At 50.5% G+C, this 123,952-nt stretch overlaps 1 protein-coding gene across 2 annotated transcripts; it reads right to left on the bottom strand.

Annotated features, from left to right (window-relative positions):
- Window positions 1–25,372: 25,372 nt before the first annotated feature.
- ITPKB (inositol-trisphosphate 3-kinase B) lies at window positions 25,373–122,517 on the bottom strand. Of its 2 annotated transcripts, XM_036860192.1 has the most exons (8): window positions 122,268–122,517; window positions 118,793–120,920; window positions 40,077–40,176; window positions 38,539–38,752; window positions 33,935–34,139; window positions 31,734–31,835; window positions 30,029–30,100; window positions 25,373–28,645 (listed from the first exon to the last, which is right to left on the bottom strand). In XM_036860192.1, the coding sequence occupies exons 2-8, from the start codon at window positions 120,704–120,706 to the stop codon at window positions 28,430–28,432; spliced, it is 2,823 nt and encodes a 940-aa protein (XP_036716087.1). In that variant the 5' UTR covers window positions 120,707–120,920; window positions 122,268–122,517; the 3' UTR covers window positions 25,373–28,429. The 2 variants fall into 2 exon arrangements, with proteins under 2 accessions (XP_036716087.1, XP_036716097.1); XM_036860202.1 differs by lacking the exons at window positions 25,373–28,645; window positions 30,029–30,100; window positions 31,734–31,835; window positions 33,935–34,139 and adding an exon at window positions 36,469–37,212.
- Window positions 122,518–123,952: the final 1,435 nt, after the last annotated feature.

The following is a 123,952-nucleotide window of genomic DNA, read 5'->3' as shown; positions in this document are numbered from 1 at the left end:
CATAGCATGTCCCTTTTGCTGGGCTAACCTGCAAAGATCCGGCTCTTTCCTGAGATCTTTCTAACAGGAGTACGGGAAAGCTATTTTCCCTCCTTGGTCCTGAGGCGGTGGTTTGTCAGCCCAGATCTGCCAATGGCCAAGGTCCCCCCCACTCATGGAGACACGAGGATGGAGCAAGACGTCAGCACACGGGGAAGAGTAGAGGTGAGAGAGGGAGGGAGGATGTCACCCGTCACCCCCAAGGCAGCACCACCCCTGCCCATCCCACAGTTTAAATGCATGAGCCATCTATGCTCCTCTCCCCTCTCTCCCTCCCCCTCTCCCTGCCTTTTTTTCTTTCTTCCTTTTCATAAACCTGTTCAAGTTGAGATTCTCTCACTAATAAGAAAAAATCCTAAGTAAATATTTGCTCCCAAAGCCTCCTCTGAGTCATCCTATCTTCACTGTTCTTCCCACCTATGAACAATATCCGCCATCTACTGAGCTTCTACAACGCGTCAGACACAGACTAGATCCTTACGTACATTGCATGTACACATACACACACATATATACACACACTCACACACACGTGTGCATGCGCCAGGCCTGGGCACACGAGTGATTGTTTTCCACCTGTGACAAGTGATAGATCTGCCTCCTACGTGTTTCAGGATTTCATCTCTTCCAGCCCCGTCCTCCCAGCTTCCCACTCCACCCGACCCCTCCTGTCTCACCTGACGATAGTGGAGAACACTATTTAGAAGAAAAAATGTAGGTGTATATATGCACAGTGATTTCAATGAAAACTTTTTTTTACATTAAAAAGTTCCAGGGAATCCCCTGGTGGTCCAGTGGTTAGGGCTCCGCGCTTTCACTGCCTGGGATCGATCCCTGATTGGGGAACTAAGATCCCACAAGCCTCACGGCATGGCCAAATAAATAAATAAATAAATAAATAAATAAATAAATAAATAAATAAATAAGAAGTTCCAGAAAAGGTTAACATACATACAAAACCCCTTTCTTTTCCCACCAATAAAAGATTGTAAGTATGGACCCTCCAGGTGGGTGCAGGGCCTTCGAGCATGTGGCAAGGCACCAAAAGCATGCTGGGAGTTGCTAGCTGGTTCATGAGGAGCCAGTTAGAGAATAAGAAACTAAGGCTGAAGGCTCAGGACTTACGTCTAAGTTTCTCCTTTTTAGCCGTTGTGAGAACTGCACCCAGAGGTTAGTGTTCCACAGTCCCTGGGAATTCTCTGTGATTCTGGACCCTCAGTCAGTGTCCTGCCGTCCAGCCCCACTAAATTCTCCACAAAGCAAGGCCAGTGGCCCAAGTCACTTCACAGAGGGAACTAGGCTTCTCAGACATGAAACTCTCCCCCAAATAGCACCAGCTCCGATAATATTTTTATTTCCCTCGTGCCATCTCTGGCCCTGTTCCTGGGAAATTTCATTGCACGGGGAAGGAAGAGTTAGAAGCAGCAAGCTGCTAATGGACATGAAGCACACCTGCATATTGGCCCCCTCTTCCACCTCCCACCTTCTACCTAAAATGGGAAATATTCTGTGCAAAGGACCATCTCGGAACCTAGGATAGAAGCAAAGTTTGTGTCTGTTGGCTTCCTGCCTGTCTGAAATGCTGGTTACTAGTCATGAAAATAAGCACAAGTCAAAGAATTTCATCTGGACCAGAAAGAAGCTAGACAGAAAGAGAACAAACATATGGAAGAAGACGAACAGCCAAGCCTCTTGAAGCGATGGTGACACTTGGGTGGACTGACAAAGATTTCCAAAATGTCTCTCAATTTCAGCGAAAGCATTAACCTACAGACTCTGTTCTCTCTTTGCTGTGAGACCCAAGAGGCACTGTTTGCTGTGGCCGTATGGCAGCCCAGAGTCCTGAGGCCCCAGGTCGTTTGGGAGCATGTCTGGAAACATCTGTGGGAGCCACACTTTGCAGAGGTGAGGAACACCGTGTGCCAAGGACCACGGTGTAAGGAAAGAAGTCACTGCGGGTCACTGGCCTCAACTGCTGCCTTGGTCTCGAGGTCACAGCCTGGGAATTGGTCCCCGTGGAGGTGGCCTGCCCTGAGTGCCCAGTTGGAGAGATCAAATTCTCTACTGACAGTAGTTTGGTTTGAGTGGTGAAGGTCAAGACCATCCCGTTCAAAACTCACCTCCCCAGATTGCTTTCCACACTCATTTCCTGTCAATCATGCCATTATTACATCCTCCTCAGGACACAGGCAGACCATCTGCTTTTGCAGGATTTGATGCAAAAAAATTGAGCTTTTAAATGTATCTTTTTCACTATAATAACAATACATGTTCATGAAAACATTTTGGAAAATGTAAAAAGGCAGTTAAAATAAAAGCTTATTTGGGACTTCCCTGGTGGCGCAGTGGTTAAGAGTCCGCCTGCCAATGCAGGGGACACGGGTTCGAGCCCTGGTCCGGGAAGATCCCACATGCCGCGGAGCACCTAGCCCGTGTGCCACTACTGAGCCTGCGCTTTAGAGCCTGCGAGCCACAACTACTGAGCCCACATGCCACAACTACTGAAGCCCACGCACCTAGAGCCTGTGCTCCGCAACAAGAGAAACCACCGCAATGAGAAGCCCGCACACCACCACGAAGAGTAGCCCCGGCTCGCAGCAACTGGATAAAGCCCGCATGCAGCAGTGAAGACCCAACACAGCCAAAAATAAATAAATAAATAAAATTAAAAAAAAAAAAAAGCTTATTTATTGGTTGAAAATTACTTTTCTGCATGTCAAGTGACTCTTCATAAAACCTCAGAGTTGGGAGGGAGCTTGGAGGTCACGGTGCCCCATCCCCTACCTTTTCTGTGAATCCCCCCTACCGTCTGCCAGATGAGTGGTCATGAAGCTTCTGTGTAAATTCCTCCAATGACCAGGGACTCGCTACCTTATTCCTCTGTGGGATGGAAAGAGAATTGTGAGAGCCTGTTGGTTGAGTCATAACCTACTTTCCTGTAACTTCTCCCCATCAGTCCCAGTGGTTCTTTCCAGAGCTAAAGAATGAGGATAAGATGGGAGTACAGGAGGTCCTCTCACTCTTCTACTAGATAGCCAGCCCCTCGATCATCTGAAGGTGTCTCTCTTGTCTCCATCTCCCCTTTTCTTCTGCAAGGTAAATACCTTTGGTCCTTTTAACCGTCACCCATGTGACCTGGATTCCAGACATGCCCATGTTTTGAACAAGGAATCCTAGTCCAAGTGTTTTGACTGCTGATAAGTGTATGTGTGTGTGGGTGTCTCACCAACTAGATCACAAGTCTCAGTGCCCCACAATCCAGTGCCTTGAGATTAGAAAAGAGCTGGGGTCACCACAGCTCTGTCCTTGCAATGGTCACCTCACTGCCCAACACAGGTTTAGACGCAGCCACGAAATAAATGAGTTCATGGCACCCACCTCGGCCTCCCTTCCTGAGTGATTGCAACCCCAGGCTTAAGACTCCCCACACTCCCCACACCCCGAGCCCTGAGAGAGCCTGAGCCAACTCGCACCCTTCCCTGCAGATGCTAGAACTTTCAGCCCTGCCACTGCTGGCACATCCACTCTGTTCTCTCCCGAACGAACGGGCCAAGAGAAGGAGCCTCTTCCATAGCCACTGTCGCCTGCCAGAGGCAGGTGGATGCTGGCTGGGAGGACTCCAGCTCCTCTCTGGAAGGCTCTGCTGCAGGAAAGCCTGCGGCTCTTTCACCAGGGAAGGAGCTCTTGTCAACCTAGTGCAGGGGAAGCTGGAAACTGAGTAGGGAGGAAGGGGAGAGGAAGGGAGAAGCTTAAAGTAAAGAAGGGGCCCCAGAGAGAGAATTCACTGACTGGGATTTTGCAGAAGAAATAGGGGAGGAGGGAGGGAGGGAGGGAAAGGTCCGGATGCCATTCCTTTCTTTTTAAACTGAGAGGCAAGTCAAAATGTTTCTTTCTTCTGTCCCTGAGGGTCTCGCCTCTGAGTCGGGTAACACAGTGGGAAAGAACAGGACCCACCGAGCTACTAACTAGCTGAGTAAGCTGATACCTATCCGTGACTTCCCTGAGTTTTGGTGTATCTTTCAGGCATATCAGCCAGAGAAGCAGAACCAGTAGGAGACATAGATAGCAAGGAAACGGTTTAGGCAATTGTGGCAAATCCAAAACCTGCAGGGCAGGCCACCAGGAAGGGCATGCTGGAATGCTTGGGCGTGAGCAGAAGCTACCACGCACAGGTGAAGCTGCTTCTCCTGGGAAGTCTCAGTTCTGCTCCTATAGTCTGTCAACTGATTGAATCCAGCCCTCCAGGTTATCTAGGATAGTCCTCCTTACTGAAAGTCAACTGATTATGGACTTAAAACACATCTATAAAATACCTTCACAGCAACATGAGGTTGACACACAGAACTGACCATCACACTTGGTTTCTGTAAATAATAACCATGTTTAAGGATAAATGAAATAACACGTGCACAATGCCTAGAACAGAGCTGATATAGAGCAGGCAAAGGGTAAAGGGTGATGATGCATAAAAAAGAAATGTAGAAGGAATTAGTCCAAGACACTAACAGTGATGCTGGGTGATTTATTTTCTTTATGTTCCAAGCTTTTTAAATTCATAACAGAGATCAATTAATTTTTCAGTCAGTTTTTTTGAGAAATAATTTACATAATTCACCCTTTATAGGGAATAGTTCTATATACAGTCCTATGTACAATTTGTCAAACACATACAGCTGTATAACCATGACCACCATGAAGATATAGAAGAGTTCCTTCACACCAAAGAGTTTCCTGTGTTCAAGCCCTGCCCCGAACCTCAGCTTTTGGCAACCACTGCTGTTTTCTGTCACTGTAGCATTTACATTCCCAGGATGTCATATCATGAGAATCATATATAATTATAACTAGAATAATTGTTTCTTTCACTTAGCATAATGCATTTCTGATTCATCCATGTCGTTGCCTGTACCAGTAGCTTGTTCCTGTTCATTGCTGAGTAGTATTTCACTGCAAGGATAACCACAGTTTTTATGTATTCACAAGTTGACGGAGATAAGCAGAGTTTTCAGTTTTTCATGATCGTGAATAAAGCTGTTACACACATTTGGGAATGTTCTTGTGCAAACATAACATTCATTTCTTTTGGGTAAATACAAGAGATTGTGGGATTGTTGGATTGTATGACAAGCGTATGTTTATTTTATATGAAGCTGCCAAACTATTTTCTAAAGTGACTGCACCATTCCATTCAGTATCCCCTTCAGCATCCCCTTCAGCAGTGAGTCAGGGTCCCACTTGCTCTGTATCCTCACCAGCACTTGCAATCACAGTTTGTTTTTTTAAGCCATTCTAATAGGTACGTAGTAGCAGTTCATTATGGTTTTAATTTGCATTTTCCGTATGACTAATGATGTTGAGTATCTTTTTATGTGCTTATTTCCTATCTTATTTGGTGAGATGTCTGTTCAGATGTTTTGCCCATTTGGTGGAAGGTTATTCGTTTTCATATTGATGAGTTTCTGATGCCTATCAATGGATGAATGGACAAAGAAAACATAGAATAGACATACAATGGAATAGTATTTAGCTTTAAAAAGAAGGAAATCCTGTCATGTGCTATAACATGGATGAAACTTGAGTACATTCTGCTAAGTAAAATAAGCCAGTCACAGAATGACAAATACTGTATGATTCCACTTACACAAGGTATTTAAAGTAGTTGAACTCACAGAAGCAGAGAGTACAATGGTGGTTGTCAGGGGCTGGATGGAGAAGGAAACGGAGAATTGCTGTTTAATGAGTACAGGGTTTCGGTCATGCAAAATGAAAAAATTCTAGCGATTTATTGTACAACAATGTGCATAGAGTTAACAGTAGCGTAATGTACATTTAAAATTTTGTTAAGAAGGTAGATTTCATGTTATGTGTTTTTTACCACAAAAAAAATTTTTTTTAATATATTCTGGATACAGTGGTTGCATCCTTTGTCAGATACGTGTTTTGCAAATATTTTTCTCAGCCTGTGGCTTGTCTTTTCATTTTCTTAACAATATTGTTAAAAGAACAGAAGTTTTAGGGACTTCCTGGTGGCACAATGGTTTAAGAATCCCGCCTGCCAATGCAGGGGACGTGGGTTCGAGCCCTGGTCCTGGAAGATCCACATGACACAGAGCAGCCTAAGCCCAGTGCACCACAACTACTGAGTCTGCGTAACCACAGCTACTGAAGCCTGCGTGCCTAGAGCCCGTGCTCCACAACAAGAGAAGCCACCACAATGAGAAGCCCATGCAACGCAACGAAGAGTAGCCCCTGCTTGCTGCAACTAGACAAAGCCTGCGCGCAGCAACGAAGACCGGATACAGCCAAAAATAAATTAATTAATTAATTAGTTAATTAATTTAAAAAAAGAACAGAAGTTTCTCCTCCTAACTCCAGATCACAAAGATGCTATCCCATATTTTCTTCTGGAAGTTTTATAGTTTTAGGTTTTACATGAGTTTACATGAGTTCAGTTTGCATGAGTTCACTTTTGTATGTGATGCAAAGTTTGAGTCAAGGTTGTTTATTTTGTGTATGGATGTCCAATTGTTCCAGCACTATTTGTTGAAAGAACTATCCTTTCCTCTTTGAGTTACTTTTGCATTTTTGTTGAAAATGAATTCATAATCTGTGTATAGATCTCTTTCTGAACTCTCTCTCATGTCCCATTAATTTATGTGTTTATTCTTTTTAATATATTTTTTAAAATTGAAGTATAGTTGATTTACAATGTTGTGTTAATTTCTGCTGTACAGCAAAGTGATTCAGTTATACATATATGTACATTCTTTTAAAAATGCTTTTCCATTATGGTTTATCTCAGGATATTGAATATAGTTCCCTGTGCTATACAGTAGGGCCTTGCTGTTTATCCATTCTATCTATAATGGTTTGCATCTGCTAATCCCAAACTCCTGATCTATCCCTCCCCTACCTTCCCTCCCCCTTGGCAACCACAAGTCTGTTCTCTATGACTGTGAGTCTGTTTCTGTTTCACAGATAGGTTCATTTGTGTCATATTTTAGATTCCATATATAAGTGATATCATACGGTATTTGTCTTTCTCTTTCTGACTTACTTCACTTAGTATGATAATCTCTAGTTGCATCCATGTTACTGAAAATGGTATCATTTCGTTCTTTTCTATGGCTGAGTAGTATTCCACTATATATATGTATCTATGTATCTATTCTTGCATTGGTGCCACATTGTCTCAATTACTCTAGCTTTATAGTAAGTAATGAAATCAGGTAGTGTGAGTCCTCCAACTTTGTTCTTTTTCAAAATTGTTTTGGCTATTCTAATTACTTTGTCTTACCATGTATATTTTAGGATAAACTTATCAGTTTCTACCCCAAAAAAATCCTTCTAGGATTTTGATTACATGAATTTTGAGACTTGACGTTTTAACAAGATTGAGTCTTCCCTTTCATGAATATGTTGTATCAATCCATGTATTTAGTGCTTCTTTGATTTCTCTCATCAGCATTTTACAGTTTTCAGCATATAGATCCTGCACATATTTTGTTAGATTTATACCTAAGTATTTCATCATTTTTGGCATGATTTATGGTAAATGGTACTGTTCTTTTTTTTTTTTTTAAAGACAATCAGATGTTTTTATTAATTTATTTATTTATGGCTGTGTTGGGTCTTCATTTCTATGCGAGGGCTTTCTCTAGCTGTGGCAAGCGGGGGCCGCTCTTCATTGCGGTGCACGGGCCTCTCACTATTGCAGCCTCTCCCGCCACGGAGCACAGGCTCCAGACGCGCAGGCTCAGTAACTGTGGCTCACGGGCCCAGTTGCTCCGCGGCATGTGGGATCTTCCCAGACCAGGGCTCGAACCCGTGTCCCCTGCATTGGCAGGCAGATTCTCAACCACTGTGCCACCAGGGAAGCCCGGTACTGTTCTTAAAAGATCAATATCTGTTTGTTCATCACTAGTATATAGAAAAAATAATTGATTTTTGTGTATTTACCTTGTATCCTGAGACATTGCTAAACTCACCTGTTAGTTTTAGTTGCTTTTTTGTAAGGTTCTTTTGGATTTTCTGAGTAGACAAAAATGTCATCTGCAAATAGAGAACATTTTATTTTTTTCCTTTGCAATCTGCATGTTTTTAATTTCTTTTTCTGGCCTTATTTCAGTGGATACGACCTTCAGTACAATGTTGAATAGGAGTGGTGAGATAACATATCCTTGCCTTGTTCCCATTCTTACGAGAAAAACACTTAGTCTTTCACCATTAAGTATGATGCTAGTTGCAGTTTTTTTGTAGAAGCCTTTATTATGTTAGGGAGTTTTTTTGATTCCTATTTACCTGGAATTGAATGTTGAATGGATGATGAATTTTGTTAAATAATTTCTTGGCATCTATTAATATGATCATATATCTTTTCTTATTTAGTCTATTGATATGATGAATTGCATTGATTAACTTCCAAATCTGAGCTAGTCTCACGTCCCCAGGATAATCCCCATATGGTCATGATGTATTATTCTTTTTGCATATTGCTGGACATGATTTGCTAACACTTTGTTGAAAATATTTGTGTCTATGTTCCTGAAAGTAATTGATCTGTCATTTTCTTGTAATGGCTTGTCTGGTTTTGATAATAGGGTAGTGCTGACCTCACAAAATGAGTTGGAAAGTGTTCCCTTCTCTTCTACATTCTGGAAAAGTTAGTATAGAATTTGTATTTTTGTTTCTTTCAACAATTAGTAGATTTTGCTAATGAAGCCATCATGGCCTGAATTATTCTCTGTGGAAAGATTTTTTCTTTTTTTACATATACATATTTTATTTATTTATTTATTTATACAGCAAGTTCTTATTAGTTGTCTATTTTATACATATTAGTGTATATATGTCAATCTCCCAATTCATGCCCAAACCACCCTCCTCTCCCCCCTTGGTGTCCATATGTTTGTTTTCTACATCTGTGTCTCTGTTTCTGCCTTGCAAACCAGTTCACCTGTACCATTTTTCTAGGTTCCACATATATGCGTTAATATACGGTATTTGTTTTTCTCTTTCTGACTTACTTCACTCTGTATGACAGTCTCTAGATCCATCCACGTCTCTACAAATGACCCAATTTCGTCCCTTTTTATGGCTGAGTAATATTCCATTGTATATACGTACCACATCTTCTTTATCCATTCGTCTGTCAATGGGCATTTAGGTTGCTTCCATGTCCTGGCTATTGTAAATAGTGCTGCAATGAACATTGGGGTGCATGTGTCTTTTTGAATTATGGTTTTCTCTGGGTATATGCCCAGTAGTGGGATTGCTGGGTCATATGGTAATTCTATTTTTAGTTTTTTAAGGAATGTCCATACTGTTCTCCATAGTAGCTATATCAATTTACATTCCCACCAACAGTGCAAGAGGGTTCCCTTTTCTCCACACCCTCTCCAGCATTTGTTGCTTGTAGATTTTCTGATGATGCCCATTGTGACTGGTGTGTGGTGATACCTCATTTTACTTTTGATTTGCATTTCTCTAATGATTAGTGATGTTGAGCGTTCTCTCATGTGTTTGTTGGCAATCTGTATATCTTCTTTGGAGAAATGTCTATTTAGGTCTTCTGCCCATTTTTGGATTGGGTTGTTTATTTTTTTGGTGTTGAGCTGCATGAGCTGCTTGTAAATTTTCGAGATTAATCCTTTGTCAGCTGTTTCATTTGCAAATATTTCCTCCCATTCTGAGGGCTCTCTTTTCATCTTGTTTATGGTTACCTTTGCTGTGCAAAAGCTTTTAAGTTTCATTAGGTCCCACTTGTTTATTTTTGTTTTTATTTCCATTTCTCTAGGAGGTGGGTCAAAAAGGATCTTGCTGTGATTTATGTCATAGAGTGTTCTGCCTATGTTTTCCTCTAAGAGTTTGATAGTGTGTGGCTATCCACACTCCACTATTTGGGTTATATTCTCAAACTTTTTCCAGTTTCTTTAGGTATAAGGGTAAGGATAGATTATTTATTTGAGATTTGTCTTGTTTCCTAGGTTAGGCTTGTATTGCTACAAAATTCCCTCTTAAGTCTGCTTTTCCTGTATCCCACGGATTTTGGATCATTTTGTTTCTATTTTCATTTCTCTCCAGATATTTTTTGATTTCCTCTTTGATTCCTTCAGTGACCCATTGGTTGTTTAGTAGTGTATTGTTTAGCCTCCACATGTTTGTGATTTTTTAATTTTTTTTTCTTGTAGTTGATTTCTAGTCTCATATCATTGTGGCAGGAAAAGATGCTTGATATGATTTCAATCTTCTTCAAGTTATTGAGACTTGTTTTGTGGCCTAGTATGTGATCTATCTTGAAGAATGCTCCATGTGTAATTGAAAAGAATGTGTATTCTGCTGGTGTTGGATTAAATTTTCTCTTCATATCTATTAATTCCATCTGGCCTAATGTATCATTTAAGGCCAGTGTTTCCTTATTGACTTTCTGTCTGGGTGATGTGTCCATTGTTGTAAGTGGGGTGTTAAAATTCCCTGCTATTATTGTGTTACTGTCAATTTTTCCCTTTACGTCTGTTAATATTTGCTTTATGTATTTAGGTGCTCATATATTGGGCCCTTATGTATTTACAATTGTTATACATATTCTTACTGGATTCATCCCTTTATCGTTATGAAATGTCCTTGTCTCTTTTTATAGGTTTTGTTTTACAGTCTATTTCATCTGATATAAGTATTGCTACCCAACTTTCTTTTTGTTTCTGTTTGCATGGAATACCTTTTTCCATCCCTTCACTTTCAGTCTGTGTGTGCCCTTACATCTGAAGTGAGTCTCGTGTAGGCAGCATAGAGGTGAAGGCTTGCTGGGTCTTTTTTTAAATTTTTAAAAATATATTCAGCCACTCATGTTTTTTGCCGGAACATTTAGTCCATTACATTTAAACTAATTATTCATATGTATGTACTAATTGCCATTTTGTTAATTGTTTTCTGGTTGTTTTGATAATTCTTTTTTGTACCTTTCTTCTTCTTTTACTCTCTTCCCTTATGATTTGATGACTATCTTTAGTGTTATATTCAGACTACTTTCTCTTTTTTGTGTATGTATCTATTATAGATTTTTGGTTTGTGGTTACCATGAGGTTCATATATAACACTATGATTATTTTATATACATACATGTTTAAGTTGATTATCTCTTAAGTTTGAAGGCATTTTAACAACCCCTAACTTTTACTCCTTCTTTCATGTTTAATGTTTTAGATATAATACTTTACATCTTTTTGGTTTGTGTATCCCTTAACTACTTATTGTTGATATAGATGATTTTACTACTTTTGTTTTTTAATGTTCCTACTAGCTTTATAAGTGGTTGATCTACTACATTTACTGTATGTTTGCCTTTACCAATGAAATTTTTTCCTTTCATAATTATCATATTTCTATTTATGGTCCTTTCTTTTTTGCTTAAAGAAATTCCTTTAACATTTCTTTTAAAGCCAGTTTAGTCATGCTGACCTCTTTTAGCTTTTGCTTGTCTGTAAAACTCTTCATCTCTCCTTCAAATCTGACTGATGGACTTACTATGTAGAGTGTTCTTGGTAGTAGGTTTATTCCTTTCATCATTTTGAATATATCATTCCACTTCTTTCTGGCCTGCAATGTTTCTGCTGAAAGTTAATTGATAGCTTTATGTGAGTTCCCTTGTAAGTAACTAGTTGCTTTTCTCTTCCTGCTTTTAAGATTCTCTCTCTAACTTTAATTTCTGCCATTTTAATTATAATGCATCTTGGTATAAACCTTTATGGGTTCATCTTACTTGGGACTCTCTGTGATTTCTGGACTTGGATGCTTGTTTCCTTTCCCAGGTTAGGGAAGTTTTCAGCTATTATTTCCTCAAATAAGTCCTCTGCCCCTTTCACTCCTCTTCTCCTTCTGGGAGCCATATAATGCAAATGTTAGTATGGTTGATGTTGTCCCAGAGGTCTCTTAAACTATCCTCATTTTAAAAAAATTTTTTTTCTTTTTTCTGTTCAGCTTGGGTGATTTTCACTACTCTGTCTTCCAGTTCACTGATCCATTCCTTTACTAATCTACTAATCTTTGGTTGATTCCTTCTAGTGTATTTTTAATTTCAGTTATTATATTCATCATCTCCACTTGGTTCTTCTTTATATTTTCTAACTCTTTGTTAAGTTTCTCACTGGGTTCATTCTTTCTTCTCCTGAGTTTGTTGAGCATCTTTATGATCATTACCTTGAACTCTTTATCAGGTAGATTGCTCATCTCCACTTCACTTAGTTCTTCTTTTATCTCTCCTTCATTTGGAACATATTCCTTTGTCTCCTCATTTTGTCTAATTCTCTGTGTTTATTTCTATGTATTAGATAGGTTGGTTACCTTTCCTGATCTTGGAGAAGTGGCCTTATATAGGAGAAGTTCAATGGGGTCCAGTAGCCCACTCCCCTCTTGTCACCAGAGCTATATGTTCTGGGCTACATGAGTCCTTCTAGTGTGGCAGGGCTGACTACTGTGAGTGCACTGGTCAGCAGGGCTGGGTCATGGTCTGGTTGGCTGCTAGGCCCTGCCTTGTGAATGGGCTGCCAGCCTGCTGGTGGGCAGGGCTGGGTTCCAGGGTGGCTGGCTGTGGGACCTGGGGACACCTGAGGCTGGTGCTGGCCTACTGGTGGCAGGTAAGTCTCTGGCACTAATAGGCTAGAGGGAGGACTCCAAAATAGTGCTTTCCAGCACCAGTGTCCTTGTGGTAGAATGAGCTCCCCCAAATGGCTGCTGCCAGCATTTATGCCCCCGGAGGGAGTCCCAGTTGCCTCCCTCCTCTCTGGGAGGCTCTCCAAGGTCGGCAAGTGGGTCTGATCCAGGTTCCTTTTGAATTACTACCTCTGCACTGGGTCTCAGAGCATGTGAGATTTTACATGAGCCTTTTAAGATTGTAGTCTCCGTTTCCTACAGCCCTCCAGCTCTCCTATATGCAAGCCCTGCTGTCCTTCAAAGCCATACATTCTGGGGACTCATCTTCCTGGTGAAGGACCCCCAGGCTGGGGAGCCTGATGTGGGGCTCAAACCCCTCACTCCTTGGGGAGAACCTCTGCAGTTGTGATTATCTTCCCATTTGTGGGTCACCTACCCAGGGATATGGGTCTTGACTGTACCATATCTCCACTCCTTCTACTCATTTCATTATGGTTCCTTCTTTATACCTTTAGTTTAGTTGTGGAAAATCTCTTCTACTAGTTTTCAGGTCATTCTCATAGATAGTTCCTCTGTAAATAGTTGAATTTTGATGTGCCAGGAGGAGATGAGCTCAAGGTCTTCTTACTCTGCCATCTTGGTCACACCTCTGTTGGTTGTTCTAATTTTTTAGAAAATTTTGAAATCAGAAAGTATGAGTCCTCCATCTTTGTTCTTTTTTTTTTTTTTTTTTAAGATTGTCTTGTCCATTCTGGATCCCTTTATTTCCACATAAATCTTAAGATCAATATGTCAATTTCTGCAAAATCCAACCAGCTTGGATTTTGATAGGGATTGTATTGGATTTGTAGATCAACTTAGGATGTATGACATCTTAACAATATTAAGTCTTCCAATCTATGAACATGGGATGCTTTTCCATTTATTTATGTTTTCTTAAATTTCTGTAAGTAATGTTGTATAGTTTTCAGAGGTTAAGTTTTTCACTTTTTTTGTTATATTTATTCCTATTTAATTCTTTTTGATGCTATTTTAAATAGATCTTAAATTTATTTTCGGATTATTCATTGCAAGTATATAGAAATACAGTTGAGTTTTCTATATTGATCCTGTATTCTTCAACCTTGCTGAACTTGAATATTAGTTCAAATAGTTTGTTTAGTAGATACTTAGGATCTTCCATATGCAAGATCATGCTGCTTGTGAAAAGAAATAGTTCTGCTTCTCCCTTCTCCCTATATTTTTTTGTGAGATGGGTCTGCTAGCAACATATTTTATTTTCTTTATAACTGAGGATGTCTTTATTTCACCTTCATTTTTCAAAGATAGTTTTGCTGGATATAAAACTGTTTTTGTTTTTTGTTTTTTTTTTTTCTTTCATCACTTTGAAATGTCATGCCAGTGCCTTCTGGCCTTCATTGTTTCTAATGAGAAGTTAGCTATAATCTTATTGGGGTTCCCTTATATGTGACAAGTCATTTTTCTCTTGCTGCTTTCAATATTTTCTCTTTACCTGTGTCTTCCAGGATTTATTCTATGAAGTGTTTGTGTTTATGCTAAGAGTCTGTTGAGCTTCTTGGATGTGTAGATTAGTGATTTTCATCAAATGTTAAAAGTCTGTCTTTCATACATATCTTCTAATGATTTTTTTTTCCTGCTTCTTTCTCTCTCTCCTCTCCTTCTGGTAGTCTATATACATGTATGTTGGTGCATTTAGTAATGTCCCAAATTTCCCAGTCTGACCCAGCCCTGAGCCCCTGGTGCCCTATAGAAGTACAGGGCTTGGAAAGTAAAGCCTGAACAGGCCCCCAAATCACAAATCTCTAACACTTTTCTCTAAAGATCCTGGGTGTTTGCTAGCACAAGGCCTGTGTGAATCACAATGCCCACATCCAGTAGCCAGGGGAGCCAGACCTCCTGGGCCTCAGCAGGGTGGGAGGACAGCCTGGAGGGAGACTCCAGGCAGCGTCTAGGGGAAGAATGTTGAGGACCATCTCTCCTTCTGTTTTGTGGGGTCCAACAAAATTCCCACCTGTGAACCTGGCCCTTCACTTTTAAGGGGCAGCCTGTCCAGCCCTCACCCAGCACCCAGCAAAACCAGGCCCTCAGCACCTTGCCCTGGACCCCTCCTCTCAAGCTCTTGTGCTCCTTTGCTTCTTGACCCCACACTGTTTAAAGTCCTACTCACTCTTTGGTCAGTTTCCTGGATACTGACCTCCCACTCCCCTGGGGACCTAGGACACACTCGTTCCCTCTGATCACACCCCAGGCTACCACCTGGCCAATGTCCACTGCAGACCCTCAGGGGTGGTTCCTGGGGTTCTGCAGTTGGAATAAAGCCCAAAGGCCCAGGTTGTGGGTTCCAGGCAGCACCATTCACAGGAAATCCAAGGGAATGATGCTCTGGGGCTGGATCCAGAGCTTCTATCCTGCTTGGAAGGTGCAGGGGTTTCTCTCCTTTGTGATCCTTTGAGCCTGAGGTTATGCCTATGTCATAGGGAAGGAAACTGAAGCTCAAGCCCACACAGCTCCGAGCAGCAGTTCCCACCTCTGGACCCTGCAAGGTTCTTCTCACACCAGTTAGCAAATGAGAGGGCCAACAACCTCAGGCAGATGAGGGTCAGGGGCTTTTCCACGTATGGCTCCTCCATCCCACCTGCACCTTCCCAGTAGCCCACCACCATCCTCACAGGCCACCTGAAACCTAATCTGCTCCACATAGCAGCTGGTACCTCCTTGAATGACCCCTTCATGGGACTGGCAGCAAGAAAAGGGCAGAAAAGTCAGATATGGCACATTCAATCTCATTTTTAAACTATTTATTTATTTACTTATGGCTGCGTTGGGTCTTTGTTGCTGCACGCAGGCTTTCTCTAGTTGTGGCGAGAGGGGGCTACTCTCTGTTGTGGTGCGTGGGCTTCTCATTGCAGTGGCTTCTCTTGTTGTGGAGCATGGGCTCTAGGCATGCGGGCTTCAGTAGTTGTGGCACACGGGCTCAGTAGTTGTGGCTCGTGAGGTCTAGAGCGCAGGCTCAGTAGTTGTGGCGCACGGGCTTAGTTGCTCCGTGGCATGTGGGATCTTTCCAGACCAGGGCTCAAACCCGTGTCCCCTGCATTGTCAGGCGGATTCTTAACCACTGCACCACCAGGGAAGCCCCTCAATCACATTTTCTAAAGAAACAACCAAACCGGTCCTTCATCTAAACTTCTTTCAAGAGAATCTGTTAAGATACATAGGAGAGTTGCGCTGCCTGAAAACGAGAGAGGTTAGTGTTTCTGAGCAGAACTTTGTCTGAAAAGGGGAAAACAAAATACAACACTCTGTGGTTTAAAATATGTATTTGCTGGGAATTCCCTGGTGGTCCAGTGGTTAGGACTCCATGCTTTCACTGCGGGGGCTGGGGTTCGATCCCTGGTTGGGAACTAAGATCCCCACAGGCCGTGTGACACAGCCAAAAAAATAAATAGATAAAATAAAATATGTATTTGCTATAGCTTGGTATTAATTGTGCCTCACTAAATATTTATTTATCTTATTTTATTAATTTTTTCATATGGGGGTACCTAAACATGGTACAAAACTCAAAGTAACAAAAAGACGCACTGCGGTGAGAAGAGGCCCCTTCCCACAGGATCCCACCCACAGCTCTCCCCCTCCGGAAGCAAGTATTGTTGCCAAAGAGTCTACACAATAACAAACATACACTGTTATCAACCTAGCTTTTTTCCAATTAACTATATGCTCTGGAGCGGGTTGCCTCTCAGTACTGATAGAGACGTTTCGTTCTTTGTAACAGCTGCGTTAGAAGGATGCATTTAGACAGTCCCCACGATGACACGGAGGGCGCTTGCAATCTTTTGCTGTCCTGGAATAAATATTCTTGTGTCAGTGTCATCGGACATATGGGCTATGGTATCTATAAGTAAACACCTGGATAGTTTTGCTCAGTCAGCGGGTATGTATGTGCTTTAAAAACTTGGGACTATTTACCACCAAATTTTCCCCTATGAAAGTAGCATTGCTTTTTTTTAACAAGAGAAAAACAGACAGAAGTTTATTAGTGTGTGCATTGTGCATACATATGGGAGCACCCAGTGATGAGTACCTTGGAGGAGGTGGTTAGAACTTGGGTTTATATGGCATCTTTTTTTTTAAATATATCTTTACTGGAGTATAATTGCTTTACAATGTTGTGTTGGTTTCTGCTGTACAACAAAGTGAATCAGCTATATGTATACATATATCCCCATATCTCCTCCCTCTTGCGTCTCCCTCCCACCCTCCCTATCCCACCCCTCTAGGTGGTCACAAAGCACGGAGCTGACCTCCCTGTACTATGCCGCAGCTTCCCACTAGCCATCCGTTTTACATTTGGTAGTGTATATATGTCCATGAGTAGCGTTGCACTTTATGAGCTCATTTCTGAGTTGATATATTATTCATTACTGATCCTTATTTCATATTAGCATTTCATTAGCATTTACAAATATATTTTTCTTTATAAACAGATTTTGCCAAGGATTGAGAGCTCCGTAAAGAGCAAGTTCCTGTCCCCTGCCCAAGCCTGTGAACCCTGACAAGGGCACTGTCAAGGCTCGGGGGTACCTGCTTTGTGGTAGGCCTTTTAGGTTTTATTTTTCCATTCATGCAACATTTATCATGCCACCTCTGTGTGCCAGGTCCTGGGCTGGAGCTGAGGACATTGGGATGACAAGGACTTGGACCCTCCCGCAGTTAAACAAATACTTACAACAGTGTGTGATAAGCACCAGAAGGGCTGGGGGACTCGGAAAGGGGTACCCACCACTGCTGGGCGGGTTCCGGATGATCTGGTTACAGATGTAGTGACTAAAACAAAATTTCTGATTATGAAAGCAAATTACGCTTGCTGGGAAATTTTTGATTAAATAGAAAACTGTAAGGAAGGAAATTAAAAGCACTCATGATCCCATCACTCAAAAAAACCACCGTTAATAATCTGTTTTCCTTTTAACTTCAAAAACCCGGGCTAAATAGCACATACAATTCTGAATTCTGCTTTTCTTACTTATGGTGATATTGTGAGCATTCTCCCTGCTCCGGCCTCCCTGGGGAAGCCCACAGTCTATCCCGACGACTCCAGAAGCATCGTTTCCCCCCCGGGCCTGGCTCTTGAACTCCAGGCCCGTGTGCCCAGTTGTCCGAGGACGGCTCCACGTGGATGTGCCCCAGGCACCTCTAACTCAGGACATCCAAACTAAACTCATTATCTGCTCCCCCTACCCCGACCCCAGTCCTGCTTCTCCCCGCCTTTCCCCTGGGAGAGTGGTGCCACCCTGCCCCAATCTACCAGCTGGGCACTCTTGGGTCCCCAGGCCCAGCCCTCCTGCGGCCACTCATGGAAGGGCACCCACACTGCGTCTCTCACACCTCTGCAGCCCACAGCCTTCGCCTCATTTCAGGACCCCAGTATTTCTCTTCTGGCTTATCCTAACCTCCTCCTAATGAATCCCCTCACCTCATCCGTCCCCCCACCCCACTCCAAAGGCACAGGCAGCCAGAGCCATCCGCCATATACAAATGGCGACCTCGTCACGTCCTGGTGTAAGAGCCTATAGGACGGCCCCTTACCAGAGGGGGAAAGTCCATGCACCACACCGGGCTCACCAGCCCTGTGATAGGGCCCTGCCCGTCCCCCAGTCCCATCCGCCACCTCAGCCCCACACAGACGCTATGCTCCTGCCACCTGAGTGACAGCTGACGCGTGTCCTCCCATGTGCCTCTGTGGCTTTGCAGGTTCTGTTCCCTCTACCTGCCCTCCCCTTCCAGATAATTCCTACTAAGCCTGTCAACCGACCTTGGGTGGCACCTCCTCTGCAAAGACTCTCTCCAGTGGCCTTCTTGTGCCTCTCCTGGATCAGGCACCCTCCTCTGTGCCCCGTGGAGCCCCATGTTTACCCCAACATGGCCCTCTTCACACTGCATTGCACGTGCCTGCTTACTGCCCACCTCCATGCCATGCCTGTACACCTGGGTCCACAGCTGGTATTTATTTACTTGCAGTGCAAGCTTGGTCAAATTACTTAACCTCTCTAAGCCTCAGTTCCCTGATTTAGACAACACAGGTAGTAATACTAACAGTACCTACCTCAGCTGGGTGTTGTAAGGATTAAATGAGGTAATGTACGTACCGTGCTCACCACCATGCCTCCCCACCCAACATTGAACCCTCTGTAATGGTAGTTGGTGATTCCTTCATCATTGCCACGGCCACTGCATCCCTGTTAGTTAAAGATGTAGCTAGGCTTGGAGAAGCCATGAAAGGAAGGGAACTTTCTCTTCCCCAGGGCATTCCTGGGGGACAGCAGAGGAAGGAGGCTCGCTGAGCCTGGAAGTTCAACGAACTCTCCACCCATCTTCCTTTTCTTCATGTACCTTGTAATGCACATGACTGTCCAGAAGGGGGCACCCTCCCCTGAAGTGGCCTCATTATTTCAGCAGCCTGTGTAGGCTGCAGTCTTAATTTCACTCCAGCATGTGTTCTCGAAAGCATGACTAAAATTGGGCATTTTTTCCCATTGAAATAAAACAGGGCTGCTGTCGACAGCAAATTGTCTCAGTAAGATGCTGTTTGTCTATGATTTGCAGAAACTATTTTTAAAATAACCCAAATACAGGTTGCAAACCACATTGCAAATCACAGAAACTAGCGTTGCACTCCCCAAACCCACCCCCAAACTGCTTTACTAATTCACCAGTTTGGAAGGTACAGGACTGGAAGGTGGAGTTGGAAACAGTCCCTGAAGTTAGGTAGCACAGGAGCTCTGTTATGGACTGTCTCTCCCTGCCCCATTCATACGTTGAAGCCCTAACCCCCAGAAGTGATTGTATTTGGAGATGGGGTCTGTGAGGCCCTGATAAAGGTTAAGTGAGGTCATAATGGTGGGGCCCTAATCAGATAGAGCTGGTGCCCTTAGAAGAAGAGGAAGAGACACAGGAGTTACTCTCCCACTCCCGGCCACTGTGCCGTGTGAGGACACAGTGAGAAGGCAGCATCTGCAAGCCAGGAAGAGAGAAACCCTCACCAGAAACCAAGCCCTGCCAGACCTTCATCGGGGACTTCCAGCCTCCGGAACTGGGAGAAAATTAATTTTTGCTGTTTAAGCCACCCAGTCTGTGACTTTTGGTTATGTTTTGAGACAGGTACCTAGTCAGGGAAGCACTTCCCTTTCTTATATTATTATTGTTGTCAGTATTATATCAAACTAGTTATTTTCTTCTTAAAAAAAAAGAAATAACCGCAAGTCCTCACCTCTTGCTAAAGTGTGAAAGCCCTCTTCTCTCTCAGCACTTTCCACTCCCTTTCTGACTTCTCTGTTGAATTTGTCACCTCAGGCCTGCACACAGCACACCAAAAGCCAGGAGCAGGCCACAGCTGTCACAGTAAAGAGAGAAAAACGACACACGTGCTGTTTCCTGGTGTTTTCGAAAGCTAGGACGCGTTTTCTGTTTTTCTGTGGAAAGACGTGTGAGCCAGCCCGTGAACTGGCAAGTGAACTTGGCTCTGCACAGTCTGCTGTGGGTGGGGTGGGGGGGAGCAGTGTGAGTCTGAGTGTTGGTGTCACGGTGCTGTGCAGGCTGCACTTCCCTGCAGGGTCCCACAGAGTCTAGAACAAACAGTGCCTCATCAGAGAGCACCTGATCCAGGGTCTCCCTCCACCCCCGACTCCTCCAGGCTGGCTGGAGACCAGGTCCAGCCTGTTGGTCTTGGGGGCTCTGCAGCTCATCCCCCAGCCCCAGGAGAAGGCCATGCTTGGGATTAACATTCCCAGGGCCTGGTCAGGTTTATAATCGCCAAAACATGGACTCCTGGCTTGACAACAGGCCATTCCAGCAATCCTGTGATGCAGCCAGGTGTAGGGACAAACCCTGCTGCTTGGGAAACTCAGTCATGCAGGGTCATGGAAAGATCTTGAGCTTTGGTTCAAAGCCTGGTCTGTTGCTTATCAGCTGTGTGATCTTAGATAAGTTACTCACCCTCTCTGTGCCTCTTCTTGCTTGTGTACAAAATGGGGTTAACAAAGCTCATTTCATGAAGTTTTTATAAGGATTAAACTATGTAGCCTTAAATTACCTGGTATGGTGCCTGACAGGTAGCAATTCTTCATCAGTGGTCACCATTATTCTAAGGCAGGGGTTGGAGGACTTTTCGATAAAGGGCCAGAGAGTAAATATTTCAGGCTTTGCAGCTGTTCAGTCTCTGGCAACTACTCAATTCTGCTGTTTAGTATGAAAGCAGCCATAAGCAGTACATAAAGGAATGGACATGGTTGTTTCCCATAAAGCTTTGCTTAAAAACAGGTGGGCCGTAGTTCAAAGGTGGTGCCTGTACAGAAGGCTGCATGGTTAAGGGGGGGGAAAGGGCGGTTGCAGAGGTCAGGCAGGTCTCTGATGCACAGAGATGTCCTTGCAGCGAGGGGAGGCGGGCACGTGTCCCTAATGTATTATTAGGAAAGGCTATTACAATCCAAGGGTTCTTAAACCAGGGCCCATAGACCATCTGGGAATTTTTCAAGGGGCTTTGGGGGTGTCTAGGAGTCCCTAAATTTGTACATACGTTTGTTTATATGTATGCTTATGGACATTTTTCTGGGAAGAGGGCTCATAGCTCCCTGTAGATTATCTCAGACATCTGGGATCCTCAAAAGGTGAAAGACCATTGTGTTAAGCCACGTGACTCCCCAGACTTCAGTGAAGTGCCCCGGGAGACCTTGGGGCCATGACAGATGTGGGAGGAGAGGTCCCTTGGCTGAGTGGGACACAGCTGCTTAGAAGCAGGCAGGGGTCTCCTGGTCCCTTCCCCAGAGGCCTTCCCCTAACCTCTGGTTCTCAAACTGGCTCAAGGAGGTTTTCCTGTTGATCCCTGGTCCCAAGACAGCCTCCTTGTTACCAAGACAGCCGAGAACTCTCCAGCCAACCCTCTGTAGAACCCCTGGAGAGCTCTGTTATTTTCAACCTCTCTCCCCTCCCCAGCCCTAGCAGAACTGGGGGGAAGTTTGATGTGACCAGCTTCCTGCCCAATTGGGTAAGGAGGTGAGGCTCTCAGTCAGGGAAATGCAAGAGGCAGAAGTGAGGACCGGCCTGGGCATGGGGGTCGGATGGGCACTGCCCTGCGGGTATTTACGGAAAGAGCTCCTGATCAAACTTAGTTCCCACAGCAGCACCCCAGGGCGTAGCAGCTCAGCAAAGCCCTGTGCTCCCCACGGTCCCGGAGTCACATCGCCTCCCCTGCCACCGCCACAGCCACCTGCTAGGGACAGGCACCTGTACCCAGGCTGCCAGAGAGGCTGGCAGTGCCACTCCGGAGATCTGTGCAGAGGACCAGTGGGAAGGTCTGCTCCTCCCTGCCCCCCAGGACCGACCCCCGACACTAGTGCGTAGGCCCCTCTGACGTGTCCCCTCGTGTTTACGTTGCCTTCGTCCCTGCCAGCCCACCCCGACCCCCCCCACCCGCCCCTTGGGACCACTCTGCTCAATGAAGTGTTAGCTCATAAGCTTTTACCCCGGGTTCCGTGTTTCAGGGAACCCAGCCGAGGCAGCTGGTGCCAGAAGTGGTCCTGGGAAGCAGCAGGGTGACTGACCTTCAGGTTCCCCATGACGCAGGACTGTCCCGGACAGTCTGTCTCCCTAGAAAGCGGAACCTCAGGGTGGGGTTGAGAAGTCGGCGCGCCCCCCGGTCTGGAGGCAGTGAGGCAGCCCTGGCTCTCCCCTGTGGTCCAGTGGGGCGAGGGGCAGGTGGCAGGCGAGCAGGGGCAGGCCCCAGTCAGGGGCCGGGGTCTGTGAGCTGACGTCGTTCTGGGAGGGTCAGCACTTTCCCGCTGCACCAGCCGTCAGTCTTCTGGGGTTTGTGCTGACAGGGCTGCCTGACACCTGAAAGGCCACCCTGGGCCTCTGCTTAGAGAGGGGCTTATAGAGTCCATGGGATGAAGGAGTTTGGGCCCCAAGCCATCTCGCCCTGAGTCCACAGAGCCAGCCCGGTTCCCAGGTGTATAACTGGAATGGGTTTAATCTGCAGCGGATGGAACCTCACTTCAGCTCCTTGACTGGGGTAGACTCTCCCAATGAAGCAGCTGAATGTGAGCAGCTGCTTCAGGCTGTTTCGTGCAGACGCCCAGCCAGGTGAGAACCATTGAGGGAAAGAGGTGGCACTCCTCCCTGCTGCTGGGACCAAGGTCAAACCCTTCTGAGGCGGCTGGGCCGCGCTGGAATGACTCAGAACCCCACTCCCCCGCCAATCCCGTCTCCACCCAGGATGAATGGGGCCCGTAGGCAGCAGCCTCCCTGAGCTCCACCGGTTCCCAGGCTGACTCTCCCTTCCCAGGGCAGGCAGAGTTCGACAGGCCGCCTTGGCCATTGAAGTTCGTCTGAAGCAGGCAGAAAGACCCAAGATCCCATTAACTGAGCCAGAGAACAACTCTTCCCCATCCAGGGGCCCACACCCTGGTGGTGCCCAGGCTCCTCTAAGGGTCTCCCCATGGCCTGGGGTCTGGTCCTTTCTCTGTGGCCAGAGCCTCTAGGGGATGTGTGGCGTCCACTCCAGGTTAGCAGGATGAGGGGTGCAGAAGCTGAGAAGGTCTGGATGCTGCAGGTGCCCTCACAGGTGCAGCGCTTGAGAGGAGCTCCCTCCAACGGGTGGCCCAGGGCGGGCGGGAGTGGGGGACAGCGGCACCACCTCCGAAGGGTTGTAGCAGCATCTCCATCAGCCTGTGCACTGGACACAGGAGGCTGAGCAGGGAAACCCAGGCGGACACAAGAGGCCGGGGTTTCACGGCCACAGGGGCTCCACATGGGTTGGGCGTGATCACAAAGCCCTGGGCAGGGGGGGTAACCACAGCAGAAAGAATGAGAAGAGGGAGTGCCACTCACCCATTCCAGAAAGTACTGGTTGAGTGCCTTTACTGGTCAACTACTGGCAGCAGCAAGATCTGGAGAAAGACACTGAGAACGGCTGGCTGAAAGGGGCGTAGGTAGGATCGCAGGAGAGGACCGAGGCCAGAGAATCCACACCACCTGGGAGTTGTTCTCCTGCCTGAGAAGGGGTGTCTGTGTACCCAACTGCCATGGTCACGCAGGGTGCTCAGGGACCCCATCAACATTCCTTAAGCACCTGTGCCTGGCACTGTGAGACACTGAAAACAACAGTTAAAAGGTCAAGTCCCCACTCTCAGGGGCAGTGTCGCAATGGAAGAGACAGACCCCAAGTCCTGTAGATGGTTTTGAACACTGAGCAAGAGTGTGGGAGATGAGACAGGGCACTGAGAGTGTGGCTGGGGTATGCTTGCTTTAGCTGGGGGTTCAGAGACCTCTCCAAGGAGGCAACATTTGAGCCAAGATCTAAACGATGGTCTATCTCTGTTCAGGTTCCCCAGGGAGAAAAGCCTGAGGAGGAGGTTTATTTCCTGCTGCTTTGTCAGAGTGCAAGCCCCACTAAGTGCAGCTGGTTGCTTGATCTCATAGGACCACTTTCGGGGAAGCCAGTCAAGCTGCATCCGTCAGTGAGGGGTGTGGTGAAGGGGCAGGGACCTACTGACCTGTTCTCATCTCCCATTGGGGAAAAGTTTGTACCATAGGGGGGTTAAACCCCAGACTTCAGGGTTACATGGGCACGGGCCTGGGTACATCCCAGGGCTCTGGGCTGACAGGGAAGGAAGGGCAGGAAGCAGTTTGCGTGAACCTGTGTAGACAATGGTTGGAGCCCACTGAGCCAGCTGTGGGGCAGGAATGAGATACAGGTGTGAGAATCTGGAGTGAGCATAGTTACCACTTGATAACCTGGGGAGAGCAGTCCAGGCAGAAGGGACAGAAGGTGCAAAGGCACTGTGGCCTTTTTGTACTTTTGTCCTATAATGTTTCAAAATGATAAAGGAAGGATGCACCAGCCCCCAGATACAGAATTCTGAGTTCTGCAAATGAAGCCACTAGCTATCCAGAGCTGGAGAGGCCTGAAGGGAAGTGCATGGTGAACCCTTGATGTGCTGCAGGGGCCCCTGCTCTCAGCTGTCTTCCTTGGCCATCCCAGCCACATGGCCATTCATTAGTCCATCAAACCCTCGCTGGGCAGCTACTATGTGCCAGGCCCGGTGCTTAGCACCTGGGATGCAGGGTAAAGATAAGACAAGCTCTCTGCCCTCTAGATGCTCCTAGGGAGGGAGGAAGACAGAATTGGGTTTTGAAACCAGACAAATTCTGGATCTGAAGCCCTGCTTCCCACTTATTACCCAGGTCAAGGTGTTTGTTCTGAGCCTCAGTTTCCCCATTTGTAGACTATACAGCCTTATTCGTGGAGTTAATACAGGGATCAAAGGGGACTACAGATGGAAGCACCCAGTGCCTCATACAGAGCGGGGCTCCATAAGCAAAAGCTGCTGGCAGCTCCGCCAGCCCGGGGTGGGGGTGGAGTGGGGAGCGCTTTGCTGCTTCATCCCTGAGCTGCTATGTAAAAGTTTTCATGGAGAGAGCAGAAAAGAGCAGTTTTGAAGAGTGTTTAAAATCCTTTGCAGATTAAAATATTACCCAATCTGACCCCCACCCCTGGGGGCTGTCATAGCCCCACTGGATCCTCCAGCTTCCAAAGACCCCCTCACCCCCAGACACTCCTGGAGGGCTTGGGGTGAGAAGGACCACACGCAGACAGCACCCAGCACCGTGATCTCCAGGGCCTTTATTCAGGAAGGTACAGAGCATCTGCAGTCTGTTTGACAGGCACTGTGCGGGGGTTTGTAACAGCTCAGTTTTCTCCAAAGGTGTGGCGGGGAGAGGGGTGCAGAAGGAAGGAGGACGTTCAGGGGAGTTCTCTCCTCCAGAAAAAGGCACTGGCAGGGGGTGAGCACCCTGCTTCTTCCCAAGCAACGGCCTGGGTTATATACACACGGGAGTTGACCAGACGCAGAGAAACTCAAAGCTAAATACAGCGAAGCGTGGAAAGAGTCCATGGCGGAGGGTGGCGGGGTAGGGTGGGAGGATGGCCAGGGCTGCATCCGGCTCTTTCCATTGGGTGGGAAAGGAAATTCAGAAGGAAGGCAAAGCTTTAAAGGAGAAACAGAATCCAGCCTCTCAGACTTAGTGTTTTGTGCAATTAAAAAAACCCAACAAAATAAATATAACTTAAAAACTTCTTACATGACACTAAAGGCACATCTGGGACAAGCAGTTGAGATACCTCCCTCCACTGCTGAGCAGTGCTGAACCCCAAGAGCCCCAGGGCCCCATGGGGACAGGGCAGAAAGAGCGCCCACTCACCTGTGCGCAGGTGTGCACACCTCGTCCCACCCTCCTGGCACCTGCACGGCTGGGACCCAAGGAGTCCCTGCCTGGACCAGGCTGGCTGGGGAAGGTTTTCAGACCGCCTGGGCAGGGGTTCTGGGAAATCACATTCCAGGATCCATCTATCCCGCTCGGTTAAGGGAGTGGGGGACAGAGGGGAGAATGGGTTGAGAGAGAGAGTAGGTGTGCAGGAGAACTAGCATGGGAAATACAAAACCCCCAAACCCCTAATAGCATAACCCTAGAAAGATGCCACTTTCTACCATTCACATATATACTGTAACTCAAAGCAAAGGATCACCAGTAAGAGGCCCGATGGGCCTCCTTTAATGAACAAGTCACTTGCATATTAGCACATTGTTTGCAAACAACTGGTGCCTGCTTAAAGTGCTTGGAAAGTTTGTTCTCTTAAATTGGTTAAGCTGGTCCCCTGTAATTTTTGTTCATAGCATTAATTTGCTTTAGCAAACTTTTTTCATAGATAGAATGAGGGTAACTTGGCCAGCCCATAGTTGTAGAACTTTTACATCTGAATTAATGATGTCCCTTCCCCACAGACAGGAGCAGCCCAGACCCCCCGGGTCCCTTCTGACCCAGCTGACTACAGCTCCCAAGACCCCGGGCTGACTTTGGTGCTTCTGCCTTCTAGGGTCATGTGGTGTCACAAGGTCTCTCGTGCTCAGCCGGGAGGGGGTGTGACCTTTAGCAAGGCAGCCCACACAGGAGCTCACTGCTGTTTTGAACAAGAGCCAGGAAGTTCAAAAGTGATTTCCATTTTTAAACTCTGTACTTATGCATCCTCATGTGTCCCACCCTCTGCCCCCACCCACCGTCACTCACCCAGCATGAAAAGGGAAACGAACGTGTCACGTGGGCAAGTTGACAGTTCCCCCAGAGACCCTGCGGTGACAGGGGGCAGCCCAGGAAGGCTTCCCTCTGGATTGGTCCTCCAGGCACACACCCCTGGGGACACATCATCTCCAAGTGTCCCTGGAGCAGCTCCCTGCAGAGCAACGGGTCCAACCTCTGACAGCAAAGGTGAACACCTGGGGCCCAGCTCCAAATGGCCAAAGAGCTGGACTTATTGTTCTTTACAACTCACGCAAATTTACATTCTTCTCAATAACATAGACCTACTTGCTTTACAATTAAAATAAGGCTTACAGTTGGTTCCTTGTGAATCTTCAAGCAACCTAGAGACCCCAGGAAGAGATGCCTGGCACCCTCCACATACTCTGGAAGCTGCTCACACCGTATCTGGGAAGCGGGTCTAAGCCCTTCAGGCTGTTAAGACTTATTTCGGGGCCGGGGTGGGGGAATGATGGCGGTAAGCCAGCCTCCTGCCTCCTCCCTGCGTAGCACTGGCCTGCAGCTCTGCCCCGTAACTGCTGGGGACCCTGGGCCTCATGAGCATCCTGGGTGTGAAGCAGGGGGACCACCTGGCACCAGGAAGTTGGGAGGCGAGGGGACAGGAGAGGAATGTCCTTGGCAGGTTCTGTCTTTTTTCCCCTGGGGCTGCCTGGGCCCTGGCCCACTGCCATCCAGCCCTGAGGACCCTGTCACAGCAAGGTGGGGAGTGGGGGGTACGAGTGGCTCTGGGGGTTGGGTGGCATCCCTGGAAGCTCAGGTTTGCAGAATGTCCCTCTGAATTCACGGGCGAAAATCAGAGAGGGAGAACACAGCTCCTACCTGCCCACTCCTCGGAAGGCCAATGTCAGAGAGCACAGTCAAGTTGGATCTGGACTTCTGGCTCCTGGGTCTGTCCCAGTGCCGGAGGGTTTCAATACCGGATGGGTGGGGTCTCTGCTTTAGCAGCCCTACAAAGGCCACCACGGCATCTCTCGGAGTCCCTAGGCTGCTAAGCAGAGGGTACTTTATTCATGGCCAACATTCTGTTCCCAGTGGTTTTGTGCCCCAAATACCAGAAAGCCTGGCACCAGGCACCTATTTTTACAGCACCAGCCCATCCCCAGGCTGAGAGGATGGGGCAGGAACAGGCTGTGCCGAACAGTGGTGCCAATGGCACTGGCCACCAGGGGGCAGCAGGCCCTCACAGGTAACCTGCCCAGAGGCTTGGGGTGGGGGGCTCTTCTGTTAGGGTCCCCTCTGGAGCCAGGAACCCCATGGCTACCTGAACCTCCCTCCAGATCTAAACCCTACTGACCTCCCTGCAGGCGGCCAAGCCTGGGTTTGGGCATTTCTCTGCTAGTAGGAGATCCTATTGAGAAAGCAAAATGGAAGCCCCTGCTCCAAACCCTTCAGTCAGGCAGTAACTAGAAAATCTCATCTCATCTCGTCTACAAAGTGTCTTGTAGTGCCGTTCGGGAGGGTCAGTTCTAGGGCTTACACCCAGGTGGAAGTGAAGGAAAAATTCAGAAGGAGAAGGGAAGCAAGGGGGAGGAGAGGCCAGGGTGGCAACGAGGTGGGGCAGAGGGTGGCCTCAGGAGAGGGGGGCGCCCGGGCACATTTCCGTCAGGATGTCTATGAGGTTGTTCAGACCCGACAGGTAGCCGTCCTCCCGGTTCCCTTCCTGCCACGGAATGTCGTGCTGCAGGGTCTGGCCCTCGGGCAGGGGCGTGGTTTTCCCAAAGTCGATCATCCACACCTTGGCCTGTTCCTTCTTGTCGTGGATGAAGAGGAGGGAGCTGCCGATGACCTGGAGGGGAGCAGGGAGGTGAGGCGGGGAAGGGCTGGGGCCCCGCCCTGCCCTCCAGACAGCAAGCCGGCACCTTAGGGGGGCTTGGAAAAGCCTGAGACCTCGGTGAAGTGGAGCGAGCTTTGCTCAGCCGATGGGCTCTGTCCCCCATTCTCACCTGAGCAGCAGAGCCTGCCCGAGTGGCCATGCCATGGACGGAGGACATGGGACCCAGAACAATGACCGCCCACACTGCCAGGGAGGACTGTCCAGGAGGGCAGACCCCGTCCCCATCCCCCAGTCCCAACCTGCACACTTTCCTCTATTTCTAGACCACAGCTAACCCATCCCTCGGCACCACTGAGTCCTCCCCAACTCCCCGAGGGGGAGGTGCCAAGGAGATACCACACGCCTGTCTGCGGGAAGATCGGAAAGGACCCTGTCCCAAGGCACTCACAGCCCCCAGGGAGGGTCAGGCCCAGGTCACCCCCAGCCCGGAGCACACCTGCTGCAAGTCCTGGGCAGACAGGGCTTCTGAGGCTGGTCTTTGCCCACGGTCTCTGCCAGGGACAGCGGGCACCAAGACCCCTCCCTGCTGTGGGCCAGGTCAGAACACCTGCGCGGGGTAAGGCGCTTTCCCAAATATGAACACACCCTCCAACCCCCTGGGTCACCTGTGTGAGGCCCGAAGGAGACATGGGGGTGTGGGGAGGCACTGAAGTGTCATTCTAGCTCCCAGGGCCCTGGACAGGGCAGGGAAGACCCCCTGGACATGCTGAGCCCAGAGAAGGGGGCATTCTCTTCCCAGATGGAAAAAAGCAGAAGCCCCAGCTAATTTGGCCTCGGTCTAGACCTGAAGTTTCCAAGTGAAACTCCAGAAAGAGTATAGCAAAACAATTTTTCAGGAAATAAGAGCAAAGTGCTGAAGAAGGGAGGGCAAAGCTGTGAGACGAAGCCTGGGGCTGCCAAGTGGGCAGCCGCGGGTCCTTCCGTCCACACAGGAGGTCATGCGCGGCTCTTCGGCCTCAGGTCCTTTCAGCCTTGGCCCCAGGCTGTCCCCCAGAGAAAGCAGGCCAGCTGGAGGAAGCTCTGCAGGCTGCACAAAGCTGAGAAGGCAGAAACCCCAGGAGAAGCCAAGCACCCAGGGACACTGGGCTTCAGCGAGGACAAAGGGCGAAGAGGGCATTTCCAGAATGGCCGGACCCAGTGCAGCTACACAGGGCAGACCCAGGCCGAGCCGGCCCTCCGTACGCCCCACTCCTTCCTTATGGGCGGCCCGTCTAGGAACACGCAGGTCTGCTAGCACGGGGGTCAGGCCCACAGCTCAGGCGGGCGTGCCCAGGGGTTGTGGCCAACCACACGGAACACGGCTCTCTGTCCCCGAGGACAAAGCCCAACACCTACCTCATGGCACTTGAAGAAGGGAGAGACTTCCAGGGTGGCCTGAATGTCCTTCAGCCGGTCCCGGTAGGCGATCTGGGAACAGAAAGATGACCAGATTTTTAAACACGTGGGTGTGGGAGGTGGATTTTAGGTGCTATTTGGCCCATTAGAGTCTCTGAGTGTCAGCGTGAGAGGGCCTTACACCCTGATTATTCCCACCTCCTCATCTAGAAATGAAGAAACTGAGGCCCAAAGAAGGCGGAGCAGCTGGGGCCCTGGTCCCACGCTCCCTCCACTGCTTTGTGACAGGAGGCGCGGTTGGGGACGGGGGAGCGGGGGACAGTTCCCGAACAGCCGGGAGGCCTCCAGGAGCCCCTCGCACGAGGGTTAAGTCTATTCTGGAACGCCAGCAGTGTGGAGGCAGCACCCAGAGAGCCCGGTTGCCATGGTGCTTGTCTTCCTGATACAAACTTCAGTGCCCTGAACTCTTGAAAAGGACAGAATAAGAGAGCCAGGGCCACAAATATCTCTGCCAGTGGCCTCTCCACAGAGCTGTGCTGGCCCTGGGGGTGCCCACCCTCCCCAGGGGCCGCGAGGGAAGCATGTCGCACACAGGCACATAGGGTCCCTTGACGCCCATTTGAAGCAGCGCCAGCCTGGGGCTCAGGACCAGGAATAATCCCTCTCGTCCGGGTGCAGGCAGCGCGCGTTCTGTGGCAAACTCCGCTGAGGAGCTGGAATCCTCCCCGGCCGCTGACCCGGAGTCCAGAGTCTCCAGCTATGGAAGAGTTGGGGTGCCTGCCCCGTGACTGAAGCCTCGGCTCTTACCACGGGCCAAGGGAAGTCTCCCAGCTGGAAAAGGGGGGTAGGGAAACTCCCCAGTTCCAGCCGGTGCTGAGTCTCCTTGGAGAAAGGCTGTCTGGGTCCAGCCCTCCCCACTCAGCATCCCGGGAGCCTGTGCAGGGGAAGGTGCCTCTCACAGGGGCTCCAGGGCTCAGGTCCCTGGTGTACCCAGGTCTCTGACTGTCCTTGGGGTGTGGCGACTCAACACACCCTACCTCAGCTGATCCCAGCGCTCAGAGCGTCCGTCCAGCAGCCTGCCTGCGGCGAATGATGTCACTTTGTCGTGAACTTCTGCCACCCACACCTCCAGGCTCAGAGAGCCCATCAGTTCTGGCTGGGGAGGGTGACGCGGCACCTCGCCCCGCAATGCCCGCACACCTCCCTCACTCAGTCTCAGCCTGGTGGAGGCCCAGCCAGGCCTAGAAGCGCAGGGACCAGCAGGCTGCCGGCCCACCTGGGTGTGAGCTCCAGCTCCCCCTTTCCTAGCTGTGTGCCCTTGACCTCTCAGTCTCCTCATCTGTAAAATGGGGACACGGATGCCAACCCGCTGCAGAGGGCTGCTATGAGGGTTTGGTGAGCACTTGGCACAATACTTGGCCTGCAGCGGGTGCTAGAGGAAAGGGTTGCTCTGAAGGGGATGGAGACTTTTTTCGGGAGCTGAGCTGCTGGCTAAGGGAAAGAGTGAGTGCGTGTTCACCCGCTGGACGGGCTGACAACCACACCACCTCCCTCTTCACCTTCCAAGCAGAAGTTTGGGGCCAGGGTTTTCTGTGTGGGAACCTTGGCTCCGTCTCGGGCTGGGCAAGAACTTCCAGAGGGGGCGCAGCTACCCCTGCCCGGGGACCACATGGCCCGACCCCTTCGCAGGGGGCACCCGACTCACCAGGATGTTCCGGTTTCCTTTAGTGAATTCTCTGAAGGCCTCGATCACCTGCTCCCTCGTTTTGGTCTTCTTGAAGTCCCGGTTCACGGAGCCGTCTTCTTTCTGAGAAGGAGAATGACACAGTGCCTCAGAGCCATGAGCCCCAGGCTGACCCCCAGGCAGCCAGGTGCCCACACGGGGCACAAGGAGGCAGGCGCCGTGTGGTCAATGCGACGGCACGGCACAGGGGAGCCTGTCCTGCGCTCTGGCTGAGGAGAACAAAGGCGGTGGCACCAGCGTCCCAGGCAGAGTAAACGGCATTAGGAAGGCCCGGAGGCACGAGGGGCGCTTGGGCCAAGACTGGAGGAGCGAGGCTGCGGGGCCCGCCCGTCCATCCTGAGGGTCCTGAGTGTGAGCAGCAGGGGCTGAGGGAGGTGCACGGGCCTCTGCTTCCACGAGGGGCCGGGTCCCTGGAACCGGGGTGCCTGGAAGTCCCTGCTGCCCAGGGACGCCCTCCCTCACCACAGGAGAGAGGCGCTCCTCGCCCCAAGTTCAGCTCGATTCCCTTTGTAATGGAAGGTCTCTTACTTAGGTCCCCTGAAGGCGAAGACGTAACACAGCCCATCCTGCTCCCTGCCCCACCCAGCGCACGGAATGGCTCCCTTTCCTGAGCCCAGTACTACGTCTGTTCCAGGCTGTTCAGGCGGCACCTGGGGCTTAGCATCTCTACGAGGAAAGCTATTCTTTAAGATCAAAGGGTGAGAAAGGCTGGCTCCACTAGGCCCCCAGACGTGCGTCTGTGCGCCAGCAGGGTGGAGCCGAGCACTGTCACTGCCTCTGCAAGAACAGGCAGGACCCTGGGCAGAGGGAGAGAGCCGAGGGCCGGGCCTTCCCCACAGGGGTCTCTGCAGGGCCTTTCCTGGACCAGGGACGGGGGAGGCGGGGGTTGCTGGTGAAGGCAGCTGGCTTCTTTCGGAGCTGGTGGCCCTCAGCCCGAGAAGATGGGCTGTTGGCCGTTCCTGCAGCTGGACAGTGGACAGAGACCAGGAGAGCCAGCGTGAGACGGAGAGAGAGGTCGAGGGAAAAGCAAACTGTTTCAGACAGATACAGAAAGGAACGGAGCATTGAGAGGAAGAGGACGAGCGTATAATTTACTCTCACACTGGATCCAAAAAAACAGCAAAAGCCGATTTCAGAAGACAGGGGCGGGGCAAATGGCTTTCTCAGCATGGAGATCGTAAAGCAGCTGTCACAGGGGAAGGTGAAAACTTTGCCCCACTCGAAACCATCGGCAGCGAGGCACTGCCCCGCAGAAACTTCCAGCCAATGCCATCGGCAAGGAGGCTGTCCTGGCTTCTCTCGCTCGTGAGTCAGGGCTCCCCGCTGCCCTACTCTGACTCGAGGGCTGGCCAACGTGGGCCAAGAATGGGCAGAGAACAGAAACCCGAGTACTCTCGGACTGCCCTCTGCTTGAGAGGGACGGCTGCCCGAGACCGAGGGGCCACGCCTCACAGCCCCGCTCCTTGGGGTGAAGCGTGTGTCTGAGCCGGCTCTCAAACAGAACAGCAAAGGAGGCGTGTAGGAGCCTGGGTCTAGGGAGCGCATTCTCAGGCCCTTCTTGGGAGAGTGAAGCGGAAAGAAAAGAGAATGAGGCGGCCCAGACGTTGGGGGTGGCCTCGGTGCAGCCTCCCCAGAGGGGCTCGGTGACGTAGGAGCAGCGCCTGGTCCTGCCCCCCAGGCAGATGGCTCGGATGTCAAAGGCAGCCGCACGCTCCCTCCCTTGGCTGCATCTCACTGCCAGTCCTGATTTTCGGGCCCTGGGCAGAATGAGCTGTCTCCCGGCACTGGCATCCAGCGAGCGAGCTGCCTCCTGGGTGGGTTCTCAGTGCTGGGCATGGTCTGGGCTAAACGTAGGGTCCCCGGCAGAGGGCTCAACGCTGGGCGGGGCTAGAAGCCACCCCTGCTCCAAGGCCCCAGCCCCCTACATGGCCATCGCACCCAGACCCAGACCAAGGAGTAAGCCAATTTCCCCAAATGTCTGTCCCTGGGGCTGGCTGCCCAGGCCCCGGGCCTGTATGGGGAGGAATCTTACAGCCTCCGTAGGGTCTTGAGAGCAGCCAGGACTGCTGGGTGAACGCTGTTGGAGCCCAGGGACCCAGTCCCTTCCCCACCCAGGAGCGGGGCGGCTCAGGCAGCCTCAGGCCACCGCTGGCTGTCCTCACCTTGATGCCCTCGATCCTGAACCCGAGCGTGGCCGTGGAGCTGATGGTCTCCCTCCACTGCATGTACCGCGGCTTGGTCACAGCCCGCTGGGCTTTCTCCTCCTCGGTAGGGGCCTCTGGGTCCACCTCAATCATCTTCTGGTACATGTCCTTCCGGAGGCTGGGCTTCTTCCGGGCCTTGGTGAGCTCCTCCTCCAGGTAGGTCCTGGGAGGGAGGGGAAGCCACATGAGGGCCGCTGGCCGGAGCGCGGCCCACTGGTGCCCTGCCCGAGGGCTGCGGTCAGCTTGGCCAAGTCAGCCTCGTCCCGGACAGGCGCACATTTGGTTGGGCTCGGCCTGGCTGTTGACTGAGCACGGGCCAGCCTTGCCTAGTGGGAGCAGCTTCGTTCCAAGAGCACTGGGAAGGCCGGACAAAGCCCAAGGAGCTCTTCCTTCTAGGGCACCCCACGGGACCAGCAGAGGAGGGAGGAGGAGGGTCCGCTTGGCGACTCGTTCTGCTGGGGTGACGGTGGGGAAGGGGGTGGAGGGCAGGTCCGCTCAGGGTCCAGCTGTCCCCCTCCTTGGCTGCCTTCCACGAAGCGAGGGCTTCGTAAGCCAGCACCTGTGTGAGTCGGGGAGCGCGTTTTGTCCACCCCACCCATCTCCCTGCCGCTCCGGCAGCCTAAGGGCTCTCTCCGAAGAGGGAACACCTTCAGGCCAGAAGGCCTCTGAAGTGGCCCCAGTGCTGGAGGGAGAAGCCCATGATGGGAGGGAAAGCCTCGGGGCTCTTTTTCTACCGCAGAGATGGGCTGGGCTCTTCCTGCCCCTCGGACCCCAGGCCTCAAGACAATGTGGCCAAGTAAACTGTTCACCGCCCTGCCCTCCGCACGGGCTGCGAGGGGACTGCAGGCCGAACTGGCAGGGGTCCCCTAGAAACTGGCAGAGGTAACAGGAGTGGGGACAGTACAGGATCTGGGCAGCCCAAGACCGGCTTCCTGGCCCCAGGCTGCCTCCCTGGCCCCCTTCGCCAACGGGGTGAGTCACCCCTGCTGCACATCACAGACGCCCACCCTCCTCCCTGCTCCTATTTTAAACTCCCCTTCTCCCCCACAGTGGGCTCAGCTGCTGCCTGTGACCCTTCCTGAAACAGGAATCCGCAATGTCAGTTGAGTAGAGAGAAGTTTTCTCCCTGGGCCCGTGTGCGTGGGCGTTGCCCACACGGCGGTCTGTGACAGCAGGCCCAGCCTCCACTCTCCATCTGTCCCCGGGGCCTTGCTCTACCGCTTCCCACCATACCTCCAACCAGCCGGTTTGGGACCCAGAACAGACTGGTCAAATCCTTTAAAAGATAAGTTTCCAGAAGCACTGTACCAACTCTTTCAAGAAAAAAGCAAATCCTTGGTGGTGAACTTGGGTCTGGTCATTTAGGACCTTCCAGCGGGTGATGCAGACCATAAGGAGGTTCTGTCCTTGGTTGTGCCCTTGCACACACACACACAAACACACACACACGCACACATGCACACACTACTGTATGCACGCCCATGCACGCACACGTGCATGTACAAACACTACTGCGTGCAGAGCCAGGTCAGTGCTGATGAGCGCTACAGGGCAGAGCTGCGAGGCAGGCTGCTTTTGCATGGACTTGTGTCATGCTGGCCCATGTGTGTATTTGTGTGCGTGCTGTGTGGCGGGCAAAGGGTTTGCCATCCCCAGTGTTCCTGAGTGCGCTGCAGGGGCCTGTGGGTGGGTGGGTGGTGCACTTCTGCAAAGACTTCTCAGTAGCTCCTTAAGCAGGAAGCAGGCCTCACTGTCAAGTCCCTTTCCACATGGGGCTTGCTCCAGAAAGGGCCTGTGCAGCTCAGTCTGGGCAGAGTTGCTCACCCTCTGGGAGAGGAAAGGGGCCGGGCAGAGATGCCCACAGGGGTCACGAGCCTGGTGGTGGGGTCAGGGGTCCACCGGGAGGTGAGCTGCAAAGCCTCCCCAACCCTGGTGTCCCGACACTGGCCCGGCCCACCTCGCCCACCCCAGCAGGAAGGTCACACGTCCATGAAGCCTGCTGGGTGAAGCCACAAGACTAAGTAAAGGCAGTGTTCCCCTCAGGAAGGCAGCCAGCCCATGGGGAGCCAACAGGTGATACACCAAAGCCACCCACTTCCCACCACGCTCTCTCCAACCTGCTTCCCACCAGGGCACAGGTGCTACAGACAGCTCTGGTCTCCACCTGCCAGCCCTGGTCCAGAGGTCAGGAAGACACTCCTGATTCTCCACGGCAGGCTACATGACACACAAGAGATACGGGGTCAAATCTAAGAAAACGCCCTAGAGCAATGTGAGCTTATGTCCGTGTGGAACTGGGGTCCCAAGACACCCCTCGTTAGGACACCGCAGGTGGCTGCATCATCTTTTCCTCAGGCCTCACCATGGCTGGGTCTGCTGACCAGCCAGCCCTTCCACCACTGTGACAAGTCTGTGACAAGTCTCAACCTCTCATGCCCCAGACTCAGGGTTTGTGGTGGCCCTGGGCTGCGGCCTCCTCCCTCTGGCAGGCACAGAACCCTTGGGGAGTGCCAGGCTGCAGCCCAGGCTCGACTGGCAGTCAGAGGCCTGGTGCAGAGGCGGGCTGTGTGGCTGCCTGCCTGCGTGGTCCTGGGGAGTCCCTTAGCCTCTGGGGTCAAAGGTCCTCCTGCTCAGACTGGATGGTGGCCCATCTGCCAGGGCGGCTGTAAGGAGCACCCAGCGCTCAGAGTACAGAAGGGCCTCCACCCTGTCCTCAGGACCCGTGAGACAGGGAAGGGGGTGCTGGGCTGGGACTCGTTCTGGGGAGACCTACCTCCTCCCCTCCATACGAGATCCTCACACACCTCCTCCCTCAGCCTCCAGGCGGCCCCGCCCAGGACTGGGTTAAACACGTCCCAGCCTTGCTGGTCACGCTGGGTCTCTCCTGAGAGCCCTGGGTGCAGTGGGACAGAAGCTCCAGGCAGCAGGGGGATGGGGCAGCCTTGGTAGGAGAGGGGGCTCCTGTCCCCAGCAGCCTCCAGGGAACAGACAGGCACCCTGGCAGCCTTTTAGGACGGACTGGCCACACTTTCTTCCCACAGGGTGTACTTTTTTTGGCCCCGGTCTGAGTGAATACCAATCAGAATATTTATGTGTCTCCCCTTGAGAGGGCACATCCTGGTGCATCACGGGAAGTCCTTCCAGGGAGAGAAATAAGACTCTGGGGAGAGCAGTGGCCGAGTGGTGGCTGGAGGGACATTCTGTCTTCTCCCTGTGGGCTGGAGATGGTGAGACCCCTGGATGGAGGGAGGGAGAGGCTGGGGACAGTGCAAAGAGTGGGGTCTATATTTCCCCACCCCTTCGTCCCTGCCCTCGAGGCAAAGCCAAGGGAACACAGCGGGTCAGGCTGCAGGGTCAGGGTCTGATTTTATAACACAATTCCCAGGAGGAATGAGGAAGGAAGGAAAACTGACTGGCTTGGCCTGCTTCTTTCCTGCGGGCACACACACACACACACACACACCCTTTTCTCAAACTCCTCTTACAAGAAATAAAACTGCTTAAACCATCCAAAGCAAACGCAGGCTCCAGCTGTGAGCTCTGCGTCTCGGAGCCTGGTCTCCCCGGGGAGCGGCGGGCCGGCTGGAGGAGGCCGGCGTCTGGCCCTCCCGTCTGGGCACCTGCAGTCGGCGGCTCTCTGAGGCTTCAGAGGACTTCACCACCCGCTGACCTGCTGGGGAGGAGCTACTCCATGACCCCTGACACGGAATGGTCAGAGTTTGAGAGGAGATGAGAAAACCCTGCTGCCAAAGCAGGGCCCAGAGCTCAGGCGCCCGGGGCTCGGGTCCTCCTGGCTCTGCCCTCCACCCTGTCTTCTCCAGCCCGCTCCTCCCGCCTCCTTCCCTCCCGGTTCTTCTCTGGGCGGACCCTGGTGGGGGGGGGGGGGACACGCATTTCCACACACATGCCCACATACCCATCTGGCCCTGTGCCCTGGACCACGCAGCCACTGGGCTGGGGTCACCGCCAGCCCCAGTCCAGAATGCGGCAAGCTGGTGACTGTTGTCAGGGCCTCTCACGCTCCCCCCTCCTCCATTGCACCCTTATGACAGGCGCAAGTCTCTTTTGGCAAATCACCAGAATCTGCTAACCGGCTCCCTCTTTGGCTCGGGGTTGGGGTGCAGGGCGGGGAGGGTGGGATGAGAACAGCCTCTACTCCAGTCTCCCCCTCGCAGCCCACATTAACGGGAAGCCGCCCCCTGCTCCCCCCAGCAATCCCACCTGACCAGATGGGCAGTTCTCTCTGCCCTCTCCCTGGGGAGGCTCCACATCCACCAGGTCCCCTTTCTGGTCCCACCGGCTACCGGCTCCCGTCCCCTCCCCCGCCGGCCCCTGGCTCGCCAGAGAAGAGAAGGGGCCGTCCTGGGCAAAGCCAGCACATATGTGAGATGACCAGAGCGGGTTCCAACCAGACCCCTGGCCCGGCCTCGCCCACATGAGGCCTCAGGGACAGCCCAGAAAGCCCAGCCTCCTGGAAGCCTGGAATGCCGTGCCCGGTATCTGCCGCCCGGCCAGCTGGGGGCTGAGGGGCGGGTGTGCCCCATCTGAGGAGCCTGGCTCACCTGACGCCCATCTTGCAGTCCATCACGCACGGCGAGTCAAAGTCGGCCAGCAGGTCGTCCATCTGGTTGTAGCGCTCCCCGTCCTTCACCACGTCCCCGTGGTAGGCAGGCACGTAGGGTTTCAGCACGTCGGCCATCAGCCGGTCCAGGCAGCGCTGCTCCGACTCACAGTGCTTCTTCAGAATCCTGCCATTGGCAGCCGCCTTGAAGCTCCCTGCAGAGCAAGGTGGGAGGAGGCCCTGGGTCCCCAACCTGAGCCCTCCTCGCTCTGACCCCCGCCCCTGCCAGACACGGCCTCCGTCACAGGGCCCGGGCCTCTCGGGCATGCTGTGGAGCTTGCCAGCACGGGGCTGGAGGTGTGCCCAGGTCCCCACTGGGGGACCGAGCCCTTTAAGCGGAGTGGGTGCAAGTCCCCCCCCCCCGCCATGCCCTGATGGCAACTCTGGGCTGGTTCCCCGACTTCCCAGACCCCAGGCTCCTCCTCTGAAGATGGAAGTACGCCAGTGCTCACCGCTGGAGGGTGAGGAAGGCGAAGTGAGAGGTCTGCGCCAGGACCTATTCACCCCTCTCTGTGTGACTACCACCCCCCAACCCCACCGTCAACCCTGCTTCCCAGCCACGAAAGTGTCTCCGGTCTCAGTGGAGGAGAAGCCCTGGTAGAACCGGATTTAGCGCCAGGAGAGGGAGACCGGCTGAGAAGCAGCGGTCCAAGGCTCTGCCCGGCTGGGCGGCGCTCCTTCTGAGCCACACCCTCAGGTAAGTATTGAGGAAGGGTGTCCATCCACCTGCCTTGGGGTCTGGGCCAACGTGGTTAAGGGTGTAAAAAAAAAAATGTCAGACCCTGTGCTGGCCTGAAGTCCACGGGCGGCCACTGAATTGTCCCCCGAGGACGATGCCCACCAAAGGACCACCCTGAGTGGGCTAGACAGCTCTAGACACCCTGCCCTGTCACTGAGGGGCCACCTGGAGACCTCGTGGCTAGCCCAGGGCGTGGCCACTGCAGCAAGTACTCCACTACGTCTTAACACTCTTGGGGCGACCTGCCTGCCTCTCCCACCAGCTACGAGCTCCTTCGGGGCAGACACTGTATCTGCATACGTATCGTCACCCAGAGGAGCATCTTGATGAGGGCATGGCACTCAGGGAAGCACTTAGCTTTGTCTCTTTGTCCCAGGTGACAAATGGCAGGCAAGCTATAAAGACCGATGACTTCATCTGTTTTATTGAGTTAAAATGGTAGAGAGATTGAAAGAAAGAGATTGAAAGAGACAGAGAGACTGAGGGGGGAATGTGTGCGATTTGTGAAGAGGTGGCACAGACTGTGGAGAGGGCGGGTGTCCACGTGCATTTTCGAGGCGGTGTTAAGGCCCGTCTCTCAAGTACGCCTGCGACTGCAGACCACGAAGTCTCTCGGGGAGCACCTGTTCAGATGCTTCATCCCCGGGAGCATCCAGGGCCAGGCCCGTCCCCCACACGCGCTGGACGCCTCCCCAGAGAGCTGGACATCCTGTCAGAAAGTCCGGGAGAGCTGTGGCTACCTGCGTGTCCTGCCAGCTGGATCCAGGGGTACTTCTTCTTGAAGGACATGACAAAGGGAGACCAATGCACCATGTTTTTTATTTTCCTCCATGATTTGCTCTAGAAACAAGCAAACGAAAAGCTCTACATTAGAAACAGAACTACTGCTTTCCGGTTAGGATGAATTCAAAACCAGGGAACCCCGCTGCCTGTGGCACAGGACAAGAGGTGAGTGCCAGGCCCACGGCGCAGGCAGCTCTGAGGACTTCACCTCCATCAACTACGTGGCATGCATCTATGGGCTTTGCCCCATTCTACAAACAGGCTGAGTAAAACACCCAGAATCAAGGCGACAAGGATCTGACAGGCTCTGGGAACAGAGGAAGGGAGGAGGGACAGAGTGTTCTCCATCCAGGGCTGACCCCATCCCACGCCACTCCCCCATCAGGGGACAACTAAACCCACACTGCCTTTCTTTGTGCCCCCTCTCAGTTTCCTCATCTGTCTAGTGAGGGATAGACAGCTGGTCCCCCATGCTCTTTGGATCAGTGGACACTCTAGGACTCTGGAAAATGACCTCTTGCATCCCAACAGCAAGGGCCCCTCAGAGGAAGACTAGAGAGGCCACGATCACCCAGCTGCAGCGTGTCACCTCCTACTGCATTTGCAGATGCGGTGCCAGCAGAGGCACCTCTTGCCTGTGAGAGGTTTGAGGAGACTTTAAAGGGAACTCCCCGGGGACAGCAGTGCCTCCAAGGCTTTGGTGCACTCAGGGGTGAGCCAGGCCGCAGGACTCTCTCTCCACTGCACTTCTCCTTCTCAAGACATTTCTTAAGTAAAAACTCTTGTGTGTGTGTGTGTGTGTGTGTAGGAGGAGTTCCTTGGGCAGAAAGGAGAACTAACATTTATTGAGCACCTTCTTATTTTATTTTCACAGCAAGCATGCAAGGTAATCATTGTTATTTCCATTTGCAGAACCCAAGCCTCAGACAAGTAAGTGATAAAGCCACATTTAAACCTTCACCTATATGACTACTTTAAAGAAAATCCTTTTTATCCCCAGCTATACACATTTCTCTCTATAAAAATATCCCTAAGTTACTTTAATAAGACCGGGCTGTAGACATGAAGATCAAGTGCCCCTGAAGGGAGTGATGAGAAGTGAAGCATTTCAAGCTCCTGAGAAGCGGATCCCTGACTAGCAAAACCACAGACAGTAAACCCCCAAGGCTCTGCGCTGGGAAGGAGGAGCTGGGAATTCTACAGAAGAGGGAGGTGAGGAGTGGTCCTGCCTGGACAGTGGACCCCTGGAGAGGCGGTTCCTCATTCTCTGTCCTGCAGCGTCCGCTAGCAGCCACACTGAGGTTGCTGGACTGACTCCAGCTGCTGGAGCCCAAGGTTAAATCCGTCTCCTTTGTTTTTTTCTCTCTGGTGAGACTCAGCTGCTTCTGTCATCAAGGTTTCAAGTTAAAATCTGTTTAAGGAGAAGAATTCTTCCCTACCGAACCTGGCAATGTTTATCCCACCCCAGAAACCCTCACTCTACCGCCAAGACCTAGTCTAAAGCGAGGGCAGTGCTCTGCCAGGCCATGTGACAAAGGGCCGGCCTCACCGACAAGGGTGTTTTTCCTAGATCCTTCTGATGGAGATCTCCGAAGAAGGCTAAGGAAAGCCAGCGTTTCTTATCTAAGCACCCAGAAGGCTGCACAAACACTCAGGACAGACAATGCATGAGGGCAGCAATGGGAAAACCTAATTACATGAGATGACCAACCAAGTGATGGTTTGTTCCACCCACGGGGAAGACGTCTAGGTGGGTCCAGAAGAAAAGTGCACAGTTCTCACTACCTGCTGGTCACACCCCTGCAACAGAGCTCAGAAGGGACGAGGGTCCAACGGGTTCAGAGTGGGGTGGGAGGAGGGGGAGGGCAGACTGTTCTCCATCCAGGGCGGACCCCATCCCATGCCACTCCCCCATCAGGGGACCACTAAACCCACACTGCCCTTCTTCATGCCCCCTTCTCAGGGCCTCAGCTTCCTCATCTGTCTAGTGAGGGATGGACAACTGGTCCCCCCCACGCTCTTTGGATCAGTGGACACTCTAGGACTCTGAAAAATGACCTCTTGCATGCCAACAGCAAGGGCCCCTCAGAGGAAGACTAGAGAGGCCACGATCACCCAGCTGCAGCGTGTCACCTCCTACTGCATTTGCAGATGCGGTGCCAGCAGAGGACCCAGGGAGGATGTGTCCCGCTGCCGGGGTCGGGGGCCTGCAAAGATTGATGCCTGCCGGGGAGGAAGGTCATCACAGAGGCTGACCCCGCAGACGCAGGCTGGGGGCACACTCAAGGGAGCAGGAGACGACTACTGCAGGCAGCGGGGCCTGTGGGAACAGAGGTCCGGGACTGGGCTTTGGAGCAGTTGGGCCGGACGTGCTGGGAATGGGAGCCAGAAGCAGCGGCTGATAAGGGTGAGAGGGCGAGTCCGGCTCTGCACGCCGGGCCGAGACGCTTGGACTCCGGGGAGTGTGGTGTTGGGGAGGCAGGCTGCCCTGGGCCTGAGTCCTGGCTCCGCCTGCTCCTCACTGAGTGACCTGGGACAAGTTCCTGACCCTCCCCTTGAGGCCCTATTATCTTCCCTGTAAAATGGGAATAACACATACATTCCTTTGAGCCCCGGAGGTAAAGCCATTAGAAGTTCACGGGCACAGGCGTGTTTGTGGAAGAGTCTTAGTGGTCTGAGTTCAAGGAGGGGTGTCCCTGAAGTCATCCCAGGAACAGTCAGGCCGGAGCCAAGTGGAGGTGTTACCATAGTTACTCAAGAATAAAGGTCACGGAGCCTGGGGCTGGACCAAACCCACCCTGTCAGGAAGCAACTCTCTGGGGATCCACGGGGACACACTGGGCAGTGGGCCTGGGACCCGGGAGGCAGGAGGGAAAAGAGCTGGGTGAGAATAGCCAGGTTCGAGTCCAGCAGGGGCATCTGAGCTGTGAAACCTCTAGTTCCCGGACCCCTCTTCAGGGGTCCAGAAAGGAGAGGGGTGCTCCAGGGAGGGGTCCTCTGATGGCTCGTGGGACCCAAGAGCCTCCCAACACGGCTGAGCTCTGAGTAAATGGGGCATTTTTCCACGTAGCTTCCTCTTTCCCACACCTCCTCCACAAGGGAGCATTTCTTCAACATGAAAATTGGGCCCCATGTGGCCAAGGCCAGAGCGTCCCCCGGCTTCCAAGGTGGAATATTCCACTGGGGCGGGTTTGCACACCACGGGATTTCTCAACTGTGCTGGCAGCAGCAAGCAGGGGATTTTCCTGTGGTTTTTAAATAGCAGCACCCAGGCAGTGCCTAGAGTCGCTGCCAAACATTAAACAGAAAAGCAGGTCCAGGAAAGGCCCAGGAAAGAAGGCGGCAGGGTGACCACCGCCCCTACCCCCGGCCCATGGGAGTGGAGAGAACGATTAGGGCAGGAGATTACAGAGAATCGATTCCCTTACGATGCCCGGGAGACCACAGCACCCATTTAGGTGCTCTAGGCACCACCAACTCTAGGCAGAAGCCGCTTCCAGGTGGTGGGTCCCGGAAGGTCAGCTGGGCTAACAGTCTCCCTGCAAGCCTCTCACTGGAGGAAGACACAGTCCTCAGAAAGGGATGCCAGGCCCCTTCCCCACCCAAGACAGCCGACGAGGCAAGAAAGGAGGGCAGCCCAACAACCTGGAAGAATTCCATCCAGAGGAATTGATCACCTTTTCTCTCCTGGGAGAGTCTCAATAGCCTCAGTCACTTCTCTGCAATCGGACTACAGTCCCAGGTCTCGAATTTAACAAGCTGAGCTTTGTCAGACACACAGGCAGCTCTCAAATGCCTTGAACACGGTGTGGCAAAGGGCACCTGGTCGCTCCCCCTTGGCAGCACTGGCTGCCAGCTGATTTCACTGGCCCCGTCCCTCCATCACCTCCCAATCACCAGGGTCACCTGGACACCCTCTGCTGACCCTTCCTGGAACGCCCCCCAGAGCTCCACATGCCTGACAGGCCCCCTGGCCTCTCTGGGTGGCGGGGTCCTCCTGTGTAAATCTGAGGAGTCAGCTAGCTGACTCCGCCGAGCTCTACTCTGGCACGCTACTTACACGCAGATCTGATGGATAAAATGGCCTACCTAATGGATAAGCTGGGGTGTTCTTTCTAAGTCTGCTGGGCATGACAGAGCAAAGGGAATGGCTCTTAGAAACTCCCTGCAAGCTGGCATCAGTTGTCATCTCACCGGCAGGGCTCTTTTCCCTAGATGTGCAACAGGACGGACGGCCAGCCTCCCTCAGCACTGGGCCTGGCGTGAGCGTCCATGACTCATCACTTACAGGCTCTCACTATGTGACAGGAGCGGGACCGGGCTCCTTATGGCCTCATTTCTCATCTTCAAACAACCTGGTGGTAGACAGGATTATTTTCTCTGTAAGATGAAGAATCTTACAAGCTGAGTTGCTTCCCCAAAGTCATTCCATTCTCCTTCCTGCCAGTAGGTGTCAGAATACCCTGGGAACCTCAAACCGATTCACCAACTGCTGTGCCTATCAACAAGCAGGGGCCCTTCCAGCCCAGAGCACGCTGGGCAAGGTGATGGGGACAGAAGATTGGGCAGGAAAGACAAGGAGATTTCTTCAGGGAGGTTCCCCTGGGCAGCCAGGGAGCTGGGCTGGCAGGACGGTGCTTCGGGGTAGGGGATCTTCTGGCTGCTTCTACAGCAGAGGCGCCCAGAGCCTTTGGGAGAGGCTCCACAGCTGGCCATCAAAACCCCAGACAGGTCTCATTCCGGGGCTGGGCAGGTGCCACTTCCAGCTTAGCTACCAGGTGACACAAGGCTCTCCCATGAGTCAGATCAGACCAGCTAATTGCTCCTAGACTGTGGCTGGAATTTTACACTTGGGATGTTCTTGGGCGGCACTTCAAGGGAAAGGCAAGCCCCACAAAGCTGATTGCCTCTCGAGCAGGGAAGGAGCCACAGGGTGGGCTGACGACACGCAGCTCTCACCTTGATTCTGTGCCGGGTGTAAGCCAACTGCAGACCAGAAGTGAGGTTTTTCAGGTAACACCTCAGGTTTATGGGCTTGGATGACCCAGCTCCACAAATCCCTAGAGGACTGCACTCCTGGGTTAAATCAGCACTGATTTTGGTTTCGCTCTGTTTTCTACTTGAGTGCAGGCCAGGGCCTTCTGCTGATGTTTGTTACAGCCCTGACCTCGCTCTGTAAGAGGTGGGGTCATGTTCTCTACTTTGGCTGCACAGGAAAAGGTAGGGCCCTAATTCACTCAGAGAAGTTCAGAAGGATCAGAAAATAGCCAGACCTGAGGAGCGGAGGTTGGTCCTTTAAGACTCAAGAGTGGCTGGAGACGTCTGGTGCTCTGAAACTGCTCTGGGCAGTTCCCTCCCTTCATACCTGACTTGACAGGAGCTAAAATATTCAGAGAATGTGGAGAGGGATTTGTAGCAGGAGAAAAAGACTAGTAACAACAAAACCCCAACCCTCTTCAAGCTTGAGGTGACAGAAGTCACCTGGAAAGGGAGTTTCAGAACCTGGCCAACCCCAGCTGAGCCCTCTCCAGCCACTGGTGCCTTTGGAAGGCTCGGGGCTCTCACTTTTCCCTCCTTCTCTTTGCCCAAAGACTTCTGGCCTCACAGCAGATGTGCATCTACTCCCTAATGGCCGATACCAATGTGTGGCGACCTCTCCACTCAGCACGCAGAGCCTCAGAGCGCTCGGGGCAGCCCTGGCGAGGAAGGCAGCTCCTCATCCCTCTGGCCTGGACTCACCCAGAGCCCTTGAGAGCCCAGCGCGGAAACGGTCCACTGGCCAGTGGGGCCCAAGGGAGGAAGCCTGGGCAGCGTCTCTGATTCTGTGTTTATCTAAACCAGACTCCAAGCCTCCCAGGGATGCTAACGGCTCCTGCGTAAACGCCACCCTCTGGCTGCTTCCCCCAGCCAGTCATCCGCCTCGTGCTGCAGGGAACACTGCCTTAAATAAAAGGGCTAAGTGGATGACCTCAAAGGCAGGCCTTTGTCTTCCATCACACAGGCAAAAAGGACTGGTGGAGATGAGGAGGAGGAGGAGGAGGAGGAAGGCGGGGAAGCAGGGACCCAGAGCCGAGGCTGGGGGCCTCTAGCCACCCCACTCACAGGACGCTTTAGCTGTCATCAGGATCAGCTGCATGACATGCACGGCCCAGAAGGGGCAGTGACATGGGGGCCAGCTCTTCCTTTGCTGGAGGACTGCCTCACATGCCCTAGGATGTCTGCAGCCCTAGGTCTCCTCCCCCATCCACACACGGAGGTATTTGCAGTTCAGTAAACACATGTTCTCTCAGGCCCATGAGATTCTGCAGGCGACTCCTGGCTCGCTACATGTACCCCTCCTCACCCACCCTCAGGCACCGCAAGGGTGACACCTTCCGCCACCAGGGATTTTTCGCAAGCACGGGCGCGGAGGCAAAGGACTCCGCTAACCCCCCAGGCAGCTCAGAGGCCCCGGAGGCCCTTCCTCTGCTGGAGCCGTCCCTCCTGGGTGCTCCCACAGTGCCCGGGGCACACCTGCGCCCCAGCTCTCCTCTGGGCGAGTGTACCCTCCCGACAGCCAGGAACCCCAGCACCTGGCTCCACCAGATCCTTGGCAACCCCCTGCCGTGGGTCCTGGAGAGGCCACCACGGCCAGTCAGCTAGGCCTGCAGGCTGAGCCAAGCCCCGCCCGGCTCAGGAGAAGGGAGACCAAATCCAACATCGCCCGTCGGGAACCTGGTCAGAGCCTCTCGGAGTAAGCTGAAGTTTCCAGGGCGCTGCGGGCTCTGCTCCCCTCTTGTCGGCCCCAGCGGTGCCTGCACTGCCTCCTGTCTGGAGAAGCAGGCCTCCTGAAGACAGCGCCCCACAATCCCGCTTTACCCAAGGCAGCCGGCCCTTCCTGCAGCTTCCCCTCCCGCTGGCTTTGCCAGGCTTGCCGCTCTTTCCGCCCTGCAAACTCAGGCTGAAGCAACGCACTCCTCCCCTCCGTCTCGAGTGTGTTTAAAATCCTCTGCCTCTGAGGCAGGCCACAGCATTGGATTTTGTTTCCAGAAGACAGCACACGACCCAGGCTTTGGAGCTAGAACAATCCCTTGCTCTGCCACCTCCTGGCTGCAGCTGTGAGCAAGCCTTTGAACCTCTCCGACCTCAGCGTTCTCACCTGTAAACTGGGCACCTGTAAACATCACACTTGCCCTGATGCACACTCTATCAGCTCTGAGAGAACTGATAAGGTGGTACACATGTACACAGGTGCTCTGTATACCGTCATTGGACAGGTGAACCTTAGATGTTCACTTTGTTTGTACTTCTGTGTCTGTTTTTTGTTTGTTTGTTTGTTTTAATTGAAACAGTTTTCTCCTCCAAGGCATAGGAGACTGGCAAAAATCCGCTGGGCACTTCCAGAGGGTCAATCATTGCCGGTGGCAAGAAGATGAGCTAATTGTGTGGTTAATTGCTTACAAAGCTTCCCTTTGGATGTTCATGGCAACTAGGAACACACAGGGCGACTCCTGGGGCCTCGAGCTCTGTGACTCAGGGAGAGCAGAGCCGACCTGCGTCCAGGTGCCTCGACACCAGTTTCTGGTTCAGAAGGTCAGTAAAGTTGCTAAAAGGAGAAAGAAGAGTTCCCCAAAGAACGCCATTTCACACATGTGGAACTCTGCTAGGCACCAGCGAAGAACATAATAAATAGTGAGACTGCAGAACGGATTTCATTTTACACACTCTTCTTAACCCCTTTCCCATCTGAGCTGTTCCCCCAATATTCTACTCTTTCCTCCAGTACTTCCCTTTTTATTTAAATAGTTAGATCACTTGCCAAACTTTTATTTTTAGATAATTATAAAGAGTATCCTTTTTTTTGAGTGAAAGAGATGAAGGGAAATCTCTAAAATATCAGAAAAGGGAAATTATCTCTGGACCGTATAACTCTCCAAAGCAATATTGCCAGAATCCTTTGCCTTGCTGCACACGTGTGCATGTGTATATGATGCCTGTGTGTATGTGCTGGTTAGTGGTGATAAGCTGGCTTGTCCGGGGAAAGAGGCAGAGAAATCACATATTAAATGCCTAACATGTTGCTAGGTACTATTCTAATATTTCATGTAATCCTCACTCACAGCACTGATACTTATCTACATTCTGCAAATGATGAAACATGTTCAGAGAGGTTAAGTAACTTGCTCAAGGTCACACAGCTTCCTGGTTTGCTCCGAGGATTTTGTTTTGTTTCAGCCAACAGGGTAACTGGGCCCCCATCGTCTCTCCTCCAGTTAAAAAATAGCCTCAGATAAACAGCAAGCGCTTTGTCAAAAGAGTGACCTTTCAGACGGGGCAGGCCTGAATAATGACCCGCCTTGCCCTCCTTTCCAAGTGGTTCCCAGAACAGCCTCACTGACACCCACTTTGGGAAGACACATTAACAAAGCGCTGAAAGTGGGTGAAGACGCCCCTGCCCGGGAAGGTTCATTCTGTGTCAGTGCCTTTGTTCTGGCCTTGCAGAAGTCTGAGCAAAAGGCATTGAGTTGTCCATGTTTGGAAAAAATGCTTTTTTCTTCCTTCTTTTCTTCTTTTGGTCTTTCTAAAAAAGCAGTTTGGGTTTCCCTAGTGATCGTTCTTTCCTTCGCTGGGGAAAAGCCTGTGCTTCTCCCAGGAGGCAGAGCCAAGGCAAGCCAACTTTGTTCATTGTCTTCGCCCTGGCAGGGCCCTCCTGTGACGGCAGCTGGGTGCAGGCCCAGGCAGGTAGGGGCCCCTGGCTCAATAGCTCCGGCCTGGAGGCCTGGTTAGAAACCTGGCTGGGGCCAGACCCACCCCTGCCAAAGTGAGCTGGGAGCCTGGAGCGGAGGAGGGAAGGCCTTTCAAAACCAAAACACCAAGGGTAGGAGAAACAAAGCCCAAGGACTTGGCAGGGCAGGTAGCTCTGGCTAAAAATAAGAATCTGGATTTTAAGACTAACCGTCTTTCCCCTTTAACAAACAAGGAAACTCCCCTAAAAACTGAATGCAGAAACACTCTTTGAGAAAGACCTGAGTAATGTTGAATTTCATCCCTACCTCTCTCCCCACCCCACATGGTGTTCCCACAAGATGAGTGGTTCAGAGTCTACGGCTGGCACAGCGTTTCCTCACCTGTCCTGCAGGGAACCCACCCACAGGTGGTCGGAATCACGCTGAGGGCAGTGAGGTGGGCGACGTACCTCCCACAGCGTCAGTGGCTGCTCTAGGGCAGGAGAATGAGGACGGCGGGCCCTCCCCAGCCCCTGCAGGCCTGGACCCCTTGGCTACTGAGGGCGTGAGAGGCAGGAACCAGCTCTGTGTTCTCAGGGTGGGTGCTCCGTCCTCTCCACTCCTGGTCGGGTCAGAGGGCTGCTCTGCTCCGGGTTTGGAGCGTAGGACCCGGTCAGGGCCCAGAGCTCCTGTTGAAAAATGGGAGCTCCTGATGCAAGTGTTCAGCTCGGGCTGGCCCTCCCTGAGGGTTACCACCTTGGTCGGTGAACTCCCAGCAGCACATTCTGGCCAAAGCCAGGAAAACCCTGAGCGGCTGCCTAGCTGCCCTCTCCTGAGAAGCTGCATTCTTCCTGTCGCGACCAGAGGCCCAGTTTCTGGGACAAGGGTAGCACCCAGATCGGCACACAGGGGCCCATCCCTCATTGCCATTCTCCCTCCCCTACCATCATCCGGAATCCCTGCCTGAGGAGTCCGCCCAGGCCCAGCTGGCCCGACTGGCCACCAAGAGTTCCCTGACCACCTACAGACGGGATCAAGGCCCCACCAGGGACAGAGGGCCGCCCCAGACACCTGCCCACCCTCCTCTCCTATGCACACGTTCTCGGACACCCTCTCTGATCCTGCAGGGCTGGTCACCTTCTTGTCCCATGCCTACCCCACCTCTAGGTCCCCGCTCACGCAGGTGCTCTGCCTGCAGTGTTCTCCCCCCTCCTTTCCTTTACCCACATCCCACTGTCCTCACAGCTGATGGTGCTGGAGTCCGTGAGCTGGCCCTACCTTCTCCATAAAGCCTCTCAGACCAGCCACAGGCCATTCCAAGAATCCTCCTCCCTAGCAGGATAGGCTTTGAGAGCTTCATGATTCTTGTGTCCTGTGCTGTGTCTCCCATCAGAGGGTAAGCTTCTGGAGAACCGGAATTTGTCCTAACACTTCTGGACGCCCCCCTAGGCTGGACACACAGTGGGAGTACGATACTACCAGCTGCGTGACCTATGAGAAAATTTTACAGGTCCATCACACAGCAGCGGCTCAGGCCCTGCTACGTGCCATCTCCTATAAGTTGAAATACACTTCAACCAGCTCATACCTCTTCATGCTCACATGCCCAAGCTTGGATCTTTCCAGAGACATCTCCAGGGGGAATACTTGGGGGGATTTCCTGTCCTATCTGCCTGGGGTTCACTACACACCACCAGGCTCCAGGACAGCAGGCCCCGGCCCCAGGGGCCTTTTCACATGCACACATGAGGGTCACTCTTTCACTCTGGTTAGTCAACCCAGCAAAGAAAGCACTTCTCCCAATGACTGTTCCAGATCCACCCTCCTTCCCTCTTCCTAACTTTACAGGAGCTGGCAACAAAGGGGCTCACAGTCTTGCCAAACCAGCGTTTTTTTTGGTTACCAAGGAATGGAGGTATCCTTCACCCAAAATGGAAATACTCCAAACACTCCCTACCAGGAAGGCCCGGCAAATGCTCCATCTCTGATCTAGAAGGTCACAGACTTGGCTCCTCCTTCCTCCTCCCTCCTGGACTTCATCCTCTTAAGAACTAAAAATAATGGAGCGCTGGAAGAAAGAGGCGAGAGAGGGGAAGCAGTTGAAAGCAAAGGAAATGCTTTGGTGCGCAGGGGCCTAGCCTACCTCTCACACCAGGAGCCTGCTGGGGCTGCTGGAGCAGAGGTTGGGGGGAGCCAACAATTGCAGGAAACAGGGAGTGGCCAGGGGGCTGAGGAAGAGCCCTGGGGGATGGGGAATGGCAGCCTCTAGCAGCCGACTTCCTAACGGACAAAGCTCAGAGGACAGAAAGGCTCAGCCTTTCCTCTGGGAAAGGGCATCCAGAGCCCTGCCCAGCTGGTGGAGGCGGCCCCTGCGACACACACCAGGTCCCTTCCCTCCCTTCGCTTCGTCCACCCCTCCCCAGAGATTTTATTTTTACTTTGGTTAAAATGCAAAAAACAAGGCCGAGTTACAGAGGGTGGAAATTTACTGAAGGTCTTTACTGGTCAACAGACAATTGGCACTGAAGGCCTGGGACGGCTGAGCACCCCCAGTGCCCCTCCTGGGCGACTTCCTCACAGGGGCCAGTCATGACACCCCCAAGCCCCAACACAGCTCCTCCAGCTCAATCCCTCCTTCTCGGCTCCCAAGACGTAAGGCCAGGCGGGCAGTGGGGTGGAGCCAATAGCATGTGGGCTGTTCTAGTAATAAATAGGTGATATGTCTCGACTGTCTTCTAGAGCCAGACACAATGCCAAGTGCTTGATAAGTATTATGTATGCATGATACAAATATCTCAACCTGTCACACAGGTCATCTCATTAGCCCATTTTACAGATGGGGACACTGAGGCACAGAGAGATTAAGCAACTTGCCCGAGGTTCTACACATGGTAAGTGGCAAAGCCAAGATTTGAACCCAGGCAGTCTGGCTCCAGGGTCCAAGCTCTCCATCACTCTGCTAGGCTACCTCACTGGTCATTTGTAACATGTATACTTATAGCCGGATAAACCTAGGTTTAGATCCTGTTATTCTTGGCTGGTGGTATTAGGCAAGTTACCAAACCTCTCTGAGTTTCAGTTTCCTCCTTATCTGTAAAATGGGAATACCACCTACCCTACAAACCTCTCATGTGTCCAGTCTGGTCTGTAAGCCCCCTGAGGGCATGAGACTGTCTGTGGGATGAAACACACAGGAGGGGACTCTGCGTTGGCTCAGCAGAATTAGCAGCAGGGTCTGATCACCTCCTCCTCTATCCCAGCCCTGGCCTTCAGGGGCCACTTTTCCAAGAGGAAAGGGCAGAGGGTGAAGGCCACAGATGGCAGGCAGTGGGTCCCCAGTAACAAGCCGATTCCTTGCCATGAAATGAACCCTGGAGGAGCTGGGGGCTGGCCTTAAACAGAGACTTTCTGGAAGTCCAGAACGCCCAGGAGCCCTTCTAGGATGGGTGTGAGAGGCAGCACGTAAGGAGGTGGCCTCGCACGGAAGCCACCAGCGGTCCTTCTGTTTCCTGCAGACCCTCCCCTCCCACTGCCCCAGTCCACCCCATGGACCCAAAGTCTGAAGGAAGTAACTCTGCCTGTTCCCAGGGAGGCTCAACCCAGCAACAGGACCCATGGGCTCTGACAGGTGGCCCATGTGGAAACAGACTGCTTCATCCCATGCTGGAAGATGACATTTAAGTTAAGCCAGCAATCTGAAAGGAAGTTTTCTGCAAAATGAGGAAGAATCAGAAAAGTCTTCTTCTCTGCCCCCCACTCTCACAAGCACAGCCCTGCTTATGGAAACAAGCTTCTCCTATGTTAGGAGCTCCTGTATTTTCTCCGAGATTCCCTGAGATTGAAAATCTTCTGGTTGTAAATTTGAGAACCTAAGGATCCTACTGTGTACATAGTAGAAGGGCCAAGATTTCCTCAATCTCCAGCTTGCTGAAAGTTTACTTCTCTAGGCTAAGAACATTCACAGACAAAATACTACCTTTTAAGTAGTTTCGGAGAACCCAGAAAGCACTTGTAAGGGATTTGGTAAGGGGCTTATTCTGGACTAACTCCAAAGTCAGACTTGGGGGGAACTCCCACCAAAGGAATTTCTAACAAGGAAACTTTTCAGGAAGAGCATGAATACCACATGAGAACAAATCATGTGCAGTATCAAATATTTAGCTATATTTAGAAAATATTTCCCAGCAAGACATACTGGTGCAATTCATATTTCTGACAGACTACACTGATTTGCCTGTGGCTAAACGGTGCTCAGCAAATGGGAAGGCAGACTCGCAGAGGCTCAGAAACCCAGCTGCTGCAGCCCTGCCCACCAGAGGCTGAGGTACAGCTCTGACACCAGCTCTGAGTCACCCGGCCTCCCTCTCCCGACCAGGGCTGTTCAGGGCACAGGCCTGTCTCAGTGAGGCGGTCATGCATCTGTTCATGTGTAGACTGCTGGAGGCCAAAAAGACACACCAGTGAACCCCCAAGTATGAGCAAGACTCGTCAGCTCTCAGAGCGCAGCTGTGAGATGACCCCGGGGGGGGGGGGGTCATCCTGACGTCCGTGTCGGTATGTGTGATTTTCATAAACAGATTGACTCATCGCCCGTCCCCGTGCATCTCTGTCAGCTGGGGCCCCGAGTGCTTACTTAGCACTTTCCTGTGTAGCAGGAGCCACCCGGGGCCCTGAGAAACAGGCAGCGGACTCACCTCTCATTCCCTGAGCAGCAGGGGCCAAGGGGCTCAGCCAGGCTTGGGTCCCAATCAGGGGACAGACCTGGGGCTCCTGCCCCAACCCCTATCCCTGGCAGCCTGCATGCCCAACTGCAAGGGGGTCTCCCACACCCTGGAAGCAAGGACACGCCATCACTGTTTCCATCACTTTTTGGCTTTAGGCTACAATGCATTAACATTCATTTTATATTGAGGTATTTTACAGCAGCTCTTGGGGTAATTACACGGGGACGGACCTTCACAGCACTGTGGTGGGGATCTCCTGTGTTAGAGATGGGCAAAGCCGGCTTCCGCTGCAGTCTCTCCCGTCCTCTCCCTCGGATTTAAAGAGAAGCTAACCCACAACCCAGCATCAGCACCTGCATATGGATGGTACCTTTTCTATCTCAGGTACACACCACCCTCCACCTCAAAGCTTGACCCACAGAAGTCCCCCTCTTGCCTGTGCAGCTTACGGAAGGCTTCTGGTTCTCTCAGATGTGTTTCATCCCCTTCCTACTGAGTTAGAGGAAGTGAAACGTTATTGAGAGATGCGAGCGGGTTGTCTGGAAAATGTATTCTGGAATGGGAGGGGCTGAGGAAGGGGCTTAAAGACTGAGGGTCCTTCCGGCCAGTGGCCCTGAACCAAAGGAACTGGAGAGACCCTTTGGAGGACTGGGCTACTTGAGACAGACTGGGTTTAGGTGTCACCAAACTCCGGGCCTCTGTGCACAGGGAAAAGGCAGGAGCAGAGTGAGCGCTCTGTCTGCCAATCCGTGACAAGTGCAAACCTTTGCGATGTCCAGCTGCCGTGGGCTGGGAGACCGGCAGCTAAGCTGGGAGCCCGGACGAGACGTGAGAGCTGCCCTCCTGGGTGAACAGAGCCGCAGGGACTCTGTCCCAGAGAGAGGGACACTCCGGAGTCTCACAATGACCGTGGCCCTGTCGCAGGCTCCGCCCCCACCCCGGGTCTCTGGGGACGGTCCACATTTAGGAACTGTAAGATCACTTCTAGGGAACAGAACCAGCTGGCTGATTTATTCCCCTCAACTTTCTATGCTATTATTAGGGCACATCTGTCTCTGAATGAGGTCACCAAGGAAAAACCCAAATGAAGAAAATATTTTCAAGCCATCGTCATTTCAATCTCTAGAAAAGGAAGTGAGGCGATAAACCTCCAAAGAACCCCAGAATTCAGGGTGACCCAAGAGGAAAATGGAAAGTATTTGCCCTGGGAATGCAGGCGGCTGAGCTGTGTACACGGTGCTTGGCCAGCATGACGCGGATGGGCTGGCAGCTCCTGAGGCCGTTTCCTCTTCCCTTACTTCCCAAGCTCAGTTCTCCCCTGCCCTTCGCCGGGAAAGTCAGTCAGTGGAGCTCCCCCTCAACCCTGAATCAGACCCAGAGGAAAGCCACTTAGTGACCAGTGATGCAGGGCTGAGTTTCCGGCCAGTGGCCAGCAGACTTATTTTCTTTGGCAACAATTTTTTTTGTTGTTCTAAATTAGTTGCCAACACTTAAAAATCGGGACATTTCACACAAACATCCAGATCGCCAGCGTTCTTTGAAATACTGGGCCCACATTCCCGGTAGCGACCGTCTGTGGGCTGCAGCTGAACTGCACACCTTGAGACGGGCCTTCCGCCCCCTGTCACCAGGCCCTGTTCATATGCATCACCTGTCCGGCCCCCGACGGCATTCGAGGACAGATGAAGGGGACGGAGTGCCAAGGACGGCCTTAGGACCCCAACTGGTCGTAAGCAGGCCACTCACTGCCATGTAACATGGACAAGTCACCTCCTTCCCTGAGCTTCTGTCTCTCCATCTGCAGACAGTGCTCAGAACCTCCCCCGCCTCTCAGACTGTAGGGAGGATGGCGTGGGGAAACAAGAGGAGTGCTTTGAGCACCCGCCCACCCCACAGGCCAGGTGAGATGGCCGTTTAGGTCTAAAGGATAAAATAAAACACTCAGAGAAAGTTGGCCTCTATGATTGGATTAGTAGCCGGGGAGGGGGAGACAAGAGGTGGCTCAGTAGTTGCTTACAGGAGCTGAAATAGAACCGGGGACTTCTGAATCCCCCCAACCAGGCCCCGCCTGCTCACCAGAGAGGTGGGACATCACTCGTTCACGGCCGAACAGAACAGGCTCTGATGGGCCTCGAGTCAGAGCAGAATTTAGAACTGGGGGTGCCTGGTCCTTGGGATTGCCAGCTGTGGCCCAGCCTTGGAGAGGTGACACTCGCCATGGCATCTGCAGCGGGTCAGGAGGAAGCCTCACGTCCTGGCTATGAAACTTAACACTCAAATGCTAGGGGAAAACCAGAGGGTCCCACGGCCTCTGAGTATTTCACAGGACAGTCGCCACGCCACAGCCAAAGCCCCTGCCCCATCCTCTCTCTCCCCCCAAACCTGCCGAAAATAAGAACGAAATGACAGACTCGATGGTAGAGGGCTAGCTACCCAGGGGCTTCTCCCAGACGAGGAGAGGTGTCAGCGGTAAATGCGTTGGTCCCACCTCCATCCTTTAGTCCTCCCGAAGGCAACGAAAGAGGGAAAGCCGGGGAGAGAGTGACTGTGAAACGAGAAGAGCAGGGAGCACGGGATGGGATCCCATGGCCTGTGTGCCTGTGGCTAGGGGCTGGGGACTCAGCGATGGGCCACCCAATCAGGGCGCCTCCCAAAAAGCCAGAGGCGCTCAGAGGGCGGAGCCCAAGTGCTCACTGCTCCTGGCATTACCAGCTCCTTCCCAGAGCATCCAGAGGGTAGGAGCCCCACTGCTTGTCCTAACCCCCAACTGGTTTCCTGGTGGCTGGGGGCTCTAGGGGCTCTGGGCACAGTCCTGCTCCAATGCCCGGCCTTGTAGCTCCCACCCAGCAGGCCTGATGGAACTATGAAGATCACAACTTATGTGGGGGACCCTGGAATCTCCTCTCAGGCAAGCTAAGGAGACTCTGGTACTGTGTTTCCAGGACATCCAGGAGATCACCAAAGGCCCCCGATTCTACCTCCCTGACACCTCTCCCGTCCCTATCTGCGTCACCCCTTGCTCCTCCCATCTCTCCTGGATTAGACAGCTTTCCCGTTCTCCAGGTGTGCCCTCCTGCAGGCCCCTCTCCACACCTCTGCCTTGGAGATCTTTCTAAAATGTAAAGCTCATCACAGCAATTCCAGCAGGCCCCTCCCTGTTTTAAACCTTCATTCAATAGCTTCCCCAAAGCCTTCAGGACAAAGACCAAGCTCCTTCAGATGGGCTCTCAAGAGCTCCTGCCCAGCCATGCCCCTTTACCCCCTATGCTGAAGAAAAACTGACCTATCCGCCAAGATACATCCTGCTGCTTCACGCTTCTGAGCCTTTTGTGCTGTTCCCTCTGGCTGGAGAGCCCTCCCCTAACCTGCCCAGAGAGTTCTCCTCCATTCTCTCAAACCATGCTCACTTATCACCTCCTCCTTGCCCTTCCCCAGAGCCCACTTCCCCTTGTCCAGCGCATGAAAAAGCTCATTGCCTCCTCCTCTGCAGAACTGCTCCTTCATACCCTGTACATGCATTTGCTGCTCCTTTTAGAGTGTATTCAAATCCCCTGATTGTACCCCGGCTGTCACCCCCACTACAGAGAGCCATCCTTGAGGGCAGCGAACAGCTGAACCCCTAGGCCCTAGCACACTACTTTCCCAGGGTCAGGAAGCATTAAGTGCCTGTTACACTAAACTGCTGGGAGCCCCCTAGACTCAGAGCCTGGTTGGGAAGGCAGGAGGGAGACTTGCCCGGAATCCCCAGCCCTCACTAAGGAGTCTGGCTGAAGGCTGGGGGTTCCTAAACCAGGAAGGGGAACCTCACACTCACGCAGAGGTCAAGAACCAGAGGCAGCAGCCTCTGAGGCCTGCATGAGGTCCCGCCACCAGGGCCAGCCCCTCAGGGAGAGCCCCAGAGCCCGGAGCCAGGCCGCTGTCCCTGGGTGGGCCCCCAGGCCTCCCCGCTGTCAGAGGCTGCTCCTGGCCTGCGCACAGCACACTGTGGGTCGGCTTCCTCCCGCAGACCTAGGGCAGGGCCACCTGGGGACTAGGACACACAAGGAAGGCAGATCCCCCAAAGGCACCTTGTGTGATGCTCTGACCATCGGAGCAAAAAGCAGCCAGAGTTCAGGCCACACTGTGCAGGTCCATCACCGCAGAGAATACCCAGAGGGAAGGGACCTGCCCAGATCACAAGCTCAGCAGACAAAAATCCAGGTCTCTCCGTACCCAGACCAAAGCTGGTTCCACAAGTATGTCTGTCACCTCTCTTTGTCAGCCCTCCTCTCCAGAAGGGTCTATCCTTACTGAGAGCAAACAGTCCAGCTGTGCTCTCTCCACTACTAATCCCCCGCCCCCCCCCACCAAACACACAGTTTTTATTTACTGCCATGATCATATACACAAAATTCAGTAAGAGAAAAGTTTCACTGTCTGCAAGTCTTTTCTGGCCATTTTCATTATTTGTTTTATCTCTTAATTATCACTGAAAATAACTCTGTCATACAGAAGAGAGGAGTGTTAAAAAAAATCATCCATGCCTGGTGCCAAATATGCTAGATATGCCACTGATTCAGCTTCCTGACAAGAAGGTTTCAAGAGGAGAGCAAAAGGTGAGGCTTTGGCAAAGGAGAACCAAGCCAAGATCACCAAGGCCTGGACTGCCAGGCTAATGAACTTGGACTACAGTCTCTAGGGAAATAGGTAGAAATGACGGAGGAAATTAACAAAAGCTTCGACTATCCAAACTGTAAGACTTCCAAGTATCAAAGGCAAAGAAACCCCCAAATCAAAATAAAAGTCAAATAAACTGGAAAAAAAATTTTACAATATACATTATGGTGGAAGGGTTAACACATCTGTACATAAAGAGCTCACAGAAATGGGTGAAAAAAACCTCTTAGATGCCAACAGATAACTTGGCAACATACACAAAATTCAACAAACACATAATGAAAATAACAATATACAAGTTCCCTATTAAATTAGCAAAAAACAGAAAAATAATCAATACAAGTGATTGTGAGGCGCAGGACGCCATGGAAGTCTGCTGGAGACACCCCAAGTGCACAGGACCCTCGGGGAAACCAGTCCTCGAATATGTTTCAAAGGCGATAGAAATGTCTGCACTTTTCATTAATTATTTTCCCTCTGGAAATCTCCTTAAGGAAATACTCTAAAATATGGAAAAAATTACAAGCACAGAGATGTTAATTAGGCCATTGTTTATTTAACAATAGCATTGAAAATAACCCAAGATCCAACAATAGAGGAATGATTAAATAAATTAGGGGTCTGTCCTTGGGATTTATCATTTGGTCCTGAACAATAAGACTTAGAAGGAAACATGGAAAATTTGGTAAAATGTTACGTGGGGGCGAAAGCAGAAGAGACTGTGAAGAATGTGCATATTTAAAAGGCCAGGAGGGGGAAATTCCCTGGCAGTCCAGTGGTTAGGACTCTGCGCTCTCACTGCTGAGGGCATGGGTTCGATCTCTGGTTGGGGAACTAAGATCCCACAAGCCGCGCGGTGTGGCCAAAAATAAAAAAAACAAAAACAAACAAACAAAAAAAGGCCAGGAAGAAATATACCAATTTATATGAATAGGTGCATTAGTACGCATTTCTGCATATTAAATTTATACTGACTTCCATAAACTTATTTAACCCTTTGCTCTGATTTCTTAGCTATTTATTATATTCTATTGCACTACATATGTTTGTAAGCATCCTCAAACCTTTTTGAATTAAGATGGAATATAAAGTAACCAATTAATAATCAACAGAATCAACAGATTTAGTTAAGATTTTAGGGTTATGATGATAGTATGGTTATAGGCCCTTTTGCTTTATTTTTTAAATGTCTGCGTGTGGTTAGTCTGCTTTTACAATTTAAAAAAATGTACGGATCTCACACACACACACACAAAACAGGCGACATGAATCCGCTGCTGCCGTGTCTCCTCCAGCACCTTCAGTGCTTCTCCCTGCATCTGATCTGAGAACACAGCCCCCTCCAAAACGCCTCTTCATCTGAGGGAGAAGCAGCCTTCCTTCCCCTCTGGGTAGGCTCCTCAAGGTCGAGACTGAACCCTGTTCCCTGAATGGGACCCCGTGGAACTCTGGAAGCCCAGAAACATTAGCAGAGGATAACAAACTAGAAGCACATGGTGAGTGGCCTTCCCAATATTCAAAAAGCACAGGCAAGAACAGGAGTGGGGAACAGAATTATGTGTGAAACCCCCCCACAGAGAAGAGATCAAGGTTGTGCAACGAGCAGGGCTATGAGATTCATCTTTGTGCCCCTTGCTACAAACACGACGCCCAAGCAAGAGCTCCACAAATGCTACAGCTTGTGGATGCATTTCTTTGCTGGCCTTTGGACAAATATTTATAGAGTACCTACCACATGCAGGGTCCTAGGCACGGGGGACGCAGCAGTGGACACAGCAAAGCCCCTCCCTTCCAAGTAGAAAAAGGCATAAATATATAAATAGTACATCATATAAATACATGCACAGTACCTTGGATGGCAGCAAGTGTTCTGAAGAAAGAGAACGGGAGGTGGAGGAAAGGGTATGGCCGAGGGCAGGGGGAGGCTGTGCCGTCTGGGCTGGGCGCTGAGAGGGAAGCCCTTCCTGCAGGAGGTGAGGGCCTGAGCCCTCCACACCTCCTGGTCCTGGCCAAGGGAACAGCCAAGTACAGAGGCCTGAGACAGGGCGTGCTGGGCAGGTTCAAAGGCCAGCAAGAGCAACAGAGTGGCCGAATGGAGTGAGCAAAGAGGGGCGTGGAATGAAACCAGGTCCACTCAGGCAGAGCTCTTCAGGCTGCACTGAGGATCTTGGATTTTATGTGAGTGAGACAGGAAGGCACTGGAGGGTTTTGGGAGAGGAGTGTCTAAAGCAGGCTCACTCAGCCTGTGAAGAGCAGACCTGGGGAAGAGAAAGCAGGGCAGAGAAGAGAGATCAGTTTTGAGGCTGCTGTAATCGTCCAGGTAAGAGAGGAAGATAGACTTTTGAAAAAACCAACAGCTCTCTGCTTTGGACCATGACTGTTGGTCTCTGGGTGTGAGAGCACAGCTCCTTCACATGCCCACTCTAGCCTGGAGGCGAGATCCCTGTTCAAAGTAGGTGCTTCCAAAGACCTTGGGAAACAGACAACAGGGAAGTGGGAAGGAATCCTGTGCCAGAGATAAGAGCCTGTCTGTGGGCAGGTGAGGGGTGCTGCCCTGGGTGGGCCTCGGTGGGAGGTGAAGCCTGGAAGGAATTCCACGTTTGATTAGGGGTGCAATAATCTCACTCCAGACTGCAGCTCCTAAGAGAGGTGTGAACTTGGGCGGACAAACAGGAAGTAGGTCCCCGGTACAGAGTCTGCACTCGGTTTCTGTCCCCCAATTCCAGTGATGAGAAATCCCCACCACGTTCAGAACACTGGCCCTTCCTAACCAGAATCCTGCTTCTGACAAGTGGAGAACATGCTTTAAACTGTACCAAGTGTAACGACAAGAATCTTCTTCTAGATATTCCCATTTTTTAAAAAAGGGATGCATTGGAGAAATTGTGGAAACAGGTTCAGTCTTGCTCAGGAGTGGAGATGATGTGAGGAAGGCCAACACAGAGGCCTCGGTCAGTCTAAACACAAGCACAGCAACCGGGGGCGGTACTAGTAACCAGGTCGGCCAACACCCAACCCGTAGCCAGAGTCTCAACTCCTACCTATCAGGGGATCCTCCTAAATTCTCTAGACATATGGAAATATTTGATAGGTCTTCTGGAGCCTGTACAGTACAGAGTATAGCATAGCTATAGATGGATACATAATACACATCATATACATTAGATACACGTCATATAGTTTTGTTTCTTGGCCTTTCAGCTTTATTATCTATCTGCACAAAGTGAGAAACGTTACAAGCCTGTGTGCAATTGAAGTTTCTATATCTGGACTGTCCTGCAACCCTGCCAGAGTTGCAGGAAGCTCCTTCTTGTTCTGCAGAGAGATCTCTCCCAGATAGGCTCGGAGATCTGCTCTTTTATTGTTCTATTTAATAACGCATAAAGATTGAGCACAAACACACAAAGAGTGGCTTTACTTTTTCTCCCCCTCCTTTGGCTCAGTTACTGCATAATTGGAGGACAGAGTCAGGAGGTTTTACAGCCCACACATGCCTCAAACTCCTCCACTTCCTGGTCAATCTCAGTTGCCACCCTCCAAAGTCAGGGGTGATCAGGGTGATCTACATCATAAGCATTTTCTGGTGATGGGATTTCACGGTCTTCAAAGCTCTAAGAAAGACTGGGGTGGGTTCAGAAGTTCTTGTAACCCCAAACCAGCAATTACAATTTTTTTTTCAGTATTAAAGTACTTTAAAAATATCTAAAATCAACAGTCTCTCTTCAGACATTTTACTCATCCTTTACTGACCCTTTCCTTATATTCCCCACACCCTTTTAATTTCTCTAGAATCCCTATTTGCTTCCTTTTCATCATTACCTAAACACCAAGTCCTGCTCTGCTCCCTTTGCCACTTTCAAAAGAACCACTGCAGGGTCTGTTCCTTATCCTTCCTAACAACCTGACCATCGAGTCTGCGATGTGATGCAGTGTGTCCCCCTCCACCCCCGATAATTAACGGCTCCGTATTCCTACTAAGTTGCCTCCAACCCAGTTCCCTCCAAAATGAAGCAGGATGACAAAGCACCTCGGCAGACCTGCATCTGACTTGTGTGTGGGTTTTCTGTGTTCCGCAAACCCTGCATCAGAGGGGAAAGGGACCTATCCTTCACAGCCCTGTGTGTGTATTTGAAGACAAGAGGAAAAAAAGGAACCCGATGAGGCTCTCAGAAGGGAATACTCTTCTGTAACTGGTGTTTACCATGTTCCACTGGGTGCTGAAGAGGAAGTGGTTACTATAACCCCAAGGGGGAAATGCTCGCTTGAAACAGGAAAATGGAACTCTTACTACTTTCCACTAGCAGCGTGCAAGAAACCGGCCACACTTGGAAACGCTTGCACAGCACTCTCCAGAGCTGAGTGTCTAAGACTCAGTCCTATTACCCTAAACCTTAAAAAGCACAGATTAGGACACAGACACAGGTCCACTTTTTTCCAGAAACATCTCAGCACTGGAAAAATTCTCACTATCACTTCCCTTACCTCTAAGCAGACGGACGGCCAGGACCCCCTGGGCAGCTGAGGGGAGGAGAAGGGGAAGAAGCCTGGAAAGAACACTCAACTAAGCAAGGGTCAGAAGACCAGGGTTTAGTCCCAGCTCTGCCATTTACTAGTTGTGGAACCTTGGGCAAATTACTCAACCTCCCTGCTTCTCGGTTTCTACTTCCTCTATAAAACGGGGATATTATTGACTGCTCTGCTCACATCCTTGGCTGTTGTGAGATTGATATGGAATAAGGCATAAAGGTGAAGGCATAAATTTAGGACACTCCAACGTGCTATGCCAATGCAGGCTGTTACCATCAACAAGATTCAAGTCTTTACAAAGCTTTCCTGAGTGCTGACCTCTGGCTCCTCCAACTCATCCCCTCAGCTACATTTCCACTTGAGTACCTGCCCAACTCATCCTTCTGAGCCTTGTTTATTATTCTGCCCACAGTTCTGCAGAATTTTGGTAGAATATCCTATAGAGTCTGGTCAGAGGATCTAAGCAAGACCAAACAGAAAAAGTGGGGAAAAATAAACAAAACTACCTGACCCTGGGCCCCTGCTCCCACATCTTCTACAATCAATCCAAAGACAAAGCCTTCATCCTCAATGGCTAATTTGCCTGCTTGGTGGGTCAGAGTGGCCCCAGTTTGGAGTCATATTTTCCATTTATTAAAATGAACATCTGGCTGCTGCCTGATGCCTTTGTGTATGGTCTTTTAACTCACGATTACCTGCAGGGCAATTCTGATGTGTGAAGCAATGCAGAAAAAAGAATCATGGACACCCCCAGGCTAATCCACGCCACTGTGCACGGTGCAAAAGCAGACTGGGTCTGGCACAGTAAAAGTCAGCCATCTTTGTTTACGTGCAAATTCTAATGAAGAAAAGCCACAACCAGCAGGTCCACACATAAAGTTCATAAAGAACTGTGGGGACTTCCCTGGTGGCGCAGTGGTTAAGAATCCGCCTGCCAGTGCAGGGGACACGGGTTCGAGCCCTGGTCCGGGAAGATCCCGCATGCCGCAGAGCAACTAAGCCTGTGCGCCACGACTACTGAGCCTGCGCTCTAGAGCCCGCAAGCCATAACTACTGAGCCCGCGCGCCACAACTACTGAAGCCCGCGTGCCTGGAGCCCATGCTCCGCAACAGGAGAAGCCACCGCAATGAGAAGCCTGCACACCACAACGAAGAGTAGCCCCCGTTCGCCGCAACCAAAGAAAGCCCGCGCACAGCAACAAAGACCAAATGCAGCCAAAAATAAATTTATTTTTAAAAGAACTGTGAATTAATTTAATCCAAGAACACCCCCACCCCACCCCCAGATCTTGGGTCCCAGGAACCATCCTGCTGTTTCATCTCAGTGGGAGGCAGGCCAGTTAAGGAAAGCCTGAGCTCCAGGGCCCTCTCCGCCCCCCGTGTGACCTTGAGCAGGCCACTGAACCCTCCAAAACCTTGGCTTCCTTATCTGTGAAACAGGGATAATAACAAGACATGCCCTGCCTGGCTCCCAAGGTTATTGTGACAACTAAGTGAGAAAACAGATGTGAAAGTGCTTTGCAAACCACAAAACATCATCCAAGTGCGAGGTATTACCTAGCAAAAGTGCCTGGAGAATAACCCCCAAATCTGGAAGTGTTTTATTGAATCCATTAATGGACATATATCCTACATTCATTTAACAAGAATTTAAGGTAGCTGCCCGGAGGGATGCTTAAACAATTTCTAAAGAAGTTCATACAAGCAAGTTACAAAAACCACCACATGAACTGGATAGTAGGCTTTGGGGATTTTTTTAAATAGGAAAACTGTAGATCTTTTACTTTTCTTCTTTCACTCTGATTTCTGCTTTAGAGCCTTGAAAAGGACTACCATAAGAATATTGTGTTGCCTTTCAGGTAGAACTATGCGGCGTAGCCTCCTCACATTTACACACACACACACACACACACACACACCCCGCCTTCCCACTTCTTCCCCCAGCACCTGGGGCAGCAACTTGGCCAAACCTGCAAGCCCTCCCTTCCCAGACCCCAGCTGGGTTGGAAGTCTAGGGCTATTTGAAACTAGGTTTCCCTAAGATCTCCAGGCCAAAGGCATCCCCGTCACACTTCCAGGAGGGCGGTGCCCTCAGGGAAGGACAGCAGGAGTTTCCAGGACACACAAAGGCTTATTCTGCTCACAAAGGCTATTTACCAAGTCAGCCCAGCAAGTTTGCCAGGATCACGGTGAAAGAGCAGAGCTGGGACAGCCTGCTGAATACACTGCCTGGCAGATTTACCCCTCTCTATTATTAGCACCAGGCAAGATGCCACCAGGCTGGGGAGAGACCTGGGTGTCAAGGTGGAGAAGGCAGGAAGAGGTGTGTGTGCAGGAGAGAAGCATGAGCTGCTGCTTGAGGTTTGAGGGGGAGGGAGGGGGCGTTAAGGCTGTCTCTCCTTCCTCCTTAGTTCTCTAACCTCATCTGGATCTCAGACAAGCCCAGCCCCAGGATCAGAAGGCCTGGAACTCAGACCCAGAGCTCTGGCTGGGGCTCGAGGTGGGAGAAGTGAGCTCCCACCCGCCTTCTGGGCCTCGCTGGGAGTCACCAGCCGCCGCTGCCCACTCCCCTGAGCTCCGGGCTGTGCCAGAGGCTGCAAGACGGAGGAGCCTGGAAAAACAAGAGCGAGTGGGAAAGCTGGCGAACCCCTCTTTCCACAGCAAAAACGCAACTTACTGCAACCCTAATGGACATATGTTCCCACTACATAACAACTACCATTTTATTTATTTATTTTTATTGAAGTATAGTTGATTTACAATGTTTCAGGTGTATAGAAAAGTGATTCAGTTATACATATGTATCTATTCTTTTTCAGACTCTTTTCCATTATAGGTTATTACAAGATAGTGAATATAGTTCCCTGTGCTATACAGTAGGACCTTGTTGTTTATCTATTTTATATATAGTAGTGTGTATCTCTTAATCCCATACTCCTAATTTATCCCCCTTCCCACCCCCGCTTTCCCCTGTGGTAACCATAAGTTTGTTTTCTGTGTCTGTGAATCTATTCCTATTTTGTAAATAAATTCCTTTGTATCTTTGTTTTTGGTTCCACAAACAACTACCATTTGAAGAGAACCTTCTAGGGACTTCCCTGGCAGTCCAGTGGTTAAGACTTCACCTTCCAATGCAGGGGGTGCGGGTTCGATCCCTGGTCGGAGAGCTAAGATCCCACATGCCTCGCAGCCAAAACATCAAAACATAAAACAGAAGCAATATCGTAACAAATTCAACACAGACTTGAAAAATGGTCCACATCAAAAAAATCTTAAATAAATAAAGAGAACCTTCTACATAAATCACGCTCAGTCCTTCACAAAGTGGGGCATCATGCTCGCATTACAGACAAGAAAACAAGCTTGGAGAGGCTAAGTAAATTGCCCAGGAGAAGAAAGTGTCTAACACTGATGAAGAGGGACAGCGTTGAAGGGGGAGATGACTAACTTCACTTTTATATATCTTGTGATGTATTATCCCGCCTGTACGGGTATTTCACTTATATTATTTCACTTGCTATAACAAGCTTGTATAGGCATTACTTGAACATTAAATGAAGGAATTTTTTTAAAAGATATGTTGCCAGTCAGTGGTGATCTATATTTAAACAGATTTGTCCAATTCCAGAATATGCTCTCTGGTCACACATCTACACTTGTCCAAACCCAAACCAGGACATAGAAGCTGACAAAGATTATTTTTCTAACATTTTGCTATGAAAAATTTTACAAAAGAACCAGTTACTAAATGACAATTAGTTATTAAACATGACAAAAATGGCCTGTTGGAAAGAAAAGAAAATGACACAAAATGAAAACTGGCTGCCATGCAAACTTAGGACGGAGCATAGGAACCAAGGCTTCTACCTAGTGTTCAAGACCTCAGACTCTGGCTCAGGAGAGAAGAAAATAAAATCCCTGCGCAGATGGTTGCAGACCTCTTATAGTATGCTGTCACACAGGGAAAGGGCTGAGCCCCTGTAGGAAACCAATTAGTCTAGTCTAGTGGTTAGAAACATGATCTCTGGAGCCAGGCCAAGTGTGAATTCTGGCTCTGCCATTTACTAGCCCTATGACTCCAGGTAAGCCTGTCTGTGCCCCATGCGTTTCCTCATCTGTGAAATGAGCATGGGACACATTGAGATAGCATTAAATGCTCTCTAGGTGTTGTAGGAATAAATGGGGTGCGAGAGGATAGTCATGGCTCAGGTCTCGTGTGAGTCTCCAGGATGGGCCGCCAAGTGAGGGTCCTTGGCTTCGTGCAGGAAAGAATTCAAGAGCAAGCCATAGTTAAGTGAAAACAGGTTTATTTAGAGAGATACCTACTCCATAGACAGAGTGTAGGCCGTCCCAGGGCATGGGGTTGGGGTCTTGGAAAGGGCACTGGGAGAAACACATTCCACAGACAGAATGCATTCCGGTCTATCTCAAAAGGCCCCGAGGTGTGGGGTGGTTAGTTTTTATGGGCTGGGTAATTTCATAGGCTAACGAGTGGGAGGAATATTCTAACTATACTGGAGAAGGAGTGGGAATTTCTAGGAATTGGGCACCACCCACATTTTGGCCTTTTATGGTCTGCCTTGGAACTGTCACGGCACCTGTGGGTGTGTCATTTAGCATATGCTGATGTATTACAATGAGTGGATAATGAGGCTCAAGGTCTACTGGAAGTCAAATCTTCTACCATTTTGGGCCTAGTAGGTTCTAACCAGTTTTTGTGGTATCCTGTTCTTCTTAACGGTTGTGTCATTCTTTCAATGATTGTGCCCTGCCCCCTTCCTTCCAGTCTCATAGGTGTCCATTTTTATTATCATTACCGTCCCAGTCAGAGAGAAAGAGTGAATTATCTATTCCAAAAAGAACCAAGCTGGGCTAAGGCTTTGGTTGGGTTTTTACATGGTCTTGACAACCCTGTTCACATGAGGCTTACTCTAGGCTGCTCTCAGGAAAGAGGTTTCCTGTGTGAAGACCGAGGCCTCCCAGGAAGTGACGAGGAGTGTCAATTAATTCTCCCAGCAAGAGAAACAGGGCAGGCACAGAGCGGATGCCAGGAAGTGGAGCATCCCCAAGGGGCAGGCCCCAGAGAAGGTGCTAGTAATGGGCGAATGGAGAATGGTGGCAGCCCAGAGGACAGACCAGCAGGAGAAAGCACACAGCTGTCAGGACTTTGGCTAGAGGATTTGGGGACTGACTTCTTCATAGATACGGCCATGTATCCCAAAGAAATGGGTGCCTCTCTAAGACAGAGACCTCTGCCTCTCTATGTATCCATCTTCTTGCTGGTGTTTTCTTCCAATGAGGACAGCATCTATTTAGAATTTTAGAAAATGTCATTTTATTTCCATTTGTAAAAAGAAATTAGAATGTATCAAAATTCCAAAGAAAACTGTCCCTCTCTAACTTGACTGCTTACTTCCCCTGTACCCTTCTCTGCCTTTCTTATTTTAGATTTCCAACCTGAAAATGAGTTGTCATATTCCGTGCTCTTGGAGTTCGGGGAGATCTGCAGCTAATTCGGCAACCCCAAGCTTGTCATGTCACTTCTGAGTCTCAGTCCACAAACCGGAAGGATTAACCACATAAACTCAAAAACAATAGCTGGCTCTGAAATTCCGTGGTCTTGGGATAATCTCAAAAAAGGCCAAATTGTGGTTACTGACCTGCATTAATATTCTGCTTCCCTTTTGAAGTGATTTTTAAGAGAGAAAGCAGATAAGAGAATGGAAAATTTGTACCTTATCAGAGTAACCCAAAAGAGTATACTTAAAATTGCATTTTGACAGTATGAAAGCAATATTTTTTTAAATGCTTTAAAATGTCTAACACGATAAGTATAGGTGATTTTCATTTCTTTATAGTTTTCTGGATTTATCCAATTGTCTACAACGGACGTATAACGTTTTCAAGAAACTTAAACGTTACTGTTCCATATTATATTTTGCTGGAGACAGGGTTAAGAAAGAATCTGACTTCAGAAATATCCCTCTTCACCACTGTGAACTGCCCTCACTCCCAACCAGGCAGAAACCTGACAAGAGTAAACGCGATGCCAGGCGTGGGAGAAAGACAAATGCGAAAAGCCCCTGACAACCTGTTGTTTTCCTACTGATATGGGCACCTTGGCCCCGCGTCTAGGCCTCTAACGTGTTTACGGAGACCACCTCCAAGCCTAAGACACATCTCTGAGCGGGAAGTCAACTCCCGGCCGCCCTGACCCCAGCAGGGGGCTGAAATTTAACCCAAAAGTCAGAAGGCCGAGCCTCCCAGCCTCACGCCGACCACGTGACCGCGGCCCCGCCCCTGCCTTGAAGAGTCCCGGCGCTGGAGGGCGGGGCCGGAGCATGTGGGGGCGGGGCCGGAGCGCGGGAGGGCGGGGCCGGAGCGCAGGGACCGGCGCACTGGGATCACGAGCCGCCCAAATCAGCGCGACCCGGAAAGAGCGCCACGCTTCTGGAAATTTAATTCGCATTCCTTTGAGATTTGAGGTTCTAAATCCCTTTTGGCCGCGAGGTGGAAGGCAGGAAAGCCCGAGGGCAGCTGAGTACCGACAGGAGGAACAGAAACTCTTCCCCTAAAGAGATAAGGCTGAACGTTTCAGGGTCCTCGTCTAAGAACAGCGGGTGGACGAGTTACTGGACAGGTGACTTTACCGTGATTAATTGTATTAAGTTATCCACGATTTGTATTAAAAAGGAAAGCAAAGTCTCACAATCTGGGGAGGAAGCAAAAAGGGGACCCAGGCTTTTCAGCTTAGCTGGGAGGCAACTCAAGCCAAAGAAAAGTCAGATCAAGGGAACTTAAGCCAGGAACTGTTGTCCAGGAGACATTTTAAATGCCTTCTCTCATCACAGGGATTTATGCTACCCTCTTGCCTTGAAGCCCACTGGACATAAGAGAGCTAGCCTGTCCCTGCGATAAACAGGGAAGAATGTTCCACCTCATGCTGGGTGAATGCAAGACCACACCACACTCCAACACACACACACACACACACACACGCGCGCGCGCCTTGTGATGGCTAGGTGGGTGTGTTTCTTCATATGCTGAGAAAATGTCCCCAAACAGGAAATGGTCAGCCTGTGAGGTGAAGTCATTGTGCTTGACAGTGCCTTTGAGAGGTACTGTCCTCTGAAACCAGAATTCACCAGGGATGGCAGAATTATTATTAGTGCCACCTCCGGTGGCCTTTCAGCTGAGCACCTTGGTCAGAAAATTAACCATCCGCTTTCTTTTACCATGTCAGACCGGGTGGTCTTGAGAGAAGATCTAACACTTGTGTGGTGGGCTGTTGCCAGTTCCCACGGAGAAGCCAAATAGCTCCTTTCTTCCCAGCCTGTGGATCCTGCCTAGACCAGGCCTTCTGCTCTTGAGGGGTTTTACTTCACTTAACATTAGGTTGACTAGCAGGTTTACTACTGCAGAGCAGCAGACATCCCCGTCTTTAAAATGGGGCAGAGAAGGAAGGGGAAAGAATTCATGTGCATCGGGTGTGCGTTCTGTGCCTGGCACTGTGTGAGCGAGACTGTGTCCATTCTCTCAGGCTTATCTGCCACCCTGGCAAGGGCACAGAGTGAGTAAGTGTAGAAATTTTGACAAATCCAGAGCCCAGATCTAACCCAGGTCTGCTAGATGTCAGGCTGCCTTCCTGCAATTGCCTGGGGCACCTACATCAAGGTAGAAGATTTGATTTAAAAATTAAATATAGTATTTTATTTTAAAACCCAATTTGCATATTTTTGCATTGTACAGATTTGGATCTGTGCTTATCCTTTCCCACCTGCAACATTTACATGCCTCAACCCCAGTGCTGAAAAAGGGAGTGAATGCAGGTCTACTAGCTGGCCATCTTTTTGGCATCCCTGCAGGACACAGTTCTCCTGACAGTACCTCACCTCCCTCTTCAAAACAAATACCTTCATTCCCACATCTGTCTTGAGAAACCCAGACTGGGAGTTTCTCATGCTGCTTATAAAGCTTATAGGCTGGGACTTCCCTGGCAGCTCAGTGGTTAAGAATCAGCCTGCCAGTGCAGGGGACACGGGTTGAGCCCTGGTCTGGGAAGATCCCACATGCCGCGGAGCAACTAAGCCCGTGCACCACAACTACTGAGCCTGCGCGCTAGAGCCCGCGAGCCACAACTACTGAAGCCTGCACGCCTAGAGCCTGTGCTCCTCCCCACAATGAGAAGCCCGCGTGCAGCGCAACAAAGACCCAACGCAGCCAAAAATAAATAAATAAAAAAAATAAAAGCTTATAGGCTGTCTGACACTATCAAATAAAAAGTCAGTGGCAGAGCTATCTGGAAAGAGTGCAGCAGCCATGGAGGTGGGCCACCTAAAGGGCGGGCTGAAGAATTTCTTGGCCTCCTGAAGGATCCCAGGCAGCTGCCACCATCTAACTTCCGTTACTCAAAGGAGCACCGCCGGCTAGAGGCCTGGTGGGAGAGTGCAGTGGTCCTCACTCCTGGCTGCACAGCATCACCTGGGAGCATTACAACCGTTGTTGCCTGGGTCCCACTCCCAGAGGGTCTGACTTATTTGGTTTGGACTGCAGTCTGGCATTGGGATTGGTTAACGCTCCCACGTTTCCAGTGTGCAGCCTACGGAAGAACCACTGGGCTAGTGTTTGGTCATAGTGGCCCCAAAGGGCTGGGAAAACAGAAGTAACATTCAGCAAGCCATTCGGGGTTCCTGAGGACTTCTGTTGACCAGCAGTGAAGGTGAGTTGGCAAGGTAGAGCATAGGTTTCAGAGCCAGGCAAGCAGAAATCAGAACCCTAGCTCCAGCATGCTGCCCACTGTGTGGCCCAGGCCAAGCCGCTTAATGGTTCTGAGCCTTAGTTTCCTGGTCTGTAAAGTGGGGGTGTTAATAATAATACTTCCCTCACAGGGCTGTTTTAAGGACTAGCTGTACTAGGACATTGCCTGGCACGTATTAGGTCCTCGGTAGGTGATGCCCTGACTGTTAACAAACCACCTAGGATTAACTCGCACTTGGTGTGAAGAGAAGGGATGCCGTGGGCTGACGGCACTCTTCAGCGGGGCCCCCTTGAGTGAGTGAGAGTCATACCTCTTTGGGGAGGAGCTCCATGAAGCTTGGAAGTGGCGTGGGAGACAGGCAGGGCAGCCCTCCAAGCCTCCAGGACACCTCCCACTTTGGTTCCCCACCTCCAGTCCCCTTTTCACTTCCACGTTCAGCCTCAGGAGGAGGGGTGTACTCGGGGGAGAAGCCAAATGCATTTGGCTACAGCTCTGCCTCCCAAAGTGGGTGGCCATCAGACTGGATTGTGTCACCCTGGGTTATGTCACCCGAGGCAGCTCTGCCCAGGACAAGTCTGTCCGCCCAGGGACCCACGCCTCCTCCCTCCCTCCTACTTGATGCCATGACATCATGACGCTCCGAGGGGAGCCAGGCCCCAGGGGGGCAGCCATACCACAGCAAACTGCCACCTGTCCTGTACAAACGTGTGCAGACCTGGGTGGAAGAGACAGAGCTTGGGAATCTGTGACAGGTGTCCAAAGGCAGAGAGGAAGGGGGGAATCCCACTCTGGAACAACAGTTCCCCATTCATGCTCTGAGCAGCCCAGCATAAAAGACCCTGCTGCCAACATGATGATGTCTCCTTTTCCTCTCCTCTCTTCCTCCACATCCGCAGAGTTGATGGAGCTCTTCTGCATATATTATGTCATATGATGCTCAAAACAGACCTGTGAGGCAGGCGATGCAGGGACTAAATTACCCTCGTTCACCAATAAGAAAACAGAAGCTCAGCAGATCCCATGATTTGCTCAAGGTCACAGAACTCATCAGGGGGCGTAACCAGGACTTGAATCCATGTCTGTGTACTGAGAACCCGTTTCTCTCCACCACGCTATGTCCCCTTGCCCCTACCCATCTCAAAATCCCTCCCACTAGCTGTGTAGTGTAAGTCAATTGTGAAATATGGCGGGGGGCGGGTGATGAGGAGAGGTGGCAGGCTTGATTTTCAATTCCAAAACTGTAAATGTGGGCAACACATCATTCCCTCTTTTCTATGCCTGTCTCCTATCTTCAACTGAGAAATGGCCAAGCCACCTACCCAAGGCCAGGTTATAGGAGGACGAAAAAACCAACCACCAAGCCCCTTACAAGATCTATGCCCCAGACCAGAGCTTTAATCTTAACAAACTTCATTTTCAAAAATTAAGGAAATGAGGATAGTGCAAGGTATTTTGCAAAGAGAGTTTATTAGTTGCTGATCCAAAGTGGGAAATGTTAAGTTCCAGCCAAAGAAGGCACAGATATCCTGCTAATTCCCCAAGGCGTGCACCATATTGACAAACCATCTGGCTTGCTGGGTCTCAGGGAAATGTCCAATACAAACAGTAAATGAACTTGAAATAGTAGAAAAATAGCCCCTGTACAGCACCCAGTTCTCACCAACAGAATTCTCTCCTGCCCTTAGCATGAAGTAGTGATGTGGCGCTATTAGGAACAAAACCGAGGGGAATGAGATGGAACCCGCACAAGCATTACCAGAAGGGAATGTGGTAGAAGTAGAGACTCATCCCCAAAGAACTCAAGGCAGGAGAAACTCCTGCTCATCTGTTACCAGGCCCTCTCCAACCGGCCCGCCTGGCACAAGGCTTCCAGAAGGAGATGAGCACCAGCCCTTAGACCCCACCAACCTCCTTCAAAAGCCTGTGCAGAATGCCTACGTTTGGATTCACAGAGCAGCCCTTCTGTCAGTGAGCGGGGAGGGGTGGACAAAAGGTAGCTCTTTTTTTTTTAAACCAAAAAGGGACATGCACAGGTACAGTCCATACAAACCCAAAATCACACATGACCCAGAACTGGGGTCTCTAAGAGCCCTTCTCAGGCAGAAAGTCGTTTCCACAATGGAGGAAGCCAGTGAAAGCCCTTGGTAGGGCCAGGTACAGGACTACAAATGCATGCATGCAGGGGTATCATTTGCCATTCAGGGAGAATCCAGAAGGTGTGCAGTCATTCACATCTACAGATAAGAAAACCCAGGCACAGGGGCCTAAATGACTCGCCCAGAGGGACACAGGGGGGTTCAGAGGCCACTGTGCTGTCCTCTCCATCCTGGCACCCTGCCTCCTGCCCTCCGCCACTCGTGCCCATGGGTCAGCATTCCCGGGGCGGCAGAATATAGAACTCAGGATCAGACTGATCCACAGGTCCATCAAAACCAAGGTGGGGAATGAAGGAGGTAACCTAACCTTCCATGCACCAGGAGGGAAACAGTCCATCAACGGGAGCAACATGGTCGGAGAGGCATCCCGAAGTCCCTGTCGTCAGAGTTGCCTCTCTACACCTAGATGTGTTGTTGCCATTTTCAAACCTCGACATGTCCTCTTGTCACTCGCAGGATATCTGAATCTCCTGAGAATAATGCCCATCAAAATTCAGCTCCCGTTGAGCTCAATATTCAGTACCCTCGGTACAGACACTCCGGCTCTTCCCCACCCCTGCCCCACAGTCCTGGGACGCTGGCTCACTCACCATTTCCCGGTCCCACCACATTCTCTCAAGTCTCTTGGTTGTTGCCTCTTTTGACATGGAATCTTACTTCCCTCCCTGTCCAGCCACCAATGTCCAGCTCACCAGTGAAGACGTGGCTCCACTGACCCCGCGTCCGGGAAGCCTTCACGGATGGCTCTGGGCTGGAGCCTTCCCAGTGTGCCCCACAGCCCTGCCCTGCCACTCCCAGGCTCCCGATCTGATTGCACCCCTGTGACCAGCGTGTCACCTCCAGCTCCTCCAGGGCAGGCACTGGGTCTCGCTCAGCTGGAATGCTTAGCATGTAACAAGTGTTTAGTTCAGTGGTTTAGTTCAGTGTTTATAAAATGAACTAATGAAAAGTCCAAACACACTGTAGAAGGAAAAAAAAAATCCCCTTACAAAGCTCTTGATCTGGGGGAGTGAAGTGGCTTGCTTCTGAGTGCCAGGAGGGCAGGGGACTGATGGGCAGTCTTCGGGAAAAGGCTTTCCCTGAGCAGATAAATGTGGAGCAACACAGGAGCTGATGGTGGGTGTAAGCAGCTGAGTGAAGAGTCGGGGGAGGATGATGATACCCACCCCCGATTAACAGGACAAGTTGCCACAGGAAAGGGAATAGCTCGTCCAGCATGGTAGATAAGGCCCATGCCCACAGGACTCCCAGGGAACTTCAGGAGAACCCAAGGGAAAGCCATGTGGGCTAGCAGGCTTCCCAACTGGTTTTGTCTGCTGTAAGGAAGCAGTGGAGGTGGGTAAGCTGGGGGCAGGTCACAGAAGCATCTGCTCTTAGATCAGCAGCGAGGCTCTGGCTGGCTGGAGAACGTCTCCAATTCCTTAGCCACCCAGTGAGCCTAGTTCCACTTCTGGGCATGCCTGGTATTGACTGAAAAGGAGGGCATGGTTAGTTACCAAAGGACATGGAAAAATTCCCTCGGGTTCACACAGATACCATTACTGGACTCGGGTCCCCTCCAGCATTTTGCAGTCCAGAGCTGGGGATCCACCTTGGGCTTTAGGAAAATGGGATAAATTCAGAAGGCTCAGACCATTCAAGCAAGGCTCCTTGGGAAAACACGCCCAGTGGGAAAACAAGAAGCTCCTGCACCGCCCCTCCCCAGCCTCTGAGAGGCCCCGCCTCCTCCAGCCTGAGCTGTGAGCGCCCTGCACCCAGCACAGACCAACCCAGCGCTAAAAGTACCTCCTGCCCACCTAGGATTCCCTTCTGTAGTATTAGCTACGCACAGTGTTGGAAAAGGGCACCCAAAGGGTTTGGGTGTATGTGCCTGGGGGCTACCTGTGGCTGGTTTATGGCGATGGGAGGGGCTGGAGCAGAGCATGAGGTGCAGGAGGACACGTGGGGAGAGGAAAGGCACTGCTCGGGAGGATCTGACTGTGTGACAACAAAAGCCCCCAGAGGGCTCGCCTGGCTGGGTGCACGGCCTGAACCTCCAGGGAGTGCTGCGGCCCTGGACCAACCCCTGCCTCACTGACGTGGTACAAGTCATCTGCTGCCTTGAGTTTCCAGTTCTGTAGTTGGTGAGCAAAAAGGAATACCTAAAAAAGGAATCTTTCTAGAGCATCATTTACACGTGGGCTGAAGTAAGTTCAGGGTGGAGCAAAGTAAACTCTGGTTAAGAGGAGAAAGCAGAAACAGAGCATAGGGATAGGAAGTAGGAATGCTGCCGAATATTTAGCCCATGAGGTATGGAACCATAAATTATTTGTGAAGAGAGCTCTTTCAGAGTCATGAGTCCACAGCTCTCATCCTTGGATGGAAACAAAAACCCCACCCAGAGCTGCCAAAAGTGGGCCTAAAAAAGGGGCCACCGAAGGGTCTCAGCTGCCATCTGCTGTGTTCCATGTCCCCCAAAGCTCCTTGGTTTCTGTTCTCCAGCCCAGGGGTCAGCCTGGAAAAGAGATTCTGCTTTTTGTCCCCGGAAACTGCTTCCTCCACCGTAAAGGAACGTGAGCGAGCTCTGACACAAAGTCTGCTTCTGAGCTTTCAGACTTGAAGCCAGTGAAACCGAGGAGTTCCCTGAAATCCTGGTCCTAGCAGCCCCACTCACCTGGAGACGCAGTGCCTCCTGCCCTCCCTCGGCCCTGCCTGGAGCAGAGACAGCCAAGCAGATGCCAGTGGGGACCGGGGCAGCTCCGTGATCGTTCCTCACCTTCAAGGGCCCCTTACACGTGGCCCTCTGCAAGGCAACAGAGGCTGAGGTCAAAAGACACCATCCCCACACCTCCTCAAGGAGCTCACCAGCTCCTGCAGGCATCTGGGGAGGGGAAAGAGCTGCTCCTGAGAACCAGGACCAGCCAAGGGTGTCTGCAACAACCTTTTCCCCCGTTTTTTTTTTAAAACAAGAAACAGGAGAAAGCACCCAATCTTCCTAAATTTTCCTTAGGATAAGGAAAAGTGGAAGCTTATATACCAAGTCTGGCCCAAATCCAAGGCAAGGAAAAAAAAACCCTGGGCCTAACCCGTCTGATAGAGCTAAGCACCAATTCCAAGTCCCTCTGAAATGACAAACTAGACTAGTGATATTACTGTAAAGAAGATCCCTGCAGCCCTGAGGGGCCCAGAAAAGAAGAGCGCTCCCTTTATCACCACAGCCCTCTATGTGACAGCTGCCATGTTGGGCAGAGCTGTTCCTGGAGACCCAGAATGTAAACCCCCGGCTCTGCCAGGACAGCCCCCATCCGTTTAGCATCTCCTGTAAGACAAAGAGAAGAGCCACCCCCATCCTGCTATATTTGGCATTAGGTAATAACGAAAGCCACGAGGAGAAAGGAGGAAGGGAGGTCTCGTCACCAAAGCAACCCTGACGGCAGAGACACTGCTGGGCCCATGGCGTGACGCTAACGAGGCCCATCGCAATTAGGGGGCTGCTCAGAGCCACCGGATCTCAGAGCCAGTGCAACATTCCCATGTGTGTGGGAGGGGCCTGTCCAGCCCAGGACAGAGCTTGTATGCTAGAACTTTCTCCTCTGCCTTCCACCTGGCGTCTGGAACCCCACCAACAATCCCTGCATCCTCCTCTCTGCCCAAGCCACCAAATACCCACGGAGGCTGGTATGCTTCACTGGTCAAACCAAAGACAGGCACCCTTGGTGGGGTGGAGGGGAGGGTGGTGGTCGGATTTGAACCCTTTATGCTCCCGTCACCAATCCTTCGGCCCCCAACGCCAACACACAAGCCCTCCCCACTTTACTGACATCCAGATTCCACGCCACTAGCTTGGGACAGACGGAGTTTGTTCTCTGACTTCCTCAGGGTATTTAGTGACTCTTCATCCAAAGAGCTCTCTCCAAGGAGAGACGTTTAGCTTTATGAAAATACCTAAAGCTACTGGGATATGTTTTCTTGCCAAGATATCTGACAACTGGCCTATTTTTAAAGTCCCAACCAATAATCTTTGAGAGGCACTCTACACACAGACAAGGAGGCGATGACCAAAAAAGTAATGAGACCAGTATTAGGTTTTTGTTTTTCAATCAAGCCAGAATCTACCCAACCAAATAAACAATATTTTCTTCAAAGGGGTCTCCTTAGGGGGCCCTGCCCTCATTGCACTGGTGCTTTGTTTGTTCAGAACACTTTTGGAAAGTCCTGTCCTAGCAGAGCCTCTGTTTTGCATATAGTCCAGCATAATGTTATAAGCACTGAACTAGCCGCTGCTACTGTGAGCCAGGCACTGTTTAGGCCCCGAGGCAATACAGGTAAATAAAACAAGGCCTGTCCCAGCAAGGTGCTCACTATCTGGTGGAGGAGGGAGGAGAAAGGGAACAAAGATTTCGGGGGGAATGCATACCATAAGCCAGGTACTGGGCTAACAGCTTTTGCTACATTGCCTTTAATACACGCACACCAAAAAAAAGGTCCTCTTAAATGCAAAGACTGAGACTGAGTGAGGTTCAGTGATTTAGCCAAAGTCACACAACCCGGGAATTACAGGACTGGTGCTGGCCCCAGGCTGCCAGGCTCCCAGCTGGATCTCCCACCACTGCAGCACCCGGCAGTAAACAGGCCATCCTAGTACAGGAGGTGAGGTGGGGCTGGTCAGGAGAGGCTGCTCAGAGCAGGGAAACTCCATCTGGGCCCAGGGGAGGAGCTTGCCACGCGTGTCTCCTCTTGTGTCGAGAGCTGGCCTTGCACGCGCCTACTGTTTATCCTTTCATCAGGACTCTGTGACAAGCCAGGTGGGCAGGGAGAGTTTCTCCAGATATTAAACAGGACTCTTATACCCTAACTATTTATGTAAACGTAGACAGACAGATGGACACTCAGACACATCCAGACGTGCCTCACTCACTCACACAGAGTACCATCCACGCAACTTGTCAATCTCACAAGGAGGCAGGGAAAGCAGGCCTCCATCCCAACATGTCAAAACTAGTTTCTTACAATAGCCAAAAGGTGGAAACCACCCAAGTATCCATCAATGGATGAATGCATGAACGAAATGTGCTCTACACTTACAATGGAATATTATTCAGCCCTGAACAGGAAGGAAATTCTGACTCATGGATGAACCTTGAAGATATTATGCTAAGTGAAATAAGCCAGTCACAAAAAGACAAATACTATATGACTCCACTGATATGAGGGACCTAGAGTGGTCCAATTCATAGAGACAGAAAGCGGAATGGTGGCTGCCGGGGGCTGGGAGGGAGGGATGGGGAGTTAGTGTTTAATGGTATGGAGTTTCAGTTTGGGAAGGTGAAAAGGTTCTGGAGATGGATGGCTCTGGTGTTGGTTACACAACAATGTGAATGTACTTAGTGCCACAGAAATGCACACTTAAAAATGGTTAAAATGGTAAATTTTATGCTGGAGAGGATGTGGAAAAAAGGGAACCCTCCTACACTTTTGGTGGTAATGTAAACTGATGCAGTCACTATGGAAAACAGTATGGAGGTTCCTCAAAAAACTAAAAATAGAGTTACCATATGATCCAGCAATCCCACTCCTGGGCATATATCCAGAGAAAACTCTAATTTGAAAAGATACATGCACACCAATGTTCATAGCAGCACTATTTACAATAGCCAAGACATGGAAGCAACCTAAATGTCCATCGATGTATGAATGGATAAAGAAGATGTGGTGTGTATATATATAATGGAATACTACTCAGCCATAAAAAAGAACGAAACAATGCCATTTGCAGCAACATGGATGGACCTAGAAATTATCACACTAAGTGAAGTAAGTCAGACAGAGAAAGACAAATATATCACTTATATGTGGAATCTAAAATATGACACAAATGGACTTATTTACAAAACAGAAACAGACTCACAGACATAGAAAACAAACTTATGGTTACTAAAGGGGAAAGGGGGTGGGGGAGGGATAAATTAGGATTTGGGATTAGCAGATACAAATTACTCTATATCAAATAGATAAACAACAAGGTCCTACAGTATAGCACAGGAAACTATATTCAGCATCTTGTAATAACCTATAATGAAAAAGGATATATATATCTGAATCACTGTGCTGTATACCAGAATCTAACACAACATTGTAAATCAACTATACTTCAATTTTTTTTTAAAAAAAAAGTAAATTTTCCACACTTTAAAAAAAAACTTGTTTATTCTCCTTGGGGGTAAGATGCATATTCTTTTCCTCAAATTAACCATAGACACATTCATAAGATCAGTTTCTTCTATTCTCTTCCCAACCTCAGGCCATAAGGCTTCCAGTGTCAGCCGCAGGCGGTGGCCGAATGCAGCTGCACACACAGTAAGCAGACATTCTAAAACGAGCCCCAGAAAAAGCCCCCAAATGTATATAAATGCCTTAGCTCAAGCCTGAATCAACAGGAGGAAAGGGAGGATCTAGAATTAGCAGACACACGCCCCCTCCCAATTTGCAAAACAGTATTTTGGCTCGTGTATTTGGCCCAATAGAGAGCACAGCAAATAATTTTAATGCAGGAACAATAAAAAGAGACTTCTGGTACTAAGACTGATGTGTTAAGGAAAACTTTGTTCTCTGACAAATTTCAACTTTCCCTGATAAATAATAATGCTGTAATGCCCAGGAGTCTGTCCTGTCACCTAAACAGCTGTGTACTCTGCTTCCAAATATTTCTTCTGTGTTGCTTCCATCTCTCCCCATGGAGTCTTTGTACGGGATGAGTTCAATTTTAAATGACCCCAAACTAAAAATAAACACAGAAGAGCTCTGGGAGCAGCTCTAGATTGTATCAGCCCTAATCCCCAAGGCAGGTTGCAGTGGGTCCCGGGAGGCCCAACCACGACCCACCCAGAGTCCATAGCGGTTACTCTTTGTCCTGGGCTCCCAGGTACCGGCTGTAGCCCAAATGGTGACTTATGAAGGGCCAGCAATGAAACAGAACAGCTCTGGGAAAACAAGGATAAAAGGCCTGGGGTGGGGAGGTGGGGAGGGGTCAGTATTTATCAAGGGCCTACTATGTGCACGATGCTAGACCTTAATTTTTCATGAGGCGTCACAACCGTATACTTGTCCAGTTTAATGAAGGAGAAGAAATTCAGCAATCTGCCCAAAAAGAAGAGCTAGAATTCAACTCCAAGTCATCTGACTCCACAGTTTACACTCTTTCCATTACGCTCAGCTGCCTCTCACAATGACTTTTATACTTTTTTTAAATCTCACTTGACTGGCTTCTAAGCTTTCCCAAGTTTTCTGGAGGCCCCAGCCCAGTCCAACTTTCCATTTGAGTAAAAAGAACATCATTCCAGCTGCTGTGTCCCAAGTCACATGAAATGGCGGGAAGAGGTTTCAAAAACATAAGTCCAAAATCCTCTTCAAATAAATAGGAAACTGGAAATTATTTTTAAAGGGGTAAGCTTCTAAAGAAAGCACCCCCATTCTGCAGCCCTGGAATCCTCAACAGAAACCAGGGCCGATCTCCACCCTACCCTGCCCCAAAGGAGCTGAGGCTGAACTTGGCCTCTAGAGAGGCTGGGGGTCTGGGCCATGCTGGCTATTCCTGAGCCACCACTGTAAGGAAAAGTCACATCACACCACCCCCCGGCTGAACCCCAAAGAAAGAGCTGGAGGGCACATGGTGTTCCAGAGACTTAGCTTCACCTGCAGAACTACTAATGTCCAGAATATAAACACTCAAGTTTGAGGAACACGCCAACTTCTTAAGAAATGGAAAGAAAGAAAGAGGCCAACTCACCATGCGACAGTACCTTGTGGAAGTATTTTTGCCAATGGGAACGCTGTCTCTCATTTCTCCTTTTCTTTTCCTAACACGTACCAACAACCAGCAGACAGTAAAATCTCAACATCTGGCCCTAAGTCCACGGCTTTAGTCTCCTGGCCCTGGAGCTACTTCAGACCCGACTGGAACAGAGCTCGCTGGTCAGGGAACAAAGCAGGCACTTCGGTCCAGTTTGCTGCTTTTTGTCCGAGGACCAAAGAGCCCTTCAAGGCAACACTGTTACAACAGACCTTCTGGTCAACTTCTGGGAGCAGACAGCACAGAGCTTTTCCAGAAGCTGGATGAAAGTTACTGCATGGAATGGGAGGCCCAGGAGCCCAAAAGCAGAGCACAGAAGACACTGAGCTAAGTTTGCCTCGGGCTTCTGGAAGGAGTCAGGGCCCTCCATCACCCCCTTCCACCTCTCCTGCCTTTTCCTGGCTGGTCTAAACCGAATCCCATCAAGCAATGCTGAGAACCTCTTTACACACAGAGATTAGGGAAACGCTTGTCTAAGAGTCATGGTTTTAAGAACTTAATTTCTAGACTTTAGAACCACTTTCTATGTCCATAGCAGGCAGTCCTTCCATTCTGAGTTCACATCATGTGCTGACACCATGGGTCAGACAGAAGGGCTACGTCGGGGGCTGATGTGTATCTTATTCCCCTTTCCTGGATAACCCCAATTTCCCCACAAAGACTCATGTGGTTCTTTTAAGAGAACTCAAGTTATCCAAGGGCCCCAGCCACAGGGGATCTCCCAGCGCACTTTGCTTACTATACTTGTCTTCAGGGACAGCCCGAAAGAACTCAACTGTGTGTTCACAGAACCGCTACTAGTAACACTTAAGACAGCACAGAGAGTAGGAAAAGGCTCAGAGGACTACAGACAGGTCAATATGTATTTGCCTAATATTCTGCCAACCTGGATTCTGGAAGCTGCCAACTGGCAAACAAAGGGCTGGATTATAGAACAAGTGATTTGTGAACAAAGAGAGGAAAGTAGAAATTGCTAACAGTCTAATGCATTCAGTAAGAAAAAAATCTCAACAAACCACTCTCATTTCTTCTTTGGATGCAGGCTACAAAACCAGGAAGAATGCCACAGAGAATGTGTTCATATCTCACCAAGTTGCATGAAGAGGCAGAGAAATAAAATCTGCACGAGAGCGTGGTTGAATAGTTTTGAAGCTGTTTGAACTACATCCTGGGGACTAATGACAACAGAGCTTTAGGAACCTTGAGGGATGCTTCTGTTAGGACCCCACAGGGTTCCTTCCTGAGTCTAACCCTAGACAACCTTTTCACTGATATCAGTGACTTCTTATAACTGGTGAACACAGCAGGACTAACTGGTCTGGAGTGCCTTCCATCATAACTGACCGGATGAACTGGAGGCCCATATTGCACATCACGGTTTTATCAAGTACTTTCACATATCTTATCTCATTTGAGCCTCCCAAGTGAGGGAGCCTGGGATCAGGACACTCATTTTGCAGCTGAAGAAACTCAGACTCAGCCATCAGGGTTTCTCAACCTCTACCATACTGACAGTTCGGATGGAGTAATTCTTTGTTCTGCTGTGCATGTAGGATGTTGAGCAGCGTCCATGACCTCTACCCATAAAATACCAGTAGCACCCCCTCCCTTGTAGTTGTGACAGACAAAAAGTGTCTCTAGGTCCAGAGTTAAAAAGTTGCCAGGGCTGTATTTGCATTCAAGTCTCCTTATTCTTCCTACCCTTGCAAAAAGCTGGGCGGGACGGTGAATAGGATAAATCACAGAAATTCACAGGAGTCAGAATTATCCTGAGTGAAATGTTAGGCCAAAATCAACAATAAAAGAGAATGGAGTCCGTATTTTGGTGTTAAAGATACCTATTGTGCGGTAAGGCTGATGCCGGTTTAACAGCAGTTATATATGGCAGACCAGGGGCGGGGGCCGAGCTCGTGAGCAGCGTGCAGGTGTCTCCCGCCCTTCAATCCAGCTCCACTGCTCCAGCACCGCCCCGTGGTCCTCTCTCCCCTCCCCACCCATGGCAGCGGACCCTGAGACACTGCAGAGCCCCCGCTGCCCCTGGAGAACTTGCCTCCGCCCCATCCTCACCCTGCCCTTCCGAGGAGTCCGGCGTGCCGTAAAACTGGCAGGCAGACGGCAAGAAGGAAGAGAGATGAAAGGAAGGGAGGTGGGGGAAATGGCTAGGAGAAGAGGAGGAGGGGAACGGAGAAACTATGGCAAGACCCACGCCACCAATGGAACCCCCAGTGCGGGGGCATTGCAGGAGGATGCGGGCAGGGAGAGGGCAGAAGGGCCCTGGGCCCAGGACCGAGAAGAAAAGAGAAAAAGGCAGAGCAGGGGAAAAGACTCATGGCCCCCAGGCCTCCTCCTCAGCCCTCCAACTGTCGTTCCCACTTTCATTTTCCCTCGTCCCTCCAGCTCCTGCCTGCCCCTCACCTAGGACACCCAGCTTCGCCCACTACCCACTCACTAATGCCCTACCTGAGAGTCTTTGGAATTCAATACAATTGGTTAAAATCCTGGCTTTACCAATTACTAACTGTATGATTTGGTCCAATTATTTCATCTCTCTAAGCCTTAGTTGCCTTATCTGTGAAGTGGGGATAATAGTTTTGCTCATAGTTTTGCTATGGGATTAAATGAGAATTAGGTTGGCCCACAGAAAGTGCTCCTGGTACCTAGAATTAAATGTAACGGACAACCCTGGCAGGTAGATAGTAACCTTATTCTACTACCCCGAATGCCAGCTCCCACCTCTGACGAGGCCACAGCTAAGAGAGGAAACGGTGGCGGGCCAGGCCCTGCACCTTCTCCTCCGTTTCCTGAGGACATCGTCTTCCAGTTGGAGCATTAGCTGCTCCTGTTTCTCAGGGTCCCTTCAGAGACAAAGTGACCACTAAGATGACCGATTTTCTCCGGAGAAGTCACTGCTGGCATTAGCAATGAGAAAAACAACACGCAACGCCTTGACATCCAGTGAGGGCTCTGCATATTTTCTAAGTGCTTCATCACACTTAGTAAGGTCACGGAATCTCAGAGCTGAGACACAGCAGAGGTAACATGGTCCCAGCCTCCCCCTTAGGCTTGAGTCCCCACGTAGGGATTGCAGGGAGCTCGGCACAACCCGTCCCCACTCCCAGGAAACATCCCCAGCATGGATCACACTCAGGGATGCCAGCTTCCTACATAAGGACAGGTAGAGTGTCCCTAATTAAAAAGAGGACGCACCCTGATGTTCATTCATCCAGCCTTCTTGGGAACAAATCATACCAGGAACCACTAAACAAACTGGTTCACTTGAATTCGGAGTTGTAATCCTCTGAGAATAACAACCATATAGTTCACTGAACCAGAAAACACGGGCAAGCATCAACTACAAGTTGGTAGGTCCAGGAGGAAATCCACTGATTCAGGCTACGTGCCTGTTGCAAGGTGGTTAACCTTTCTGCATCTGTTTCTTTGGCTGAGAGATGGCGGAAATAATCACTGTGGGGTGTGATGAAGGCATGACGCATTTAAGGGCACGGTGCAGTGTTTGGCGAATATTCAACAGATGTGAAGTTTCTTTCCCTTTTCTCCAACAATAAGCAAATCTGAAAAGATCACGAACACACAGCACAGCGAACACGAGAAACAGAATCCCCGCCTTGGAGATGAGAGAGCACAGCAGACAGAGCCCTGGCACGAGCCAGTGAAGGCACTGGTTCCTCTTCTTGGCACCCTCCCTGCTGGGACATCGGGTGCGGGATCCCTTTGCTCCGGTTCTCCAACTCTGCAGTTGACATCTAGCCACTTCCATACTGAGGGGGAAGCTGAAATGGAGCACATCTCACATGAAGACGGGCTGCACGTGTTTCCCAGCACTCTGATCAGGGCTCAGTCACTTCTCAGCACAACTGCCGGGGCTGGAGGGTGGGTGATTTCAGGGGAAGACACCGGCACCCCGCTCCGGGTGGCATGAATGAGAGAGGCAGAACTCTCAGCATCTTTGCCCAGAACCCTGAGCTCTCCCAGCGAGGGCTGTCCCAGCAAGGCCACGGTTCTCCGGCCTCGCCTGGCACACTGGGCCCCAGCCACGCCCCAGGCCAGGGCCCTTAGCTAGGATTGTTGGTGTCTCCTGGGAGACCTCACAGAGGTGGGTGAGGGCCTGAAGGGTTAGGACTGAGGGGCGACGGGCTCTCGAGCCTTCCTTTCCCAAGCCAAGCCCTCAAAGGGAAAAGTGACTGCCAAAACCGAACCCTAAAAGGAGGGCAGAATTTGGTGATGTGGCCGGTCCTCTGTTACACATTATCCCCCAAAAGTGCCTTTCCACGTGCATGAAGGCTGAAGCATCTCCTCAGCGATCATTCCAGGGAAGGGTCCTGTCAGAGTGGGCGAGAACAGCCAGCAACAGAGGTGCCTTTCCATCTGGATGTAAAGGGCCCCAGAGAGGAGCAAACTCCCTCTTGGGACAGTGCTGGTCAAAGCTACCAGACCCAGAGGCACATGTGTCACACTGCCCCCTCCAGACAGACGGTGTGGCACTGTCAGGACAGCACCACAGGCTGAAAGGCAGCTTTGGGTTTGTCTGCCCAACCAGTTCAACTCTTGTTTTCTGTTCCCTAAATGTCACGGATGTGACTGTCAAGGGGCCAAGAGGAATCACTCATACTGGACAGTTTCCTAAGGGCAGAAGATCTGTTGAATTTCTGTTTCTGCAGCGCCTAGCATGGTGCCTGGCATAGGGTGGATGTTCAGGAAATCTCTGTTGATGTGAAAGATGAGAAAGGTCACTGACTTGTTAAGGCCTCTAAAGCAGGAGTTACAGCTCATTTCTGGACTGCACAGGGCTGGCCTCGGGACAGAGGGGCAGGGCTAGGGATGCTGAATGCATGCGTGATGAGAAACCTCTCTTAACTGAGAACGTGGATGCTCTGAGCTAATTAGAGGAGGAGCGCCTTTCAGAATCATAAGGCTGGAAAGCGCGTGTCTTTTCACTTCATTCTGCCTCTCCCCAAGCTCAGAGCAGGGCCCAGCCAAACCACACCTGGAAGGACAGAGGCCGGGGGACAGTTTTTGTTCACTCACATTTGAATGGGTCATAACTCCATAACTCCAGCAGCTGGAGACAAACAGAAAAGACAGACGCCTCCTGCACGTGGCTGATCCCAAAGCTAGGGAGCTGCTGACTGAGGTCAGAGCATCAGGGAGAGGAGAGGCATCCTCTGCAGGAGGTTCTGGAAGGCTGCATCCCGGATGGGGCAACCCTCTCCCCGCCAGGCCACTGAGCTCGAGCTCAGCCCTGCACCTGGCTTCTCCTCCCCTCCTGCTGACTCAGCACTCACAGATCTGCTGATGAGCTCCAGGAAGAGCCCTGGGCAGCACTAGCTCTGCTATGCTGGTCACAGCTCTGGCCTCTCCAACCTGCTGCACTTAATTGCTAAAAATTAAGAAGATTGAGCCTGGCAGCTCAAGAAAGAGCTGGAAAACTCATATCAAACCAGGGTCATCTGGAAGCTCCAACAAACTGCTGGGGAGGACCCAGGGAGGAGCTGATGGCCAAGGAACAATGCCTTAAGTTTCCCTCGGGTTTCTTGAACTCTCCATGGCCCTGTGGCCTCCTCTCCCCCCGTGGCCTCCTCTCCCCCCAGCCATCTTCCATAAAGAACAGCCTTGACTTTCTAACACATTGATAATAAGGGTCTATCAGGCCAAGAGAGAGGGAAAGGTCTCAGCCAAAAGGGAAGTATTCAGTGGGCCGTTTGTTTAGTAGGAAAGCTGAGTAAGCGACCTCCGAGTCACAGTGGCACTGGGACACAGTAAGGAAAGGTTCAAGGGCAGGGTGCCTGGAGGATGACCTCTGAGGGTCTCAGCACCACCAGGCACCCACTGGCTGCTGACAACACTGATTCCCTAGTCTAATAGCCTATACTGAGAGGCAGGGGAGAGCAGAGTAATTCAGAGCCCAGACCCCAGAGCCAGGCCGCCTATTTTCACATACTAGAACTTTCTCTGAGACTTGAGAAGTTACTTAACCTGTGTCTCAGTTTCATCATCTGCAAAACAGATATATTAACAGCCTCACCTCACAGGGCCATTATGAGGATTAAATAAGCCAAGAGATTGAAAGCGCCGAGAACAATGCCTGGTCATAGTAAGCCCACAGTAGTTAACTATTATCATCTTTACTGTCAGCTTTCTGAGAGCAGTCCTCACTCAGATATTCTCCGTAGTGCCCAGTGTAGCACGGCCTCATCAATGTAAAACAAAAACAAAAACAATTAGTACCATTTACCACGTATGCACCGTGGAGACTTACATCACTCACTCCCCGCATAAACCCAATGCAGGAAGTATTTTCACAGAAGATAAATATCTTGCCTAAGATGATACTAGTAACTGTCCAGGCTGGGATTGAAACTCAGCCTCTGACTACAGAGTCTGCTTCTTCTTCCCACAGGCTACACTGCCTGACTGCTAACCACCACCTGCTCAGCACAGAGCAAGACGGAAGCAGAAGCCCAAACAGAAGTCAAGCAAGAGAAGAAGAGAAGACAAACAGAGATGCTGTGGACCTCAGAAGAAATTCACTGTCTTGGAAAGGTCTGTGTCTTTCTCTGGACCTAGGTTTGTCATCATTTGAGCTTTCCCTTTGACTCTGGATTTCAGATTGCACAGGGCATTGCACGGCAGTATACAGTACCTTCCATTCTTCGTGTGAACACACTTCCAAGGACTTCAAATACTCTTGGCACTCGGATCAGAAGACAGCCATGCAGGGTCAGTGTGAGCTACAGGTGAGGCTCCCTGCTATGTTAGCCGGGAACTTCCTGCTTTTGGAAGTACCATTTCTACAGAACAGAAAGTACAATCCCAACAGGAGAATTCCTGTAAGGCTCTGAGGACTCTTAACATCTTCTAACAAGAGCCCTACTTGGAAAACTTGACTTTCCCCATCTTCTCTAAGGACCTCATCTTTTAAGCGCCACAGAGACATGGGAGACATGCTCAGTGAACTGTCAGCATGGCAGAGAGTAGAAGAGGTAGGGATTCCGCCCATTGCTGACTGGGCCTGAAATGAGCACACTTCAGGGACCCTCACTAACCTACCCGCTTGTGATGAGAAGCCTCCTGGTCATGAACTGAATGCTTCTCACTGACCTCACAGCATCAGCACCATAAACACTCCCTACTTCTGCAGAACAACCAGTACCAAATAGCCATTTCCTGCTCACCAGTTGCTCCCTTATCAGCAATCTTCCTCCTCCTTCCTCCTCTAACACCCCTGCACACACACTGAGAGGATCAGAAAAAGCAGGAAATGCTTGCCTAAGACCAGAGAAAATACCAGAGAACAGAAAGAGACAAGAAAACTGCACCAGGTATTTGTTGAGCAGGGCAACTATTTCCCTAACAGAAAGATCAGCTTGAGACTTCCCCTCTATCTCATCACAGTGAGGTACCAAGAGTTACCTTCTGCCGGGCTGCCTGTCATCTTCCTAGGGCCTCACTGCATCTCCGTTAAAAAGGCAGGAAACAACCGGCACTGTGCCTAGAGAGAGAGGAGCTGAGGCAGCGGCTACACTTACACAGTAAGAGCATAGATTTAATTCGCATCCTTTGGCTCTAAGAAACCCATGGAACAACTGCACAGTCTCTTTACTGGGCAGGCGGTAATGCAGACCCATTAACAGGGCGCCTTCCCACTTCATCGGTCTAGAACTCTCTAAGACTCGAGCGGAGTAAGAACAGGGAAACCCGGAGGCAGGGAACCTGGGGCCACGTGCTATGAGCAAGAAAGCAAATTTAAGGAAAGTCCGTCACCAGGAGCCCACAGACATTGCATTTCGACAGGGGTTTCTTTAGGCCCTGGTATGTTTTGTACTCATCTATGTAACTGCTCCTTGCCTCAGCTCCCCCCAGTCTCAAGGAACCAGGAGTTAGAATAATTTCATTCCTTTCTAATTAAACATTTTTTCCTCCAGTAGATAATCTACATTGACCCTAACGAGGAAAAATCTGAGCTGGTGAAACTGCAGGAGGTGGTTTATTTTCACAACAGTAAAATATCTAAACCAAATATGCCCTGCGTTTCAGCAGCTTAAACACTGAGGTCTGACAAGGACCCAAGATTCCACTTGGCTTGCCAAGGGCTAAGTGTGTATGTTTAAGTAGAAGAAAGTGATTATGAAGAAACACGGGAATGTCTGAGTAGGTGAAAGGGAAAGAGGTGCAGATATTGCTGGAAAAATGAGATTGCACACAAAGTCCTACCGCCTAAGTATGAGAAAAAGCGAGGGCCAGCACCCCTGGGTGTGAAGGTCTGAGCCTCCCTTGAAACCAGCGAAGCCTGCACCGGGGACCCAGGGGGCCAAGCCTGACTTCATTTCCCACTCGAGCTGTTTACAATTAAGCGACGGAGCGGCGGGCCTTCCGCCCTCCGCTCCGGTTCGCCCTGCCAGGGAGGTCGGAAGAGAGCCTGCTCTCGGAGAGGCTTGGCCACCCAGCGGCTCCTCCTCGCCCCCGGCCCCAACCACCCAGCGCGTGCTCCTCCGGGGAGCCCCGCCCGCAGCCCGCTACCCGCTACCCGCTGCCCGCTGCCCGCTCGCCGCCCGCTCGCGGAAGCCCGCGGCCAAGAGGGGGGGCACTGTCTCCCGGCATGCTCGGCGGCGGGGCGCGCGCCCGCGGCGGTCACGTGACGGCAGGGGCGGGCCCGCGCTTCTGCCCGCGGCCGGGTTAAGGGGACCTAAGAGGCTCTCCTGCGCGTTTGCTTGGTCCCCTGGCGGTGGGAAAGGCTGGGGTCCGCCACTGCACCGTTTGGGAAGGAATCTCAGCGCCGCTATTTGCCAGCTCCGTGGTCTTGGGAGGATTTATCGAAGTCTCGGTTTCCGCATTTGTAAAATGGGTAGAATAGCTCTTTTGTAGGGATTTTGTGAGAACCGAAAGGGACAATCTAGGTCGGCTGACCTAATTTACTGAGTTAGCAATAACTTATAATTGGTATTTTATGACACGCTAAACAGGTTTTTCTAAAGTATTTGTACTGTTACTATTTATGCGACTCATTAGTTGAGCAGCCCCCGTTTTTCATACCGCCAAGTATGTTGAATTCAGCCCACATTGAATTACTGAACTTACCGGCTCTTATGTCTTACCCATCCCTCTCACACCCCAGGAGCAACAACTTCTGGTCTCACTGTTAGTTAACTTTGTGTAGGAGGCTGATACCCCAAAACCCACAAAGAAACAAAACCCTTCATTTCTTCAGAAAACACTGTGCCCAGCGCCATGGACAGCTTGCGAAGGGTACTGACCAGTTCCGCAAACGAAACCGGCAGACTTAAGCTTGTATTTCCCTAGACCTCAAACACTGAGAGGGTCAGGCTCTAATACTATTTATTCACAGCTCAGAGAACCTGGGATAATTCAGTCTTAGGCTGAATTCAATATATTTCGGAGTATGAAAAAAGGGGGCTGCTAAACTAAGAGTTTAGAGCAGAATAAACACTAACAGTACAAGCACTTAAGAAAAATCTATTTAGCATGCCATAAAATATCAGTTACAAATTATTAACTGTTATAAAATTAGGTCCCCGATGTAATTGTACATGACTAAGAAAGTAATAAAAATGACTTATCTTTTTAAAAATTGTTATATAATCTAGGCTAGCCACACACCCACCCCCCAACAGCCAACATGACTGGTCAAAGTTGTGAGAATTTCCTGTATAAAACTTGTGTGTGCTGATGAAAATGTATGAGACTGAAGAAAAACCCAGCTAGTTTCTTTCCTGGGTCATTATGAAGAACTGAACTGAGCAGGCAACAATGAAGACTGTCTTTCTGGGAGATTTTCTTGGGGAATGCAGCATTTTCTCACTCTGGAGAACAAACAGAAAGACCTTGACCAAAGCACTGGAGATAAAAATGACATGCGGAAAGAGAGTTTACAGTGGCTTGAAACAAAGCAGTGCATCATTTTGGCAACTTTACAGGCAGGCTTTTTTCAGGGATCACTGGCTACTTAAACAGTAAGTGATGGACGTTCAACAATGCAGTGCCCAGTCTAGGAGTAAGAGGCTTTCGCCTCCTCAGCTGATAACGGGAAAAACTGTGACTCCACACAATTTCAGCTTCATCTGAAATCTTGTGCTGGAATGAACTTTCTTAAAGTTGTAGGCTCCCTTACACTGTGAAAAAACTCCTCAAAACTTAGAACTGGAAGGGAGAACTACTGGCAAAATCGTGTGTGTGCTTTTTAGAAGAATCACAGCATTGCTCCTGCTTGGTTAAAAGTGCTAAATGTTCAGAGATGAGTTCCAGAATACGCAGGAAACAAAAAAAGTACCAGTAACTATGGTAGAACCAGGTCCATAGGTTCCCCACACTTAGGCCACTCTCCCACACAGCAAAATCATCCTAAAATTTTGTAAAATATTTAGGGGCTAATTCCTTTATCACTTGCCCCACATTTTATGTAAACATTCTGACGGCCAGCGGGAGGGAAGAGATCCCAGAAACCTAAAATCGGGGTTGAAGGTTCTGATTCTCTCCCTTCTGCCCCAAGTCCTGTCAGCTTCCTGGGTCGAATCCAAATATTGAGAAGCAGCTGTGTGCACACATATGCACACATACCTTCAACCTCCGACCAGAAAGACTTGTATCTGTGACTGTCTCCGTCCCATTGCAGGAGGCTGGGCTGGCCTGGACAGCTGGTGGCTCAGCTGGTGACTGTGGGCATCCCCCCTCCAGCTAATGCCAAATTACACTGGGACTTTTCTCCTGACCCCTGAGAACAGATCTCTGAGACCCGAGTCATTCCTTTCAGCTCCCTCTCAGGCAGGTCATTTGAGGAATTAGAAAAGTCCCTGGGAACTGAAGCAAAGCCTCTTAACCAAGCAGGCCCAGAGGTGCTGGGAAAGCACTCTGATCAACCAGAAGAAATTTTCCTCCCCCTCTTCCAACTCCCAAGGACCCATCTGCTCACAAAAACATCAATGCAACCAGCCCATTCTCTCATGTCCCAAGCTGCTAAAGGCGAAGGGTCAGCAGGCGAAGGCTAATAGCTGCTGGGAGTTGCCAGGAACATCTGGGCAGATGTTCCCCTCCCCCTTCCTGTGATAGGAATGTCAAAAAGCATTTGGAACCCATCTCCACCCCCAAAACTCTAAAAGATTTCAGTAGTTTCAGAGGCAGTACAAAATTTTGAAAGAATAAGATATAAGAAAAGAACATGGTATCACAAAGTTGAACTCAACCCTGGAAAATAACAAACAACACAAAACAAACAAACAAACCAGATAGTAAAACCCTTCGGGCTGGACAGTTGCTTCCTCCAAGTACGTACAAGAGGCTCCCCTTTGCCCACTTCTAATCCCAGGTTCCTTGACCGGAAACTTTCTGGAACTTCGACTTTCTGAGCTAAAAAGGGACCTCAGAGATCAACGAGTCTTTGGGTTCTAAACTTGCAGACTGTGGAATGAAGTTGAGATGGGCTTCTAGCTGTAAGTGTCCTGAAAGAGCATGCAAAATGGTTTTTGAAATGTGCATTTTTCCAGGGAAAGGGTGCACTGCTTTCAACCACTTTCCAAAAGCACAAGACCCAAAAAGGGGTTAAAAACCACCGATTTAGTCCAACTCCTGGACTTCAAAGACCCAGAAACTTAATTGAGTGCTCCAGGTGACAGAGCAAATTACAAGGCACCTTCTAAAGCTGGTTGGGCCTGTGGGAGGGGAGGACACCACATGCGCTAACAGGCTCTTTCCCTTTCTAATTACAAGGATTCCGTTAAGTCTCCAGCCGCCACTCTGTCTGGCTTTCTGGGCCTGGGTGTGTCGGTCGCCACTCGGTTGCCAAGGTGTACAGATGGCCCGGGGGCTGGGGCTGGCTGGATATGGCCAGCCGCCAGCTAGCCAGCACCCAGGCACCAGCTCTCCACCAAATTGCCTCCTGGGAGTTCAAAAGGGGGTTTTCAAAAAACCCAGTCTTCACAGGGTGAGGCACAGTTCAGTCCTCCAAGGACCCATCACAAAGGTTGGTTGCATAAGAAAAATCAGTAAAAATTATTGCCCTCAAGTACCACATGGTCCCTATTTCCAGGCCAGGGCAATTAAGAACAGTTTCACAGGGGTGGGGAAAAAAGAGATAGATTAGAATAAATCGGAATGAAACACTGTTGCAAAATAAAGTATGCTTTTCAGAGAAAACCACAGAATAGAAAGACATTTGTAAATAATATAACTGATCACTTACTATAGAAAAATGCTATCAACACGGGCCATTAATACTACAATTCAATTACATGGTTGCTCAATGGGGATAAGCAGCCAGTTTGCATAATTAAAGGCATCATCACAAGGAAACACGTAGGGTCTCACTTTAACTAAAGAATTACAAATTAAAACTTTAGGGAAAAAAAAATTTAAGGGACAATTAGACAATACAAAACTAGAAAGAAAACCCAATGGTGGTAGGGAAGCCAGAGCATTTAGACCTTGCAGATGACCCTGAATTGGTTCAGTTTTTCCAGAGGGTAAGGTGGAAAGATGACACAGCCATATGTTCTTCTTGGGCTCTGACCGACAATACCACTAAGAGGAACATTTTCCAAATTAGTAACCAAAGGGAGTAGAGAAAGGGTAATTTTACGAAAATGCTCATTGCTGCATATAGCAACAGCTACAGTAAAGGCATGACCATGTAAATTACGTAGCGGTTCAAAGCTGAGACTCAGGAATCAGGCTGCAGTACCTTTCTAGATACTCTGTGCCTCAGTTTCCTCATCTGAAAATGGGCTGCTATGAGGATTAAGTAAAATAATCCATAGAAAACAGAACAGTGCCTGCTATACAGTAAGTACTTGATACAAGTTAGGTGCTATTACTATTATATTCACTTAAAATGGCAAGCAGATGACCCCATGTCAATTCATGAAAATGAAAATGTGAGATGACATTAAAATGATACAATCAAAAGATAAAACTATCAATACTACAATCAGATTACACGTATGTAAAACAAAACTATGCAGCTTATCAAAGTACACTCAGAATGAGTGAAATCATTCGTTTGATCATGGTTATCGTTAGTCCTTCTCCCTAATGTTTATGTTAAAAATCAAAAAGAACAAAGAAAATAATCAACACTGCCTCAAACCCTTTGTAGGATGAGGCAGGGAACAGAGCGAGGGACCTGATATTGTTTGCATGTCTACATCTGCCCTGAAGGAACCCAGCAAAAAACGTGTGCTGGGTGGAGCTTTCCAGGAGTAAACACGTACTAATGGTTTTAAGTCACTTCGACGCCAGAGGCGGACTTGGGCACAAGCTTGTGACACATTCTGGTCAGTGAGACGGGGCTATCTGCCAGCCATCTTCTGAGAAAGATGCCTCAGACACAAGGAAGAATCATCCCCTTTTACCCTCCACACAGGACACTTGGACCTGCACCAGCTGTCCTGCCACCCTGAGAAGAGGGGCATCACCGTGCTGTGGGGACGGAGCAGATCGATGCAAAGGACATGAGTGACTCTGCTGCTCTAATGAATTACCCAGCGCTGCAGCTGCCTATGCTGGAGCTAATTACTTAAGGTGAAACATTATATTTTCCTTACTGTTCAAGCCCGCAGAATTGCAGTTTTCTGACACTTGCAGCGAGAGCATCTTAACTAATGAGGCAGGGAGCCTGAGCAGCCCCCTCGAAGCCCCGGGCCCTGTGGATTCTGCCAGGAGGCCTCACTGTAGCCCATCCTGGGAGAGAGGTCAGGGCAGGTGGAAGAAGACAAGACACTGGCTTTTCTATCCCCATCTTACAAAAGAGGCCTAAGGACAACTGCAGGTGGCACAGCAAGCAGGTGACAGCACTGGGCAGCAGAGCCCCAGACGCCTGGCCCCTTGAGAGGGGACCTCCAGAGGCCTCCTGGCCTCCAACGCTCATTTCTGGATTCACACATTTCACAAAGCCTGGGACAAAACTGCCCTCTGGAGTAGGGCTGCCAGGAAAAGTACAGGACACCCAGCTAAGTTTGAGTCAGATGAAGAACGGTAACTTTTTAGTATAAGTATGTATATCCCATATGTGAGGATTCCGTGCCTCTGCTCCAGCTCTCCCCTCTCTGCCAGGCACCAGACTAGGGACAATGGCCTTTGCCTGCACACTGGACATGGAGATGGCCCCCCTGCCCCCCGGTCATCATCTGGGCTGCCCTGAGTGTGTCTGGCCCAGAGGTAGGAGGATGGCCTGCGTCTGGCCTCACGAGGTCTCCCATGAGTCTAGGAAGGTCTGATGAGCATGATACAGTAACAGACAAGAAGTGGCTGATGCTTCAAATGCAGGGGTGGGGCAGGCGTTGCTATGGTCCTGGGAGGTTTGGCAGCTGTGCAGCAGGCGGTAGAGGACCTGGAGGAGCACAGAGGCTCCTGACCTCCAACTTCCCCCATAAGAGCTTCACTGATGAAGCAGAAACTTCCCTGAGCCTGCCCTGTCTGAATATGACTCCCCTGCCTCTGGCCAGCGCCGGTCCACTGTCTATAGACTCACCTCATCTGTGGTCACGTCGGCCGCATGTTCTCTCTCCAGCAGGCCATGTCTTACGGCACAATCCCCCAGGCCGAGCACGAGGTGTGTGTAATTTGCTTGGTGCGACACTATCTACACCTGCTCACAATCCTTTAATACAGCTTGCCGATGAGAGGGGAGCCTCATTTCCTGGAACCTGGCTTCATGGTTCCTGTCTGGTATCCCTCCAGTGTCCTGCCCAGGCCAGTACCGGCCCAGAACTGGCACACAGTAAGTGCCTGTGAAGAAACAGCTCACTGACTAAGGAAGATTTGACTGACTGGCCAAAAACTCCAGCCACGTTCCAGCGACAGACACATCTCCCTTCCCCTCCCCTCTCTCTCCTCTTCCCAGTTTGCCGCTTCCTGTAGAAGCTGCTGTGCCAACAGGTATTGTTGGAAAAGTTTGAGGCTGGTGACCATGACCTTCAGAAGGACAGAGGGAGAAAACACATGGAATCTCCTACATTCACAGTGATCCCTTTTAACTACTTGTCTTTTTTCCTTCCAGAAACGGGAAGGAGAACTAAACAGAAACGGCAGGTAAGAATGCTATATAATTTGCAGGGCCCAGGGCAAAGTGAAAACAGCAGCACCTATTGTTCAAAATGCAGGGAAAAGGGCCAGGAAAGGTAATAAAATATAAAACTTTTTTCTTTCTTCCACAGTCTCTCTTTCTCTACCTGATGTAGTGTTGATTCTCTGCTGTTTAACATCTCTGGGCTAGTGCAGACCCTCACGGGACCCAGGGGTCTCACCCCATGACTCTGGCCACTCAAGGGGGCTGCCGGGTCCCCTCCCACCAGCCGCCAGGTCAGGGGCGGAGAGGTCTCCTCTCCCCACAGGCTCGCCTGCCCCAGGATGGGAGCACCCAAAGGATCACAACCTCCGTGTGGGACACTCTTGGTACCTGGATGGGGAGGGAGCGTGAGGCTCGACCCCACTGAGTTGTCGCTTTGCGGCGTTGCCAGCCCGGGGTGGGGATGGTCACCACGCCCCACCTTGCGACACCAGTGGCGCAGACCCTGGCCCTCCCAGACCCCTCCCCCAGGCCCCTGCTGGGACGTCAGCCATTGCTGGGGGGTGGGGAAAGGAGGCAGGTGGCGCCCCAACCCAGGGGACCCAGGCTCCATTGTCTCACAGGACTTCATTTACAAAACACAACTCAGAGACAGAATTATTAAGAATGTCAAGATGGCGACTGCAGAGCATTAAGCCCAAGGGTGGGGACTTTGCAGGGAGCACGGGGCCCTGTGTGACTGCACTGCTCACGCACCCATGAAGCCGGCCCTGAGGTAACAGTGCTGATTCAGAGAAGATGGAATGAAAATGTAAAACAGACAGCTAGTGGGAAGCAGCCGCATAGCACAGGGAGATCAGCTCGGTGCTTTGTGACCACCTAGAGGGGTGGGATAGGGAGGGTGGGAGGGAGGGAGACGCAAGAGGGAAGAGATACGGGGATATACGTATACGTATAGCTGATTCACTTAGTTATACAACAGAAACTAACACAACATTGTAAAGCAATTATACTCCAATAAAGATGTTAAAAAATAAATAAATGACCAAAAACAAACAAAAAAATACATCAGGCCCATACCCGGCTCAAGCTAACAAGGTGTTTGCCTAATATCCCACCCCTGTCTTCTCTCCACCTCTCCAAAATCCTTTGGCTCTGACTGGGGTCCTCCTGAGAAGCTGCCCAAGTAACTCATTCCTTGCAGTGGTTCCTAACCAGACACAGTATGTGGCCTGGCCCCAGGGGGCGTCTGGAAGGGGGGTGCACAGCGGACAGGGGGGTTACTACTGGCAAACAGTGCCCAGTGGTGGAAAATACTAGATGGCCAGCAGTGTGCTGGGCAGTCCCAAACTATGAGACGGGTCCTACCCAGCATATGCCAGCAACGCCCCAGCTAGAAAAACCACGCAGGGGAATTTCGAGTCACCAAAGCTTCAGTGGAAACCTGCCCTTCCGGACCTCCTCTCCTCTGTCATGGAGGCGACAACAGAAATAGCTCAGGAGTCCTGCCCGTTGTCTCTTCCAGGTTTGAGCTGAACTGCTGGGGTGTCTGCCAGTACTTAGTACCCCTCACCCACCACGCCGGTCCCTGGCCCCGAGGCCCCACGTGAAGGACAAGAAAGAGAAGAAAGAGGGGTTTCATGGCAGGCTGGGGCCATTTGGGGCCCCAAGTCAGTTAGCAGGAGCTTGAGCGTGAGGTTGATCATTCTTCTAGACGCCCTTCGTTCCCTTCCACCCTCCTCCCAAGCAAGCCCTGCAGTGCCCTCAGTGGGGGGAGAGTCCCCCAGCCCCCGGGACTGGGAGGAGGGCTTCAGGAAATCTCCCTGCGGTGGCTACAGTGAGCCAAGCCAGGGTGGAAACTTAGCAAGAGTGAGATAATCGCCGAGTTTTATATATAGCACCTGTGTCTTCCGGAGACCTCAGAGCGGGGAAGGACAGGTTTAACCACCTTCCACCTCCCCAGGGGTGGGTAGGGCTCACCAGGAAGCAGCCCTTCTCGGAGCCCTGCTGGGAAGGGTCGGGCCCTTGTGGGGGCCACAGCAGTCTGGGTCCCCTGCCCTCTTGATCACTGTGGGCACAGTGCCAATCCGAGGATGAGTGAAGGGTTTAGCAAGAGTTCACAGCCTCCCCACACTAAGTGGGCAACTGAGAAAGACGGCAAACGCAGCTGGGCTACAGGCCTCCTCTGCCCAAACAGGCCCCCAGAGCCCGTGCACTTGCAAACAGTTCCTGCTCAGCTACCTGCAGCATGCCCGCTTTACAGCCGAGAAAAAGGTGTTGAAGGGACGGTGGTCCTGGCTGGGGAGCCCTGGCCTGGGCGGAGGGGGAGCTGGCCTGGCCCTGGCCCTGCACCCCGCAGGTCCACCTGTCTGTTCCCGTCTGGTCCTGCATAACCTGCTGAAGGGCACCATCAGCTTTGATGCTCTCAGAGGGAGAAAGAACAGGACAGGCTGGGGGTGTGAAAAATGGAAGGGAGCCATGGTGCATCACGGAGCACCCTGGGGTATCCGACAGCAGAGGGAGGAAGCCCGTGCAACCCAGGTTAGGCAGCTGTCAGCAAACCGCAGGACGGTCAGGAACGCTACCCCACTGCACACCTGGCATCGCAGCCCTCCCCTGGGTACAGACACCCCACGCGCCCCTACAGCTGCACACACGCGCGTGCACACTCACACTCACACACGCTCCAGCAAGACCCCAGAGGTAAGGAGACTCTGGACCTAGCTGGCTGTTCTCGGCTCTTCTGGTCCCTAGAGCCCCTACCTCCAAGTTCCCAGATTGTGACTCATCCTGTCTCCCTGTGGGTCGATGCCTGTGTGTCCCCCCCTGCCCGCCCCATTTCTGTCCACCTCACTTGCCCTGTCTCCCTACACACCACAGGGAGAAACAGTTTGGAAACAGAGTGGAAACCAGGTTTGGAGAGAGCACTTCACTGGGGAGGGAAGTGGCCGACGATTGCTATCTTTATTTCTGTTTTTCTAAGACCTCTGTGCCCCCTCTGCCTAGGGGTGACAAGGACTGCATCCTCCCCACAGGGTTCCGGTTTTTTCCCATTTTAGATCCACTGCAGCCAGCCTCTGTCTCTATCTCCTCACCCCAGGGCCTGGGACAGAGGCGCGGTCTGAGCGAGTTTCCAGCAAGGAAAATAAATGCTCCTGGGTTATTTATAAGGCATTGGTTGAGACTTTCTAAAATCATCCCAAATGCTCTCGGTGGTTCCTGCTCTCATCCAGGGCTTCCTTCTGTCTCAGAACAGCCCCATAAATTTACAGTCTACGGAGGACACCATCTTGCTACTTGGCTCGGGCTTGAAAGCTGTTCTACTTACTACAGGGTCAGCCAGGGAAAGCATCCCGGGTGTTGAGATAACTACCGGTGTCCTGAACAACTACACCCACTTCCATGAAACAGCCTACTGCATCCAGGTCTTATTTCCTTGACTCCTTTCTCCCACTCCCACCCCCAACATCCTAACTCTAAAATGAGGGCCTGTGACTTGGTCCTAACCCACAAGGACCTCTCTCTGGCTTATTCAGAGTATTAAAATTGTTTGGAATCTTAATAGTTTAATTTTCTCTTTTTGCTCAGCGATTTCACACTGGCTTTGGCAAGAGGCCATCACTGAAAGCCAAGCTAGGAGGCCCTCAAAGAGAGGATGACGCGTCCGTGGTCGCACATCCCAGGTGAGGACCTTTGACATCTGTGGTAGACGTGAGTGCTGTCTCCAGCACATTTCCGGTGCTTTCCCCGGGCACGTGGTAGGACTCGAATCCCCTGCCGCCTTAAAGTTGAGGACATGAGACTTGCTTGGCCAATTAAGTATGAGCAGAAGTGATAGATGCTACTTCTGGGCTGAAGCTTTACGAGCCAGGATGGGATACACCACATTCTCATTCCCTCTGCCCTGGTGCCCAGCGGTGTTCCAGAAGTGGCTGCACCACCAGCCTGGGTCACAGAGTGAAGACGACAAGCAGCAGAGCCCACAGCTGACCCAGATCAGGCAGCAGGCATGAGCAAGAAACAAACGTTTGATGTTTTAAGCCGCTGATTGCGGGGTTGTTATGCAACAAAACCTAGCTCATCCTGACTGATACAACACCTTTGATTGAAAGTAAGAATTATACGGCTGCTGTGAACCCAGCCTGATGCTAAGGAAACAAGAAAACATCAAGAGAGGGAAGTGAAGGGTCCAGAGGGAACTGTCATCACTTAAACCTGCCTTGTCTTCTCACGCTTTCATGCTTTTGTGCCTGTGGGTCCTTCTAGTCCAAATATCCTTCCCCTTTCTCTACCTAAGTGAACTCCTCCAAAATTGAACTCAAACAGCACTCTCTTGGAGACTTCTCTTCCCAATGACCCCAGATAGAGCGGCATCTGTCCTCTGCTTCCGACAGGACTCTGCATGGACTTATCATTCTAAACACACGGATACTGTGCTAAGCACTTATTACCTACCTGGGTAGGCAGTATAGAGCCGTGGTTACTAGGACAAGCTCTAGAGCAGTGGCTCAACCAGAGGTGATTTGCCCCTCGGGGGACATTTGGCAATGGCTGAAAATATTTTTGGTTGTCACAACCTGAGGGAGTGCTATTGGTCAGGGATACTGTTAAACACCCTACCGTGTGCAGAACAGTCCCCCAAACTATATATATATATATATATATATATATATCTGGTCCAAAATGTCAATAGTGCCAAAGTTGAGAAAACTTATTCTAGAATAAGAATGTCTGGATTCATACTGTGACTCTTCTACTACTGTGATTTTAGGCAGGTCACTTAACTCCTCATTCAATGCCGACCACATAATAAATGTGTAATAGGGACTTCCCTGGCGGTCCAGTGGTTAAGACTCCGAGCTTCCACTGCAGGGGACATGGGTTCGATCCCTGGTCAGGGAACTAAGATCCCACATGCTGCGTGGCACGGCCATAAAAACCAAAAGACAAAACGAAACCAAAAAATGAAGTAAGTAAACGCATAATAGATGTTGGGTATTGTCGTTTGCCTCCTCGATTGAACTGAAAATTCCTAGAGGGTAGGAACTAAGCTTCCCTAATATGCAGATCCCTACCTGCCAGCACAACTTGGATGCAGTCAGCACACAATAAATGTTTGTGGGCTGTAGGAATAAAGAGTTAGTTCACCCTTCCCTGAAAGTTAGCTAGTTGCAAATAGTAGATAAAACCCTCCGCCTGGTCCCAAGAAGACAAAGTCTGTGCACCTAGCAAAACCTCTGCTGGTTTTATCGTTAAGTATTTTATTACTTCTAGTTCATTGCAAAGTACTAATGCAAGTATAGTAACTCTCATTATCCAGAATATTTAAGAAATGAGGTCAACACACACACCATCCTGGAAGAATGCAAGTTCATGGGAAATGAGTTTTATAACAGTGATGCTATCTGGAGAAGTGACTTGAATCAAAATGAACTTCTCACCAACAGGCACAATACGTTTTATTTATTCAACCTCAAACCAAGTGCAAATATATAATTTTAATTTGAACCAGGAACGTAACAAGAGGGTTTTTTTTTTTTCTTTCTTAACTCTATTGAACAAGTTCAAACCAGAAATAAACCTAGATTTTCAAAAAGTACCAAACCAGAAAAGCATTCTGAACCAAACCATCATGTGATTCAGCTCCATCTTTGGTCTTGGACCCAATCAAATGACCACTACAATGTGCTGGAATATTCTAATGGGCCACGGGGAAAAGCCCGTGACCATCTACGTTCAGGAGACTATCTCCACTGCCTGGGCCGGGCTCAAGGGACACTCCTCTGCCCTTTCTCCGAAACTCCTCTAAGCCCACACAGAAAACAATTCCTTCTTTATGATAGATTGTTTGTACAATTTCACCAAAGGAGATTTTGCAAATATTATACTTCATTATACCGAGGGAGAAACAACCCTGTCTTTTCATTTCTTATGACTCACTGACGCGAAGATCAAGGATGCTTATTTCACACGCTGTAAAGTCCCATATACATCATTAGACAGAAGAACAAAAATAAATACATTCTTAAGCAGATGTCATCTACCCTGCTTCCCAGTGGAGACCAAACCCTCCAGCAGGCCCTCAAACTGGTAGCAATTCCATTAACACTCAAGACCACTTCCGGCCGCCCCTACTCCTGACACAGAAGGCAAGAGGCGAAAAATCAACAACACTGCCAAGCAGCCGAGGGTGAGAGGGTGCGATTCAGTGCACCCTGAACAATGACTTCAGTCACCACTGTCCTTAGCGGTTTTAAATTACATGACACATTTTTTTGTTTAATTAACATAAAAAGGGAAGCACTGCTGGGACCTTCAGCATGACCCTGTTGCAAAACTAAACCACACAGCACAGGCCCCGCTGAGGAGACGCAGAGGGAAGGAGCGTCTCGGGGACGGGGGCCTGCTGGGCCACAGCCTTCCAGGAGGCCCAGAGGGGGCACGGAGACACTCGACAGTTCTTCCTTTGTTTTTGCTTTTATTTCCAGGCCCAAAGACACCTTGCCTTAAATATAGCACCTGTGAGTCAGCCTCGGCGGGATCCTGAGGAGACAAGAGCTGACGGTGTGTGGGTGAGGAGGCCCGGGACCTCCCTCCTGCACACCGCGGTCCCGCCAAGGAGGCGCTGCTCTGGGGCACCACGCTATTTTGGAGCCAGAGAAGCTTGGGGCATGAAGGGACCTCAGAGACGACCAAGCACCCTCCCCTGAAGCCCTGAGAGGGGGAGCTCATGAGGGGGCGGAGGACCAATGCCCAAGGCTTTTGACCCCTGCCCATGGTTTCACAGCAACTCTGTGGAATTTTTTTTTTTCTCTAAGCCAGGTGATTTCACCGAAGAGGATATACAGATGGCAAATAAGCACAGGGGAAGATGTTCAACACCATCAGGGAAAAACCAATTAGAGCCACAAAGAGACAGCCCTGCATGGCTATCAGAGCGGCTAGAATAAAAAATAGTACCACCACCACATGCTGGCGAGGATGCAGGGAAACGGCATCACTGCTGGTCGGAACGTACACGGGTGTGGGCACTCTGGAAACAGCTTGGCAGTTTCTTAAAAAACGTTAATAAATATGCAACAGCCTATGACCCAGCGACTGCACCCCTGGACATTCAGCTCAGAGAAATGAGAGCTTATGGTCTCACAAAAACCTGTATGTGAAGGTTCGCAGCAGCTCTACCTAAAGAACCAAGAACTGGAAACCACCTAGATGTCCCCTCCTAAAAGTGAGACTTTCTTCAGAGTCTCAGAAGGCCAAGCTGAGGCTGAGAATTCCAACTGACAAGGTGAGGGGCCCCATGAGAGGGCGGCAGTCCCTCCACTCCTGCCCGCCTTTGCCCTGTGGCGCTGCTCACTGCCCCACGTGGCCCCTACATGGTGCTCACCGGAGGTCACCTTCCGGTGGTGACAGTGCTGTGCTCCTAAGGTGACACACGGCATCCCCGGAGCTCACACCCTCAGGTCTCAGCTCTGCCCACTGAGGCTATGCACAGAAAAGTCTCTTCTTGTAGGTCAGGAGCCCCGAGGCAATCATCTATGGGAAGCCTTGGCCTCCCGGCCACCTGCCCCTTTGGAATAAACTTCCTCCCTTAGCTCATCCAGTGTCTCCTAATTTATCTGAAGTCTGTAGGTAGGTGATGCAACCTGATGCACCCACTTCCAAGTGAGGTGCTAATACTGTGTTTGAAATATAAACCCAGGACAGGCTTTCACCTGTGCCATTTGAAAGGGGCCAGAATGCCTGGGGCTGCGCCGTATAACCGAATCCAGGAACCCATGAAACGAAGAGGCCCGTGACGCCCCTCTGGGTGGCCTGAGGAAACGGGACACGTACAAATCATTGCTCTGTACCTGCGGGGACCCCTGTCCTCGGGCAGCACTGCCCTCTCTCTCCTATGGGAGGGGGCAGGCGAGTCCCCAGGGCCCCTGGGGGCTGCAGAACGAATGCCTGATGCCCTCCCCTCCCGCCACGGTGAGGGGCTCACAGCCCAGCTCTGTCCGAGCAGTGAGGAGCTTTCACTTTTTATTGCCCTTTTGGGTTAGGAGTTCTTCACTTTTCCACTCCACCAGGCCGGGGGCCGAGAGGGAGCTCCAGAAGCTCACTTCTGCTGCAGTTCCATCTACCGATCTGTGTTTCTGTACAAAGGCCCATTCATTTAGAAGGAAAAGAATCCTCTCTCAGTTCCACCCCTGTGAACAGAAAACTGATCTTGAACCAGACTAAAATGCTACTCCAAGGCAACCATGTGAAGGCAACTCTCCTGCCCCCCCAGATGTAATATGTCCGCGGCAACAAGCAACTCTAGTTCCCTCAACCATCTCCAAGGCCTGTGCTTCAGACCCCTCGTCAGCCCAGCATCTTCCTCTGCACTCGTACAATTAGTCCCCATATTCCTAAAGCACGGAGCCCAGAACTAAACTCAGCATCCCTCTGCACAGAGCTCCATCCCCTTCCTCTCTCCTCCAGGTGACAGACAATGGAAGGAGCAGGGAGCTGGGAGATACCCATGAGTTCAAATCCCAGCCCTGCCAATGCCCAGCTGTGCCCCTGGGACTGGCAACCTCATCTGCCTGATCCCTAGTCTGCTCGCTGTAAAAGGAGGAAAATAACATACGCCTTACAGAAATTGAATGAAGTCACTTACGGAACGCGCCTGGCACAGAACAGATACTTCTGAAATCCCAGCCACTGTTATTTGATTATTGCTGTGCAGCCTAAGACTGCTGGGCATTTGGAACAGCTGCACCACCAGCTAATGCACGCTGAATTTTTGTTAACATTATAACTCCCAGCGAATTTCATAAGAAATATTGCTGAGCCGGGTCCCCTCCATCCCATCCTTCGTGCAGCTGACTGTGTAAAACCTCTACTCAGGACTTACATCCTCTTTTACAATACCTGGTCATGGAGTCATACTGAACTATTTTCTGAAATTCTTGAAATCTTATTTCCAAAGTCAGTGTAACATGTCTGCAAACCACGGTCAGAAGTCAAGCTAATGATCCCCAGCAGTGTGCCACCTGGGACATTCAGGGCACTTCCCGCCAGGCTCACCCCCATTGACCCTTAGGGCCCGCTCCCTTCCTCTGCATCTCCTGGTGAGACTCTCCTGCCTTCCCCCCCTGGGGATGTGGTATTTGAGGCCAATGGTGACAGATCAGAAAATCTAGGCCAGTCCAGAATGCCAAAGAAAGGATGCCAGGAAGAACCTCTGACCTGCAAGACTTTGTTCAGCTTCTCAGCGTGAACCAGCAGCCAGCCCACAGTGAGGGGGGGAGGCGGCTCTCCGGAGGGAGTGGGCTGATTTTTAATGTGCAGTGTGATACCACAATGTAAACAGCAACCCAGACGCTGCTCCATATGGCTTTAGCCTGGGATGGAAACTAATTACCGTCCTGTGTGTATTTCCAGGTCGGGGCAATAGGGAGGTACTGTCCTGTGCACTCACTATCCAGACCGCCTCTGAGGTCAAGGCTGCCACACACTAACAAGTTCCTTTCGTGGTTTCATTCCTTCCAGACATCAGCCCCTCCATCCCTGCAAAGGACAGGAGGAGACTGGGGCTCGGGGGAGGGGGCATGTTAGCACAGGCCAGCCCTGAGACCCATCTCTCCAGAAAGGTGCGTGGCCCAGTAACGCCACGTGAAGGACCCAACAGTTTAGGGCCTGGAAGCTCTGCCCGGATGCCTAGTGGCCGTCTTGGGGCGGGAAGGTGAGCGTGGACCAGCGGCAGACAGAAAGGATGCGAACCCCAAGGGTGCACACCACAGGCTGCCACCCCGTATTACAGCCAAGAAGGAAAGAGGGATTTCCACATCACACATCGAGTGTGCAGCAAAGTAGAAGCCCGTGTTTGGCAGGCAGGGTACCCAAGACTATGGTGATGTCTGGCCCCGGAGCAGTCTGTGCTGCTCAGCGGGGACTTGCGGCCACAGAGCCCCAGCTCCTGCCAGGGTCTGCACAGACTCCCACAGGCCCTCCTGGAACTCCGAAGTATGCTGGTATGCCCAGGTCAGTCCAGCTGAGCCCGGCCGCCTGACTGCATTCTCCCTCCATACCACCCTCCACCCTCCCAGCCCTGAAAACAGGCCAGCAGGCCGGGTCTGCTCAGCCAGGACAACGGCAAAAAGCAGCCGTGTGGCTAGGAAGTGTTGGGCAGGCTCTCCTTTGCTCACTCTCCTTTGGGGTGTGCAAAGCTTGCTTCAGGGACCACCAGCCTGGGCCTCAAGACCTCAGTTGGGCCTGCAGTGGAAGAAAGCATCTCTTTATTCTAAGAGAGAGAATAAAAAACATCTTAGGGCTTCCCTGGTGGCGCAGTGGTTGAGAATCTGCCTGCCAATGCAGGGGACACGGGTTCGAGCCCTGGTCTGGGAAGATCCCACATGCCACGGAGCGGCTGGGCCCGTGAGCCACAACCACTGAGCCTGCGCGTCTGGAGCCTGTGCTCCGCAACAAGAGAGGCCGCGATAGTGAGAGGCCCGCGCACCGCGATGAAGAGTGGCCCCCGCTCGCCGCAACTAGAGAAAAGCCCTCGCACAGAAACGAAGACCCAACACAGCCATAAATAAATAAATAAATAAATAATAAAACTTTCTTAAAAAAAAAAAAAACAACATCTTAATAAGTATGTGCCCAGCCCGCCACCAGACACGGCACAGGAAAGCAATGAAGGCCAGTTAAATCACATACAAGTTCAAAGACCTCCCTGGCAGGAAGAGCCACAGCTATACACAGCGGTGATGTTTCTTATACACGTGTATATATATTTCATTCTCTCTCTCTTATGAGCAATGGTGACTCTAAAAGACACACCAAGAAAGCAGAGGAGTGAGGGGAGGGGAGAGAAGAGATGGAGCTTTCTTCACCCGCAAAGGCTGGGCCTCCCGTGCCTGGGTGACCTCAGCCAGTTTCCACCTCCAAAACAGAACAAAAAGAGGCTGGTCCCCGGTGAGTAACCTGACACCTCTTGCCAAGCTACTGAATATAATGGATTGTTTTTTAAACTTTAAGCTCTGAGCCCTGGTGACAAAGTGAGGCCTCTCCTGCAACTGAGAAACCTTCTTGGAAAAAAAAGTCCTGCTGCCTATTTTGTCATCATCCTTTACGAGTAACTGCACTTTGGGATGAGGTGGCTGAGGCCACTTGAAGGCAAGTTAGTGTCACAACTGGGGAGGGGGGGGCCAGAAGAGGGGCTGCCTCTATCCCTGCCTGTTCTGTGCCAGGTCCTCGGGCCGCAGGATCTCCGTTCATCTTCACAACAGCGCGTGACAGAGGGTTGTTATCCTCACGTGGGAAATGAAGAAACCAAGGCTCAAAGAAGTGAAGTCCCTGCCAAGGTCTGGGACGGAGTGAGGGTGTGGCTGGCCGGAGCCCCCTCTCCAGCAGACCCTCTCACTTCCTCCCCACTCTAGCACAGACCTCCTACTAACCTCAGCATCAAAGAGCCCCCAGGCCCCATTTTTTCTGCTAGGGGAAGAAGGGCCCCAGCAAGCAATACTCCCTTGGGTACCCTCGTCACTTTCACCTAAACAAAGAGAATAGTGGACATTGCAGGTTCAGCATAATACGCTCAGGAAGGAGATCACCACTGCCTCTAAGTCCTCGCAGTTGCCGTTTGTTGGGCATTTATAGTATGTCCAGTCACTGTGCCAGGCACTTCACACGTGACCTCGTTTAAGGCTCACAACCTTAAGGCTGGTATTAGCAGCCCCACTGCACGGATGGTGAAACTGAGGGACAGAAAGGTAAGACATTTCTCTAGGGTCACGCAGTCAGGAAGTGGCAGAGCTTAGACTCAAACCCAGGACTGTCCTGACGCCACGCCAGGGCTCTCTCCCTGGAAGGGTCTACACAACCCCCAGGCCAGCCACCCCCAGGGCTCTTCCAAAGCTTCAGACTGAGCAGACACTCACTGAGCAGAAGTCCCTCCCAAGTTTTCCTGACCGTGTCCCTCTGGTCGACTGGGGTGGGGATGGGGGTTCTCCCGAGGCCCCATTTTAGCCATCCAAGCACTACATTCTTTATCTGCTGAGCATCAATTTGTGTGGTGCTCAACACAGGGCGTTAAGGCTTGCGGGGGGGTGGGGGTGCCCTCTTCCCTTCCAACCTTGCAGAGTCTTTGGATCCAGAGTAGTCCCTTTGCTTGACCACTTCTAACAGAGACAGCAAACCCCTCAAGGCCTTGACTGTCTTCAGTGGCTGTCGCCCAAATTCAATTCCTCTACTCCCTGTTCCACGACACGCACTGAAGCTTCCTGCATTTCCCATGCCAACACTGGTTCATTATTTATTAACTCATATTTAATGAATGTGCTCGTTTAATAGCCAGACAACTTGTTCTTGAGTTTCACAAATCTCAAGTCTGTCTGTTGGCATCCACTCTGCCTTAGGGGGCACATCTCCAAGGACAGGGATAGCAGCAATTAAGCCATTCTCCCAAGCACAGGTATCTGCAGACAGAGGCGGTAGATAAATGCCTGCTGTTTGGGCAGCCACGGGGGTGCCACGTCCGCCTCTCAACGTGGGCAGCCACCAGAAGGGAGGTCCAGCTCTATGAAAGGGTTTCGGGATCAAGCCCAGGGCCCGGCCATACTTAGGAAGTGCCCAGGAAATATCTGCTGAATGTAATGTCTGCTTTAAAAAAAACTCAAGACTTTGCTGAATTCCTCCCTTTCACTTTGCAGGACACAGAAGGGAAAACCACAACTCGGTATTGGAAAAATCAATGCTCCCATTAAGCATCCTCGGACTCTGGATGGAGCGGAGTCTGCTCTCAATTATTCAGGAGCTGACAGACCTGCTCCAGGAACATCAGACCCCTGCTCTGTGGCCCCTCCTCGCTCCCTCCAGCCTTTCCTCAGGTCCATCACATTCGCATCTCCATGGACCAGTTAGCAAACCACAAGGGGCATGAAGCTTTGTCCACAGTCAGCACTGGCTTCGATGGTCACTTGGGCAGGAGGTGGCGCTACTGAGCAGCCGGAGTGGAACTAGGATGTAATTCCGAATGTCTACTCATCCCTGCTCCCCGGGCCCACTGCCACGTCCACGTCAGAACTGGCTCTGCTGTGGACATAGAGCTTGTTTCTGACAGAGTCCTTAGCAATTTCTCTTTCACCAACACAGATGTGGGAAGATCTTGCACTGATGCAGTGCTTGCCCTGGTCCATCCTCTTGGGAAAGCTTTAAAAACAACGTCACAGTTGTACACCTGAAACTAATATAATATTATAAGGCAATATTACACGTCAATTAAAAAAAATAGATCATTGTTTATTAAAAAACAACAAGTATACTTAGAGTGTGCGTGACAGAAATAAACAAATGAGTACTGTAGAAATCAAGAGAAAACCTGGGGAAAAAAGGCAACATCAAAGTACTCGTGAAAAAAAAAATTTAGGCGGGAAAGAATACACTCTCAAAATGACTCTACAAACACGATCTCATTTAAGACTCACAAAGACCGCATGATGTAGGAAGATTATCAATGCACCCATTTTACAGATGAGGACACCAAAGCCCAAAGAGGCCAAGCGCCGAATCTGAGAGTCCTAGTCTTTCCAGCACACTGCACTCCTAGAGTATGCCCAGGAAAGTTCTCAGAGAAGGTCTTACATGTCCTAAATTACTTGGAATTAGCAAGATGCTGAATACTAATGAGTACTTAAATGCTGTGACAATGATGATGACAATGGTGAAGAGGAGGAAAAGGTTTCAATGGCCTCATACAGACTAAAATACCAATCATAACGCATTCAAAATGTCCCCTACATTAGCATATTTTTGTATCCGTAAGGATTTTTCAGAAGTTTCTCGAACCAGTGTCTTCCCAACCTCCCAGCTTGAACATACAGCAACCAATTTTCCTACCCTTGGCTCAGCAACCTGGGTCTCAGGATCTGCTGTCCCAACAAAACCTCCTAGCCATTTCTTAAGTTACTGGCTGCGGTTGGATTTTCCACTTGACATTGTTAAGAGATTAAACTGTTTATCTCATTGTCATACACAGGCCTTTTCAGTTTCCTGCTAATAGATTCAGGTTAGATAAGGATTACAGAAGTGATACTCCCTGAGTTCCTCTCCATCCCCCAGCCGGTCTCCTTTCCCCATAGTTACGAGATGTATTGTATTAAACCTACTCTCCAGAGAGCTAACTTACAAAAAGAAAATCTTACACACCCATGCATAGCAGAGGATTAGCCAAACACCAGCTTCCGAACGACTGTGGAAGAAGCACTTAACACAAGATCCTGCTGAATTATACATTTTACGACTCAGTCATCAATTGCCATAGAGAAGACGAAAACAAATTGAGCTGAGCCTGGAAAGAATGTCAGTGAAATTGGAAAAAACACTCGCTGGGAACCGCCTGGGGGTGCAGGGACCTCCCCGGTAACTGCCGGGGTCCCACCAACTCTCAGCATACCAAGAGAAATTGCCAGGTGAGCTGGTGGATGGTCAGTCACCAGGGAACCAAATCCCTCCGTCCCAGGCACGCTGAAGACTCCCCATAGTGAATGAAAATACTAAGCGCTGCTAATATAAAATGTATTACAGCTTCTTCTTGGAAGAACAATAAACAATCAGTTTATTTACCCTGATTAAATGGAATGGGGGTGGGGCAGGAAGCAGAGGACCCATTAAGAAGGGTAAAGAAAGAAAACAGCTGTCACAGCCCCAAAAGCCCAAGGCCAAAGTACCTCATTCCTGCCCTCCGGATGCATTAAGACCAATTTTATAAACGTGAGCAAATGGACCAGACCACCCTTTCGGCAAGCTCTGCAAGGACAGAGCCTTACCGGGCCTCACAATACATATATCATCTCTGGGTTAGGCGAACCCTAATCTTAGTCACCAGGTCAATGGAAATGATCTCAATGCCTTTGTTTGAGATGCTGTATCATTGTATTTTCCCTTTCCACCCAGAATCTTACCACAAAGGTAAAATGCTAGATTAACAGGATAACAGTGACCTTCAAGAGGGTGGAGTCTCTTCAGTTGAATACTGGTTACCACCAGGTCGAATGAGAAGTTTTTTCCTACTTATTCTGAGATGGGAAAATAAAAACATAAAAAACAACAAGTATACTTAGAGTATACAACAAGTATACTCCCCCTCCACGCTCCCCCTTACCCCATTAAATCATACATAAATATGAACTGCAGAGGTTCATTCTGCTTGCTTACTGTCTGCAGCTCCTACTTTTGGTTACTTATAAAACTTATCAGCTGGTTTGGAGCAAAACAGAAATAAACATTTCAGGAAATAAAAAATGTAGTACTGACTAGCGGCCTGAAGAGATACCTTTTGTTGAATGGGTTTCCATTAAGTGATATCAAGTAAATAAAATGCCCAAGTAAAGCTCAATGGAGGGGAAAGATCAGATCTCCAGGAGTGGATTCTTAATGGAACTGCTGAGAAACACACCGGACAAGTTAGTCAAAAGCCTGCGTCTTGGCTTACCAGTGAAAGGATGATCATAAATCATTCCTCATCAGAGAAAGCCTGGAGGGCCCTGCCTTCCCATAAGAAACATCAGAGTGGTCTTCCCTGCACACACACTCTGCGAGAAGGTGTCCTCACTGATCTTGTTCCCTGAGGCCTGTATTGGTCTTTGATCCCCAGCCCCATAACTGAACCAAAGGAAACTACACTAGGAAACAGAGACAGAGGGTAAGACCAGCCTTCTTCTCAGTGTTCCATGAAATACACTTCAGGAAGCTGTTGTGGTCCCACAATAGCGTGTGAATTCACGGGTAGCCTGTGAATACCCGTCTTTGAGAAATCAATTTCATGGCAGCCTTACTGGGTGAAGCAGAATCATCTTCCAGGATGGTACTGGGTGAAAGTGGCACCTCAACAAAATCCTAGAGTTGCTACCAAGGATTTCTTCCAAGGGACCCAGCGAAATTTCCAGACAGACACTGCCTCACCAGTACTTAAGATGTCTCCTAATTCCACCTCCACTAACATTAATTGAGCCTGTACCATGTGCCAGGAGCCATCCGAGGCACTTTTAGAACACTGCATCCCTGAACTCTCATCCCCCACCCCGTGAGGTCATGGTCTACTCTCTCCATTTTTCAGAGGGCTTGCAAGCCATGTGCAGGCTGGGATTTCACCTAGGTCTCCTAAACCCCAGTCTGGCACCCCTACTCCTATGGCAGGAAGGTCACAGGAATAAGCAATGAGCCTGCCTTAATTGTTCCTTTTTTCCCTTTTTTTGTTCCTCCTCTCCCGGATGACTCGACAGTTCTTTTATGGGTAGATAATGCAGCAGAGCTACTGTCTATCATTCATTCATTCATCCATTCCTTTAACAAACATTTTAAAAACACGTCCTATGTTTAAAGCCAAGGTGGATCTCCCCAGGTGAGTAAGGAGTTTATCCACTAATGAAGTTTTTTAAGGGAAAAGAAAAATGTAAACATAACTGTATTGAATACGCTCTGGTCTCGCTTTCCTTACCTGTAAAATGTGGATATTGGAGAAAATGAGCTCTAAAGCCTCTCCCAGACTCAGATTTATATTATGATACTTATGTAGGTTATAGAAAAAAAACTGTTATTTTTTAAATTCTAAGAACAGAGGCCTAACTTCCTAATGAGATCATATTTATATCTATAGTGTCTTTTAGCCCAGGAGACCTGAATTGTCTTTAAAACAATAATATACCCCTGGAAAAATGAACGACCAGGTGTCTGGGGGAACCACAACGAGATAGTTGATGGCAGAATTACAGCAAGTCGAGTCTGACTACAGGATCATGGGACCAGGTTGGACCAGATTCTTCCAGACTCCCAGGGTGGCCTCCACAGTCTAGCAGACTGGACCCATCGGTCTGAGGGAATGCTACAATGCTGAGTGTTTCCATGTTGTTGAGGCCACCTGTAGTACCACAGTCCTTAGTTAACTAAGATAATAGTATGCAACCACAGGAGGGCACACAGTCTCAGGAGAACCGGACATACAAAATCCCAAATATCCCAATGAGACAATGGAGGTTGGCACTCTAACTGGCTTTTCATATTACCAGAGAGTTCACGGTTGGGTTTGGTGTGATTTTGTAAACAATGAGCTCCCCAATTCATGAAAAATACATCATTCACAATGTCAATTCCACCCAGTCAGGAAAAAATCATTGCAAGGCACATTTGTCATGGGCTGGAGGGAACAATGTGTATAACCTACAATGCCAAGATCTCGTCTCTTATCAAAACCCATAGACCAGGACTTCCCTGGTGGTCCAGTGAATAAGACTCTGTGCTCCCAATGCAGGGGCCGCAGGTTCGATCCCTGGTCGTGGAACTAGATCCAGCACGCATGCTGCAACTAAGAGTTTGCATGCCGCAACTGAAGATCCCGAGTGCTGCAACTAAGACCCGGCGCAGCCTAAATAAATTTAAAATATGTATATATATAGACCCTCCCATGCTGACGGTGTGTCCACAACACAATTTAGAAGAGTTCGTGAGTTAATCCCGAATCACTGATTACCTGAAGTCTACAAAGTTTTTTCAACCAAGATATAAAATTCTTTCCATTAAATATTTTAAAATTCTGCCTTTAGACAACTAAGTTGAAACCTGACAAAATATAATAAGCCTAAACAATGTTATCAGTGCTCCCAGGAATATAAATAAACTACAGAGAACTAATCTAATCTGTAACTACATTTAACTGGCATGTGCCAACAAAATCAGAAAAGTGGCTTGGTAGCAATTTGGCGCTAAAAACCAAAGTTCTGAAAATGCTTTCTGTAACACCTGAAATACATTTCTCTAAAAGCAGAAGTCGTCCAGTTTAATAAGTTTTTTCTTGTTAAACCTAAAATCCTGGTAAATCTTGAGCTGTGTTTTTGTGATGCCTAAACACCAATCTCCCTTTTTCTCTACGCCCCACCTTTATTTGAAATGATTCAAGCTGGATGAATTACTTTTATCTTTGATAAAACGAGGTCTTTGAAGTGACGTTTTGGCTCTGCAGAGGCAAAGCCTCAGTTTCCAAACTTAACTATCTGAGGAGGCCGAAGCCCTCAAGAGAACAATGCATTTTTCACTTGTCAGGTTAATGTGCTGGCATCCTACCAGCACGGCCTCTAATATCAGTCTAACCATTAACGAGAATCTTGGGTATTGTACTGATTTATTTTGATGATACTTTTTCAATGTGAAATTACAAAGAACCATTCTTCCAGTTAAGAGAGATGAGAGGCAGATAGTTAATGGATCTTAAGGAAAAGCACACAATTAAATGTGCCCAGTTTCGGCCTCAACTGCCTGAGGTCCACACCAAAGAAATCTTGTCACATTTCCAGACACCCTGATACGTACTTCACATACAGCAGGTTTTGAATCAAATGTCTGGAATTACATAGTCACAGAGAGTTAGAACTCTACAGGCCCCCATGAGCTCGTCCTCACACAGAATGCAAATTTTAAAAGGAGGAATCTGAGCCAGAGCTGCAGCCCTTGGGTCCCTTTGCCCCTGAGTCTTGGTTTCCTCCTTCTTAAACAGATCAGGGTAACACCCAGAACCTCACATAAATGACTAGGGGTCCTCCCAGATCTGAAAGGTCCTGAAGCCTTTCCAGAAAGATCCTGGCTGCACACCTGAGGGGGAAGGGTGCCCCATCTTAAGAAAACAGCATATGCAACCCGAACTCATAACCCCATAAATCTGGGCCTTCCATATTCTCTTCCAGATAAGAATTTCCCACTTAAAAGTACTTACCACTAGATTCTTTTTTTTTTTTTTTAAGTATCCCTCTAAGGCTTTTAAATTTTAATTGCGTTTACCCCCAAATAAAAATTTCACACTTTTAAAAACCACATAAAACCATTTTAAACTGCTCGAATTTTTTTACCATATATATTAGTTAGTTTTTTACTTTAAAAAAGGCAACAAAACTAGTCAACACACAAAAAAAGTAAAGGAAACAAAATTCCAATGGCCCTGAAAAAATAGTAAGCACCAAGAAGGCAAGGATTTTGTACTATAATTCCTTAAATGTCCCCCAGGTAACTAGACCAGCATTTTGTTTTGGTTTTTGTACACATGATTGATAGTACAATTTTGGAATAAGTCAACAAAATCTATTTTTGGAAGATGCATGCTTATTTTAATTTAGCACTTTAAACCTGGTGTTTCAATGGCCCAGTTACTTTTAAATGGAATAACACAGGGAGGTCAAGAACTGTTGATTAATTTCTAGTTGTCTTAAAGAACAAGAGAGAACACCCTTCTTCCTCAGTGCAATTCGCTTCTGTTCAGATCTCAGAAAGCCGTAAATGTGAACACGCCTGAATTTAAGCCACTGAACACAAAGCGCGTGATACAACTACTTCTGAGCAAATTTCAAGCGCCTGCTCCTTTAGAAACAGACACAGAGGAGCAAAAACTCGGAACACTCTATTTCAGAGACAGGCATATCTGAAGCCTGAGCTGTAGGAAAGGCCTGAAGCACTTTGCATACAGCTCCTACCCATGGAAGCAAATGAGCAGAGGCGCTTCTCACCACATTCCCTTTCAGTAAAAAGGCCTCTGCTAATTTGCATAATCTAAATGGCTAAATAAGTTTCAGAGTGCATTTCCAAACAACCTGCTTGTCACTTTGTTTTTAACTACAGGGACATCTTCCAATTCCCCTACACTGGCGCTGGGACTTCTCACAGTGATAAGCAGGCAGGGAGGCCACACAGCAGGAGAGCTAACCCAGCAGCCAGGCTCCTGGCTTTGCGGGGCTGTCACCTCTGCCTGCGTACCACGTCACACACAATCATCCCTCCGCAGAAGCAAAGAACTGCCACACGAGGCATGAAAGGTCTAACTCTGCTCAAAGACACAGCAGCACAAAAAAAAGTGTTCTCAGTGTGGGTCTGAAGGTCAGGGGTTGTTGGTTGTGTGACCAGAAGGCTGAACGTGCAGTTTCCAACCTGTGTGTGTGAGTGGGCTGCTGGGAGTGTGTGTGTGAGGGTGCGCACGGGTGAGGATGGGTGCCCCTGAGTGCAGTGCAGCAGTGTAGACAGAAGCAGCACAGTCTGAGGGGAGGACCGAGTATTGATACTGCAGAGCCTCAAACAGCGCCGGCTGGGGTTTTATCTATAAAACACTGAACAGCCAAGCCAAAAGGCCCAGTCAATCAAGTTATCTGGCCTTCTGTAGACAAAATATCAATCTCAGCTAATCAAGTGATTTTTGACTCAAGGAGCAGATGTTTTGGTGTCACAGATAAGGCTCCACCGCAACAATCTGTACATGAAAAAGAAAACTGAGCTTATCGTGCAAGCACTCAACCAAAAGCTCAAAAGTCCCTAGGATCCCATAATTTCCAGTTGGTTACCCACCCTTCCCCCCACAGACACTCCCTATCAGCCGCACATGACCAGAGAGCGAGGCTGGCAGGGGCTTTTTCCCTGGCCCTTCTCTGTGGGTGTCTGAAACCTTGTTTAAAGAAGGGAGGTAGGCTGGACCACGGGCAGGCCTCGTTTCTACCTCTGGACCCATTCGCTACCTTGACACCACTCAACCCTCTGGTTTCTTAGCTGGCATCCCTCTGGCAAATGAAAAAAAAAATATTGTCATCTATCATTATTTATCTCCCCTTTAACTCACTTCCAGACAAGAGCCCTTTTCAAACATCGGGACACACAAAATCCTTTGAGAGCCAGCCAATAGGAGCTGCTAATCCACCACTAGAAAGGGCAAATGGAAAGTTGGAGAACAAGTTAAAACAACTTGGCTATGCTGGCCACGCTCCAGGGTATAAAAAGCCAAAGGGAGGAGTGGAACAGAGGACCATCTCATAGATCTTTAATTGTGGGCAAGAAGGCAGAGAAACCTGAGCCATATCCTCAGTGAGAAGCATTTTCCACCTGCCCTTCACCACCATCCATCCCCTTCCAGGTGGACCATCCCTCCTCTAAAGGTGGTGTGCCCGTGCCAGATGCCCTGTGCTGGCCACAAAATGCCAGGCTGATTGGGGCCAGATTCTGCACACACATTTGCCTCCCCATCATCAGCAGAAAGCAGAGTCTCATGAAAAGAAATGCCTGGTCTACAAAGATTCAGACTGTGATTTCTGAAGTGGGAGTCTGACAGACACATACTTTGGAGTCCAAAATAACTTAGAGAGCAGCATGTAGAGTAGAAATACAAAGTTCTCAGTTGCTGTGGTTTAAGTTATTGAGGTACAGCAAATAGTACTTGATATTCAAGATTAAATCGGAAGACTACCTACTACAATAAAATGCAGACTTTTCGCCCAAGGTAGCACAAGAACCCCTTACACACCGAACTAGGAAATTCCCCAGACTCTGGAAAAGCTAAGAGAAAGTCCAGACCTTTTCAGAAGCGCTAGCTTCAACTCTTACATCTTTCATACGATGCTCTGATCCTCCTAAGAGTGAAAACAGCCTAGGACTGAGATGAACTGTGTACAGAAATAAACCCCTGTCTACTGCCATAGCCAGAACAAGATGTCAGTGTGCTGAATCACAACAGATGCACTTGAAAACATACTTGAAATGTACCTGTACCAGCCAACGAGCATATCCATGACGAGGTATCTACCCTAGGGATATCACCCAGATGCAATTCAACCTAATGTAATATAATATTCTGTTATTAAAGAAACTATCTGCTTAGCTCAAAGCCTAGTTTTCATTTTAATTCGTACATCAAACTGTATCTTCTGCTGGCCCCACAAATATTGCAATGTCCCGACAATTTACTAAGGCTAGGTGGTTGTTCACCCAGAAGACCGGCCACTGCCACATCTGCAGGTGTCAGGGCCCTGTTCCAGAATCACATCACTCATTTTCCTGGCCTATTAGTAGAGCCTGAGTTAATTCGATGACATCCTTGTCAGTTCTCCTCCGCCTAAATGAATCACAGAATTAAGTGTTTCACCTGATCAGACAAAAGCTACACTCAGCAGCTCTGTTCACTATCTTTGGAGATTCACCAGGAAGCTTTTGGTAACATTCATGAATATTATCCTCCCCAAAAATGAGTGGTGACCTACCAGAGGTACCTTAAAAAATGTCTTTTAAGATGTACACGGAAATAACAACAGAAATGACTCCGGTTCGCTATCCAAGCTACAAAGTGCATGGCCAGTGCCTAGGTACCTCCCCAGCAAACACACTTGGAGAGAATTATAAGTTGTGACTGCCCCAGGGCCCTGGTCAGAGTCTTTCTGACTCAGTAGAAGGTAAGCAAAAGGGACACATGGGTATGAAAGCAGCACAAGTTTTAGAAAAATCTCAGGGCAAGACCTACCACTCTGGGCTTCTGCTGGTCCAGGGTATGCAGGAAGGCGGAGTTGGGGTCCAGGCAGCGCTCGGGGTCACTGGAGATGTCCTCCTCCGAGTCCTCATAGGAGGAGGAGAAGCCAGTGGAAGACGCAGAGGAAGAGGACAGTTTCCTCAGCGGCAGGCCGCCCCGAGGGCTTCCCTGCGCTTCCTCCAAGGCACCATCCTCCTGGGCACCCATGTCTGTAATGATGACGGCAGGGATATTGCTTCGGCTGCAGGCCTCTCCCCGGGAAGGCTTGTCCTTCTGATCTGGGGAGAGCTGCTCTGGGCTGGGGTGGGCATCTCTGCCCTGCGGCTGGCTTCCCCAAGTCCCCTCGGATTGCACCCCTGTGCCACACGTCCAGGCCAGACCCGCTTCTTCCATGGAGCCCAGCCAAACCCTGGAGCTCCCAGGCTGCACACCCACCCGGTCCCCAGGAAGGCACTGAGGTTCTTTCAGATCTTTTGCTTCCCAACAGGGCAAAGGCTCCAGCATTCCGCCAGAGGGAATCCCCGCCTCCACCTCCCCGGGGCCTGGCTGTGCTGAGCTGCAGCCCCCAAGCAAGCCCAGCGTCGGAGACCCTTCATCCACTCTGTTGGAGCGCAGCCGTGCCTCCCTGGCCACTAGGGCCCCACTCTGGGTCCCCTCGGAGCCTACTGAGCCCCGGTCTCCGGGCTGCCTGAACCAGCTCGGGGCCTCAGAGGACTCCGCCGGACTTTGCGCGTTCACAGTCCTCTCCTCTGGCTTTTTGTCCGCTTCAGGCGCCCCGGAGCCGGGCACGCCACCGGGCAGATTTTCTCTCCCCACCTTCCCAGGGGGCTCGCCACTGCGGGGCCCGCCCCTCTCTGGGGCCGGACTTGTCTCACTGCCCAAAGACTGCCCCTGACTCTTGGCCAGAGCCTCTCGGGGGTACACACCCCCAAGCTCGCGGGCCGTCTCAGACAGCTCAGTGAGGGCAGGGTCCTGTGGATGGTGTGGCCCAGTGGATGTGGCTCTCGCTGCCACTTCTGTGGCCATCGTTAAAGTCACTCCGACCAGCCCCAACGAGGGAGCTTGGTAATTCTGAGTTCCCAAAAGAGGAGAAACCCTCTTGTCAACTTCCATAGCAATGGGTGAGCCACAGTGGGGTCCGGCCGGGACCGGCTTCCTCATTTTCACCGAAGCGCCTGGACCCTGAGCCGCTGATCCTGCCGGGGCAGCAGGGCCGGGGAAAGGTGCTACTCCCTCCTTGTCCTTCGAGAGGCGTTGGCTGGGCGTCCCTCCTCTTCTCCCGGACTCGGCCTCCGAAGTCTCCGGACATTGTTCCCCCCAGGACTTTGTCCTCCGCTCCTCAGTCTGAGCCAGGACCCTTCCTGGGGGCTGACTGATGCTGCGGAAGGGGCACGGGGAGGGCGATCGAGCCCTGCCCAGACGCGGGCTGCGGGGCGCTTGAGTGGCGGAGCTCTGCGCCTGGATGTGCGCCTCGAACATGCCCACTTTCTGGTTCACCTGCACGTTCTGTAGCTCGCGCTGTAGGATTCGAAGCTTCCTTTTGGCCTCCTCCGGCCCCGGAGGGGAGAGGGTACCGGTGGTCACCACCTGCTGCCGGTCGCCTCTTAGGCGACCCGCCCAACTCGGGCTGCCCACGCTGCTGCCGCTGCCGCTGCTACTATTCAGCCTGCGCCGGCCACTCCGCCAGCCCGGGGGGCTCCCGGGCTCCTCCGGCGACAACGACTCGGCTGCGGGGAAGAGGAAAGAGGAGCCACTCCCGGGGCTGAAAACGCTGCCGGGGCTCAACACGGCCCTCCTCGGCGGCGGGGGCGTCTCGCTGCTGCTGGGCCGAGGGCCGCCGCCGCTCTTCACCTGGTTGGCGCTATTCATGATCACCAGGCTGTTGAGTGCATAGCAGTACATAGCCATAGTACTGGGTCCGCCGCGCTGCCGGCCGCCGCCGCTCCTGTTCCGGCTCCGCCGCCGGCGCCTCCTCCTCCCGCGGCTCTCGGCTCCCGGCTCAGCCCCAGAGGCCCGGCGGCCGCGGCTCCGCGCGCGGATGGGGTGGCATGGCCTGGGCGTTGGGCGGGGGGCAAGACCGCGGGCTCAGCCCCCGCCCAGAGTTCCGTAAACAACAGCGCCTCTGTGGAGACACAAGGAGAAAAAGTCAGGACCCCAGAGGGCGGGGGCGGGGGACGGCTAGGGGGCTAGGACTGGGATTGGGATCCCCCAATCGGTCGGGGATCGGTGCCACTGGACATCTTATCTACAGGGACTGTGCGGCACGGCGAGGACACAAACCCCGGGGGCCCTCGGTCGCCAGCTAGGTTGTGGGTGTGTTTTCCGAGTGCGCTCCCACCCTTCGCCCCAGATTGTGATGCGCTTGAAGGTCCCTTCAAATTCCAAATTCTAAGAGTTGCCTCCAGAGCCGCGCGGACGGGCGGGGGACTGTACAACCACTTGATTCCTAAGCGGGCTATGTGCGAGGCGCGGCAGATTCCGAGCTCTCCGAGAGTGAGGACACCCCCTCCACCGTCTCTGGGTCCCCTCGGCTTTGCAAACACTGGTTACATCAGGTATAACGGGGCAGCTCCCCACCCCCGCCATGGGCTTCAGGATCTCCTCGCTCCACTCTCTCTGGCCATCAGGGACCCACTCGGAGGGAACCTGAGCTGGACCTGCCTTCCCCGGCCGCTGCCTGAGCCCGGATCTAGGAAGACCCCTGCGTGCCTGCCTTTTACCTTCCTGACCCTGGCCTTGGTGCTGTGTCCCTCGGCCTACGACGGCCTGGGCGCGCGGCGGGGCCGCAGCCTAGGCATTTTTCAGCACTGGCTTTGTCGCCAGTCCCCAAACAAGTGTGTATTGTGAGTGTGGGTGCGTCTGCGCGCGCCCGGGGCCGAGGCGCTGCTCGTCCCCTGTACCGGAACCAATACACGCCGCCCCCCCCACGCTGTCGCCCCCCGCGTAGGGGTGTGTGTGTGTGTGTACGCGCGCGGACAGCGAGTCCGCACTCCGCACACCCTGTGCCGGAGGACGCGGCTGCCTCTGCGGGCTCCGGGACCCTTGCCCACTCGGAAGGACTCCAGGGTGTGCATGGCTGCAGCCGGGCGGAAGCCCGGGCTCTGCAAACCTCCCGGGGCCCCGCTCTAAGCCCGGAGGCGGCGCGGCCGAGTGCAGGGCTTCTCCGCATCCTGGGCAGCCTCGCCCGGCGCCAAGCCGGCTGCCCGGCGGCCGGAGCCCGTGGACGCCTGCAGCGCGCCGAGGTAGGCGGCGGGGAGTCAGCGGCCCGGAAGGCGAGCACGGGAAACGCCGAAAACTCGCCTCTCCCTCCTCTCCACGCCACCCTCCCCAGTCAAACCCCCTTGCCCGTCTCCCCGGCCCACCTCTCTGCGCCTTTTCAGAACCCGGAACCCTCAGATTCGCTCCAGAGCAGAGAGAGAGGGGAAAGAGGGTTTGGAGGCGAGAGCCATTAAAAAGCCGCCAAACTTACCTGCAATTGCTCAAGATTCCCGCGTCCTGTGCAGACTACATGGCCCGGGGACGCAGACCTCGAAGGAGAAAGATGGCTTTAAAAGTAAAAAAGCTCGGAAATGGTTTCCTCACTTCTTTTGGAAGACAAAAAAAAAGGGGAATGGGAAAAAAGAGGGAAAGCTCCTCGGCCGGGGCGGGAGATCCGGGCGGTGGCGACGCCGGCCGGCCCTGCACGCCCTTGTGGGCTGTGGAGATACTACCCCTGTCAGTGTCTGCTCCCGGCTACTTCAGTGTTTGTTCAATGTGCGATTAAAAAAAAAAAAAAAAAAGTTGGGGCGGGGGGGGGGTTTGGGGTGGAGGAGGGAGGAGGGAGAAAGGCGGGGGCTTGGGGGAGGAAAGCAGGAAGGAAGTTGTGAGCCTGTCTGGGGTTGAACTCAGCGGAACAAGTTTTTCTTTTCTTTTTTTTCTATTGCTTGGCAAGACCGAGGGAGGGAAACACTTAAAAAAAAAAAAAAAGTTTCCATTGTTAGCTAACAACCAAAAAAAAAAAAAACCTTTTAACTTCTGCGGGTTAAAGATATACGATCCATTTTCCACACCCTCCAGCGAGACTCGCTGACGGCTAGCTTTATGAAACTTTTTTTGAAAAATGTTTTTAATAAAGTTTGAGCGTGCATTTTAAGCAAAGCAAATCATGGGGACTTTTTTTAACATTTAAAACGGGCTAAAGCCTTATATAAACGGTTTGTGTTCTTGTACACAAATATGCAAATTCGAAGAAGGTACTTTGTGGGCACCTCGTTGCAGAGTTGCAGATTTTAAATGCTTCACACTTGTATTTTGGAAGACTGGTTGGGCTGTGAGCTGCTGATGGTTTTGCAGTGCAATTGCTAGTTGTATAAACACGCCTTTGCACTGCACATTTTTCTATTACTAAATGCACACAGCAAATGTGACATTGGCATATTTTTGCACTCAGTTCTCAAAGTTATTTTAAGAAAAAGGATAGTCCTGGAACTAAGAAGGCCTGAGACCCCTTGCTCAGTCTCCTGCAGCTGGATGATTTTCAAGAGACTTTTTCCCCCACCATCAGCAATTACTACTGGGCAGGGATCTTACCGCATTTAAGCTCTGGTGCTGCAAGTGTGTTTTCCATAATTCCCTAAATTCTACACTACAGAATTTAGTGGAAAGAGGGGAAATACAGCTGCCAGGCTCAGGAAATGTAAAACTCTAAAGCCTGAATCAGTCCTAATAGTCTTATTAGCTAAAATTTAGATGGAAATTTGACTTTGCTTGTGGCAAACCCATCTCTTGCTTGTTTATGTAACAATACTCTTTAAGTGAGAAAAGCAGCCTGCTGCTGCATCAGAAAAAGACTCATGTTAAATCTGAAACTGAGATCTTCTAGCTAAGAATTCCCAGGAATGAGACACTTTTGAGTCCTACTTGTTTTTTTAACGTGCCATGTTGAAAAGACTGAGCCTGGTTCCTCTCCCATCCCCAATGGGGCTAAATAAAAAGAGCCCAGAGTTTATTCAGGTGTTGACTCAGGATCTGGGCAGTTGCTAAGGCAGAGAAGCCAGCCCTACCCTTGCCCCTAATTCGCTTCCCCAGTGGCAAGACACAGGAGCTGCCAGTTCCCAGGAGACCCACTCCATAGAGCTTATTTCTATCATAGGAAATGCAAACACCCATGCCAGG

This window comes from Balaenoptera musculus, chromosome 1 (assembly GCF_009873245.2).
Source record: "Balaenoptera musculus isolate JJ_BM4_2016_0621 chromosome 1, mBalMus1.pri.v3, whole genome shotgun sequence".
Lineage (NCBI taxonomy): Eukaryota > Metazoa > Chordata > Mammalia > Artiodactyla > Balaenopteridae > Balaenoptera > Balaenoptera musculus.
This window is presented reverse-complemented; position numbering and strand designations above follow the sequence as displayed.

Excerpts from the sequence above, each read along its gene's own strand:
- ITPKB (XM_036860192.1), bottom strand. The coding sequence starts at position 120,706 with ATGGCTATGTACTGCTATGCACTCAACAGCCTGGTGATCATGAATAGC. Across the intron at positions 40,177-118,792 it reads ACCAGCAGAAGCCCAGAGTG|AGCAAATCATGGAGGAAAAT; the intron begins GTAGGTCTTGCC and ends GCTTGTTTCTAG. Across the intron at positions 34,140-38,538 it reads GACTGCAAGATGGGCGTCAG|GACCTACCTGGAGGAGGAGC; the intron begins GTGAGCCAGGCT and ends CCTCCCTCCCAG.